The sequence below is a fragment of the Macaca nemestrina genome, chromosome 15, assembly GCF_043159975.1.
Source record: "Macaca nemestrina isolate mMacNem1 chromosome 15, mMacNem.hap1, whole genome shotgun sequence".
Taxonomy (NCBI): Eukaryota; Metazoa; Chordata; class Mammalia; order Primates; family Cercopithecidae; genus Macaca; species Macaca nemestrina.
In genome coordinates, this window is record NC_092139.1 from 39,198,008 (window position 1) to 39,342,186 (window position 144,179).

The 144,179-nt window shown below is 42.3% G+C and overlaps 1 protein-coding gene, 1 long non-coding RNA gene and 1 pseudogene across 3 annotated transcripts; 2 read left to right on the forward strand and 1 right to left on the reverse strand.

Moving 5' to 3' along the window:
* Nucleotides 1-9,639: 9,639 nt before the first annotated feature.
* Nucleotides 9,640-73,538, reverse strand: LOC105481647 (glycerophosphocholine phosphodiesterase 1). Of its 2 annotated transcripts, XM_071079638.1 has the most exons (20): nt 73,344-73,498; nt 67,585-67,661; nt 63,450-63,546; nt 57,442-57,526; nt 50,581-50,656; nt 48,675-48,716; nt 44,533-44,656; nt 42,952-43,183; nt 39,808-39,970; nt 39,388-39,520; nt 37,896-37,950; nt 34,006-34,098; nt 29,796-29,873; nt 29,052-29,091; nt 27,368-27,429; nt 23,782-23,847; nt 22,258-22,394; nt 21,008-21,143; nt 20,292-20,452; nt 9,640-10,826 (listed from the first exon to the last, which is right to left on the reverse strand). In XM_071079638.1, the coding sequence occupies exons 2-20, from the start codon at nt 67,631-67,633 to the stop codon at nt 10,637-10,639; spliced, it is 2,019 nt and encodes a 672-aa protein (XP_070935739.1). In that variant the 5' UTR covers nt 67,634-67,661; nt 73,344-73,498; the 3' UTR covers nt 9,640-10,636. The 2 variants fall into 2 exon arrangements, with proteins under 2 accessions (XP_070935739.1, XP_070935740.1); XM_071079639.1 differs by lacking the exon at nt 67,585-67,661 and having other exon boundaries at nt 73,344-73,538.
* LOC105481638 (eukaryotic translation initiation factor 4E pseudogene) lies at nt 11,820-12,551 on the forward strand (annotated as a pseudogene).
* LOC139358497 (uncharacterized) lies at nt 73,314-88,525 on the forward strand. The gene is made up of 3 exons (XR_011613495.1): nt 73,314-73,413; nt 78,479-78,576; nt 88,270-88,525. It is a non-coding gene; the product is annotated as an uncharacterized lncRNA (long non-coding RNA).
* Nucleotides 88,526-144,179: the final 55,654 nt, after the last annotated feature.

Sequence of the window (144,179 nt, forward strand, 5' to 3'; positions counted from 1 at the left end):
CTTTCGCTGGCTAAGAGCTGTGGTCATTTGGTTTTATTTGGCCAGGCACAGTGACTCACACCTGTAATCCCAGCACTTTGGGAGGCCGAGGCAGGTGGATCACGAGGTGAGGAGTTTGAGATCAGCCTGGCCAACATGATGAAACCCCGTCTCTACCAAAAAATACAAATATTAGCCGGGCATGGTGGCATGCATCTATAATCCCAGCTACTCGGGAGGCTGAGGCAGGAGAACTGCTTGAACCCTAGAGGCGGAGGTTGCAGTAAGCCGAGATCGCGCCATTGCACTCCAGCCTGGGCAACAAGAGCAAGAGCAAGAGCAAGACTCCATTAAAAAAAAAAAAAAAAGTTGGTTTTATTGGCCGAGCACGGTGGCGCACACCTGTAATTCTAGCACTTTGGGAGGCTGAGGCAGGTGTATCGCTTGAGTCTAGGAATTTGAGACCAGCCTGGGCAATGTGGCAAAACCCCATCTCTACAAAAAAATATGAAAATTAGCCAGGCATGGTGGCATGTGCCTGTAGTCCCAGCTACTCGTGGGTTTGAGGTGGTAGGATTGCTTGAGTCCAGGAGGTCGAGGCTGCAGTGAGCCGTGATCATGCCACTGCACTCCAGTCTGGGTGACAAAGTGAGACCTGGTCTCTGAAAAAAAAAAAAAAGAAAAAGACAAACCCCAACTCTCCTGCAGTCTCTTCAGTGCTCTGGGGCAGGAACATAACTGACTTGGCAAGGATAGGCTGTGGTTCAGGGAAGGACACTCAGAAACTAGGTGGTCAGAATCCTGAGTCGGGTACAGGGGTGGAAGGGGAGAGAGCTTTTGTTTGTAAGAGTCTGATCAAACTATAACACTGATCATTCTTGGCACCAGCTACATTTTCATCTGCATAGAGGGAATCAGGCTGAGCGAATAGGTTAGTTTGGCTCAAGGAAGAAACTGGTCTGGGTAATGTAAGGATGAGAGTAATTCAAGGCTATTGTAATTCAAGGCTATTGTTCGTTTTTGTTTTGTTTTGTTTTGTTTTGTTTTGGCGGGGGGGGGGGGGGTGGTGGGGGGGATGGAGTTTCACTCTTATTGCCCAGGCTGGAGTGCAGTGATGAGATCTTGGCTCACTGCAACCTCCGCCTCTCAGGTTCAAGCAATTCTCCTGCCTCAGCCTTCCGAGTAGCTGGGGTAGCCTGCCACCACGCCTGGCTAATTTTCTTTATATATTTAGTAGAGATAGAGTTTCGCCATATTGGCCAGGCTGGTCTTGAACTCCTGACCTCAAGTGATCCACCCGCCTCAGCCTCCCAAAGTGCTAGGATTACAGGCGTGAGCCATCGTGCCTGGCCTAAGGCTATTGTTCTTAGAGGTAAAGAAGGGGACCTCCCCTTTCTCTTGGGGTGTGCTGGCCCCAGGTATGGACCTGGCACCAGCAGAAACAGTGATTGGGGTTTGAGCAGCAACACGGCCTCATGCTTACTCCCGGGGTTCTCTATGGCAGGGTATCACCAGGGGTTCAAGAGAGTTTCCTAAGTATCAGTATCATACACTTCCAACCACTAAGTGACACAATGATGACCTCTAAAGACCAACCACCCATCTAGCATCAGGCTAGGTGCTATATACCCATCTCTAACCCACACCATAACTCTGCCAATTTGAGACTATTACTGCATTTTCCAGAAAAAGAGACTTAGGCCAGGCATGGTGGTTCATGCCAGTAATCCCAGCACTTTGGGAGGCTAAGGCAGGAGGATCACTTGAGCCCAGGAGTTCCAGACCAGACTGGGTAACATGGCAAAACTCCATCACTACAAAAATTTTTCTAAAATTAGCTGGGCATGGTAGCATGCACCTGCAGTTGCAGCTACTTGGGAGGCTGAGGCAGGAGGATGGCTTGAGCCCCGGGCGTCAAAGCTGCAATGAACTGTGATCATGCCACTGCAGTCCAGCCTGGGTGATAGAGTGAGATCCTGTCTCAGAGAGAGAGAGAGAGGGAGATTGAGAGACTGACGCTCAAACCGATAGAGTCACACAGGTGGAGGCAGGATTCCAATGTATTGCATGCTGCAGCCGTTGAGCATGGACCCACCTATCAATTCCCAGAAGAAACCAGCTGGGAATTTATGTGCCATGTGCATCTCTGGGATATTTCCTAAGAGAACAGAGGCTGAGGCAAGGTGCACAAATTCTGTATCTCTGGCAGAGCCCTCCACATGAAACTGCCTTTGCAAAATTAGACAGTCAGAGAAATCTGACATAGCTGACTTCATGTTTCCTCTAACCTCCAAGCTGTTCTTGGTCATCTCTGGGCATAAGCCAAACTAACTTTGGGAGACATTTAGTTTATAGTTTAACCTTAGCCTACCATAGCCCTTCCCAAAACTAAATCACCTTTGTAAAACTAATGGAAGTCCACAAGGTTAAGAGAATGAGAAGGGCCTGAATTCTGCTAAGATGTAGGCATAAAGGATAAACAGCCATTGTTCCGGAGGTCACAAGATTTGCAACTTCCCCAATTTATCTTGTATATAACATTGCTATTGTAGAACCTAAGATTGGTCTTTTGAGACTTCTGCATTTCTGACAATTGGCTAATCCACCCAGACTCATGACTAATGACTAACCAGTCCTCTGGCACCCTCACCCAGAGGCAAACCGTTTTCCATGCCCCTGTGATGGCATCCCCAACCAATCAGTAGCATTCCCTGGTCCCTTGTCCATTCCCTAGTTCCCTGCCCACCAAATTATCCTTGAAAACCCCTAAACTCAAAGCCTTCAGGGAGATCAGTTTGAGTAATAACTCCATCTCCTGTGTGGTGGTAGGTCTTGCATCAATTAAACTCTTCACTGCAATGCCACGGTCTCATTGAATTGATTTTGTCTGTGCAGTGGGGAGGACGAACCCATCAGGCAATTACAAAAATATACTGGGAGTCTGGGCACCTCTGCCTCCGCTATCCACATGGCCACTTCCTTCTAATATCAAGCCCGGGACATCATCATGCTCATTCCTCAAATCTTGGCCCTTTCCTCAGAACAACCTTGCTGAAAGTCAATGGAGACAGACTCTCACGCCTGTCTCAACTAGAGACACTTGTTGACACAAGAAACTGTGCTTCTAAAGATCACTTATAAAGTTGGTTCCTAGAAATGTGGAGACCATTTACCCATTGGGGTTTTTTGTTTTGTTTTCTTTTTTTTTTCCTGAGATGGAGTCTCACTCTATTGCTCAGGACGGAGTGCAGTCGCATGATCTTGGCTCATTACAAACTCTGCCTCCCAGGTTCAAGAGACTCTCCTGCCTTAGCATCCCGAGTAACTAGGATTATAGGCGTGTGCCACCACACCCAGCTAATTTTGTATTTTAGTAGAGACGGGGTTTCACCATGTTGACCAGGCTAGTCTCAAACTCTTGACCTCAAGTGATCCACCCACCTCGGCCTCCCGAAGTGCTGGGATTACAGGTGTGAGCCACTGTACCCAGCCTATATCATGCTTTTAATTTGCATTTCCTTAATGGCTAGTGATGTTGAATATCTTATGTGTTTATTGATATTCTAATATCATCTTCAATGTGATGTATCCTCCTACCTTTTGCTCATTTTTAAACTGAATTTTCTTTTTTCGTTGTTGTTTTATGACAAGGTCTTGCTCTGCCACCCAGGCTGGAGTGCAGTGGCACAATCACAGCTCACTACAGCCTTAAATCCTGGGCTCAAGTGATCCTCCCACTTCAGCCTCAGCAGTAGTTGGAACCACGGGCATCACTGCACCTGGCTATTAATGTCAAATTTTCAGAGTTCTTTGTCAGACATTTGTTTTGCAAATATTGTATCCCACTTTGTAAACTTGTCTTATTTATTTAGAGACAGGGTGTTGCTCTGTTGCCCAGACTGGAGCGCATGGGCACAATCTCAGCTCATTGTAGCCTCAGCCTCCAGGGCTCAAATGATCCTCCCACCTCAGCCTCCAGAGTAGCTGGGACTGCAGGCGTGTGCCATCACACCTAGCTAATTTTTGTATTTTTTTGTAGAGATGAAATTTCATCCTGTTGCCCAGACTGGTCTTGAACTCCTGGACTCAAACAATCTGCCCACCTCAGCCTCCCAAAGTGCTGGGATTACAGGCATGAGCCACTATGTCTGGCCCTTTTTGTCCTTTTAACAGGTCTTTCATGGAGCAACAGTTTTACATTTTTACAAAGTCCAGTTTATTGATCTTTTAATTTTATGAATGGTACTTTTGCTGTCATGTCTGAGAATTCTTTACCAAGCCCTGGGTCCTGAAGATATTCTCCTGTGTTATCTTCTCTTGTTTTTGAGGACGGGGTCTTGCTCTGTTACCCAGGCTGGAGTGCAGTGGCACAATCATGGCTCACTGCAGCCTTGAGCACCTGGGTTCAAGCAATCCTCCTGCCTCAGCCTCCAGAGTAGCTGGGACCACAGGTGTACGCCACCACATTCGGCTAATTTTTTTTTTTTTTTTTTGAGACGGAGTCTCGCTGTGTCGCCCAGGCTGGAGTGCAGTGGCCGGATCTCAGCTCACTGCAAGCTCCGCCTCCCGGGTTTTTACGCCATTCTCCTGCCTCAGCCTCCCGAGTAGCCGGGACTACAGGCGCCCGCCACCTCGCCCGGCTAGTTTTTTGTATTTTTTTTAGTAGAGACGGGGTTTCACCGTGTTAGCCAGGATGGTCTCGAACTCCTGACCTCGTGATCCGCCCGTCTCAGCCTCCCAAAGTGCTGGGATTCCAGGCTTGAGCCACCGCGCCCGGCCCACATTCGGCTAATTTTTAAAATTTTTGCAGTGACGGGATCTTGCTATGTTGCTCGGGGTGGTCTTCATCTCGAAGTTCTGGGGATTAGAAGTGTGAGCCACCAAACCCGGCCTGTCATCTGCTAAGATTTGGGGTTTTATATTTTAATCTATGATTCGAGTTACGTCTTGTATAAGGTGGAAAATTTAGGCCAATGTTTGCTCTTGTGGCACTGGATGTCCCATTGCTCCAGCATATTTTTTTTTTTTTTTTTTGAGACTGGGTCTCGCTCTGTCATCCAGGCTGGAGTACAGTGGCACAATCTTGGCTCACGACCTCCGCCTCCCAGGTTCAAGCGATTCTTGTGCCTCAGTCTCCTGAGCAGCTAGGACTACAGGCGCACGCCACCACACTCGGCTAACTTTTGTATTTAGTAGAGATGGGATTTCACTATGCTGGCCAGGCTGGTCTTGAACTCCTGACCTCAAGTGATCCACCCACCTTGGCCTCCCAAAGTACTAGGATTACAGGTGTGAGCCACCAGGCCTGGTCGCTCCAGCATAATTTCTTGAAAGAAAAGACCATCCTTCATTGAATTGCCTTTGCATGTTTGTCAGAAAGCAGTTGACTGTGCTTGTGTCGATTTTCCTATTCTGGGCCACTGATCTATATATCTATCCTTCTGCCAGTACCAAAGTTTTGATTCCTATAGTTACATAAGTTTTAAAATCAGGTAGCGTGATTCCTCCCACTTGCTTCTTGTTCAAAACTGTTTTTAGCTATTCTAGTTCTTTTGCCTCTCCAAATAAATTTTAGTTTTTCCACCCAGGCTGGAGTGCAGTTGCATGATCTCAGCTCACTGCAACCTCCACCTCCCAGATTCAAGTGATTCTCCTGCCTCAACCTCCAGAGTAGCTGGGATTACAGACACCCACCACCACGCCTGGCTAACTTTGTATTTTTAGTAGAGACAGGGTTTCACCATGTTGGCCAGGCTGGTCTCGAACTCCTGACCTCAGCTGATCCGCCAGCCTTGGCCTCCCAAAGTGCTGGGATTATGGGTGTGAGCCACGGCGCCCAGCCCCTGCTATATTCTTAATATAGCAAATTAGTCCAACACTGATCAGACTCTCAAGAGTACTCTTCTGGCATTTGATAAAGTATCAAGTTATTTAAGAACATTTGGACAAATTTTTAAAAATTGAAGAAAACAATTGAGCAACTACCCTATCACACGTAACATAAAGCTATACTAATCGCATGGATGACTCCCAGGTACCACACACTGAGACAGAACTTGGGAGGAGGTGGGATGGCAGCAGGTTTGGTAGAAGGAAGAAGGAAGTGCTTTGTTGAGATACATCAAGTGTGAGATGCTTATTAGACCTTAAACTGGAGATGGGGACACAGCGGGATGTATGAATCTAGAACTTATGGAAACGGTCTGGTCTCTTCCATAAGAGAGATACATTTAAAACCGTGGGATGCCACTGAACTTTTGCTGAGCTTTTATTGCTTTCTTCCTGTTAAATCAAATAGTTTGGCTTTGCAAGTAAGCTTCAGAAGTTCACCCATCCTATCCAACATTTCTGTTTTCATGTTTAGGTAAATTTAGTAGAGGACTAAATAAACTCTAGTATTCCTCTTATTATTCCTATACTATTACTACTTTCCTCATTACTTTTGAACACTTGCCTTTCGTGTCATTTCCCTTCTTAAAAATCATTTAACTTTGATCTCCTATACGATGCTAAGCTTCTCTCTGGCATTCATAATACATTCTCCATTGTCCAAATGGCTCCTTCATTCCCCCTGAACACACCACACGTATGACCCCGGCCTCTGACTTTATGTAGACTGCGACCCAAAGTGGTTTCACAACTCCCTTGACCTGTACCTCTATCTGTAAGAGCTTGAGAGCTCTATGAAGTCTCCAATTGTTCCAGCCCATCATCTCCCCTCCTCATCTCCACACACATTTATATGGTAGTCTTCATCATATGGTCTCTTGCATTTTAAAAACCTCAAACCTACTTCTCAAATTGTACAAGCCCACTAAGAGGTCATATTGGAATGAGTTTCCAATCATGAATGCCAAAATCATGCAGTATTTCTAATACAAATACTTTGCTTTCTACCCCAAAAATACACAATCCAAAACTAAAATGCAAAGGAATAAATCAATTGCATCCAAATCTAAATTAACAGGACTCCATTATCAACCTAGAGTACCAAGCCAGTAATAATGTGAAAGGCAGAATTTGGTCAGAGGTATAGAGTGAGCATAGGCAGAAATGGCAATGAGTGTCCACCAGGACTAATGAGGCGATCTGCCCCCAGGCCACACAATTCCTATCCAAGGCAGCGCCTTTTTCACTACCAGTCCACCAACTGCAGGATTTAGGTATGCTGTCCCAGGAAGAGGCAATCAGGCCTGGGGGAAAAACTGTACCTTATTCTTCCACTTAAATGGAATAACTATCCCTGTATTTCTCCTCAGTCTGCATGGAGCAAAAAATTGGTTTTAGCATAATCCATCAAATACATGACTCCAAGTAACCAGGACAGAGAACTCCATGTGTAAACATACAAACACATGCAAACACACACACGCACATGTGAGCGCACACATACTCCAGACATTATGGCCAAGCATGCCATACAAAACTGTATGTTTATCGTGAAACAATCTGAGTTAGGAAACTAGGATTGTTGCCACCACCATTTATTTATCTAGTTCATAACTAAGAACACTATAGCAGTGCTGGAGATGCAAAGACGTCCCTGCCCTTAAGGGGCTTACAATCTTACTGGAGAATATAACAGGCACATAAGAAGCTGGACTACAAGGAAGCATGAGCTAACAAATGCCAGACTTTGGAAGGCAGCGTAGTTTGAGAACATGGGATTCAGAGTCACAAAACCCACATCCTAGTCCCAACCCAGTACATCAGTGAACCTCTCTGGGTTTTTTCCCAGCTACAACATTAAACAGTTAAGACTGAGAGGCTGTCTGCATGTTTCCATGGTGATTCAGATCAAAAGCTGAGATGAGCTTTATGGAGTAGGTGGCACCTGAGCGGGACACTGAAGGAAGGCAAAGGAGGTGTTTCAGACAAGGAAAGCAGTACTGAGGTAGCTGTAAGCTTGGAGTTTGGAGGGGAGATGACAGACAAGTGTCACAAGGAGTAATGGCAGAGAGGTGGGTGGGTGGCAGGAAGTACCACCACACTTCCCACACAGGGGTGAGCGGCGTGCCTCACATTTACATCCGATCATTTACAGTACATAATTCCAGAGTGTAGAAAATACCAGAGGACAATGGCGGCATTTTATCAAACATTTCACTTGATTTCCATAAAGTATAAAATAATTTAACATTATACCTCTACATTTCAAAATTCACATCAATAAACCATCCTGTCAAAATGTAAACCAATTCAAAGTTTACATTCTTAGTAAACATAACTAAATCTCTTAATTCAAAAGGACATTTGATACAAATTATATTACTCCAATAATTCCAACATTCATTTTCCACCATGTTCCAAGCACTGTGAAAATAAAAATGACTATGACAAGGTCCCTGCCCTTGAAGAGCCCGCAACCTGGCAGATGAGCAAAGATCAACTCTGCCTGCCCAGAATGACTGTGACGCACAGCCTGATCAAGGTACGAGCCATGGAGCACAAAGATGGATTCATCCTTTCCGGAGTTTCCACGAGGGCTCAGGAGAGACATCTTGGGCACAAGAAGAAATGAGTTTGGCAGAGAGAAAGTGACTACGGGAGGAGAGGGCTCCCAGGCAGCGGACACACGGGCACAGAGAGGAAGTCCAGGGCCAGTGACAGGGACAGTGTGGCTGAAGCAGGGTGCAAAAGGCAACAGCTAGTGATATGAAGGCCCAGACTTAGTCCTGTGAAAATAAGGAGCCATTGCTTGTCATGTTTTAATCATCAGCTAACACTGGTTCATAAGGTCAGGAACAGATAGGACAGAAAGTGAGCAGGAAGGTTCTGTCTGTATTGTAGACAGTGACTGTCCGCTCTCCCCAGCAACTAAACTGCTCAGAAGCCACACTCCCCGTGACCTCCTTCCTTCATCCTTTCTTCTGTCTCCTTTTTCTCTTTATGATCTGCTTCCCCTCTGTCCTCGAGTCTTCAAAATGGAGCCAGCATTGGGAAGGCAAAGGAGAGGAGCAAAGGAGCAGGACTAGAAACAAACACATATGGCTAATCGAGTTACCATAAAGAAATGGTAACCGTATTGGACAAAGGTCTGCAGATGAAGGAAACTAATTCTTTTTCAGGAGTTTTCCAAAAGTGCCCAATCCACACCAAAATGTTGGAAAATCTCATACAATGTGGGAAAGGTATAGAGAACCCTTGCAGAAGACTCCATTTCCTAAACTATTTTCCATTAATATCAATGTTACAAATGCAATACCATAGGATTTCAGAGCCTATCTTCACACAAATAAGATCTGACCAAAATTGCATTGCTTAGCTTAAAAAATAATACACAATGTGTAATTTCAAGTCTTAGGTTCTCAGCTACTACCAAAATATGTCAATATATGAATAAACTGCCTCATGAAAAACATGCAGTAAAAGGTAGATGCAAATAAGCTATCCCTTTGGGGTAGACACTATATTAAAATTTCTTGTCATATTATAAAACCATTCTACAAAAGTAACACCTTCTTGAAATTTCATTTTGTAATGAAGAAAATAAATCTGTATCATTTTATTTAACATTCATTCTTTAAGTTACAGTTAACACAACCTGCTTCTAATCCAAGAAATCCTAGTATAATCTGAAACACATGCATATACATTTAGTAAGACCTTCTACATTTCTAAATAAATTACATGCATGATATACAATAAAGAATACTAATATGAGAATTCAGGACATTTATTTTTCTGCATTGAAATTTAACTACTGTACAACACACACATATACAAAACAAACCCACAAAGCAACAGTGTGTAATAGGTAGTGACAGACACACAAAATTACAGCCTTTTTTTTTTTTTTAGGCAACAAAATACGTCCAGTCCTTGACATCTTCTCATACTCACCTAGCACCACAGATGCAAGGACCTAACAGTAAACATGTACAATCTCATGCTTAACACCTAAAGCATGCACTGAATTGAATTTATATGTTGTGATCTATTCTACTAAGTATGCAATACATACTTTAACTTACTAATATTTTATACATTAAATTACCCTGCAGCATTTTGAAATTTTAACATTGATGTAAAACAACTTTTGAAAGATTTATGAAACAAGTTTCAAGGTTTAACTTCAGGCTGGTTTGGTTAAGTGGAAAAATGGCAACAGCCTCAAGGTTCATACTGAATGAAAATGGTGTTGTGTGCATGTCAACCCATGTAAAAAATACCTATATACAAGATGGCACAAAAATTTGTGCAGTTGGAATCACCAGTGCAAATGCATGCATTTGAGGTACTTATTTTTTCCATGGTCAGGTATAATTATGCATAGTCATTTTCCTTAAATGCTAAAGATTTCAGACCTGATCAAATGAAAAGCTGTAAGTGTAAATATGAGCTATTTATATAATTTCAAAGTGCTACGCTTTTAATGAACATTTGCTTAACATTATAGATTTATATATTTAGTTTAAAATATTTATATTACCAACCAATAAATTTTCTCACTATAAAGAGACTGACTGGCAATTATACCTGGCCAAGTAATTTAAAGAGCATACTTGCAAGAACTGTAGTGAAAGACTTAAATACTTCATTATTGCTTCACTGAACTGAGAAGCCCAAAAGGCATAGATCAACAATGCTCAATGATGAAAAATGAATACCCAGAACAGCGGTGCATGCCCCCAAAATGACCTCTGTGCAATAAAAACTAAGCATTCTCCACGTTATCAATGCCGTTGGCATCCACGTGGATATCAGGATCCCCACACAAAGATGAGGGGACAAAGCGGCTAACAGTGGGACACAAACAGCTCTTAAGCTCTGGCAATTCTTGCTTCAGGCGTTCCAATTGCTCCACTTGGAATATATTTGGTTGTTCAGGCATCCAATCATATATCCTATGATGAAACAAATACAAAATACATAAAATACTGTAATTTTATGGTTTACCTAAGACCTGCCTGACTCAACCTTTTCATAAGATTTACAGAATGCCTGGAACATCCACATCAGAGTTTTTGTTTTGTCTTAAAGATGAAAGTATCCATTCTATTTTTTTAAATTTCTCTTCTTCCCAGTCTTTCCAATAATCCAGAATAGCAGCACTGCCCTTTTGTATCCCGGATGCAATGGAGCTCAACATAAAGCAACTGAATCAGAAAATGAAACGTCTAGTTTACTTGTGATCTAGCTTAAAGTATTTGCCCTCCAACTCGCTTTTTTTGTTTTTAAACAAATGGAAATCTAAAAAAAAACTGACTGTTCTGACTTCAAAGTCACTAAAGATCAAGATAAGAAGACTGCTCACCAGCGTGGGAACTGCTCTAAAGCTGCTCCGTAACACCAGATGCATCCAGAGTGGAGAACTCTGAAAGAGCCTCCGGTGATCTGACACTGGCACTGCCCATCCGCAGAGAAAGGATGGCCTCCTGTGCCTGAATGTGACAGCCAGGTCACTATGTAAGCCAGGCAACTATGTAGTATCAGAGAATCTTTATGACATCACAGTAGGAAAGAATTATTTAAACATGATAAAAAATATGACTCTATTAAATATCTGACTGTTTTAGAACAGAGTTTCTACTAATTAAAGACATATCTAAGAGAATGAAAAATGACCTCTGCATCAAGGTATCGAGACAGAACAGAAGCATCTAACTTCGCTCTCTCCCTACATTCCACTGAAAATAAAACAAAGAGATTCTTTTTAATAAAATACGTAAGTATGAGAAAAATCCAAGAGACAAAGCTACAACATTTTGAAAGTTGGAAAACAGATGGATAAATAAGAACTAAAAGTTTGTCAGTGAGATAACTGAAAAGGCTGGCTCACAGGCCAGTGGTAGGAAACACGAAGAGCGGAGTTAAAAGCAGGAGCAGATCGATCTAAGATGGCGACTGTCAAACCAGAAACCACCCCTACTCCTAATCCCCCCGTGGAAGAGGAGAAAACAGAATCTAATCAGGAGGTTGCTAACCCCGAACACTACATCAAACATCCTCTACAGAACAGACGGGCACTCTGGTTTTTTAAAAAATGATAAAAGCAAAACTTGGCAAGCAAACCTGCCGCTGATCTCTAAGTTTGATCTTGCTGAAGACTTTCGGGCTCTATACAACCATATCTAGTTGTCTAGTAATTTAATGCCTGTCTGTGACTACTCACTTTTTAAGGATGGTATTGAGCCTATGTGGGAAGATAAGAAAAACAAACGGAGTGGATGATGGCTAATTTACATTGAACAAACAGCAGAGACAAAGGGACCTCGATCACTTTTGGCTAGAGACTCTACTGGGCCTTATTGGAGAATCTTTTAATGACTAGAGTGATGATGTATGTAAAGCTGTTGTTAATGTTAGAGCTAAAGGTGATAAGACAGCAGTATGGACTACTGAATGTGAAAACAGAGAAGCCGTTACACATTTGGGAGGGTATACAAGGAAAGGTTAGGACTTCCTCCAAACATAGTGACTGGTTATCAGTCCCACGCAGACATAGCTACTAAAACAGTTCTGCCACTAAAAATAGGTTTGTTGTTTAAGAAGACACCTTCTGAGTATTCTCATAAGAGACCAAGTCAAGCAATCGAGATTTTGGAGCTGAATCAAAGCCTCTTCAAAAACTACTAGAGTGGACTGGATTTAAATGTGATTTCCATCCAAATGTTGCTAAGATGTAAGAGAAGTCTCATTCACTGAGGTGGGAGGACTAGAACTCAGGAAGTCAAGGGAGCAGTGAGCTGAGATTGTGCCACTGCACTCCAACCTGGGCAGCAGAGCGAGAGACCCCGTCTCAAAAAAAAAAAAAAAAAAAAAAATCCTTAATGACTTCAGGGAAATAGCATGTTCATTAAATGAGAATAGGATGCTAAACATACGGAAAAAACTACATTCAGAGAAAAAAAGACAGTCATTGGAAATTAAACACACAATAGTAGACATGAAAAACTCAACAGAGGCCAGAGAGGGTGGCTCACTCCGGTAATCCCAGCACTTTGGGAGGACAAGGCAGGCAAATTGCCTGAGCTCAAGAGTTCAAGACTAGCCTGGGCAACATGGCGAAACCCTGTCTCTACTAAAATACGAAAAATTAGCAGGGCATGGCGGTGTGCGCCTGTAGGCCCAGCTACTCGGGAGGCTGAGGCATGAGAATTTGCTTGAACCCAGGAGACAGAGGTTGCAGTGAGCTCAGATCGCATCACTGCACCCCAGCCTGAATGATAGAGACTGTCTCAAAACAACAAAACAAAACAAAACAAACAAAAAACAGAAAAGCTCAACAGAATGAGTAGAAAGTAAGACTGAGAAAATCTTTCAAATGAAGCAAAAAAAAAAAAAAAAAAGACAAAAATGAAAAATCTGGTCCAAGAGCTATTTGATTCAAACAAAAAGACTTCTATAAAGGAAAAAAAAAAAAAAAAAAAAAAAAAAAAAATCCAGAAAATTGAAGGGGACAAGAATCAAAAGAAATATTTTTGAAAAAATTTTCCCATGTTTAAGAACATGTATTGACAGACTAAAAGGGTTACCAAGTGTCCAGCAAAGTGGGCAAAACCAGACCCACAAGAAAACGCATCTCTATAGAATTTCAGAACACTGGTAATAAAAGGAAGACCCTCAAAGCTTCTAAACAGGAAACACAGATTACATGTGAGAACATAATCAAGATGGCTTCACACTCAACAGCAACACTGGAATGGTAAGATGATGGAGAATGTTTCTAAAATTCTAAAGTATTTCTAACACAGAGTTCTATACACAGCCACGACATTTCTGGACACATAAGACCTCAAAAACATTTACCTCCTGTGTCCACCTTTCTTAAGATGCTGAAAGACATGTTCCGTAAAACTCATTGAACCAAGAGAGAAAAAGATATGAGCTACAGGAAACGGGAGATCTAACACAGAGAATGGCAGCGCTCAGGATGACAGCTGTGCACAATCAACCTACTGGAGCAGCCCAGTGGACAGGCAGATGTGTTGAGGGCTATTACTCCGAGAGAGACACTGTCACTCTAGCAGCTATGTTAACCTAAGAACAGAGTGCCCTCATGAGCCTGAACTGGCATATTACCTAAATATGGTCTAACCGTGTGCTGATTAAGTTTCCACGTTACCTGTAGGATTAAAATGCTTTGGCCTACTCCTGAGAACTGGTAACAGGCTACAATGAGTGAAGAACCAGGAAATACAGGATAGCCCACTCCTGCTATACTTCCAATGCCTGACCCACAGGCAGATGTGCTGAGCTAGAGACCTAGCAGGTCACACAATCAGTTCAGAAAGTTAAGACTGGCATTTAAGTGCACACATATAAAGAGGTACATGCATGAACAGGAAGTATCTAAAGGATACTTGGAATTGTTTCAGGTACATACTCGTAAATATACCTTATCTGTGTACTGGGTTGCCACATAAAATAGGTTGGGTGCAAAAAGGTTTAAAAGTCACTGTACTATCAATAATGTTCACAGCAACACTATAAAATAGCAATTACTTGGCAGCAACCTAAATGTTCCTAAAAGACAGTATAAGTTGTGGTAAAGACAACAATGGAATATTAATATGACCATGAAAAGCAAGGTATAGCTACATGCAACAATATAGGTTAACTTTAAAAACATAATTACAAGTTTTATAAAGTATAATTAAAGCTTGAAACTATATAAAACTACAGCTGGGGCAGGAGAATCACTTGAACTCAGGTTGCAGTTAGCCAAGATAGTGCCACTGCACTCCAACCTGGGTGACAGAGCAAGACACTGTCTCAAAAAAATGAAAAGAACGGCCTCTTACTCATCATCATAAGTGCAAATTTCCCAAACAAAATACCAGAAAATGATATGTAGCAGTTTAGTGTTTGACAACTGAAAATACACACTCACACACTCTCACCACACCTCTCTCCAATCCAAAATGCCTCAAAGGCTCCAAGTCACTAATCATTCAAAACCTTCTATATGACGTCTAAATTTGATAATGGAAAAAATAGCATAAGCAGATTATTTAGAAATAGAGGTAAATGCCAGAAAAGCCAGATAATAAAGATACGAGGGGACAGGGTCTCGGCCAGAGACAATGGAAGAAATAGGTACAAGAAATTTTTTTTTAATTATAAGACTTATCAAACTATTTGAATTTTAAAACTATATACACATACTTTTTTGAATTAAAAAAAAAAAAACTTTTTGAGGGTAAAAACCAACTCAACACAACCCACCTTACCCCTCCTCAGACCCTATTAGGAATCCAGTGCCTGGCCACCTCCCTGAAACCCTCAACAGAGTCGTGCCTTGATTTACACTCTTGCCTCTGCCTAGAATACAAATGTTGTCAAAGTAAACATAACCACTCCCCAAATTCCAACTCAATTCTTCTTCTTTAAAGCTCCAAGCCAGGAAGAACTTTCTGGAGCACTTGTTATATCATATATCATCCTCTTCTCCATTACATGTCAACATTTGATTTCAACCAAGTAAAGCCCCTAAGATGAAGGATCTGCCTGAAATTTGTATACTCTACAAAACCATAAATGGTATAACCTCAAAATACACTTCCTTGCCAGAAAATATTTGTAATCATTCCTTATAACAAAAATACACATATAACCATATACATTCAAAAATTTGCTAAAGCCAGTACTTGTTCCAAATTATTAATTTAAAATTTTAATTAAATTAGCTGGAAACGTTGAAGAGCACTATGAGTCACACATGCTATTTCATGCAAAATTAACCAAATAGTTTAAAAGGCAGGTAGGTAGGATTTACTGGGACTACAATTTTAAAACCAAACTAATTGAGACAAAATACTGGAAGGAAAACAAGCTTTATTAAGAAAGGAATACAACTTTATGGGAAGAAGAGTAATATGAACCAAATCCAAGGAAAGTATTGTTTAGAGCAGGCCTAGTAAGATTTTATCACTTACTCTTTGTGTAACACTTCTCAAGCACAGGCAATCTTCATTTTACTGCACTTCGTCTTTTTTTTTTTTAATTTCTTATAATTTAATTTTATTTTATATGAGATGGGGTCTCCTCCCAAAGTGCTGGGATTACAGGCATGAACCACCGTGCCCCACATGCGCTTTTCAGATACTGTGTTTCTTATGAATTGAAGCTTTGTGACCACCCGGCACTCAGCAAATCTGTTGGTGCCATTTTCCCAACAGCATGTGCTCACTTCATGTCTGTGTCACATTTTGACAATTCCCACAATATTTCAAAGTTCCTCATTATGATTCTATCTGATATGGTGATCTGTGATTAGTAAACTTCAATGACACTATTGTAACTGTTTCGAGGTGCCACGAATCGTACCCATAAATCAGTGTGTTCTGACTGCTCCAATGACCAGCCTCTCCCCTATCTTTCTGCCTCTCCTCTGGCCTCCCTATGCCCAGAGACACATCCATATTGAAACCAGGCCAATTAACCTTACAATGGCATCTAAGAGTTCAGGTGAAAGGAAGAGTCTTAAATCTTTCCATTTAAATCAAAAACTAGAAATGATTAAGATTAGTGAGGAAGGCATGTTAAAAACTAAGATAGGCTGAAAGCTGGGCCTCTTGCACCAAACTGTTAACCAAGTTATGAATACAAAGGAAAAGTCCTTGAAGGAAATTGAAAGTGCTACTACAGTGAACACAACAATGAAAAGCAAGCAAAGCAGCCTTACTGCTGATGAGGAGAAAGTTTTAATGGCCTGGACAGAAGATCAAACCAGCCAAAACATTCCCTTAAGCCAAACCTAATTCAAAGGGCTTAACTCTCTTCAGTTCTATCAAGGCTGAGAGAGGTAAAGAAATTGCAGAAAAAAGTTGGAACCCAACAGTTAAATAACACTGAAAATTGTAGGGCCCTTCAGAATTACGCTAAATCTACTCTGTCTGTGCTCCAGAAATGCAACAAAGTCTGGATAACAACACATCTGTACACAGCATGGTTTACTGAATATTTTAAGCCCATGGTTGAGACCTACAGCTCAGGAAGAAAAAAGATACTTTTCAAAATATTACTGTTCATTGACAATGCACCTGGTCACCCAAGAGCTCTAACAAAGATTGTTGTTTTCATACCTGTTAACACAAAATCCATTCTGCAGCCCATGGATCAAGGAGTCACTTTGACTTTCAAGTATCATTACCTTAGAAATACATTTTAAAGACTGTAGCTGCCACAGACAGTGATTCTTCTGAAGGATCTTGGCAAGGTAAACTGAAAACTTTTCATCATTCCAGATACCATTAAGAACATTTCTGATTCATGGGGCAAGATCAAAATATCAACATTAACAGGCATTTGGTAGAAGCTGATGCCAATCCTCATACATGACAAAGGGTTTCAAGACTTCAGTGGAGGAAGTCATGGCAGATGTGGTGGAAATAGAAAGAGACCTAGAAATAGAAATGGAACCTAAAGATGCGACTGAATTGCTACAATTTCATGATAAAACTTTAACAGACGAGGAGTTGCTTCTTATGGATGAGGAAAGAAAATGGTTTTCTGAGATAAATCACTCCCAACAAAGATGCTCTGAACATTGTTTCAATGACAAGATATTTAGAATATTACATAAACTCAGTTAATAAAGCAGCAGCAGGGTTTGAGAAGATGGACTCCAATTTAAAGATGTACTACTGTGGGGCCGGGAGTGGTGGCCACCTGTAATCCCAGCACTTTAGGAGGTAAAGGCAGGCAGATCACCTGAGGTCAGCAATTCGAGAATAGCCTGGCCAATATGGTGAAACCTGTCTCTACCAAAAATACAAAAATTAGCTGCATGTGGTTGTGCATGCCTGGAGTCCCAGCTACTCAGGAGGCTGAGGAAGGAGAATCACTTGAACCTGGGAGGCGGAGCTTGCAGTGAGCCGAGACTGTGCCATTGCACTGCAGCCTGGGTGACAGAGCAAGACTCCATCTCGAAAAAAAAATAATAATAATAAAATAAAAATAAATAAAAATGTTTTGGCAGGGCACGGTGGCTCACGCCTGTAATTTCAGCACTTTGGGAGTCCAAGGTGGGTGGATCACTTGGGATCAGGAGTTCAAGATCAGCCTGGCCAACATGGTGAAACCCCGTCTCTAGTAAAAATACAAAAATTAGCCGGGCATGGTGGCAGACGTGTGCCTGTAATCCCAACTACCAGGGAGGCTGAGGCAGAAGAATTGCTTCAACCCGGGAGGTGGGGGTTGCAGTGAGCTGAGATCATGCCACTGCACTCCAGCCGGGATGACAGAGTGAGACTCTGTCTCAAAAAAGCAAAAACAAACAAACAAAAAAGATGTTTTATTGTGGGTGAAAAATGCTCTTAAACACCATCACGTGCAACAGAGAAATACTGTGTAAAAGAAAGAGTCCATTGGTGCAGCAAACTTCATTTCTGTCTTATTTTAAGAAATTGCCACAGCCACCTCAACCTTCAGCAACCACCACCCTAATCAGTCAGCAGCCATCGACCTCAAGGCAAGACCCCCCAGCAGCAACACGATTATGATTTGCTGAAGGCAGACTGTCAGCATTTCTTAGTAATAACATATTTTAAAATTAAGATACATACTGTGTTTTCTCAGACACAACGCTACTGTACACTTGGTAAACTACAATGTAGTATAAACATAACTTTTGTTTAGAAAGAGTCTCACTCTGTCACCCAGACTGGAGTGCAGTGGCACCATCTCGGCTCACTGCAACCTCTGCCTCATGGGTTCAAGCGATTCTCCTTCCTCCTGCCTCAGCCCCCTGAGTAGCTGGGATTACAGGCGTACACCACCACCATACCTGGCTAATTTTTGTGTTTTTAGTAGAGACAGGGTTTCACCATGTTGGTCAGGCTGGTCTCAAACTCCTGACCTCGTGATCTGCCCACCTCAGCCTCCCAAAGTGCTGGGATTATAGGCGTGAGCCACGGCGCCTGGCCTAAACATAACATTTATATGCACTGGGAAACCAAAAGATTTGGGACTTGCTGTGGTGGTCTGGATCCCAGCCTTCACTATCGCTGAGGTACACCTGTATGAGCAAGTCTGCTAATCCCTCAGCTGAGTAAATGACATCCCTTCTGACCCCACATGTCTTTATACTAAAGAAACCTTTTTGTCTCTCAGATGAGTGGCTGCCAAGGAAGCTGATGGAAAAAAAAAGGATTTGTTCAATAAATTATTTGAATCCCTACTGGGTGCCCCACATTGTTCTAACCTCAATAGCAATGAACAAATCAGGCAAACAGCCTTGCCCTCCTCATGGAGCCTATATTCTCATTTGCATGTGTGCATTAGTACCAAGGAGGATGGAGGAAAGGGGCTAGGGAGAAAAAACAAGTAAAATATAACACAGCATATGTGGTGTGTCAGATGATGATAAATGATATGGAGACAAGTCAGGAAGTGCACTGTGAATAGAGGCTGTTATTTGAAATCGGTGATTCAAGAAAGTCCTCACTGAGGTGACATTTAAATTGTTACGGAAGTCTTTCTCCGAAGAATGGGAAAACAGCAGATGGGGGAATTTTGTGGAAGGTCAGAGAGGGAAAGAGGGTTAGAAGGTGGTGGGGTGGCAGATTGGCTCGTATAAGGCCCTCAGACTTCAGCTTTTCCTTTAGGTGACACAGAAAACCGTGGGAGACTTTTAAGTAGCAACATGATCAGATATAGGTCTTAAAAGCTTCCCTCTGGCTGCTGTACTAAGAACAAACAGCCTGACCCTTAAGGGAAGAGGCAGTCACCAGGGGGCAGACTACCTCAACAATCCACACCAAAGATGAGCTGCTTTAGTTGAGTGACAACAGTTAACTTGGTGAGTAGACGATTCAGGATATATTTTGATGACAGAACAAAAAGATTTTCTATCTGACTGGATTTGGGGTATGAAATAAAGAAGAGAGTCATGGAAGACTAAGAATGTGGTCTGAATTGTCACTTATACTGAAATCAGGAAGACTGTAAGAGGAACAGGTGTCAATACCTGGATATAAAAGTCTACAGAGGTCTAGGGAATGGTCTGAGTTGGAGGTACATAAGTTTGGGAACATATAAAGTTACGAAAAGCCACAGAATTGGATGACAGCACTGAAAAAGTTGGTATAGACAGAAAAGAGGTCTAAGGGCTGGAAGTCCACCCTCACCCCCAGGATGATTTAGCATATATATCTGAGTTAGGGCCCAGTCATCTGAATCCTTAACAAGCTTCCCAAGTGATTCAGCTATCCTTCAAACTTGGAAAACACCCAAAAGCAAATGTAAGATAACCTCAGGCTGAACTGCAGAATTTTAACTTAACTAAGTTCAATTTTATTTATAATTTCATAAGATGAAATCTATACTTCTAAATTCCATGAAAATTGTTCATGAAAAACAAATACCTATCATAAATTAGACCATTAACTCCAAGTTCCTTCAATTTCCTTCTGTTTTCAGGATCATTGGTGTCATCACCCCAGCAGAATATGACTAGTCCCTTAGCTTTTGCCTCTTGAATATAGGACGGGTTTCTGAGCAAGTCTTCAGTATGTGCATTTATCCCCTAGAAGAAGAAAAATTAGTTGTGCATGAAAAAGAAACATTAACTGCAAAGCTAAATGCTCACACTCCAAAGTACAGTAGGCAGGAAAAGAAAATGTTTTTTCTTTCAATTATTTTATCTTATTCTTTTTAACGGACACTTCATATATAAATATATTCACAATATATTAATATATACATAATTTATAAACATACATATTGAATGTGCAGTCAAAAAAATTTACTAATGGAATGCTCTATCAAAACAAGTTTACATTCATCTGTAAAATGGGAATAATATTTTTTAAAAGGCATACAGTCTAACCATTTTTAGATTATTCATAAAATCTACTCAGAAAGTTAAACGAAAAAATGTAATGTATGCCTGTAACAAATTTTGCACTTAATTTGTTTTTCATTCTGAGATCTAATATCCTCGCTTTTAAGTAGAGCCACTTGTTTGCTACAGTTTAGTCAAAACGTTAACCATTAGATGTGTAAAGTAATATGAAATCTTTACTACTCCTCTACAATAAAAATAGAAAATTAAAAAGATAAAAATTCAAATATAACTTACCAGTAGATTTTCGAACTGTGCAAAGCTCATTGCAATGGGGGTTGTCCGAGATCTGAGGTCCATGAGTTCGGGATAAATCTCAGATTTTCCTTGAGTTAAAAATAGTATGGGATATTTGTTCTGCTTTTGCCGAACCCTGAAAAGAAACAATTTAAAAAATACCTTTCAATGGGGAGTAACTGTAATATTCCTTTTTGAAATTTTAGAAAACACTAAAAGTAAAAAGAAAACAAACGAGGTTGGGCGCGGTGGCTCACACCTATAATCCCAACACTTTGGGAGGCCAAGGTGGGCAGAGCACTTGCAGTCAGGAGTTCAAGACCAGCCTGAACGACATGGTGAAACCCTGTCTCTACTAAAAATACAAAAATTAGCCAAGTATCATGCACAGGCCTGTAATTCCAGCTACTGAGGAGGCTGGGGCACAAGATCGCTTGAACCCTGAAGGCAGAAGTTGCAGTGAGCCAAGATCATGCCACTGCACTCCAACCTGGGCAACAGAACAAGATTCTGTCTCAAATAAATAGATTTTTTTTTTTTTAAGAAAGAAAACAAAGGAGCATAGTCCCATTACTCAGATAAAACCACCATTAACATGTGTTGCCTTTCAGGCCAGGTACAGTGCAATGGCTCATGCCTATAATCCAAACACTTTGGAAAGCCAAGGCAGGAAGGTCACTTGAGCCTAAGAGTTTGACACTAGCCTGGGAAACATGAAGAGACCTCATTTCTACAAAAAATACAAAATTAGCCAGTCTTAATGGCATGCACATGCAGTCCAGCTACTCAAGAGGCCAAGGCAGGAGGACTGCTTGCGCGCAAGAGGTCAGGGCTGCAGTGAGTCATCGTTGCACCACTGCAGCCTCGGTGACAGAGTGAGATCCTATCTCAAAAACAATTTTTTTAAAAATAAAAGATAAATACAAATTTAAATTTTTTCTATACAAGAGCTAAAATATTCTCAGAAATTGTCAGTGATAAATCCCTTGGGAGCTTACAATATGGTAAGAAGTATATGACCTGCCTGTAAAATAAAAGGGTGTAAGGTTCTAGGACCCAGGAGGTGTGGACTTCACAGGAGTAGTAGGCACCCTAGCAAGCAGTCAGAAAACAACATGAGGACACACAACCTGACATGATTTGAGAGGACAGATCGAGGGAAAGCTGGACAACTACCCCAGCTCCAGACTGGTACCTTAAGTCCTAGACACATTCTAAGAGTATAGGAAAAAACACTGGGTATTACTCACATTGTGCAAATATCTGCATCAAATGAAGAAAACACTATTCTCCTCTTCCCAGAATTTTCTAAAACAGTTTTTAAAATTATATCCAAAAACAGATTCATGTCAAAATATGTTGATAAGTTACCATCCCACATTCCATCCTATGTGAAACAGAAAGCAAAATAAAAGTCACTGCACACCCTAAAACCACAGTGCTAGAAACTCTGTTTTTATTCTGGCAAGCTATGATAGAAAGAAGCCCTGACAGCATCTAGTCCAACTATTATTTTACAGATGATGAAACCTGAAAAGATTAAGTGACTGGCCCAAGATCACAAAGCTATTTAGTGATGACACAGGTCATAATTCAGATACAGAGACTATCATACAAAAAGCAAGTAACTATTAACTATATCATCAATACACTTTTGCATTATTAAAGTTAAAATAAAAGCTAAAACTCTAGAATATTGCAGTTCGCTATGATTTTATTTCCATAAATTATAGGACACGTCATCTGCTAACAAATAAATAAAATGTCCCTATTAATTATTACCAGTTTAAAAGTCTCATTCTTTGGGTCTTGGGCATATCAAGTAACCAAAAATTAATTAAAATAATTCAATAAACATAGCCAAGACACCAAGCCAGCTCTATTGACATTCAAATGTTAAATGTTTTAAGTGTTAGTCACTGAAATAATTCTGGAAGCTCAGAAAACTAAAAATCACATTATTAGGGTAACCTTAGTCGAGCATTCACTACATTAATAAGGACCAGCTTGTCATAAACAGCATGATTTGAGGGCAATTACAGATTATTCTGACTGAAACAAATTCAAGGGTATTGCTCAATGCCCAATCATGACATCTGAATTAACTACTTTCAACACCCCACACCCTACCCCAAACCCCTTGACATGCATCCCATCAATTTGCACATATTCTCTCTGATATATTCAATAGTTAGCTAATTGTTTTCCACAACTGAAATGTAAGTCCCAGGAAGCCAAGGCCTTATTCTCTTTTGTGCACTGCTTGTCCCAAGCACTTGGAAAATGCCTGGCCCATAGCAGCTTTTTGAAAAACATTTGTTGAACAAAAAATTGACTAAATTTGGAAGTGATTTAAAACACAACTGCAAAAAAATTTTTTTTCTGAGTAATTATTACTAGCTACTGTTAACAACAGAAAACTGCTTAGAAAATTATTTAAAACATGTTATTAGATGGGAAATAAGAAAGTAAAAACTAAATCCAAGAGATGTGACTGTCCACTTTATAAGTATCTCCCCAAAACCATATTGTTCACACAAGACACATGTAAACTGAAATTTCTACAATAATCATCATTAATCTGCAGTACTCACATACTAGCATGAATGTAAGATATGTTTTATTTAAAGGATCCAAAAGCATTGTGCTTGATGGAGGAAGCCACAATGAGATTTCATTTTAGCTTATTCCATTAAAATACAAAGACAGGAATGAAAGAATTTTTTAGAAAGGGCATAGAGAGTACAGAATGTGCGGCACAGAGAATTACTTACCCTTTGTTGGCAGATCCATTTTATTTCAATGTTAAACCCTACATCTTCTGGCAAAGACTCTAAAACCTAGAGTTTTGTTTGTCGGTGGTAAATTTTGTTTTTGGTGAGATGGACAGCAGAATAAGAAAACAAAAAAAAAAAAATAGAATTATTACTAAAAATAAGAATTTATCATTAGTAGCAATAAAATGTTTTGTGCATAATGCACAAACATATTTTGTCATACTCAACGCGACAGCCTGTTAGATGATTACATTAAATAAGGTCAAAAGAAATTAAGCAGCAAAAGCAGGGGTCTCAGGCACTGCCTGTGATAACTGACCAACACCAAGATGGTTCTTAACCTTAAATCCTTTCCGCCATTACTAGTGAACATCCAAAGTGAACTCTAACACAACAGGCAACATCATGAATTCAAGACATTTGTCATGTATTCTACATTGCATTTGGGGATGTCAATCCACTTGCCTAAAATCTATGAAAAACCATGATTTTTAGATTGTTTTGAAGGTGATGATGCTAAACAAATACCATAACTCCCTGAAAAGATGTATCCCCAAATGAAAAGATTAGGCTGAAGCTCATAAATCAAAAAAGTTATAATTTATATAAATGACAAATGCTATCAGTGTATCTAAACTAAATTATCTAGACACCTTGCCATCAGATTATTTTGGCAGTTGTAACTAGAAAATGATGTTGAAAATATGAAACTTGGTTAGTAACCTCCAAAGAACAGACTTGTTCAGTCTTAAACAAACATGAAGGCCAGACATCTACATAAATATGCTCAGGGCAAAATGAATTTGACAGAGATTATGTTTTATTATTATTACTACTATTTTTGAAGCATAGTCTCACTCTGTCACCCAGGATGGAGCAGAGTGGCACAATCTCAGTTCACTGCAACCTCTACCTCTGGGGTTCAAGCAATTCTCCTGCCTCAGCCTCCCAAGTAGCTGGGATTACAGGTGCCTGCCACCACACCTGGCTAATTTTTTGTATTTTAGTAGATGGGTTTCACCATGTTAACTAGGCCAGTCTGAAACTCCTGACCTCAGGTGATCCACCTGCCTTGGCCTCCCGAAGCGCTGGGATTACAGGTGTGAGCCACTGTGCCCAGCAGATTATTTTAGATACTTCAAAATTTTAGATATCAAAGAACATGTGTAGCATATATGGTATTTAATTTTTTAACAGCAAATAAATGCCTACAAACAGAATAACATAGTGGTAAGAACATAGCCTGGGAGTCTGGTGACCTGGCATCTAGCTGTGGGTCTACTCTAACCAGCTGCATGTGAAGTACAGCATCTAAAACAGTTTATATTCAATTTTGTGTGGGACTTTTTTTATTTTCTCCTGTATCTAAAAGACTTATTTAACACATCTGTCATATTTTTGCTGGACTAATGCAAAATCAGAAAGATTAAGACAATACATTAGTGTTGAGATTGCTCAACAGCGAATTTGCCAGAAAAGTGTCTATATAATGAGATTATTTTTGGTGTTAAAATTTTTTTTTTTTGAGACAGAGTCTCGCTCTGTTGTCTGGGCTGGAGTGCAGTGGCACAATCTCAGCTCACTGCAAGCTCCGCCACCCGGGTTCACACCATTCTCTTGCCTCAGCCTCCAGAGTAGCTAGGACTACAGATGCCCGCCACCATGCCCAGCTAATTTTTTGAATTTTTAGTAGAGACGGGGTTTCACATGTTAGCCAGGATGATCTCGATCTCCTGACCTCGTGATCCACCTGCCTCGGCCTCCTAAAGTGCTGGGATTACAGGCGTAAGCCACCATGCCTGGCCAAAATTTCTTTGTGATTGAATTATGATGGCAAAGTGAGTACATGAGTTTGCGTGTGTGTTTTAACTTATTTGACTAAAAGGTTGTCAAACCTGTATTACAATTTAAATTTTTTTTTTTCCGGGAATCATGAAATTTCTAAAAAACAAATGATTTTAGCAAATCAAATTAGAAGAAATGATCTTACTTAGATGGGCTTCATAAACACTTTAAAAATCATAAAAATTATATTTTATTTATTTATTTTTGAGACAGGATCTCTCCCTGTTGCCCAGGCTGGAGTGCAGTGGCACGATCACAGCTCACTGCAGCCTCAACCTCCTGGGCTCAAACTGTCTGCCTGCCCTGGCCTCCCAAAGTGCTGAGATTACAGGAATGAGCCACCATGCCCGGCTAAAAATGATGTTTTAAATGCATCAGGATAATGTTCATTGTAGGGGCTCTCTTTTAGTGTCCTTTTTGCAGAGTGAATAATCAATACTTAATTTACCTTTAACCACTGAGATTTTAATGATTTAGATTGTTTTATGAACCCCTCAAGAAACACATACCTAAATATTTTAACAAAATATTCATTGTAGTCACGTCTTTCCTTTCTAAATCATTTCTAAACCTTTCCTTTCTAAATCAAGTTTTAGCAAGTAGCTAATATACTAGATAAAAACCATTAAGCTAATAAGCTCCACTCCCCCAAATAAGAATTTCCACATAATAGTTAACTAAAATTACCTATTTTTGCCTAAGAAATCTACTATACCTGACATGAACAGAAAGACCAGAATTTAGAAACTGGAGTCGACAGAACAAAAGCAGAGCCAGCATCTCTTTGGCATCTGTGTGGGCTTTCCTGATGCTGTCAAGGATATTCCTGTATTAAATTGTATCTAGTTTTTAAATCTTCATGCTAGTTTTTGTGTGAAGATCTATTTTTTCAGAGTGAATTTCTGAAATTTCAATATCATCTTAAGTAAGAGGGGCACTTATTTTCTTTGGTTGAAGAAACTCACTTCTCTCCCAAAACTAAGGAATAATTTAAAATATTGTTAAAAACAAACAAACAAACAAAAACCTGCCTCTCCCACCATCATCTTTCTCTCACCCCATACCTGTGCCCTCTCCTTTCCATTTATAAACAGAAATAAATGGATTTGCTACTCTTACCAAATTAACATACTGAGATGGGAATTTTTATTTATTTGAGTAGAAGTTACTCTTGGGGAAAGAAACAAAAGTAGCACAAGTATACCACACAAGAATGTATCTTGTTGGCTAGGTGTGTTGGCTCATGCCTGTATTCTCAACCCTTTGGGAGGCTGAGGCTGGGGGACAGCATAAGTCCAGGGGTTTGAATCCCCTTGAGACCAGCCTGGTCAACAAGGTGAGACCGTCTCTACAAAAAAATAAAAAAATTAGCCAGGCATGGTGGTGCACACCTGCCATCCCAGCTACCTGAGAGACTGAGTGAGGTGGGAGGATCACTTGAGCCAAGAAAGTAGAGGCTGCAGTGAGCCCTGATCACACCACTGCACTCAGCCTGGATGACAAAGTGAGATTCCCTCTGTCTCTGTCTCTCTCTCTTACACACACACACACACACACACACACACACACACACACACACACACAAAAGTATCTTCTCTAAAGGCACCAATGATGATAAGTTCATATTAACATTGTTTTTAACACAGTCTTTTAAGGATCCTTTTAAGAAACAAAAGTAAATTATTCATACATAACAAAGTTAATGATAGCCTTGCCTTGGTTTTCCTCAATAACTTACCATCTTAAGAGAAGGAAATGGCTGATTTTCTGAAAAGGAATTTTCCTCCTGGACCACAGATTCTGAAATTTTAAAACAAAAAATCTCAGTAAATAAAATACCACTATATCACTAAGAGCTTTCTTAAATCCTTAGCGCCAAAAAAAGAGGGAAAGAAAGAGTGTGAGAATTGCGAGAGCATAAGTAACTCTGAGATCCCCCTTTTTTAAAATAGAGATAGGGTCTCATTCTGTCATCTAGGCTGGAACACAGTGGCATGATCATCGCTCAATGCAGCCTCAAACTCAGGCAGGCTCAAGTATTGATCCTCCAGCCTCAGACTCCCGAGTAGCTATGCCCACAGACGTGCACTACCACATCCAGCTCATTTTTAACTTTTTTTGTAGAAATGAGGTCTACGTTGCTCAGGCTAATCTTGAACTCCTGGCCTCAAGCAATTCTCCCAACTTGGCCTCCAAAAGTGCTGGGATTACAGGAGTGAGCCACCATGCCCGGCCCCTATATACAGTATTTTTAAAGGCTCTTGTATTTATTAACCATCAAAAACCCATTTTCTAAATAAGTAACCTTCATGAAAACCAGTTTGCAATGATTAATAAGACAACAGTCTGTAGACCCAAGAGTGATTACTTTCTTATAAAATTTGTACTAAAGTACTGCTCTTTAAAAAGTAGTCAGAAGCTGTGATTTTGCTATTTTTCCAGAGAATTAAGAGTTGTGTGATTTTGCTAAGACTAAATTTGAAATACTAAAATCAGCTCAGAAATTACAAATTAAGAGAATATATAGCTACTATTGTGCTTTAGTTATCATTATCAATTAATACAGACTAAAAAAAATTATTTTCCAAAAGTGGAAAAAATTAAAATATCAAGTTTTTCTTAAAAATACACACACAAAACTGTATTACAAATTCAAAGATAAAATCATGTAAAATTTTACAGTGGAATAAAGGTAGAATTCATTTTATTACTAAAAGTCATAAAATACCTATGAGCCTATATAGTTACATTTATGCTCTGGGTGGGGATAATCTTTAGTCTTAAGCACTTCACGATCTTTATAAAGATATTAAAACTGTATGGTTATCACAATGACAGATAAACACCTATATCTATAGTGAACCTACTATATGTACAGCACCATCAGTCTCTGGGAATAGAAAAACATTTTCCTACTCCTGAGGAGCTAACATTCTAGTTGAAAAGATGGGACATATATGAAAATAAAGGATTTAAAATGGATACAATAAGCCTCATATGAATGGCACAGCCATTAATTTCTATGGGAGTAGAAAAGCAAAGTGAAATTATAAAGGGATGTGGTAGGCAGGACAAAGCTTACCCACGGTCATAACAGGTAAATGACAGAGCTGGTTCAAATTGACCCTGAAGCTGGATTCTATAGCTGATTTACTTTCCACTTTGTAATGGTTAAGAATGTTTGGAAAGATTGATAGGTATTAATACTTTGATCATCAAGCTAAGAAAAGCAATGCAATGGTTACTATACACATGATACGTATTTAGTAGAAAACAAATGCAAATTTCCGAACTATAAAATTACATTTAGAAGGCCCAGTATTACATTCATAAAAATGACCAAGTATGTGCTAAAATGGATTTTAAAAATCCTATTAATGCTAACTACAAAAGGAAAACAGTGTTTCCATATTAGTACGTACCTTTCCGATCCTTAGATTTCAATGCAGTCACATGAGTGAGCTAGAAAGCACACAAACAAAATGAAATTGGAAAGGAAGCCTTAGCTTATGAAGAGATGGTTAACAGAACTATAACTTGAAAAACTAGCAAGATAAAAACGCCTATAAAATGTAGAACTATCAGTTTAATAAGAATAAGCACTAGCCACTGTATATATTTTATATGTGCATACATATATTTAAGATAATAATCAAATACTCAATTAGGGAAGAATATAAAAATTCTTGACTAGATAACTGTTAAGAGGGAATCATGCATTTATTTAGGTTCCTAATAGGGATAGGAAGAGGAACCATGTAAAATGATATGATACAAAATATTCAAATGTATTGGAAATTAACATTTATTTACCAACTATTGCATAAAAGGCCTACTGTAAAATAATGACCATTATATGAAGAAGGGCTACTGCAGAACAGAAGCAACCTAAAGATTATGAACGGGCTAGCCACTATGGCCTACAAAAACTTACGTCTAGTTTGTTCCTTCATATACAAAAACCAATGGGGTCCATGGAAATGGTTGGAGAAGATAGCTGGATCAATACAGAACCCTTCTCCCAAACAGAACAGAATACCAAAGCACACACTCTACACATTAAACATAACAGTCATCCCCATGTGCAAAGAAAACATAACCATATACAACCAAGTACAATAGTCCTAAACTAAGGGATAATTTACATTTCATGTTGTTATTACTACCTTTAACAACTGGAGTTGGTCAAATGTTAATTCTTTTACTGGAATTTCAAATAATTCAACTGGATCAGCATCAAATTTCTAAAAAAAAAAAAAAAGAGAGAAAATTAAGAGAAAAGTGAGCCCTAAATTATCACTGAATGCTCACACTAGACAGGCCTAGCAACTCTATTTACTCAACCATGAGAATAACAGTGAGTAGCCACACTGAGCCCATGCGGGGGACCCCTTCTAATCTAACATCACCTCCCAGCCCTTATATTCTGGCTTTCGTTTTTACTGCAGTGTAGAATACCTGGAAGGAAAAAGGAGCTGGGAGAAAGCTGTAGCGCTGAAGACAACTGAGATAGAACCAGAAGTCAGTCATCTCCCCTACTTCTTGTTATGCTGTCTATACATTTTCTTTGATACTTATCCATGCTACATGACTAGAAATCAATATGAAAGTACTATATAGAATTTATTTCTGTAAGTTTCTAATCTTTTCAAATACTTTTAAATATTTGATTAAAAACAGCAGACACATCAAACGTCATGAAAAAATTGTCTGATTAGCTATAAACCGTAATACTTAACAAGCACTCTGAGCTATCATGTTTCCCCCAGAAGCAAATCTGTTGTATTAGGTTTTAATGTCTATCAAATGATCAATGTCACTCTGTTGAAGGCACTTCTACAGGAAATGAATTAAGGTATCACCAATAAATCATCTGTCCAACAAATATACTAAAATCCACCACATATATATTCATTCATGTACATTGGTATGAAACTGTACATACATAAGGTTTTTCTGGAACACATAAGAAACTATTAAGAGTAAGGCAGTGAGAACAAGGAAAAACAGGAAAGATTTATTTTTCATTTCATAATCTTCTGAAATACTTACATTTTTTCTAATGAACATGAAATGTTTTTATAAGAAAAATACCAGCTTAAAAATAAAAATTCAATATAAAAGTTCATTGCTTTCATTTCTCAACTCATTCAGGTTCAACTTCAGATCAAGATATAGCCTGGTGAAAATGGGGCATTAGTAATATTTGAACTCTCATTGATTTTCAGAAGTAAATTGTAGCTCGGCCAGGTGCAGTGGCTCACGTCTGTAAATCCCGGCACTTTGGGAGGCTGAGGTGGGCGGATCACCTGAGGTCAAGAATTTGAGACCAGTCTGGCCAACATGGTGAAGCCCTGTCTCTACTAAAAAATACAAAAATTAGCTGGGCGTGGTCCAGCTACTTAGCAGTCTGCAGTCCTAGCTACTTAGGAGGCTGAGGCAGGAGAATTGCTTGAACCCAGGAGGTGGAGGCTGAGCCAAGATCATGCCACTGCACTCCAGCCTAGGTGACAGAGCAAGACTCAGTCTCAAATAAATAAATAAATAAATAAATTGCAGCTAGATCAATTAATCTCAATCTTGGCTAATAAGATCATTTATTACTTTACTCTTTCTCATTTATCTTTTCATTAATGTTCTTCCATGGCTAAAACCACCTGTTCCATGTGTTTGGTCACTCTACTCATGTAATCTAAATAGATGCATCTCCTTCCTTCCCCCTCCCTTTCTCCCTCCCCTCCCTCCCTCCCTCCTCCCTCCCTCCCTTCCTTCCTTCCTTCCTTCTAATACCATTTCGCAGAAACAAAAGGGTCCTTTCCTATACATCATAATAATCCAACCCCTAGGAACTCTTTTTTTTTTTTCTTTCCTTGTTTTTTATTGAATTTTTATTTACATTTCCTACACATGTAATATATTTTTTGCCAGAATTTTTAAAAAGATAACCTTTTTATATTTTTTCAACAAAATATGTATATAAGTTGAAATTAAACATTTTAAGAATTTCAGTGACCATAAGTCTTAAAGTTTTGAAAAATATCTATTGGATTGAGTTTAATTGTAATAATTATTAATACACAATTGTTTAAAATAAGTGCAAATTTTCATTACAAGTAATTAAATATAAGACACAAAATTTTACTATTCACTTCTTTTTTTTTAATTTATTTTTTATTATTATTATACTTTAAGTTCTAGGGTACATGTGCATAATGTGCAGGTTTGTTACATATGTATACTTGTGCCATGTTGCTGTGCTGCACCCATCAACTCGTCAACACCCATCGACTCGTCATTTACATCAGGTATAACTCCCAATGCAATCCCTCCCCCCTCCCCCCTCCCCATGATAGGCCCTGGTGTGTGATGTTCCCCTTCCCGAGTCCAAGTGATCTCATTGTTCAGTTCCCACCTATGAGTGAGAAGATGCGGTGTTTGGTTTTCTGTTCTTGTGATAGTTTGCTAAGAATGATGGTTTCCAGCTGCATCCATGTCCCTACAAAGGACACAAACTCATCCTTTTTGATGGCTGCATAGTATTCCATGGTGTATATGTGCCACATTTTCTTAATCCAGTCTGTCACTGATGGACATTTGGGTTGATTCCAAGTCTTTGCTATTGTGAATAGTGCCGCAATAAACATACGTGTGCATGTGTCTTTATAGCAGCATGATTTATAATCCTTTGGGTATATACCCAGTAATGGGATGGCTGGGTCATATGGTACATCTAGTTCTAGATCCTTGAGGAATCGCCATACTGTTTTCCATAATGGTTGAACTAGTTTACAATCCCACCAACAGTGTAAAAGTGTTCCTATTTCTCCACATCCTCTCCAGCACCTGTTGTTTCCTGACTTTTTAATGATCGCCATTCTAACTGGTGTGAGATGGTATCTCATTGTGGTTTTGATTTGCATTTCTCTGATGGCCAGTGATGATGAGCATTTTTTCATGTGTCTGTTGGCTGTATGAATGTCTTCTTTTGAGAAATGTCTGTTCATATCCTTTGCCCACTTTTTGATGGGGTTGTTTGTTTTTTTCTTGTAAATTTGTTTGAGTTCTTTGTAGGTTCTGGATATTAGCCCTTTGTCAGATGAGTAGATTGCAAAAATTTTCTCCCATTCTGTAGGTTGCCTGTTCACTCTGATGGTAGTTTCTTTTGCTGTGCAGAAGCTCTTTAGTTTAATGAGATCCCATTTGTCAATTTTGGCTTTTGCTGCCGTTGCTTTTGGTGTTTTAGACATGAAGTCTTTGCCCATGCCTATGTCCTGAATGGTACTACCTAGGTTTTCCTCTAGGGTTTTTATGGTATTAGGTCTAACATTTAAGTCTCTAATCCATCTTGAATTAATTTTCGTATAAGGAGTAAGGAAAGGATCCAGTTTCAGCTTTCTACTTATGGCTAGCCAATTTTCCCAGCACCATTTATTAAATAGGGAATCAAATTCACCAGCAGGTGGTGCCAGGTTCCTTGTCACACTCTTTCATATAACAGGCAGTATCTGGTACAGTGATGTTAGCAAACTAGACTAACTTGAAATCAACTCAGTTGGAAATTAATACCCAACACAGTTTTAGCGTCCACGTCCCTGAGAAATCACTTGGTTACATAGTATACTGATGTTTAGGGACTATATCATTGTCACGATTATGTTTGTACAAAAACAATTACAGTTTTTTTAAAGCTACATAAATTTTTAAATCTCATTCTGGAATCCCCCCCCGCCGCCCCCATTATGCCCTCTTCTCCATTCTTCTGGTCCCCTACTCCAATTCAGGCTTACCTTTCCTGTAGCCCACATTGCTGCTCGCCCTGCCTGCAGTCTCTGTCCTCTGACATTCCTATTTCATCAGCTACCAAAACATTAGTCGTGAACATTTCCCTTTTCAGCTAAAAAGTATTCCCTACCTCCCTAGCTCTTGAGTCTAAACCTCTTCACTGAGGCCCTCCGCCATCTAACTCCAAACCACTTTTTGAATTTTTCACTGTGGCTCACTAGCTTTATTAATTGAAGAAGCTTGAAGCAGAAACAGCTGGAATTCCAGAAAACAAACACTATGATATCTTCCTCTCTTGCCTCAATATAGTAGCACAGACAGTCACACCACCACAGAAATCACCTGGAATGTCCCTTTTCTATAACATAATAAAGTGTATTCAGCAACAGAGACCCTACTCTAGGAAGGCAGTATCCCATCTCATCACTGTCTCAATGTTGCAAGAGCATGAGAGGGAAGGACTGGCAGGAATACACCAAAAAAATGAATTAACCAATTCTATTTAATAAGTAATTTAAAATATTTTTAAAACTTCCTAGTTTTTAAACCTTTTACCTAACATTAAGAGTTTGAAATGAAGAAATTTCAACGTACCTTTTTCATAGTCAAACAACAGGTAAGATCATGATATACCACGGGCACAAAGTCCTTTGAAAGGTGTACATCAAATTCTACAAAGGCTGCACCCTGATAGAAGGAAGCAAGTATTTGAAAAACATTGCCTGGTACACAGTACATCTCAAACAGCAAGAACATAAGAAATTTTTGTTCACTATAAAATTATGGACCTATACAAACTTTTTCTAAAAAGTAATGTATTCTCTTAAAACAATGGCTTTTCTCTTTTGCAAAAGCACAGCTACTTTTTCCTGGGCAAAAAAAAAAAAAAAAAAAAAAGGACACAGATTCACTTTAAAACATCCAGAGGCACCTCAGTGGCAGTGAGACAGCCTTCGGGCTGTCACTTCTACAACTGCTATCGGCAGAAACGGAACCCGACAAGTGCCTCGAGCTCAGGGATCCCTCACATTGCTGCCCACTGTCCCTGCAAACCTTAGCTGCACAGCTAACATGAAAGATTTGGTGAGGAAAGGAATAAGCTGCAAAGCGCCTAAGCTCTGCTCCTTAGTGCACCTGAGCAGTCCACTGTACAGCCTTTCTCAGCAAAATGTCAGTACTGAATGAAAGAGGAAGCCATAACTGCTGATGAACAGACAGAGAAAACAGAAACAGGAAAAAGATGATGCTCATGTCCAGTTTCCTAATGAGAGCCAAACAAATGAGGAAGACATGAATTATAGTTAAAGCCAAATTTCTAAAAACCAGATCCACACAGAAGGAGCAGGACTGAAATTAATTTAAAGAAAAAAAAAGAAAGAAAGAAAAAGGCAGATCCACTCACCCCCATGAATTAATTCAGTTAAAGTCTGTATGTCATAAACTGACATACAAATATGCACCTTTCCTGAAAGAAGGCCAGGTGCGATAGAAGGAAGGTTTGAAAATTCTGTAACACTACTTTGCTGTGACCCACAGAGGTGCTGTACTAGAAAAGGTGGGTGCATTTCTACCCCTTACACCGGCTCTAAGTTGTCAAGGGGTAGAACTCAACGTGTGAATACACATGGATCACAGACTAGAGTCAAAGGAGTTCAAGAGTATGGCGAGGGAGCCTACTTCCTTGCAGACTTCTGAAGCGGGAAACTTAGCACCTCTTATTTGAAACAAGACAAAACCAAAAACCCATTCTACCAAAGAGGACAAACCCTACCATTCCCAAGTAGTTCTATGAAACATTTTAAGTTGTAGCTTTCTAATTTGTTTGGTTTTAGACAACCATAATCCTTATAGAAAACAATTTTAGTAGGAGACAAAACTTAATCCCAAAATTCATTGTAAGGTTTAAGTAATAAGCCAATAACAGACCAAAACATCTTCACAGATACGTATTTAACATTAAAATAATTCAATAACAATTAAAATAACACTTCTGAAAATGTGATCCCTGTGAGTTACAAAGGATTTCATTAGAATATGGAAGAAAAAGGCTTAATGAAATCCTCTCTCAAAAAGCACATATCTAAAAATTCTTGGCGGGGTGCGGTGGCTCACGCCTATAATGCCAGCACTTTGAGAGGCTGAGGCAGTCAGATCACTTGAGGTCGGAAGTTCAAGACCAGTCTGGCCAACATGGGGAAACCCCATCTCTACCAAAATTACAAAAATTAGCTGGGCATGGTGGCACACGCCTACAATCTCAGCTACTCGGGAGGCTAAAACAGGAGAATCGCTTGAACCTAGGAGGTGAGGTTGCAGTGAGCCGAGATCACGCCACTGTACTCCAGCCTGAGAGACAGAACAAAACTCCATCTCAAAAAAAAAAAAACAAAAAACAAAAAACAAAAAAAACCCGGCTCATCACACCGGGCAAGATGGCTCATGCCTGTAATCCCAGTACTTAGGGAGGCCAAGTGAGGGGATAGCTTGAGCCCACAAGTTCGAAACCCACCTGAGCAACATAGTGAGATCCTGTCTCTACAAAAAACACAACAATTAGCCAGGTGTGATGACACATGCCTGTGGTCCCAGCTACTTGAGAAGCCAAAGCAGGAGGATCACTTGAGCCCAGGAGGTTGAGGCTGCAGTGAGCTATGATCCTGCCACTGCACTCCAGCCTGGGCGACCAGGCCATCATGTTTATAGCTAATGAAATGATGTTTAGACTAGCCATGACAGTAAAACTGGTTCCAAATTAATTATAAACTATAGCCCAATACTACTAATAAATATATTTTCAACAAAGATAAAACAATATACTATTATTTTAAATATTAAAATTATAATCAATTCAAGATGTCATGAATTTTAAAATGCATTATTTTACATACCACTAAGAGGGGGAAATATGCTGCCAATTAAATTATGACTCAAAGCTAAGTTGTAAACCCATTCCAGTTTCAGAGAGGTTAAAATATTTTAAAAGTACACCTCAGAATAGATGTTAGTTCATATAAGTAATGAGGTTAAACACTGACTAGCCAAGTTTACTTCCCGAACTATTTTTTACAAGGCAAAGTTGAGGGCATATGGAGTACATTGTGGAAAAAGTGGAAATTAAAAAATGAGATGTTCCTCCATTTTTTCCCCTAGTTTCACTTTGGAATGTGAGGCGGTCCAGACAAGTACAGAGGAAGAGGGGAGAAAAATCTCAGGTTATTGATTAAAAATGTCCAAGTTGCAGTTGCTGAAAATCCTAAAAGCTAAAAAACAGACTATAATCCTTTATAACTGGATAAAAAAAAAAAAAAAACAAGGAGTTAAGGAAGACAATCAAGTTGCTATGCAAGGGTAGAAACTGATACTTTTTTTTGTTATTTTTTAAAGAGATAGAGTCTCATTCTGTCATCCAGGCTGGAGTGCACTGGCCAGATCATAGCTCACCGCAGCCTCAAACTCCTGGGCTCCAGCAAAGCTCCTGCCTCAGACTACCAAGTAGGTGAGACTACAGGCATGAGACACCACACCCAGCTGATACACTTTTTTCAAGTGTTACATAAAATCACCATCAAATCTTTCCTTCTTTTTTTTCTTTTTTGAGACTGAGTCTTACTCTGTCATCCAGGCTGGAAAACAGTGGCGTGATCTCAGCTCACAGCAACCTCCACCTCCCAGATTCAAGCAATTCTCCCACCTCAGTCTCGCAAGTAGCTGGGATTACAGGCGCAGGCTACCATGCCCGGTTAATTTTTTGTATTTTTAGTACAGACGGGGTTTCACCATGTTGGCCAGGCTGGTCTTGAACTCCCAACCTCAGGTGATCTGCCCATCTCGGCCTCCCAAAGTGCTGGGATTACAGGTGTGAGCCACTGTGCCTGTCCCATCAAATCTTTCTAAAGGCATTTTTTCCAAAGTGAGTATCTGAATAAGCACATTATTCAGGTAGTGAAAACCAATGCTTAGTGGGAACTTTTTTTTTGGTCTCAATTACTCAAAATTTATTATCTCAAAAAAGGATGCTGGCTGGACACAGTGGCTGATACCCATAATCCCAGTACTTAGGAAGGCTGAGGCGGGAGGATCGCTTGAGCCCAGGAGTTTGAAACCAGCCTGGGCAACATAGTGAGACCCTGTCTCCACAAAAGAAAAAAAAATTTAAAAATTAGCCAGACATGGCGGCACATGTCTCTATTCCCACTACTACGGAGGCTGAGGTGGGAGGACTGCCTGAGTCCAGGAGGTTGAGGCTGCAGTGAGCCATGTTCGCAGCACTGTATTCCATGCCTGGGTGACAGAACGAGACCTTGTCTCAAAAAAAAAGAAAAGATGCTTATGGTTCTATTGTCTTTATCCCAATCTTCACCATGGATCTGAATATAAATGCCAAGAGATATTTCCCCTTTCTAACTATTAATAAAAACTGGAGGAGACTCCCTGATCCATATTTCTCTACCTCAGCAGTCTAAAGTTATTTAAAGGTTACTTACATGACTAGCAGCATTTCTTAAAGAAGCAATAGTATTTTCTTGAACTTTAGCCAGCCTGAAAAGAAGAAATATAGTTATCATAAACTATAGGGAAGATAAAGAAACAAATGTAATAAAGAGGCAAAGTGTATTTTCGACAATGGGAAACGGTACTTATTCTGTATTTTGAGGCCAATTTTGACATCCCCCAAATATGACTATGGCTGTCACTAGGAATTTATTCCTTAAATGCAAGCTCTAACAATGATAGATATTTACAAGCTGTATACCAACATAGCCAACACAACATACACTTGCCCTGTACTATGGACTTTTTTCTTGGAGCCATGCAAAGTGATCAGTAAAAATAATCCTTTTCAATGGCAGAAGAAATAGAGACATAGAAACCTGCTCCTTGCAATACAGCCTCCAAAGGACTTACTACTGGCAGACTGTGGGGGAATGAGAAACAACCGACACACACGCAGGATAGAAGTGTGGAAAATCTATTAATAATAAGAACAGAAAGGGGGAAAATGTATTGTTTAAGATGGGGCCTGAGAGGTTAGGTGCGGTGGCTCACGCCTGTAACCCCAGCACTTTGGGAGGCTGCGGCAGGCAGATCACTTGAGCTCAGGAGTTCGAGACTGGCCTGGGCAACAAGGTGAGACCTGGTATCTATAGAAAAATACCAAAAATATAGCTGGGCATGGTACCACGTGCCTGTGGTTCCAGCCACTGGGGAGACTGAGGTGGAAGAATGGCTTGAGCTCCGGAAATTGAGGCTGCAGTGAGACAAGAATGTGCCACTGCACTCCGGCCTGAGCGACAGAGACCCTGTCTCAAAAACAAACCAACCAAAAAGGTGGGGGCGGGTGAGGGTCCTTCTTCCTTAAATGGTTTTTTATAGACTTTAAAATTAAAAAATCCTAATCGTCTCCACAGCATCACTTTAAAACAAAATGGAGAGGGATTAAAATTTACAGTAGAAAATCTGAGGCATGAGCTATAGCACTGGTAATTAAACAAACTTACAAAAGTAGAAGGGGAAGACAACTATTCCAGGCTACAATCTGTTGAGAAGAGAGAGCATCTTTTGGTTGAGGTTCAAGTTAACTAATATTCCTTGAGTTTAATCACACTTTTCTAGACTTGGGATAATGCTGTCCAAACCCTTCCATTTTATAGATGCGGAAACTCAGACTGAGAGAGGGCAACACGTCAAAAGTAAGGACCACAATACAGACACACACACTGATGCTACCAAAGCTTTCTGCATCAAGCTTTCCTTCCTATCTTTCAATTTTTAATGTCTTCCTCCTTATCAATTCAGTAGATATATTATAAAATTGACCAGAATCTTAAGGTTGGTCTCTAACTTCAATTACCAAATTACATTAAATTCCCTTGGTAAAAAATAAAAATATCATTTCACCTTTGCTGAGAAAACCAGTAGAACTCTATCAAACATGAGCTACACCAAATGCTAATCCTACTCAAATATTCAACTTACTGGGCAGTTGTTGTAGAGTTTCCTGCACCTCGATGGCCAACATCCAATGGTATTCTTGGCTTCCAATACTTGGAAAATGAAGATTTCATGTCACAAGTGTATCCTGGTAATGGCTTGATAATTATATAGTCAACTTTCATAGGAAAAAAGAGGGAGGAACAAAAACAAAAATGATTAAAAGGGCCATTATGAGCTGAATTATATTTAAATACCACTCAAGTCAGCTTTATCAGTTTCTATCAAACAACAACAAAAAAAATCAAGATTCAAAACTTTTAGAAAATGTAACAGACATGCTCCTTAAATTGATACCAAAGCAAATTATTAATTTCATCTTTATCATCATCAAATACTTAATTTGAAACTAATTAAAATTCCAACTTAACCCCTTGGGTTATTTGGCAGTGTCTTCAAACTTACCTCTCACTTTGCCTATTGTTTTCCTGGAATTTCTGCTCATGATGGGAAGAGTAAGAATTCCAGCACTCTTTCCACTCTCAGCAATGGTGGATGATAAGAGACAAGCTGTACCCACATGTCCAGGAAGGGCATCACCCTGAACTACGTGCTCACTGAGATCTTCCTGAAAAAATGAGATTTAAAATAATCTTAATTTTTAAACTTCTGTATTACATACATACATAATTTACACATACATATATATATCACCTATATATGAAATATGTATATGTATTTTTTTTTCATAAAAACTTCAATATTTTCGGCCAGGTGCAGTGGCTCACGTCGGTAATCCCAGCACTTTGGGATGCCAATGCAGGCGGATCACGAGGTCAGGAGTTCGAGACTAGCCTGGCTAACATAGTGAAACCTCATTTCTATTAAAAATACAAAAAATTAGCCGGGCATAGTGGCACATGCCAGCAGTACCAGCTACTCAGGAGGCTGATGCAGGAGAAATGCTTGAAACCTGGAGGTGGAGGCTGCAGTGAGCTGAGATCGTGCCACTGCACTCCAGCCTGGACAACAGAGCAAGACTCCATCTCAAAAAAAAAAAAAAATTCAATATTTTCAATTTAAAGATCAAAAACCTCACTTAAAGTCAACTGAGAATCTCTGGGCAGAACTGATAAGAAGGAGATACAATCAAATTTATATTCAAGTGACTGATGTCTTCTCTATAATTTAATACATTTTCTTGTACAGTTTAAACATGTATGTATTTTCGAGACGGAGTCTCATTCAGTTTAAATTTAAAGCACTGCTCGAAAATTTCTAATCACTTTTATGTTGTTTTAGGACTAAGATATATTTGTAGTGAATTTTTAACATATTCTCTAAAAACGTGTCTACACGGCCAGGCATGGTGGCTCACGCCTGTAATCCCAGCACTTTGGGAGGCCGAGGTGGGCGGATCACAAGGTCAGGAGATCGAGACCATCTTGGCTAACATGGTGAAACCCCGTCTCTACTAAAAATACAAAAAAATTAGCCGGGCATGGTGGCGGGCGCCTGTAGTCCCAGCTACTCGGGAGGTTGACGCAGGAGAATGGCGTGAACCCAGGAGGAGGAGCTTATAGTGAGCTGAGATCACGCCACTACACTCCAGCCTTGGCCACAGAGTAAGACTCCGTCTCAAAAAAAAAAAAAATATGTGTCTACACAAGAGTCATATAGGGATAGCAACTCTCTAGGAAACCAAATACTATACTCACTTTGAGATTACACTGGATATTTTATCAGCCTAGTCTATGAATAAAACACTATTACAAAAAATGCTAACCAAATTAAAGGGAAGGTAGGACATTCAAGAGTTTATTAAAAGGCAGGTTTATTAAAAGGAAGCAACAAGAAAACGTTCAGGCCAGGAGCGGAGACTCACACCTGTAATCCCAGCACTCCGAGGGGCCAAGGCAGGAGGATCACTTGAGCACAGGAGTTCAAGACCAGCCTGGGCAACAAAGACCCCGTCTCAACAACAACAAAAAAGTTGTTGTTGTTTTTTTTTATTTCTGAGACGAAGTCTTGCTCTGTCGCTCAGGCTGGAGCGCAGTGGCATGATCTTGGCTCACTGCAACCTCCGCCTCCTGGGTTTAAGCAATTCTCCTGCCTTAGCCTCTTGAGTAGCTGGGATTACAGGCAAGTGCCACCACACCTGGCTAATTTTTGTATTCTTACCCTCGACCTCATGATCCGCCTGCCTTGGCCTCCCAAAGTGCTGGGATTACAGGTGCGAGCCACCGCACCCAGCCAAAAAAGTTTTTTTTTAATTAGCTGGGTGTGGTGGTACACACCTGTAGTCCCAATTACTTGGGAGGCTGAGGTAGGAGGATCACTGGTGCCCAGGAGGTTGAGGCTGCAGTGAGCCATGATCATGTCACTGTACTCCAGCCTGGGCAACACAGCAAGACCCTCTCTCCAGGAAAAAAAAAAAAGAGAAAAAAGAAAAAGAAAGAAGTCATCAAAACTTCATATTTTTATAATAGAGTCCCACAGATCTTACTGCTTAAGATTAGATTTTTTAAAATCCATCCTGAATTCTGTCCTTAAGAAACGGGCTGGGGGCTACTGGTGGTCAAGACGTATTCCCTACCCTCCAAGATTTAAACTCTAATCTAGAATAAATGGGTGTGGAGATGGAGCTAGAGGCTAAGAAAACCACTACATATCACTACTAAGCCAGGCCGACAGCAGTTAGGACCTTAGGGGATGTACCAAGTATTATGTGTTGGGGAAATATGAACAGCCAGTGATCTGCAAGCACTAGTGTAAGTAGCACATGTAGCTCCAGAAAGTTAGCAGCACAGATTGTCAATAACCTGGCACAAACTTTATAATTTCATTACATATTTACAATATCAAGTTGCAAGTCAGTCCCATCAACAAATCCTAATAAAGTACCTCAATAAACGACAGGCTTCGTCATAATGAGAACTCGATCACACTTCTTACACTGGTATGCTCGCCAAGAGGTAAAAACCCTGCCCTGGTCTCTATTTACTGCTCATGGTTCCTTTGGATACAATTCATTCACATTTAGATTTAGCAGACAGGCATCAAAGACGTCTGGTCTTCATGTGAAACAGCAATACTGCTGTTCTCTTAATTATATTTTTAATAGTACTTGAAGATGACAACTCTAAGTTTTTTAAGCTTAACTGTACAGAGGAGCATACCTCTAAAAAGTTAGCTTTACACAAATTAGATTAAAATAAAAATCGAAACATACATTAAAATAAGCTCGTCCCCTAAGTCTTTTAAGCTTAACTGTACAGAAGCGTACCTCTAAAAAATGGCTGACACTGTGAAACCCCGTCTCTACTAAAAACTACAAAAAACTAGCCGGGCGAGGTGGCAGGCGCCTGTAGTCCCAGCTACTCGGGAGGCTGAGGCAGGAGAATGGCGTGAACCCGGGAGGCGGAGCTTGCAGTGAGCTGAGATCCGGCCACTGCACTCCAGCCTGGGTGGCAGAGCGAGACTCCGTCTCAAAAAAAAAAAAAAAAATTAGCTTTACACAAATTAGATTAAAATAAAAATCAAACCATATGTTAATATAAGCGTGTCCCTGCATTCTTTCTCAATCCCCTCACTGCAGTAACTACTCACTTCAAAAAAGTCAAAGATTAGTTCCAGGTTATCTGGTTCCATTGTCTGTATGCTGTACTCTGTCCAACGATCAGGCTGTAAGCCATAACCACACTCCGGCTGTGAATGCCTGCACTTGAACTCATTGTCGCTTATTAAGGATATCTCCAAGCTATTGGACATTTTGTGGAGTACAGTGGGAGATACCCTATCATCGTCATCTTCCTCCAGGCCTTCTAGTGTCAGCTTCACTCTATGTAATAAAAAAATAATAATAATGAGATGCAAGAAGTGGCAGAAACAAAAAACTCATACAAATGTTGCCTAAATTCTACATTTTAAAGTGCCCCCAAATATGCTAAATCTTCGAATAACAAAAATAACGCATTATGCAGAGACTACACATACTACAGGTTAAGGAATTAGGTGTGTTTTATAAAATATCGATGTTATCCACATATATTTTTGCAAAGTATTAAAATGGGATAAATGACCATTGTGCCTACTAAGGTTGTTGATTCTTTCATTAAAAAATAAATAAATCCAGGGCTGGGCCAATGGCTCACACCTGTAATCCCAGAACTTTGGGAGGCTGAGGCGGGAGGACTGCTTGAGCTCAGAAGTCTGAGACCAGCCTAGGCAACATGGTGAAACCCCACCTGCAAAAAATATAAAAATTATCCAGGCATGTGTCACATGACTGTAGTCCCAGCTACTCGGGAGGCTGAGGTGGGAGGATCAGTTGAGCTTGGGAGGTGGAGGTTGCAGTAAGCCAAGATTGCACCACTGTACTCCAACCTGGGTGATACAGCCAGATCTTCTCTCAAAAGAATATATATATATAAAAAATTAAACATACGTAATATTCAAAAATTTTCTGTTGTGTGGAAAATTTTTCATTTTCAAGACACAGTACAATTTAGAACACTGAAGAATATTTCCAAAAAATATTTTCTCTTTATGGCATTATGTAGCAGACAATCATTTCCATTATATCAATTTTTTCTTTTTTTCTGAGAGAGAGTCTCGCTCTGCCTGGAATGCAGGGCTGCGATCTCGGCTCACTGCAACTTCTGCCTCCTGGGTTCAAACGATTCTCCTGCCTCAGCCTCCCAAGCAGCTGGGATTACAGGCACCCGACACCATGCCCGGTTAATTTTTGTATTTTTAGTAGAGACGCGGTTTCACCATGTTGGCCAGTCTGGTCTCGAACTCCTGACCTCAGGTGATCTGCCCACCTCGGCCTCCCAAAGTGCTGGGATTACAGGCGTGAGCCACCACGCCCGGCACATTGTATCAATTTTAAAACAAACTGCTGCTACACTATGAAAATTTAAATAGAAACTATAAAAATACATAAGCTTAGAAAACCACTTATCTATATAAACAAATTTTTTCTGGTTCTAAATGTAGAGATTAAGACTAACTGCAACAGTAGCAACCTGAGCGGGGATAAGTAGTTCACTGTTACAAAGCCCTGTAGTTACTAGAATATGTAACATTATCCCAAACTGTGTAAACTTAAAGACTAAAACCAATTGAGTCTGAAATCTACAGCACTAGTTTAAAAAAATGGCCTAATAAACATATACATGGTCATACCTAAATCTAGATTTTTTTAGTTTTTTCTTGGTTATTGACACAGGAGGTTTTTCAGAATAATGCAAACGTAATCTTATTTCAGTCTGACATGTCAGCCATCCAGAATCCAGAGTTTCAACACCATCTGACAGAATAAATATGAAGAACAGTAATTATTATATATATTTTTAAACAACACAATAAGTACCTATATGCATTGATAATTCTAGTTCACACTCAGTTTTTTTTTTTTTTTTTTTACCTCCAAAGGAAATACATTTTTTAATGAGATCTAATCCATGATTTGTTTCCTAGACCCCTGCCTAAACCGTTGTTCATATGCAACCCAAAGGTTCCAAAGGTAAAAATCTGACGGAAAAGATCCTTTCAGTAAATAAGTATTTTTAGAATAACAATAAAAAAAGAATTAAATTCTTTCCTTTCTAAATATGAAAACAGGCCAGGCGTGGTGGCTCACGCCTGTAATCCCAGCACTTTGGGAGGTCAAGGCAGGCAGATTACGAAGTCAGGAGATCGAGACCATCCCGGCTAACACGGTGAAACCCTGTCTCTACTAAAAACACAAAAAAATTAGCCAGGTGTGGTGGCGGGCGCCTGTAGTACCAGCTGCTTGGGAGGCTGAGGCAGGAGAATGGCATGAACCCAGGAGGCGGAGCTTGCAGTGAGCCAAGATCATGCCACTGCACTCCAGCCTGGGCAACAGAGCGAGACTCCGTCTCACACAAAAAAAAAAGAAAAGAAAAGAAAAGAAAAGAATCCCAAAATAATGAATCATTGTGAACAGACAGATTTAGAATACATATTCCAAAGGCCTTCAGAAAAGATCCTGGTTCTATCAATACCATCTTTGAAAAAAATCTAAAATTCATTTTTTTTTGAAACAGAGTCCTGCTCTGTTGCTTAGGCTAGAGTACAGTGGTGTGATCTCAACTCACTGAGGACTCCATCTCCCAGGTTCAAATGATTCTCACGCCTCAGGCTCCAAAGTAGCTGGGATTACAGGCATACACCATGCCCAGCTAACTTTTGTATTTTTAGTAGAGACAGGGTGTCACCATGCTGGCCAAGCTGGTCTCAAACTCCTGAACTTCTGACGTCAAGTGATCCGCCTTCCTCAGGCCTACCAAAGTGCTGGTATTACAGGCATGAGCCACCTCACCCTGCCCACATTCACACTGTAATAATACACTGAGGTTACCTAACACTGGTACTCTTCTCCCCAAAGCAAATACACAGGTAGTCTTAAATTCTTTATTCAAATATAACTTTTATATAAAATAGGGAGGGAAATTAAATGAATATTAATAATTAGCTATGCTGTCACAGCACAAATAAATTAAAATATTCATATTGAATTCATGACTGAAATAATACAAATCTATTTCAGAAAGAGCACATGGTCCAAGACAGCATCTAACCTAGCAACTGTTCTACTAGGGATCACTGTTACACTTCCAAAGCGTCATTTTAGATATTTAGCTGCAACTAGCTATGCCACTAGTCCTGGGGGTCTGAGATATCAGAAGGTAAGAACAGAACTGTGAGTCAATTCCATATTCTCAAATTTATATATTCTGCCATAAATAAACTGCGTGATCGTGACAACACTGTTAGCATTAACTTGAAGCTACTCACCTACTTAATATAGGTAACAAAATTTTCATAAATACCAGAGAAACTGTCAGCTGTTTTGGACCTAAGCTTTTTCATAAACAGGGTTAAAATAAATAAATACCAAGAAACTTCTCTCCTTAGAAATTCTCTCCTAACTTAAGAATGCTTAATAACTGTGGGACTTTAACCTTGTCTTTTCCAGAAAAGACAAAGTGAGACCATGCATCACAGCTCAAGCAAAAACTACTACTCCATAAAGCACTCTAAAACATGTAGTGTAAATACTACTTATGAAAGTAATAAAGACTCTAAAACACTTAACACTAAAGCTATTCAAGTATTGTACACTATTTTCTGATGTAATATAAACAATCTCAAACAAAATCAAGGAAAAGATGTCAAATTCCTATTTAAATACTGCCAGAGCATGTTCATTTCTACCATACATAAACACATATACCTAATAAAAACCACAACCAAAACATTCAGGCCTGTTCTTTCCTGTGCTCAGCAGGAAAGCAAACTGGTTATCAGCAATTTATCTCTGATTCAGAGTCAGTACAAACACAATTCCGCCCACCCTCTTTCCACCTTTTGACTCCTACAGTACAGCATCCAAAATGAGGATGCAGGCCGGGCATGGTGGCTTACGCCTGTAATCCCAACACTTTGGGAGGCCAAGGCAGGCAGATCACTTGAGGTCAGGAGTTTGAGACCAGCCTAACCAACATAGCAAAGGCCCATCTCTACTAAAAATACAAAAATTAGCCAGGTGTGATGGCACTCACCTGTAGTCCCAGCTACTCAGCAGGCTGAGGCAGGAGAATTGCTTGAACCCAGCTGGTGGAGGCTGCAGTGAGTGGAGATTGCACCACTGCATTCCAGCCTGGGTGACAGAGCAAGACTCCATCTCAAAAAAAAAAAAAAAAAAAAAGAGAATGCAGTTTAATATAACAGCCCTGATACACTGTAAGAATTCCAGCTGGGTGCGGTGGCTCATGCCTATAATCCCAGCACTTTGGGAGGCTGAGGCAGGAGGATCACCTCAGGTTGGCAGTTCAAGACCAGCCTGACCAACATGGAGAAACCCCGTCTCTACTAAAAATACAAAATTAGCTGGGCATGGTGGCACATGCCTGTAATCTCAACTACTCAGGAGGCTGAGGCAGGAGAATCGCTTGAACCTGGGAGGCGGAGAGTGCGGTCAGCCAAGATTGTGCCATTGCACTCCAGCCTGGGCAACAAGGGCGAAAACTCCATCTCAAAAAAAAAAAAGAAAAAAAAGAAGAAGAAGAAGAATTCCAGTCACCCAGCTGGGCATGGTGGCTCACACCTGTAATCCTAGCACTTTGGGAGGCTGAGGCGGGTGGATCACTTGAGGTCAGGAGTTTCAGACCAGTGTGGCCAACATGGCAAAACCTTGTCTCTATTAAAAAAAAAATACAAAACTTAGCTGGGCATGGTGGCAGGAGCCTATAATCCCAGCTACTCAGGAGCCCGAGGCAAGAGAATCTCTTGAACCTCAGGGTCGGAGGCTGCAGTGAGCCAAGATTGCGCCACTGCACTCCAGCCTGGGTGGGCGGGGGTAAGAATTCCAGTCACTGAAGATAATTAGAATTCTTAGGATATGGTATTTGCTAAAACAGAAAATACACAAATAACACTTTCAACATATTCAGAAGTTAAAGCATTTTCTACTCTACCTCAAATTAACTTAAACATTCAGCCAGAATTACTAGAACACTCTGGTTAGTCTGAATTTTACAGTATATGCCGATATACAAACACACAAAATTCACAAACTTAGTCTTAAGTGTAACATTTCACACTTTAGATATTTAGAAACATTAATGTAATTTCAAATATAAAAGAGGTAAAAGGCTACATTAGCAGTTCAGTATACTACACACTTTAAATTATATAACATTATACACCTGAAATTGCTAGTCAAATGAAAACCAAAAGGATAACATTTTAAAGCGCAAGAATTATATTAGAAACTACTTACTATTTAACAGAAGGGATTTGTTTTTTGGATCTAGTCTCTATTTTCAAAATCATGCTACAGTCATGCATTGCTTAACAATGAAGGTAAGTTCTGAGAAATGCGTCATTAGACGATTTCATTGTTGTGGGAACATCAGGGAATGTACTTACACAAACATAGATGGTGTGGCCTGTTGCTCCTAGATTCCAACACCGTACGGCATACTGAATGCTATAGGCAACTACATAACACAATGGTAAGCATTTGTGTATCTAAACACATCTACACATAGAAAACATAATGCGCTGTACTATAACGTGCGCTACGTTATGACAGCCATGTCACTGGGCGACAGGCATTTTTCAGCTCCATTATACTCGTATGAGACCGCTGCTGTATGTGTGGGTCTGTCTTTGACCAAAACATCGTTATGCAGCACATGACTGTATGTTCTATTTTCCTGTGCTATATACTTCCAATGAAACGTAAAGTAACATCTCAATCATTTCAGTAAACATTTAAATAAGTCAGTCTCACTTACTGTGGATTCCAAATTGTCCATCGTCAATAATAATTTCGCTTTCTAGAATTTAAGGAAAATAGAAAATTTAGTTAAAACTCTTGATGCATACTCAATGAACGAGAGAAATTACCCACCTTAAAGATCATTTATAATATTAAATCTACAGCTTAAAAGCAGCCCAAGGTGAATAAGCATATTTATTGTAGCCCTCAATAAAGAATTCCCTTTAAAGGAGGCTAGCAAACGGTAATAGTTCTTATACACTTTGTTGATTATCCATTATGTTAAAAGGAAGAAAAAGAAAACTCTTCAGAAAGGTGCTCTAGAGGCACTGGGATTAACTTCTACACTAACCAATGTACAAGACTCACAGGTTGCTGGACCATGATAACTCCTTGATTTTCAAACCAAAGGTCTTGGCACAATTAAAATGCTTATTCTTATGTAGTGCATATTCTGAACTTGTCTCAAATGTAATTCTCCTCATATCCCAACTATTCGCTACTGCCAGTTAAAAGCTTTACTTTACAAACAGTGTGAACTTACCTGTATGTACAGAGCTGTGAGGAACTACCAAAAGAATAAATGCTAGCACATCTCCTTCTCCTAACAGAAATTTCAACTCAATGAGAAAAGCTGTAAAGCCCCACCCCTCTGAGTAAAATACAATTTATCTTCCTTGCCTACTTCCCTTCCCAGTTTACTTTAAACATTAGTCTGAAATACTTGCAAAATGGATGTGACAATTCCTAATAATGATTCTCTGGTAACGTTCACACAGCTTTTAAGTTCAAAAGTTATATTTCTCAAAGTATACATTCCTTTCTAAAAGACAAACAAAATCATCCCACTTCTCATAATAAAATATATTTAACTGCAAGATGCTTTAAAATACAATTTTTTTAAAACATTCAATACCTAGTAAGTTCCAACCTCAGTATGGGAATATTATAATTTTAAGTATACTGTCATAAAAATCCTAAATACAGTATCGAAAATGTATTAAAACATACAAAAAGAAAATCCAATAAAGAGGATGGAATGAGATACTGTTTAAATGAGACGTGTCCTTACTCCGGGGTAAAGCAGAAACTCCCACTGCTTTCTAATTTAAACCAGAAAACTAGCATCCAGTTATCTTTCAATTTTAACTTTACCTAGAAACTAAAAGATATGTTTCTCAGCACTGAGTCAATTTATAGATGAATACATGTGGGTAATTTAATGTATGTGAAATGAACTTCAAATTCTATTTTCAATATGGACAAGGAAATTCAAAAATACTTGTATGAAGAGAAATGCCATATTAAAGAATAAGAAAAGTGGATAATGTGTTTAAAAGAAAACAACTTTCAAAAAAAAGAAAACAACTTTCTGAGGAGCAATTCTAGCATAGCCAGCAGGGAATTTAAGAAATTCAAATTCATTCATACAAGTTTATTCAAGTATTTACCAGTTTCTTAAAAAAAAAAAAAAATTAAGAAGAAAAGAAAAAATAGAATAACTTACTCTATTAATATTCAAAGTTAAAAATTTAAGAATCTTTGTTTTGGATTAATTTTTTCTTCAAATGTTCTCTAAGCCTGAGCAAGTAAACAAATAGAGCCATGGATGCTCAGTCAAGAAGAATGCTATCTTATAAACTTTCTAACCATTCCAAATGAAAGTAAATATTTCATAAACTAATCTAACCCAAGAAAACAAAAATATCTAGATAAACATTTCTAATAAAGTTTATTTTAAAAGGCAATTAAAAACTGTTCAGTTTTGAAAGATCCATGAAATGCTCAGTGAAATTTGTAGCACTGACAATGCATTGACCTTAAACTTTAGAATAAAAATTTATTAAATCCCACTAAGCCATTGTGCAGCATATTAGTAACTTTATGCATATGCCTCAAACAGATGCAGTTAATGCCCATACCTAAAGGGGTTATTGATCGTGGTTGTAGATGAGTCTCCCACTTGTGAACTATCACTTGACATGGACCACCGATAGTCTGCAATTTAAAAGTTAAACGTCTGCAATAATTTCTTATATCTTATTTTCTACCCATGACTCCATTAGATGTTTGTGGCCTAAATCTTATACTAAATATGAGACCAAAAGATTCATCTTATTATCAATATTATATGCCAAAAGTCAGGAATGTACCAGATCACAAAACACGATGAAATGCTGGAAGAAAATTAGAGGCAGTAAACAAAGAAAAATGAAATGAACTGGCACACAGAACTGTCTCAAACCCATTTCTACATCTGCCTACAATATTCAATTGTTTCAAAGAAATTTTCATTTTTAACTGACATTAATTCTTAAGATAAATATCAAATATACTTTCTTTGGTATGTCAGACATCAATGAGGTATTGCTAGGTAAGTATGTACCTCCTGCTCTATGCATTTAGAAAAAGCCTACGATAGTAAAAATAGTAGGAACAAGTACTGCAAGAGCAACTATCACAGGCTACTCAAGGAACTAACAAGCCTAATAAAGTTCTTTATTACATTTATTTAAGAATACTAAGTGAAAAACAGGAAGATTTCTCATATCATAGGAACCAGTGTTTCTAAAGAACACAGGAAATTCTAGAAGGGACACGTGGCCAGGTAAACTTGAAGAGCAAGTGTGATAAAAGAGGAACTAACATCCAGTTCCATTCTTATGCCTTAGTCTAAAATCTCATACAGTGTGACAATTCCTCATACTGTTTTCCATTATCAAGTTCCCCTACTAAAGAAGAACATAAAGTTATATGTTGATAACACATGCAATAGTGAATAACCATGCAAGGTTCCCTGAGTATACCTAAAAGACTAAAATTTAAGTGTTCTAATTTTCCTTTTATTTTTAAAAAGAAACTCACTAGTTGTAATTACATGCTGAAATAAAACTCTAAAATACAGATTTTGGAAGCACATTTTCAAACTATAATCTTACAAGGTATTTTATTCGTTATATGTTCTATGAAGAAATTTAATTAAATACAGAGAAGGAAAAAGAAAATACAAAACTCACCCATATCATACCATTTAGGGATAATCACCATCAACATTTTCACATATAATCTTTGAGCCTTTTCCTAGGCATTATATTACACAGACTTTTTTTTTTTTTTTTTTTTTTGAGACAGAGTCTTGCTCTGTTGCCCAGGCTGGTGTGCAATGGCATGATCTTGGCTCACTGGAACCTTGCCTTCTGAGTTCAAGCGATTCTCCTGCCTCGGCCTCCTGAGTAGCTGGGATTAAAGGCACGTGCCACCACACCCAGCTAATTTTGGTATTTTTAGTAGAGACAGGGCTTCACCATGTTGGCCAGGCTGGCCTGGAACTCCTAACCTCATGATCCGCCCACCTCAGCCTCCCAATGTGCTGGGATTACAGGTGTGAGCCACTGTGCCCAGCCTATATATACTCTTAAAAAGCCTAGACATAAAAGCTTCTCTATTATCTTTAGAAGGCATTAATAATGGACTAAAATATTCTCCTATACTTTCCACAGGATTTTAATATTGATTAAATTTGATAATATGCCAAACAATAACAAATATATAACAAATTAGGCAAATTATTAAGTATTAAATGCAAGAAATAGTCCTGTCACTTAAAATAACCAGGCTAAATTCTTTTCTGAAATCCTCAAACTTCTGAAGTTTAAAAACTAAAATAGTACTATGTATTTCTTCAAATCATTAATTCTGGGATACTAAATAAAATTATCTTTTCCTCTAGCTAAATACTTCCCTGCTATAACAGTTCACCTTAATTGGTAGACTGCGTAGATTTTTAAAAAATGTAATGTGAAATTGCTCTTTTAAAAATATGGTGACTTTCATATCCATTATACTAAAATCAATTTAATTCTAGATGATGTTTACTATAACATTTTTCCTGAAACATTTTTTAAATGTGTTTTTTAGACATCAAACTTTCTAAACCTCAAAAGTTGCAAATATAGGCCAGGCGTGGTGGCTCATGCCTGTAATCCCAGCACTTTGGGAGGCCGAGGCAGGCAGATCACTTGAGGTCAGGAGTTCGAGACCAGCCTGGCCAACATGGTGAAACCCCATCTCTACTAAAAATATAAAAATTAGCCGGGCATGGTGGCACATGCCTGTAATCCTAGGTACTTGGGCGGCCAAGGCAGGAAAATCCCATGAATCTGGGAGGCGGAGGCTGCAGTGAGCTGAGATCGCGCCACTGCACTCCAGCCTGGGCGATAGAGCGAGACTGTGTCTCAAAAAAGAAAAAGAGAAAGAAAAAGAAAAGGGTGCTATGAATATAATATTAAATGTCAAAAAGAGATACAGTTGGCATAGCAGAGAGTTTGCTTTAATTCAGATGTCAGGGGAACTTTATAGACTGTTGACAGCAGTATCTTTAATCAGGTAAGAACAGTCCTTTGGATTAAATTTGATAGGGAACATATTTTAGTAGCAATTTTAACAACTCCACTCTCATCTACCCACTACCCGACTGCATAAAACTACCTAGACTTGAATAGAATACCATATTTGAAGAACAGTCCAAAGGGCCAGGTAAACAGATGACAGAATTATGTCTATCATCATTCAGACTACAAACACACATTGGTTGGTAAACTGTTACAATATAGAAAAAAAAGAACCTAGTTTTAAAATACACTGAATTTCCAAAGTTGTTAAACCTACTTTATTAAACTTTAGAAGGCAATCTTAAATTTTCAGCTTTACTTCCTTAAAAAAAATTAACAGGCCGGGCGTGGTGGCTCATTCCTCTAATCCTAGCACTTTGGGAGGTCAAAGCGGGTGGCTCACCTGAGGTCTGGAGTTAAAGAACAGCCTGACCAATATGGAGAAACCCTGTCTCTACTAAAAATACAAAAATTAGCTGGGCAGTGATGCCTGTAATCCCAGCTACTCGGAGGGCTAAGGCAGGAGACTCACTTGAACCCAGGAGGTGGTTTGCAATGAGCCGAGATCGCACCACTGTACTCCGGCCTGGGCAACAAAAGTAAAACTCCACTTCAAAAAAATAAATAAATAAAAACTAACAACTGAGCATGGGGAAATTCAGAATCTCAGCGATAACTCCAAAACATGCAATCCTTTTATTTATTTATTTTTTAATCCTGGTCTCATTGTACATGCAATACTTTCTAATATATTATCTGTAATAACTTATTCTTCAAGATCTACGACAAGAAAACAGTTCTGAAAGAAAACATTCTGACAAAGTCTGCCAAAATTTTAAGCTTTTTGGAGTAACATGGGAGAGAGATCTTTGGAGAAAAAAGTAATGATGTCAATCTAAGACAATATTCCATTAACAGTACTGGCAGAGTTATTCCACAATTTAGTATACATAATGTCAGACGACTGCAGAAATGTTTCCAAACATGCATATTAACAAAAATATTTTTAAAAATTTCTTCCCACAAGAATAAGTCTTCATGATTGTTTTCTTAAACAGTTACTGACATCACTCAGTTATACCAAGCACTGAGAGAAATAAATAAGACTATCCAATATGTAGATTGGAAGTTTGTTTTTTAACAAATCACCAAGCAAAATTATTAGCTAGCCATGTAATATCACTGCTTGCATATATCACAAATTTTTAAAACTTTTACTGATTGTTATCCTTCCACAATTTTGAAAACAAACTGAATGTAAAGGGGGGGGTCTGAGGAATCAAGGCTGCGTGTGGTGGCTCCTGCCTTTAGTAATCCCAGCACTCCGGGAGGCTGAAGCAGGTGGATCACCTGAGGTCAGGAGTTCGAGACCAGCCTGGCTAACATGGCGAAACCCTGTCTCTACTAAAACAATACAAAAATTAGCCAGGCATGGTGGTTGCATGCCTGTAATCCCAGCTACAGATTGGGAGGCTGAGCCTCCCAAGATTGATTCTTCCAGAGGCTGAGCCAGAAGAATCACTTGAACCCAGAAGGCGGAGGTTGCAGTGAGCCGAGATTGCGCCATTGCACTTCGGCCTGGGCGACACAGCAAGAGTCCATCTCAAAAAAAAAAAGAAAAAAAAAATTCTCTATTTTTAGTACAACCAGTAAAAGAAATAGTCATCTAGGCATGAGTAAAGCAAAGGAAGCTAGGCCAACAGACTCTCTGAGAATGTTCAAATCTCAAGTTAACAGCTGACAGTATTTACCATTCAGAAGAATTTCAGATACTAATAAACTATTGTACAAAATGACAAACTAGACTGTTCTGAAAATAAACAATTATCTATCGCAGGTGACTGATTATCTTGTTAAAGGACTTAAAACTCAAGGGAGATAGAGGTCAAAATAAGACAGTTTGTAATGAATCTAAGTGAATGTTAGCAACTATGAAAGTCAGAAACATAGATACGTGCTGAAAAAGAAAGATGTATTTCTACAAAAATGAAGGAAAAATTTCAAAGGATATAATGATAAACTGGCTAACATTTCACTATGAGGAAACATCCCTAATTCTACCCACAAGCAAAGAGGGGTTGACACGGAAAAAAAAAATGTTGAAATTACATGTTAATTCAAAAAGTATCTTTGGTGAAGATGTGACATCAGGACTATCTGCAGATTCATACCAATGTTTTCATTCCAGGAATACTCACTACTTTTGTGTGCTATGTTCAAATAAGATAGTATTTTGTTTTGTCATCTGCGAAATTATTTTAAAATGTAACATATTAACACCTTATCCTAATTCACAAAGAGAATATGTAGCTGTGAAAAAGTGAGAAAAAGGATTTCAGGACTCTTCTAAACTAAAAGGAATATGCCAGAAAAAGCAATGCATGGGAGAAAAATATGAATGATAAAATTTCATTTACTCAATAAAATTTTGCAATGAAAGGATCTAAAAATCTATTGTTCAAACCTTTAGTTTTATAGATGAGGAGGCTAAAGCCTAAAGGTCAACTGGCTTGTCCATAATCGCAAAACTTTTAGCTTTAGTTCCAAAACTGCCTGGGTAGATTACCTCCTAAAACTTTCGACCCAGTAACATTAACCTTTCTCCCATTTCAGCTTTTTAATGCTTTCGTTATTTATTTTCCTATCATTTTTTATATTCGTAACATTATGTATTCCAATAATTTACATCATTTCACAATTTAAACTGCCTTGCACATTACTTCTATTATTTGACAATGTACAACTAGACAAAGTTTCATAATACTTCTATTAAAAATGCTTTATTTAAAAAGCGCCACCGACTTTTTTAAAGTGTCACATTAAGCTGGCATGTGGAGAAAAAAACTGTAGCCATATGCATGGGATTTTATGTAGCTATTTACTCGATTCCATGAAAAACATACTTACCGTGGCAGCCCCTGCATCACACGGTACATGTGTACACGATACAGAGCACCTACTTAAAGAAACACACTCACCAACACATACTGTAAACTTTTGCAAGTATTACAAGGGGAAAAACTTGTTTTTACTGTTAAGCAGACTTCTTGCCAATTTTTTCAAAAGGTATTTTGGACTGATCTGCTGCTTTTGGTTACATTTTCAATGAAGAGGATAAATACTTAGGTTGGCTTAATTTGACCTGTGTTGACAATAGTCTTACTTTAGAAAACTATGCCCAAATAACTCATTATCATCTTTCTCGTCCATACTCCCCTTTCTAAGTAAAATTTAGTTGCTTTCACATATTACAAAGCTAAATTTCATACACCAGGATCCTCAGGTAAGCCTGCTGTGTCTATGACCTACGTATTTACACATAATTGCTTAAGTTATACTAAAGAACTTTACCATGATGCATAACCCCATGCCAAATCAATGAGATGCCCTTTTCTTAAGTTAAAGTGAAACCATTGTCAAGAAAAGCCAACACAATGATCAACCACAATGTAATTTAAGTTCAATTACTGGGTATTCACAAAATATTCTTGGAATAAGAAACGTAATAGGTGCAAAAGACAGCTAAAGTGGGTTTGTCATTTTTTTCTCTTTTCTTTGTATAATGGTGGCTAAGAGAACGAGGTAACAGTGGCTGCTTGCATTTTTCACATGTAACAAAAACACTTAATGACTCCCAAAGGAAATACATTTTTTAACAAGATCTAATCCATGATTTGTTTCCTAGACCCCTGCCTAAACCCTTGTTCATATGCAGCCCAAGGGTGTCAAAGGTAAAAATCTGAAGGAAAAGAATCCTTTCAGCAAATAAGTATCTTTAGAATAAATGGAAAAGGATTAACTTTTTTTTCTTTTCTGAATATGAAAGCAATCCCAAAATAATGAATTGTGAACAGGCAGGTTTAGAATAGATAATCCCAAAGGCCTCCAGAAAAGATAGGGGTCTATCAATAACATCTTTGAAAAAATCTAAAAAGAATCAATTAAATTTTGATCAGAGTTAATACAGCCACTAAGAGATGGCTGCTGTGAAATAATTTTTTTAATTACTCACTTAAAACAGGCTATATACTTCTCTAAATGTATTTACACCACACAAGGATTAAAAAACAAAACCAAAAGTAAAACCTCTGCAAGTGGTCCCTAACTAGTTTACAAAAGTTACTGAAAATGTACACTTATAGAGAACACATTAAAACCAATTTCATAAGAATATTGCAGAACATACTTACTACGTCTTTTTAAAATTCCATGGCAGACATCATCTGCCTCTGAAGTGGCTACTTCCTTGGTTTTGGTAAATTTTATTAATCAAGAGTTCTATTCCTTATTTGACCAAAGCAAATGCATTTTAATTTGAACGTTTTCAAACTTAAGTGAGTTGCTTTTGAAGGAAGTGCTAAAGAAATTGGAAACTAGATAAAGCAAACATACCTTTGGTTCTAAAAAGTACCCTTTGAAGTAGCGATACTGAACTGATACTCCTCTACTGAGTACAATGGTTGCTTTCCATAACATGCTGTGAAGAAAGAAAATTAAAAGCAGCAGCATCAATATCAAACTACAGTGCATAAAGACTTCTTAATTCACAAAAACCTTCAAATAAAACATGTGACCAATATCATTCATTTATTCCTACACAAAATTTTACAGGCCTACTCTGTAGCAGGCAATGGGAACACAGGAGTATATATTGCAGAAACAGCCTCATCTTCAAAGAGCTTCCTTTGCTGTGTGGGTAGATAGAAAAATAACCAAAAAAGATAGATACAAGGAAGTTTTGGAGGAGGCTTTTAAAAGGAAGGAAGGTTTTAATGAGGAAGCGCTGTCTGAGCTGCGATCTACATGATGAGAAGGAACCAGCCATATAAAGAGCCAGGATAAGTTTCCAAACAGAAAATTCAAGTCATACAAAAGTGGAAGCCACAGTCAGAATCTTCTCTGACTTCCCATTTAGTGAGGGATGTTACATGGCTGATAAGAGACTTTGGGTCACAGATTTTGTGTTACAAATGAGAGATAAACATGAATTACACTCCTGTTCTTGACTATCCCTTATTCTAAACTGTTCTACCCAGGCTCTGGCTATTCCTTAGACAAGCAGTCAGAACCTGTACCTTGTTTCAGGCCAATGTCTTTCTCTGAACTAGGTTATTCTAACAGAAACTAAAGATTTGACTCAACAGCTGCCTTAAGGTCAAGAATTCACTACAATTCATTACTGTAACTCATTTTTAGCTTCAAATAATAAACCAGAGGTATCCAAAGCATGGTCCCAGATCATCATTAGCAGCTGGGAGCGTCTTAGAAATGCAAATTCTCAGGCCCCACTCAGACCTACTAAATTAGGAACTCTGGGGGTGGGGGCCCAGTAATCTGTATTTTAACAAGCCTCCAGGTAACTTTATTTTTTTTATTTTTTTTTTTTGAGATGGAGTCTCGCTCTGTCTCCGAGACTGGAGTGCAGTGGCGCGATCTCGGTTCACTGCAAGCTCCGCCTCCCGGGTTCATGCTGTTCTCCTGCCTCAGCCTCCCCAGTAGCTGGGACTACGGGCACCCGCCACTATGCCTGGCTAATTTTGTTTTTGTATTTTTAGTAGAGATGGGGTTTCACTGCATTAGCCAGGATGGTTTCAATCTCCTGACCTCATGATCTGCCCGCCTCAGCCTCCCAAAGTGCTGGGATTACAGGCGTGAGCCACCATGCCTGGCCACCTCCAGGTAACTTTTATGAACACTTTGAGAATCCCTGTCATAGACCATTAACCAAACCTTAATTCAGTATGAGTAGTTTAACCCTACCTGGTTCTGCTAAGACAGGTTTTAGGGCATTGTCCTCACTCTGATACAATCTTAGCTCCTAAATTAAATACAGATATAGCTCACTGTATTTGCACTTTATTATACTTCACAGATACTGTGTTTTTTACAAATTGAAGGTTTGTGGCAAACCTGAGTCCAGCAAGTCTATCAGTGCCATTTTCCCAACAACATGTGCTTACTTCGTGTCTATGTTACAGTTTGGCAAATCTCATGTTTCAAACTTTTTTGTTATTATTATATCTGTTACGGTGATTACATGCTACAGAAAAATCTTTCAATGAAAGGAACAGTTAATCAATGTGGTAAACCTCATTTTTTTTTTTTTTTTTTTTTTGAGATGGAGTCTCGTTCTGTCACCCAGGCTGGGGTGCAGTGCCATAATCTCGGCTCACTGCAAGCTCCAGCTCCCGGGTTCACGCCATTCTCCTGCCTCAGCCTCCTGAGTAGTTGGGACTACAGGCGCCCGCCACCATGCCCGGCTAATTTTTTGTATTTTTAGTAGAGACAGGGTTTCACCATGTTAGCCAGGATGGTCTCGATCTCCTGACCTCATGATGCGCCCGCCTGGGCCTCCCAAAGTGCTGGGATTACAGGCGTGAGCCACCGCGCCCGGCCCATTGTCTTATTTTAAGAAATTGACACTGTCCTTCAACCTTCAGCAACCACGACTCTGATCAGTTAGCAGCCATCAACATCGAGACAAAACTCTCCACCAGCAAAAAGATTGCAATTCACTAAAGGCTCAAATATTGTATCATTTTTTAGCAATAAAGTATTTTTTAATTAAGGTATGTACATTTTTAAAAATCACTGCTTTAAAGAAACCAACATGGCACATGTATACATATGTAACAAACCTGCACATCGTGCACATGTACCCTAGAACTTAAAGTATAATAAATAAATAAATAAATAAATAAATAAATAAATAAATATCACTGCTTTAAAGCAAGAATAGCAAATGCTGCCAGGCATGGTGGCTCACAACTGTAACCCAGCACTTTAGGAGGCTGAGGTGGGCGGATCACAAGGTCGGGAGTTCAAGACCAGCCTGACCAACATGATGAAACCACATCCCTACTAAAAATACAAAAATTAGCCGGGTGTGGTGGCATGCGCCTATAATCCCAGCTACTCAGGAGGCTGAGGCAGGAGAATCGCTTGAACCTGTGAGGCCGAGGTTGCAGTGAGCCCAGATCACACCACTGCACTCCAGCCTGGGCGACAGAGTGAGACTCCATCTCAAAACAAAAACAAAAAAAGAATAGCAAATGCTTGGCACATGTTCCCTAATTTTCCCCAACAAGCCTCAGAATTCTTTTCAACAGAGGTTTCCAAGCAGACTCTTCCAATTCAGAATAGAAAGTTGCCATTTCTGCTACCCCAAAAGGAAAAAAAAAAGGGGGGGGGGGCAAATTCCCAGTACTACCTCATCTATAAAACAGTTGGAGCATGTGAAACTAGCCCCAGATGTGCAGAGTAGAATTAGTAATAAGCTTTGAAAACTGTGCTGCAGCCACTCTCTCAGCCATTATTTCTCAATCTCCAGGATCTAGGTATGTGTATTTTTTTTCAAGTCCTCCCAAGTGATTCTAATGTGATCCCCGGTAAAGAACCACTAAATGAAAATAAGAGATAAAGAAGGCAAAGCAGCGAGTCTTTTTACTCCACTTGTCTAAGCAAACGTGGCAAATTTAAGAATGAACCAGAACCCAGGCTTACACCCAGAACGTTGGGAGGCCAAGGCAGGAGGGAAGCTTGAGCCCAGGAGTTCAGGAACAGCCTGGGTCTCAACATAGTGAAACCTCATCTCTATAAAAAAAAATTTAATTAGCTGGGCATGATGGTGTGCATCTAGCTACTCGAGAGGCTGAGGCAGGAAGATCACTGGAGCCCAGGAGTTTGAGGTTAGAGTGAACTGAAATCACGCCACTGCACTCCAGCCTGTGTGACAGAGTGAGACCCTGTCTAAAAAAATTTTTAAAAGGCTGGGCACAGTGGCTCAAGCCTGTAATCCCAGCACTTTGGGAGGCTGAGGTGGGTAGATAACGAGGTCAGGAGATCGAGACCATCCTGGCTAACACGGTGAAACCCCGTCTCTATTAAAAAAATACAAAAAAAATTAGCCGGGCATGGTGGCGGGCGCCTGTAGTCCCAGCCACTCGGGAGGCTGAGGCAGGAGAATGGCATGAACCCGGGAGCGGAGCTTGCAGTGAGCCAAGATCGCGCCACTGTACTCCAGCCTGGGCGACAGAGCAAGACTCTGTCTCAAAAACAACAACAACAACAACAACAACAAAAAAAAAAATTCAAAGAAAGAATCAGCACTGTTTGGTGAAGACAAAATTATCTGATGAAATTAAATCAAAACCAGGAAAGACGGATAGTCATGTAGTAGTTTAGTGCAACTGCCTAATTCTGAATTGCCCTTATATCCTTTCCCAAAATACCATAAAATCTACAAGGAGGGCAAATGAAACCACAAGTGACCCACATCTTCAGCAGTATTAGGAAATGATACCATGACCTTCAAGTTATCTCTAAGTAGAAAAGAATTCCAGGAAAGCTCTAGCTGCTATGAGCCTGTGGGTAGGGAGAGCTGGTAAGAGAAAGCTTAAGATGCTCCCTGAAAGAGAGGGGCACAGCAGACTTAGATGTAGAGTATATTAAAATTCCAAAGAAACACAATTCTAAAACTCATGAATATTGTCTAAAGGCACATGGATTCCTGTGTCATCTACTCCCTTCTCCCTGTAAAACACTGTTTATCTGCCACCTGTGAATCAGCTCTATTTCACTGTACATGCACAACATATGAACAACTGGTCCTCTTAAAGTTGTTAAGTGTCTTATCCTGTTCATAACTTTTTGACCAAGTTGGCTGAAACTGACTTAGGACAGGCAAGGGTGTGTTTTAGAGACAAGTTCAGAAAGATAAGAGGTTTCACTTCAGACCAGAGTGGCTGATCAGAAAATCAAACAAAAAACAGCCACTTGAAGGAAATACTAGTCCTTGAAAGACTAGTAAAGAATATATACTACTGAAATAATACAATTTACCAATAGAACTCTTATAAGAAGAGCTGAGAATTGGCTGAGAAAATGTGTGATACTAGTGACAAACTAGAAAAAAGGGAGTTCTGTGTTTTTTAATTTTCTTTCCCTTAGCTTCCATTACTGTTGTTTTACCTTCCTTTGTTATTTTCCTCTGCTTTACCACCAGTGCTCCTCAAACTATTTGCTGTCAATGACCAGCAGTTTTTGTTTCCTTTACTCAACCTGTTTGGTGACCAATATTCTCATCTACATACCCAGTTCAATGAGATGTGCCCACAGTGACATGCATGGAGTCAAACTGCTATACCCATTTCTAAATGCTTGCTCTCAATTTTTGTATTTCTCACATCATGGATTGACTTTTTTTAAAGTCTTTTGGACTGCTACTGGTGCACAGGCCACATTTTAAGTCATGCTGCTCTACAGGAAAATAGAGCCTTAGCAATCACCTAATCTGGCACTGGATATACTTGTACGCTATTTAGGAAAACCTATAACACTTCCAACTATCCACAGTGGGGTAAGTGCCACCTCTGCTGACATCCACTCATTTATGCTAACGCCTTTACTGTGTAGATGAGGTAACTGAGGCCTACAGACATCAGTTGCCTGAGCTCACACTTAACTGCAGAAGAGTGGCTGACACCTAGATTTACCTTTCTCCATCCGCTGGGCCCATACTAAGTTTACTGATGGATTCAATGCCACTAGTGAATACATTTCTTTATTTTAGCTAAGATATCTAAGTATGTGTTCCACTCTCAGCTCCTTTTAACACTAATACTTCAAGGAAATACTTTTATAAGCAAATACAAAAATTAGATCTCTTATCAAGAATATGTACTGACAATTAAAAAAATAAATCAGAAAAAATGAAAAAAAAGAAAAGAATATATATTGACAAGACAAATGATAATGCCTTAAAATGTTTCTTTAAATAAGAAAGCAAGGTGGGAGGATCTCAGGTCCAGGAATTTCAGATCAGCCTGGGCAACACAGCCAGACACCACCTTTGCGCCAAAAAAAAAAAAAAACCCCAAAAAACAAACAAAAAATGCCATCTCCACACCAAAAATAAAACACACAAAAAAACCCACAATTAACTAGGCATGTTAATTGTGCCTATAGTCACAGCTACTCAGGAGGCTGAGGTGCAAGGATGGCTTCAGCCCAAGAGTTCAAGGCTGCACTGAACTAGGATCACACCACCCTACTCCAGCCTGGGTGACAGAGCGAGACCCTGTCTAACTAATTATGGTGGTAAGTACCTAAAGAACCAGTCAAGAAGTAAAAGTGTATTCAATTATCCTGAGTTGTAAAAATAAAAAATAAATTACAAAAAAAAGAAATGAAAGTGGTTGAGAGGCGGGGATTACCGGTAAGAAAGGAACCTGTTTTTACCACACACATTTTGTAAAATTATTTCACTCATAAAACTATGCAACGTGATAACGATGATAAAAATTAAAACTAAAAGAAAAAATACCAAGATATCTTAAAAGCCCCTAAAATTCTAAGGTTAATGTCACAGTTATTCTGTAACCTCACATTTCCATACTCACCTTTCACCTGTGTCATTCTCTGGAAGAAGAGCCACAGCATTTTGAGGATTCCAGTTTCCCAAAGCATCACAGCTTCCACATATTGCAAAAACTTCTCCTAAAGAAACAGAACAATCAGTCACAGAGAAACAGAACAATCAGTCATAGTGGGACAAGTAGGGAAGTTTGCATTAGTTCAACCAGATGTGCTGCCTCCTTTAGCAGAGATGAAGGAGCCTCACTAGATATAGGTTTGGGCCCAGGTACCTACCACTCACTAACACCTGCCTATTAACTCGACTCACCCTTCTAGAACCAAAGCCAGAGAAAAGGCGGAAGGCATACGGATGTTTTCTTCATCTGTTCAACTACTCATTGAGCCAGTAACAAGCATCCAAGAATACACATGGGATAAAACCACAGTCTCTGCTTTCAAGACAGCTTCCAATTTTAACAGGCAAACACTATATGTCTATCAGTACTCTAAAGGGTCATTAATATTTTCTAGAAAGTCAAACAGTAGCTATTAATAAGTTTCACATCAAGAACATTATCAAGGCCAGGCATGGTGGCTCACACCTGTAATCCCAGCACTCTGGGAGGCTGAGGTGGGCGTGTGGGGGCAGGTGTCTGTAATCCCAGCTACTCGGGAGGCTGAGGCAGGAGAATTCACTTGAACCCAGGAGGCAGAGGTTGCAGTGAGCCGAGATCGCACCACTACACTCCACCCTGGGCAACAGAGCAAGACTCCATCTCAAAAACAACAAAAACAAAACTTCAATGAGAGAGCAGAAATGTAATTAAAAACCCATCAAAACAAAGACTTACATAGTTGGAAAATCTAGTACTTCTTTTTTGGTTTTTGGAGATGGAGTTTTGCTCTGTTGCCCGGGCTGGAGTGCAGTGGCATGATCTGGGCTCACTGCAACCTCCACTTCCCAGGTCCAAGCAATTCTCCTGCCTCAGCCTCCCTAGTAGCTGGGATTACAGGTACACACCATCACGACTGTGTAATTTTTGTATTTTTAATAAAGATGGGATCACCATGTTAGCTAGGTTGGTCTTGAACTCCTGACCTCAGGTGATCTGCCTGCCTTGGCCTTCCAAAGTGCTGGGATTACAGGCATGAGCCACCCCACCTGGCCAAAATATAGTACTTCTTCTTTTTTTTTTTTTTTTTTTTTTTTTTGAGACGGAGTCTCGCTCTGTAGCCCAGGCTGGAGTGCAGTGGCCGGATCTCAGCTCACTGCAAGCTCCGCCTCCCGGGTTTACGCCATTCTCCGGCCTCAGCCTCCTGAGTAGCTGGGACTACAGGCACCCGCCACCTCGCCCGGCTAGTTTTTTTTTTTTGTATTTCTTAGTAGAGACGGGGTTTCACCGTGTTAGCCAGGATGGTCTCGATCTCCTGACCTCGTGATCCGCCCGTCTCGGCCTCCCAAAGTGCTGGGATTACAGGCTTGAGCCACCGCGCCTGGCCGATCTAGTACTTCTTAACTAAAGTAATGACTATCATTTCTTTTGAACACTTATCAATAGACTTTAAAAGCCAACATATAGCTACCACCTCTTCTTGCTAAATTTTATATATTTAGCAGAACACACTTGGATAAAAGTACGTAGAAGTCTCTGACTTAAATATCAACACATTCTGAATACAATTAAAATTCATAAAGAAAAAGATAATGAACTGAGTCCAACTGCCAATTTGGCTCAAGACAGACTCCTCCACATTCTGAGAACAGCTGGGATTCCAAGCTTGAGCACCGCTCTAGTAAGACTAGAATTGTACTCAGCTTTAGCCACCTGCATGAGCATTTTGTTAGCTTGGACTGCCTAAAACTTAACTAAAATTCCAAGTGTGACAGTCATTCAGATTTCAGGGCTCTAAATACATGTGGGCCAGGCACAGTGGCCCATGCCTGTAATCCCAGCACTTTGGGAGGCCAAAGCAGGGAGATCACTTAAAGCCAGAAGTTCGAGAACAGCCTGGCCAACATAGCAAAACCCTGTCTCTACTAAAAATACAAAAACGCCAGGTGTGATTTGCTGATGCCTATAATGCCAGCACTTTGGGAGGCTAAGGTGGGCAGGTCACTTTAGGTCAGGAGTTCAAGATCAGCCTGGCCAACATGGTGAAACCTTGTCTCTACTGAAAATAAAAAATTAGCCGGGTACAGGCCGGGTGCGGTGGCTCACGCCTATAATCCCAGCACTTCGGGAGGCCAAAGCTGGCGGATCACTTTAGGTCAGGAGTTCAAGACCAGCCTGGCCAACATGGTAAAACCTTGTCTCTACTGAAAATAAAAAATTAGCAGGCACAGGCCGGGTGTGGTGGCTCATGCCTATAATCCCAGCACTTTGGGAGGCCAAAGTTGGCGGATCACTAGGTCAGGAGTTCAAGACCAGCCTGGCCAACATGGTGAAAAGCCCTATCTCTACTAAAAATACAAAAATTAGCTGGGTGTGGTGGCAGGCACCTGTAATCCCAGCTACTCGCGAGGCTAAGGCAGAAGAATTGCTTGAACCCGGGAGGCCGAGGCTGCAGTGAGCTGAGATCGTGCCACTGCACTCCAGCCTGGGCAACAGAGCAAGACTCTGTCTAAAAAAAAAAAATTAGCTGGGTGTAGTGGTGGGTGCCTGTAATCGCAGCTACTCAGGAGTCTGAAGCAGGAGAATTGCTTGAACCTGGCAGGCCGAGGTTGCAGTGAGCCGAGATCACGTCACTGCACTCCAGCCTGGGCAACAAAGTGAGACTCTATCTCAAAAAAAAAAAAAGGCTGGGCACAGTGGCTCCCACCTGTAATCCAGCACTTTGGGAGGCCCAGGCGGGTGGATCACGAGGTCAGGAGTCCCAGACCAGCCTGGACAAGACAGTGAAACCCTGTCTCTACTAAAAATACAAAAATTAGCCAGGCGCCATGATAGGCACCTGTAATCCCAGCTACTCAGGAGGCTGAGGCAGGAGAATTGCTTAAACACAGGAGGCGGAGATTGCAGTGAGCTGAGATCGTGCCACTGCACTCTAGGCTGGGCGCAGAGCAAAACTCCGTCTCAAAAAAAAAAAAAGTCACGTTTTCAACAGAGTTTACAATCTGTCACTCAAATAATTCTAGAAAATATCCAAGAGGTGCTATAAAATAGGGCCAGAACCTAGTGGAATCAGGAGGCTGGCCCTAACCTAGTGGAATCTGGAGGCTAGCAGTGGGGACAGGGGAGAGAAGGAACAGGGGGAGTATGAGAGTGGGCAAAGATCTAGGCAGAGGAAACAGCATTTGAAAAAGTCCTAAAAGAGGATAGAAAGGAGGAAGGAATGCAGCACATTTAAGGAACTGAAAGGCCTGTATAGCCAAAGTACATAAAACTGAGAGGTACCTCAGTTTTATGAGAGCCCAGGTGTGATACGGCTTTGACATGCTATCTTACACTAAAATTATCTCACAGCACTTTAAGGGACTGCAAAAAATACAATGAGGCTAAAAACTTATTCACACATAGGAACAAGGTTATCCCAGCCAATTGTTTCACCAATTTATTCTTTCTTTCTTTCTTTTTTTTTTTTGAGACAGAGTCTGGCTGTCACCCAGGCTGGAGTGCAATGGCATGATCTCAGGTCACTGCAACCTCTGCCTACTGGGTTCAAGCAATTCTCCTGCCTCAGCCTCCCAAGTAGCTAGGATTACAGGCACGTGCCACCACGCCCGGATGATTTTTGTATTTTTAGTAGAGACGGGGTTTCACCATGTTGGCCAGGCTGGTCTTGAATTCCTGACTTCAAGTGATCTGCCCACCTCGGCCTCCCAAAGTGCTGGGATTACAGGCATGAGCCATTGCGCCTGGCCTACCAACTTCTTGCACTAGCAAAGTTTCCTTCATTTTAATGCTGCCTAGAAACCACAGCCCAACCATTTCTGTCCTGTGCAAAGTAAAGTATAAATTCACAGCTTTTTTGGGAAAACATGAGAACAAGACAGTGTTTGAGGAGGTTTTTGGTGTGCTTACTATGCTCCAAGTACATTTCTGATATCAGGCAGGACCTACAGATATTTTAATCTAAAAAATCAGGTGCACTCTAATAGCAACTCCATATTTAAGGTAATCCAGATAAGAAACATGCTAATTTAATTTTAATTGTTTTAAAGTAAAACTTTAAAAATACCTGGTAAAAGAGTTCCTCTTATTTCAAAGGCAACCTGAGAAGGTGTCATTCTGATGGATTTCTTTTATGATGTTGTGCTAGAAAAAAAAAAAAAGTAACTTACAGTATAAAAATATTAGCATTAGATAGCCACCATCAAGAAACAACTTCAACCATTTATATTTTTAAAAGCAATATTTAATGTCTTTGCAGTTTTATGGTGGGGTTTTGTTTGTTTGTTTGTTTTAAAGTAACTTTAGTGCGGGGTGGGGATAGGGGGAAGAAACAAGTGAAAAAGCAAAAAATAAACCAGGCACAGTGCCTCATGCCTGTAATACAAACACTTAAGGAGGCTGAGGCAGGAGGATGACTTGAGCTCAGGAGTTTGAGACCAATCTGGGAAACATAGTGAGGTCCTATAGCTACAAAAAAAAAAAAAATATATATATATATATACACACACACACACACACACACATATATACATATACACACACACACATTAGCCGGGCATGGGGAACGTACTTCTAGCTACAGATTGACACTGAGGTGGCAGGATCACTTTAGCACAGGAGGTTGAGGCTGTAGTGAGCTGTGATTGTGCCACTGTACTCTAGTCTGAGTGACAGAGCAAGACCCTGTCTCAAAAAAACAAAACACAGTCTGAATAAAGCTTTTTTTTTATTAAAGCAAAAAATGAAAATGAATCTCAATTATGAGAAAAAAAAAAGATTAATTTCAGAGTCCTTATATATACAGTTGACTCAATTACTTGGGAAGTATCTAGCAAGTTTGAAGCCTAGTGCTACAAAGCTATTCTTTAAGAATGTATGCTCAAAAAGAAGACAAGACAGAATGCACGCCTGAAATACACATTGTAAAACAAAGTATCCAAACTTGTTATTTTTTAAGTTGTCAAGATTCTCTTGCTACATACTTTCTCTTCTGATAAGCAGCTGTTCTGAATTCAACCCTATCTTTCCTGACCCGGGTAATACTGTGGTAGAGAAGAAAAACAACTATCGCTAATTTTTTCATTTCTTCCTTGTCAAAGCAATCTGTTTCCCATCCACTAACTTAAATACCTAAAGGAATATAAAAAATAGATTAATACACACATACATATAATATACTTTGAGATACTTACATAATTTAAGTGGACAGAAAACACACTCCATCCAAAGACACATCATATTCTACATAACTTCTCCAACACCCCCCAAAAAAACCTTTGCCCCCAACCCACCAATGTTCCTACAAGAATTCCAATCACATCTTTATTCTGCATCATGAACATTACCAGCTTAAATTTCATTTGCATTTATATATTACCTTACAAAACAATTCTGAAGTACCTTGCATAGCTACCTTCCATAGTCACTTTTCCAGTTCTGCTTTGCTCCCTCCCCCTCCCCCCGAATCATTTAATGAACACTGCTACGCAAAAATTAACCACACTTCCCAGTCAAGGTAGATAGATTTATACCAGCAGTTCTCACCAAAGGCAATTCTGCCCTCCAGGGGATTATCTGGTAATGTCAGGAGGCATTTTTGGTTGTCACAACTGGGAGTGGCACTCCTAGCATCTAGCGGGTAAAGGCCAAAGAGTGCTGCTGAACACCATACAATACACAGAACAGCCCTCCACAAATAATTAATTGTCCAGCTCCAAACATCAATGGGCTCAGGTTGAGATGAGGGCCAAGAGTCCAGGCTCCATGTTAGCTATAAACTATGTATCATCACATTTACATCAATTATAAAATGTAACACTGATATATATATATATTTATAAATGTACATTGTCAAATATTCATCTCACAGAGCGCAAGACCACTAGTGTGGAGTCATGTCATATTTGGATACGAAATTCCCTATTTGGCAACTCTACCATTTTGGTTAGAACACACAATACTACACTAGTGAAAACCTTCCCTTTGGTCAGGCACGGTGGCTCATGCTTGTAATCCCAGCACTTTGGGAAGCCAAGGCGGGTGGGTCACCTAAGGTCGACCAGCCTGGCCAACATGGTGAAACCCTGTCTCTACTAAAAATACAAAAATTAGCTGGGCATGGTCGTGGGCACCCATAATCCCAGCTACGCAGGAGGTTGAGGCGGAAGAATCGCTTGAACCTGGGAGGCAGAGGTTGCGGTGAGCAAAATTCGTGCTACTGCACTCCAACCTGGGCAACACAGCGAGACTCTGTCTCAAAAAAAAGAAAGAAAGAAAGAAAGAAAAAAGGCCGGGCGTGGTGGCTTCATTCCTTATAATCTCAGCACTTTGGGAGGCCCGGGCGGGCGGATCATGAGGTCAAGAATTCAAGACCAGCCTGGCCAACACAGTGAAACCCCATCTCTACTAAAAATACAAAAATTAGCTGGGCATGGTAGCACGTGCCTACAGTCCCAGCTACTCGGTAAGCAGACGCAGAAGAATCACTTGAACCCGGGAGGCAGAGGTTGTGGTGAACCGAGATCACGCCACTGCGCCACTGCACTCTGCAACAGAGGGAGATGCCATCTCAAAAAAAAAAAAAAAGAAAAGAAAAGAAAAGAAAAAAAAGACTTCCCTTCATCAAAATAATTTCTTATACTATCTTCTGCATCTAAGAGTAAACATGGTGGCCAGGCATGGTGACTCACGCCTATAATCCCAGCACTTTGGGAGGCTGAGGCATGAGAATCACTTGAACCCAGAAGGCAGAGGTTGCAGTGAGCTGAGATTGTGCCACTGTACTCCTGCCTGGGTGATGGAGTGAGACTCTGTCTCGATTTAAAAAAAAAAAAAAAAAAAAAAAGGCCTGACATTTAAGTTACTGAATTACATTTAAGAGAGCAAATAGTCCATCACCTATCAAAACGGCTGAATGACCAACTTCAATCTTAACCTATAAGGTGCGCTTTCATTTGGTGTTTACTGTTGCGGTTCTCAACTAAGGACAACCTCATATACATGATTAAATAGTTGGTATTTTGCTATTTGTTGACTAATTTTAACTAACTATTTTAATCAACCGAATGGAAATCAGATATTATTCCTATGCACCAAAATCAACAGCTAGTACAAAATTATCTCTAGATTTCTACTGCATTAAGGCAAATGGAAAACTTAAGTAAATTTAATAAAAGGGAAATGAACTGATTACAAAAACTGAGTCTTTTATTCTCAAAGTTGTTTAGAAGAGTGACTACAGTAACTTAGCAGTAAACAGCTGCAGTAAACGTACTATACAAAGCTATATACACAAGCACAAAAACACCTCCCAGTAAACCTCTCCAAAAGTCAACAAAGCATCATCTTCCACTTGATTTACCAAAGTCAAGCAATCTGGTTTGATTTCCACCCTGAACGCCCTCCCTCTCCAAATGTGATACCATACCAAATAAAAGCCTTGGGAGCTGTTCCAAATGCAATTTACTTGATTATGGACAGAGGCCAAAAGTCTGGTGCTGTGTTGAAGTATACAATTTTGGCATCCAGTTACCACCAAAACAGCAGTGACCAAGTAAAAGAAACGACTGTGTTGTGGAACAAAAAATGTATGCACCCACCCATACATCTTCTTCTAAACAAGGAAAAAAAAAATCCCAACTTGGAAAGGGAAGGTCAGTTCTGGATATACATAAAAACAAGAGTAAGATGAAAAATGTTAGTCATTGTATGCACATGAGCTGACCAGATAATGTAACCAACTCACCTATTACCTCACATATAGACTAACTACACTTTCTGAGATAGACCTCTGCTTTTTGGTTTTTGAAAACATACCATCTATTTTGTAATTTTTGAAGAGAAAGACTAAACAGCATTCTCATCTGAGATTGAGTAGTATTTAAATAACCCTTTTTAAAAGACTCAAGCAATTAGCAAAATATGACATGGTAATCTACATTTTTAAAAATTTCAGAGTTCACACTACCTGACAAAATAAATTTTACTCTGTTCTTTTCCTCAAACTTTCCCCACACGTGACACTACTGATTTACCAGCCTGGGAAACAAAAGGGGTATGAAGTAAACCAAGGTACAGGGACATTTACTTTAGAGCTAAATTGAAGTCAGATATTTTTAGCTAAAGTGTTTTGCTGGCTAAAAGGAACATCTCTGTTTTCCTTTGAATTTTTTCAAGGAAAAAAGCTGTTTCCAATTATCCTTGCCCTTTCCTAGGCCTTGGCAGCTTTGATCCTCCTAACTAGCTAAATAAAGTAATATATAAAATGCCTACCTTTCCCTGAGTTAATTTTTGCTCATCTTGGTGAAGGATCACTACAACCCTTGCTACATTTCTGATAAGTTGTGACTGTCATTCTGATTCCGGTATACATGAAGCCAATATCTTAATCAAACATGTTAAGACATTAATGGGTCTTTATTAAGAAAGTGTTTCTGGAATAGGTTTAATTAAACCAAGTTAATTCCTTGATCAACTTTCTAAACAATGCAGTAACATTTTCCCAAATGTTTTCCATTCATTTTATCGTGATATTATTCTCATGCGTATGTTTCATACGTTTTTTTCCTGTTTTAACTCATACATAAAGATTTGATTCATCGACGTACTTTATGTACGTATCAAATTTTACTCACTTTGCTACGATGAGTTTTCTTTTGTGGTCATTATTTCTCAGAGTCCAGCTTTCCCATGTCGTTATTATGCAGATTTAAATGTTGTCTAGAATACTGGTTTTCTCTAGCTCTTGGTTCTTCCTAGTTCTTAAATCAGGAATGGACTGCACCATGTGCAGTTTTCTTGTTTGCTTGGTGTTATTTGTATCCATGACATTAGGAATTTTGAAAGAAAAAAAAAAGACTAATACCTTGTGTTTATTTCTTAGTTAAGTCACAACTCGTCAGAAACGTAGCAAGGGGAAGCATGACGGGGTAGAGTAGTGGGTGAGAGCTGTGCAGAAATGGGAGGAGGCGACAGAAGAGTGTGAAGAAAAAACATCGGGTCCAAACATCCTGCTCGGTTCCATCAGTTCCTCTATGCAGGTCTACATCAGACTAAGACTAACAGCTGCCTTAAGGTGGAAGATCCTCTACAATTCATGCCCGATTTCTTTTCCAGCGGGCCAGTGGAGTCTGGGTAGAGGGCTGATAAGACACTTAAGTGATTGAGGCTCTCTCTCCTACCTCAGCAAGGCAGTCTGAAGAGCTTTGGAAAAAGTAGAGCTTTGGAGAGAAGGGGCAGCCGACCTAAAAAATTGTATCGAGGGCACTCATGACTATTCCTGGAATCTTTTCCTAGGAAAGGCACTTTGGTTTCTTGGAATAACTGAATTATACAAGCATGTCCTAGACTACGTGTCCAGGCAATTTCAGAAAATAAGCAGTTGTCAAAACACGATGAGTAACTTAGGGACAGAGAGCGGCGGTGAGCCAGGGGGCCGCTGTGGGGCAGGGGATGTCCCCAGAGGACCTCACCTGCATTTCTGGTGTCTTTGTTCCCGGACTCAGTACTCTGCATATTTGCGGTGGTCCTATGCTCCACTTACCCTGCTACGCCTCAAATGCTCCACGTATTTTTTAGAAGGGAACTAAGCCCCAGGCAGCCTAGCGGAAGCGCGGCAGTGAACAATAAAAGTCGAGTGCGTCCCAGCCACCGGTTTAGCGCAGCGAACGCCCGGCCGCCGTTCCCCCGCTGGCAGTGCCCGGCCCGAGGACCCCGCCTGCGCCTTGGCCCCGACGCCCCCAGCCCCGCCGCGTCCCGGGCCGCCCTGACAGCTCGGCCCGCCACGTGAGCGGCCGCCCGGCCCCCGCACCCGGCTCGCCGCCTCACCTGCCGGGTTCGCTAGTCCGCAGGTCCGCGTCGCCGCCGCCCCGCCCGAGAGCGAGGACCACAGGCAGAGGTACCGTGCGCCCGCCGTACGCGCCTCGCCAGCGCTCCCCAAAGCGGCCCGCCGCGGCGCCGAGCGGCAGGAAGCGGCTGCGCTCAAACCGGTTTCAGCTGCTCCAGACCAAACTGCCAGGCCACCCCAAGGGGCGGGGCCGGAGGGCGGTGGGGCGGGCCCTGACGTCACGCCCGGCGCCATCCCAGCCAATCGGCAGCCGCGCGCGGGGGGTGCGGGCCCGCGCGTTCCTGGAAAGGGCTGACGTCTGCGGCCGAGGGCGGCCGGGCATCCCCCGTGTCCCCGCAGCCCTTCTCAGCTGACCCCAGCGCCAGCACCTTGACACCTGCCCTGGGGTCATAGGTGTGTACTGTGGTCCATCAAAGCCGCCTCAGAAATAACCCACGTGGGCCGGGCACGATGGCGCACGCCTGTAATCCCAGCACTTCGGGAGGCCGAGGCGGTCGGATCACGTAAGATCAGAGTTGGAGACCAGCCTGGCCAACATGGTGAAACCCTGTCTCTACTAAAAATACAAAATTAGCCGGGCGTGGTGGCGCGCGCCTGTAATCCCACCTATTCGGGAGGCTGAGGCAGGAGAATCGCTTGAACCCGGGAGGCGGAGGTTGCAGTGAGCCGAGATTGCACTCCAACCTGGGCAACAAGAGCAAAACTCCATCGGAAAGAAAGAAAGAAAGAAGGGAGGGAGGGAGGGAAGGAAAGAACTGACTGTGGAGCCTGGAGCTACAATTCAGAGTTGAGTTGTATTTTTTTCCCGTGTTTGAAAACGGGGGAAATTACCAGTACTGATGTTTTCTGGAAACTGTCTTTCGTTGCAAAACAACAGTCACACTTAGATCAAATCATTAATTGAAAACGATTAAGTCACCTTAGCTGGATGAGAGTTTATACCCTTGCTACGCAAAGTGTGGTCGACAAGCCAGTAGCACCTGCCAGAACTCAGAATTGCAGACTCCCAGGACCATCCCAGACCTGCCCTATCAAATCTGCCTCTAGCAACATCCCCAGGTTAACAAGTATGCAAATTAAAGTTTGAAGGAACTTTTTTGAAAGCAGACTCTCCCTGCCAGAGTCGTAGTTTATTTTCTAAAAAAATGAGCCCTAACAAAAAAAAAATTTATTTTTTTCCTTTCCTTTGGTGGTCTCCAGAAAGTTAATCAGCATTTGCCACTTGAAGTTCTCTTACGAAACTTTACAACTTGCCGGGCGCGGTAGCTCACGCCTGTAATCCCAGCACTTTGAAAGGCTGAGGAGAGGGGATCAGGAGGTCAAGAGATTGAGACCATCCTGGCAAACACGGCAAAACCCCGTCTCTACTAAAAATATAAAAATTAGTCGGTTGTGGTGGCACACGCCTGTAGTCCCAGCTACTTGGGAGGCTGAGGCAGGAGAATTGCTTGAACCCAGGAGGTGGAGGTTGCAGTGAGCCGAGATGGCGCCACTGCACTCCAGCCTGGCAACAGAGCGAGACTCCGTCTCAAAAAAAAAAAAAAAAAAAACTTTGCAACTCACCTAACTTACAGTGTTACCTTACCAGTATCAAAGTTACTCTCTGGTTACTGTCCAATATAAACTTATATTAGCAGCTTTTACTTAAAGTGAGATATTGAAAAGTAAAAAGAGGCCTGGTGCGATGGCTCACGCCAGTAATCCCAGCACTTTGGGAGCCCAAGGCGGGCAAATCGCCTGAAGTCAGGAGTTTGAGACCAGCTTGGGCATCATGGAGAAACCCCATTTCTACTAAAAATACAAAAATTAGGTGGGTGTGGTCGCACGACTGTAATTCCAGCTACTTGGGAGGCGGGAGGCGGAGGAACTAGAATAACTTAAGCCTGGGAGGTGGAGGTTGCTGTGAGCCCAGATTGCACCACTGCTCTCCCACTTGAGTGACAGCTAGACTCTGGCAAAAACAACAACAAAACAAAACAGAAAACCAACTAAAAAGAACCACCTTTTGGGAGATGTTGAATTTCTCTTACAACAAGACATAGAGAAATAGCTCGAGTTGCACGCTGGTTCAAAATGGGCCTACTAAAAATGTGTTTGGATTGGATGAGCTCTAGCTTTAGGTAGAATTTCTGGTTTTATAAATCGGAATGTTCTCTACCACATTTGATATTTAGCTTGGATTCAATCCCAGAAAATTTCTGACAATGTCATCCATTCAGTTAAATAATTAAGTGCCTGCTTTATGCTAGGCTCAGGATGCAATAGTTTTTTGATAGTACTCATTTTAATCCCAGATTTCTTAAAGAATTAAAATTCCTTCTGGTTATGTGCCATTACCCATTAAACTCTGCTGTCCTACATTTCCTACGTAGCTTGGAGTGAATTTCCTCTGTCATACTTCAGTGATGAATTTTTTCAGAAGAGTTTGTTTCCTTAAAATGTTTATAGATCTGTATTTTTCTTTTCTTTTTTTTTTTTTTCGAAATGGTTTTTTTTTTTTTTTTTTTTGAGAAGGAGTTTAGCTCTTGTTCCCAGGGTGGAGTGCAGTGGTGTGATCTCGGCTCACTGCAACCTCTACCTCCCAGGTTCAAGCAACTCTCCTGCCTCAGTCTTCCGAGTAGCTGGGATTACAGGCGCCTGCTACCATGCCCAGCTAATTTTTTTCTTTTTAGTAGAGATGGGGTTTCAGCATGTTGGCCAGGCCAGTCTCGAACGCCTGACCTCAGGTGATCCACCCACCTCAGCTTCCCAAAGTGCTGGGATTACAGGCGTGAGCCACCACACCCAGCCAGATCTTTATTTTTTTCTATAACCACCATTGAGTCAAGCTATTTGTCTAATGTTTATAGTTCCAGTTAATAGACCTAATCCAAGGTATAATGTTTATAGTTCCGTTTAATAGACCTGTTCCTTCCCTAAATCCTTTTGAAATGACAGAAGAATTATACATGTTCAAAAGATGCCATCAATGGCCAGAAACAGGAATGTCTAGAACAGGGGTTCTTTTGGCTCCCCTGGGTCACGTTGGAAGAAGAAGAATTGTCTTGTACCACACATAAAATACACTAACACTTTAGATAGCTGATGACCTTTTTAAAAATCGCAAAAAAATTTATAAAGTTTTAAGAAAGTTTACGGATTTGTGTTGGGCTGCATTCAAAGCCATCCTGGGCCACATGTAATCCCTGGGCCATGGGTTGGACAAGCTCATTCTAAAAGATATGGAATAAACCAGTAGCATTAGAAGATGGGCAGAGAGGCTGGGAGTGGTGCCTTACGCCTGTATTCCCAACACTTTGGGAGGTCGAGGAGGGCGGATCACGAGGTCAGGAGATTGAGACCATCCTGGCTAGCATAGTGAAACCCCATCTCTACTAAAAATACAAAACATTAGCTGGGCGTGGTGGCACACACCTGTAGTCCTAGCTACTTCGGAGGCTGAAGCAAGAGAATTGCTTGAACCTGGAAGACAGAGGTTGCAGTGAGCCGAGATCGCGCCACTGCACTCCAGCCTGGGCGATAGAGCCAGACTCCATCTCAAAATAAATAAATAAATAAAAAGACTGACAGAGAAGCATATACCATCCAAGAGAAGAAGGAATTCCTGCAGATGCCATTTTACACAGCCTTGCTTAGAAACTCTTTGATAATGCAACGTATTTTAGATTACTCCAAAATCACGCTGCTCTGATTGGGATATTTAAGTAGAATATAGATAATTAGAATATAGGTAATGCATTCCCATATTCCTTTCTCCCAACACTCTGTGAAATGTTAACTTTTCTTTCCTTTCTTTTCTTTTTTTTTTTTTTTTGAGGGGGGGTCTTGCTCTGTTGCCGAGGCTAGAGTGCATGATCACAGCTCACTGCACCCCTGACCTCCTGAGCTCAAACGATCCTCCCACCTCCACCTCCCTAGTAGCTGGGATCACAGTTGTGTGCCACCATGCCATTACACCTGGCTAATTGTTTTTTACTTTTTGTATAGGTGGGGTCTCATCATGTTGCCCAGGCTGAACTTGAACTCTTAGTCTGAAGAGACTCTCCCACCTCAGCCTCCCAAAGTATTGGAGTTACAGGCATGAGCCATGGCTCCCAGCCATAACTTTTCAAGCACATGGTTAATGAGATCAATTTAGGTCTTACCTGATTACTTCCAGAAGAGCTCCATATGTTTTGAATTATATAAAATATTTAACATTCATTCTTGTACTTGATTAAATAATGAAATACGTTACCTCATTTGTCTGAAATCAGGACCACAGGATCTCACCTTATGCCATCATTTTTTGAAAAACTGTAGTAAGGAGTCTGAGCCTACTCTGGCTCAGGAGGCTGCCTGATTTAAAAAAAGAAAGAAAACAGTACCATTTCAGCCTGGGCAACAAAAAAGTGATTGTAGCTAAAAAAAAAAAAAAATATATATATATATATATATATATATATATATATATATATATATATCTCCACGTCAGATATATGGCAAAATATGGTGGCAGCAGGCAGTAGTACTAGCTACTCTAGGGGCTTAGAGGGGAGAATCTCTTGAGTCTGGGAGGTCCAGGCTGCAATGAACCATGATTGTACCTCTGCACTCCAGCCTGGGTGACAAAGGGAGGCTATGTCTCTTAAAAAAAAAAAAAAAAAAAAATCAGCAGTATTGATGCAAAAAACTCTAGACATAGAAGCCAGACATGGGCTTGAATCCTACCATTCACAAGTGGACTTTTTTTTTTTGGACACAGAGACTCACTCTGTGACCCAGTCTGGAGTGCAGTCTTATAATCTTGGCCCACTGCAGCCTCCACCTCCCAGGTTCAAGTGATTCTCCTGCCTCAGCCACCCAAGTAGCTGGGATTTCAGGTGTGTGCTACTACGCCCAGCTAATTTTTGTATTTTTAGTAGAGACAGAGTTTCACCATGTTGGCCAGGCTGGTCTTGAACTCCTGACTTTAAGTTATCCTCCAACCTTGGCCTCCCAAAGTATTGAGATCACAGGCATGAGCCACCGCACCCAGCCTGTGACATTGTAGACATTAATCTTTGGTAAAAGTTTTGCTGCTACTGGTTTATTTATTGATGTATGTTTTGACACAGAGTCTTGCTCTGTCCTCCAGGCTGAAGTGCGATGGTGCTATCTTGGGTCACTGAAGGCTTCATCTCCTGGGTTCAAGTGATTCTCCTTCCTCAACGTCCCAAGTAGCTGGGATTACAGGTGTGCACTATTACGCCCAGCTAATTTTTGTATTTTCAGTAGAAACGGGGTTTTGAATTGTTGGCCCAGCTCGTCTCAAGCTCCTGACCTCAGGTGATCTGCTGCTTGGGCCTCCCGAAGTGTTGGGATTACAGGAGTGAGCCACTGGTTCTGGCCAAGACAGGATCTTGTTCTGTTCTGAGACTATGGGTGCACATCACCATGCCTGGCTAATTTGGGGTGTGTGTGTGTGTGTGTGTGTGTGTGTGTGTGTGTGTGTAGAGATGTAGTCTCACTATGTTGCTCAGGATGATCCAGTGATTTTTTTTTTTTTTTTTTTTTTTTTTGAGATGAGATCTCACTCTGTCACCCAGGCTGCAGTGCAAGTGGTGCAATCTCAGCCCACAGAAGCATCCGCCTCCCAGGCTCAAGCAATTCTCCCACCTCAGCCTCCCAAGTAGCTGAGACCACAGGTGCGTGCCACCATTTTTGGTAGAGGGGAGCTTTTCCATGTTGCCCAGGCTGGTCTCAAACTCCTGAGCTCAAGTGATCCTCCCACATCCACTTCCCAAAGTGCTGGGATTACAGGCGTGGGTCACTGTGCCCGGCCAATACACGGATTTTTTAAACCAACCACCAACTATAGCTTCTACCATTATGAATTTCCTTTTGTGGTCATTATTTCATGAGTCCAATTTTGCAAGTCTATATTTTGTTGCAAAGTATTGATTCTTCCAACAATGTTTACGTAATAGCACAGCTTACCTTGGCAGTTTTAGCTATTATCAGCTTCATTTTGCACTGATTCTTCTCCCAGAAATATTAATTATGATTTGGATAAAAGAATAATCACTTATATTTATCTCTTGGCCAATTCATGAAAATATTTTTATTATTCTCAGATATTCCACAATTGCTCTACTGTGAGAATCTTTTTTTTTTTTTTTTTTTTTTTGAGACGGAGTCTCGCCCTGTTACCCAGGCTGGAGTGCAATGGCATAATCTCAGCTCACTGCAACCTCTGCCTTCTGGGTTCAAACAATTCTCCTGTCTCAGCCTCCCAAGTATCTGGAATTACAGATGCCCGCCACAATGCCCAGCTAAGTTTTGTATTTTTAGGAGAGACAGGGTTTCACCATGTTGGGAGGCTGGTCTTGAACTCCTGACCTTGTGATCCACCTGCCTCAGCCTCCCAAAGTGCTGGGATTACAGGTGTGAGCCACCGCATCTGGCCGATACGGTGAGTTTTTAAACCAACCGCCAACTATAGCTTCTACCATTGTGCTTTTCCTTTTGTAGCCACATTATTTCATGAGTCCAATTTTGCAAGTCTATATTTTGTTACAAAGTATTGATTCTTCCAGCAATGTTTGGGTAATAGCACAGCTTACCTTGGCAGTTTTAGCTATTATCAGCTTCGTTTTGCACTGATTCTTCTCCCAGAAATATTCATTATGAGTTGGGTAAAAGAGTAATTACTTATACTTATCTCTTGGCCAATTCATGAAAATATTTTGACTATTCTCCTCAGATATTCACAATTGCTCTAATGTGAGAATCTTTTACCAGACTCAAACACTATCAATTTTATGTGTTTTATGCACCTCATTGGTGGCCCTGCTACTCAAATGAACTGTCCACGCCTTTTATTCCCTTGGCTTGAGTCCATGGGCAATTTCCCAAATTATAGTATGCACTACTTAGATTTCATGTAGGTGACAAAATTGTTAGTGTTTGCTATTGATTGTTCTTTTAGATAAAGATCAATCCTAAAGGCCGGGTGCAGTGGCTCACACCTGTAATCCAAGCACTTTGGGAGGTCGAGGCGGGTGGATCACCTGAGGTCGGGAGTTCAAGACCAGCCTGGCCAACATGGAGAAACTCTGCCTCTACTAAAAATACAAAATTAGCTGGGCGTTGTGGCACATGCCTGTAATCCCAGCTACTCGGGAGGCCACGGCAAGAGAATCACTTGAATCCGGGAGGCGGAGGTTGCAGAGAGCTGAGATTGTGCCATTGCACCCCAGCCTGGGCAACAAGAGTGAAACTCCATCTCAAAAAAAAAAAAAAAAAGAAAGAAAGAAAGAAAGAAAGAAAGAAAGAAAGAAAGAAAGAAAGAAAGAAAGAAACGAAACAAAACAAAGATAAAGATTAATCCTATATTAAGAAGACCAAGGAAGTGCCTCAAATGTGAGCCTTTAAACCAATTTTAAATTGGCTGCAGTTTTTTGGGTGTATTACTTTCCAACTTCTTGAATCTATCATAAGATCCAAATGTCTGGAGCAAGAAAGGTTCACATGATAAGATCAAAAGGTCTTCTTTGACCCATTTCTTCCTTTATGAAATGGGAATGTAACACTACAGGATGGCCTGGTGCGGTGGCTCATGCCTGTAATTCTAATGCTTTAGGAGGCTAAGGTGGGAGGATTGCTGGAGACCAGGAATGTGAGACCAGTTGGGCAACATAGCAAGACCCCATCTCTAAAAAATAAAAATAAAAAATTAACCAGCCGCGGTGGCTCACGCCTGTAGTCCCAGTTACTTGCAAGACTGAGGTAGGAAAATTTCATGAACCTGGGAGGCAGAGCTTGCAGTGAGCCAAGATTTCACCACTGCACTCCAGCCTGGGTGATAGAGCAAGACTCCATCTCAAAAATAAATAAATAAATAATAAATAAATAAATAAGGGCCAGGCATGGTGGCTCACACCTGTAATCCTAACACTTTGGGAGGCCTTAGCAGCTGGTTTGCTTGTGCCCAGGAGTTGAGGCCAGCCTGGGCAATGTGGCAAAACTCTATCTCTACAAAGATATAAAAGTCAGCCAGATGTGATGGCATGTCCTAGTGGTTTAAGCTACCTGGGAGGCTAAGGTGGCAGGATTTCTTGAGCCTGAGAGGTTGTGGGCTACAGTGAGCTCTGATCACACCATTGCACTACAGCCCAGAGGGGAGACCTTGTCTCCAAAAGAAAGAAAAACAAATTCAAAAGCCATCTCAAAAGTCTAATCTTAGGTTCTATAACAGTGATGTTAATTGCAGGAGTAACTGGAGAAGTTACAAATCTTGTGATTTCCAGAATAAAGATTTGTAATACATCTGCATCTTAGTCAAATTTAAACCCCTCCCATCCTCCTAACCTGTGGCCTTTCATTAGTTTTACAAAGGCAGTTTAGTTTTGAGAAAGGCTGTTACCATTTTTTAATTTTTTAAATCTTTTTCCTTTTCAGGGCGGGTGCGGGAGCCAGATCCTGTCTCAAAAAAAAAAAAAAAAAGAAAGAAAGAAAAAAAAGAAAAAGTTTTTTTTTTTTTTTTTTGGAGACAGTCTCACTTTGTCCCCCAGGCTGGAGTGCAGTGGCGCGATTTCAGTTCACTGTAACCTCCACCTCCTGGGTTTAAGCAATTCTTCTGCCACAGCCTCCCAAGTAGCTTGGATTACAGGTGCCTGCCACCATGCCTGGCTAATTTTTGTATTTTTAGTAGAGATGGGGTTTCACCATGTTGGCCAGACTGGTCTCGAACTCTTGACCTCAGGTGATCTGCCCGCCTCTTCCTCCCAAAATGCTGGAATTACAGGCGTGAGCCACTGTGCCTGGCTTTTCTTTTTTTCTTTTTTTTTCTTTTTGAGAAGGACCCTCACTCTGTCACACAGGCTGGAGTGCAATGGTGCATTCTTGGCTCATTGCAATCTTCGCTTCCCAGGTTCAAACTATTATCGTGCCTCAGTCTCCCAAGTAGCTGGAATTACAGGCATGCGCTACCACGCCTGGCAAATTTTGTGTTTTTAGTACAGGTGGGGTTTCACCATGTTGGTCAGGCTGGTCTTGAACTCCTGACCTTAGGTGATCCGCCTGCCTCTGCCTCTGCCTCCCAAAGTGCTGGGATTACAGGCGTGAGCCACCACTCCTGGCTGGCTTTTCTTTTTCATTAAGAAACGTATGAATGCTTTTTTCCCCCCGCTTTTTGAGACGGAGAGTCACTCTGTCACCCAGGCTGGAGTGAAGTGATGTGATCTCGGCTCACTGCAACCTCTGCCTCCTAGGTCAAAGCGATTCTCCTGCCTTAGCCCCCAAAGTAGCTGGGATTACAGGCATGAGCCACCATGCCCAGCTAATTTTGTATTTTTAGTAGAGACGGGGTTTCCCATGTTGGCCATGCTGGTTTCGAACCTGTGACCTCAGGTGATCCACCTGCCTTGGCCCCCTAAAGTGCTGGGATTACAGGCGGGAGCCACCGCCCACCCGGCCCAATGAAGCTTTAAAGAAAAATTACCACCTTTAACACAATGTAACATAATTGCAGCTCTTTAAGGCATGTGTAATATAAACTCTTTAGAAATCAAGACCTTATAAAACGAAGAAGCCAAAGTTATTTCAGAAAACATTGAACTGAGCCATTTTGTTTCCTCCCTGGTCCATTTATTATGATGATGAATAATAATGTTATTATGATTATTTTTTGTATCTTTCCAAATGCCTCTCGGTCCTGTGCATTCTGCATTAAAATGGATTCCCTAAGGGAATTCTTTCTACTGCTTAAATGTTTCAACAATTCACTGGCTATCTTTTTATCATTTTAGTGAAAATATTGATGACTGTCTACGGAATGAGCTGCTGTTTACAGGGTATATCCTTAATGTGAACAAAAGAGCTCTAACAGCGCGGTTACCACGCACCAGGCTCAAAATCCCAGCTGCCAACTCCAGGCTGGAAGCCAGCCAAAGTGAGCTAGGACTGGAGTCAGGAAGACAGGGGTTCTTGGCAATGGCACCCAATTAATTATGTGCATGATTTAGATGGGGGAAGATTAGAGGCCGTGCTTTTGCTCTCTGTTCTACTCCTGACTTGCTGGCTCATACCGTACCTTTGTTATTTACTTACAACATGAAAACAAAGAGTGACAACTCACACTTCCTTGCCTTTATCTGTTATATCTCTATTTTGCTTTCCTATAAGCAGGCTTTCAAGGCAAGGAGGTAATTTTATTTTATTTTATTTTATTTATTTATTTTTTGAGATAGAGTTTCGCTCTTGTTGCCCATGCTGGAGTGCAGTGGCACAATCTCAGCTCACTACAACCTCCGCCTCCCGGGTCCAAGCAATTCTGCTGCCTCAGCCTCCCGAGTAGCTGGGATTACAGGCATGCACCACCACACCTGGCTAATTTTGTATTTTTAGTAGAGACGAGGTTTCTCCATGTTGGCCAGGCTGGTCTCGAACTCCGCACCTCAAGTGATCTGCCCGCCTCGGCCTCCCAAAGTGCTCAGATTACAGGTGTGAGTTACCGTGCCTGGCCCTGGCAAGGACTATGTCTTATTGATCATACCAGTTGTTATGTGCACAGTTGCTGGCACATAACAGTACAAATATACTCACAGAGACTGCTGAAAATTTCAGGAAAAAGTATTAGGTTTGTCAACCCTATGTCAACATTTTATTTATTAATCATATAACAATGCAGGGCTTAGCTACTGAAGAGGTTTTTTTTAAATGTATTGACTTTGGAATGCATACCCCAACCCAGCACAGGCCCCCACCATGCCCTGTTGCTCACTCTCCTAATCATGCATTTCATATTTCTGGCCTGGCCCAGGATTCCAGGCTTTGGATTTCAGAGTAAAGAACAAACTCCCGATTATCTCAATCCTGTTCAGTAAAGGGAACTTTATCCTCTTTCATGAAAATAGTTGAGCATCCTGGCTATGTCCCTTGCTGTATTTTCCTGCTAAAAGAGCAAATTAAATCCAAACCCAAGGTGCATAGAGAGAGGGTGGAAATCATCCAAACCATTTGGAATTCACCAATGCTATCATACAATCAATTAATGTGACTACATATAAACAGGCTAAGAGATCAAAAATGAAATAATAAAAATATTTTCCTAAAGAAAAAGGAAGACAGACTAGGTGGGGTGGCTCATGCCTGTAATCCTAGCACTTTGGAAGGCTGAGGCAGGCCGATCACTTGAGCCCAGGAGCTTGAGACCAGCCTGGGCAACATGGCGAAACCCCATCTCTACTAAAAATACAAAAATTATCAGGGTGTGGTGGCATGCACCTGTAGTCCCAGCTACGCAGGAGGCTGAGGTGGGAGGATCACTTGAGCCCAGGAGGGTAAGGTCACATTGAGCCAAAATAGCACCACTGCACTCCAGCCTGTGTGGCAGGAGCGAGACTCTGTCTCAAAAAAAAAAAAAAAAAAAAAAGAGTAAATAAAATAAAAATAAAGAAAAAGGAAAAGAAAATAAATACCAAGGGAATATGAAAGTAATGATTAGCATTCTAAGGTTTTTTTTTTTTTTTGAGACAGCGTATTGCTCTGTCACCCAGTAGCAGGGACTCCCGGAATCTGCCGCCACGTCTAGCTAATGTTTGTATTTTTTTGTAGAGATGGGGTTTTGCTATATTACCCAGGATGATCTTGAACTCCCGAGCTCAAGCAATGCACCTACCTTGGTCTCGCAAAGTGCTGGGATTACAGGTGTGGGCTACCACCCTAGCTGGTATTTTTAAAAATCAGAGTAAGTGGTCTTTACCTATTTAATACAAACATTATACCTATAACTCATGATTGGAAAACTGAATTAGGGCCGGGTGCAGTGGTTCATGTCTGTAATCCCAGGACTTTGGGAGGCCAAGGTGGGCAGATCACTTGAGGTCGGGAGTTCAAGATCAGTCTGGACAACATGATGAAACCCAGTTCCCACTAAAAATACAAAAATTAGCCAGGCATGGTGGCACACACCTGTAATCCCAGCCACTCAGGAGGCTGAGGCAGAAGAATCACTTGAACCAAGGAAGCAGAGGTTGAAGCCAGCAGAGACCGCACCACTGCACTCCAGCCTGGGCGACAGAGCGAGACTCTATCTCAAAAAAAGAAAAAGACTAAATTATAGTGTGTTCAGTCAACCAATGCCCATCAGAAATGAAAACGATCTCCTAAGTTATTTTATTACTCAGCCAAGTATGGAAAATAGCATTTGCGTGGGCATGGTTGCTCATACCTGTAATACCAGCCGTTTGCGAGGCTGAGGTGGGAGGATCCCTTGAGGCCAAGGTTTCAGATCGGCCTGGGCAACATAGTGAGATACCATCTCTGAAAAAAAAATTTTTAATAGGGATTAATAAATTCTAATATTGGTTTAATCTGAGCACTGGTAGCTTACACCTGTAATCCCAGCACTTTGGGAGGCCGAGACAGGCGGATCACTTGGGGTCAGGAGTTTGAGACCAGCCTGGCCAATATGATTGAGTTGTATGTTTTACCTCATGGCATGAGTAAAACATACTAATCTTTTAGTAGAGATGGTGAAACCCCATCTCTACTAAAAATACAAAAACTAGCCGGGCATGGTGCTGAGTGCCTGTAATCCCAGCTACTCAAGACACTGAGACAGGAGAATCGCTTGAACCTGGGAGGTTGAAGTTGCAGTGAGCAAGATCGCGCCATTGCATTGTAGCCTGGGTGACAGAGTGAGACTCCGTCTCAATCAATCAATCAATCAATCAATAGTATTAATTGATTTTAGAGAATTTGTAACCACCCAGTGGGTTCACCTTGCCCGCTACCTAGACAGAGCTGATTTCTCAAGACAGGGGAATTGCAATAGAGAGAGTAATTAACACAGAGCTGGTACAGGAGACTGGAGTTTTATTATTACTCAAATCAGTCTTCCTGAGCATTTGGAGATCAGAGGTTTTTCTTTTGCTTTTTTTTTTTTTTTTTTTTTTTTTTTTTTTTTTTTTTTTTGGTGAGAGTGTCTCGCTCAGTTGCTCAGACTGGAATGCAGTGGCTCAATGCTCAATCTCAGTTCACTGCAAACTCCGCCTCCCGGGTGCAAGCAATTCTCCTGCCTCAGCCTCCCAACTAGCGGAGAGTACAGGCGCCCGCCACCACGCCTGGCTAATTTTTGTATTTTTAGTAGAGATGGGGTTTCACCATGTTGGCCAGGCTGGTCTTGAACTCCTGACCTCAGGTGATTCGCCCACCTTGGCTTCCCAAAGTGCTGGGATTACAGGCATGAGCCACTGTGCCCGGCCAGGGGATCAGAGTTTTTAAGGACAACTTAGTGGGTGGGAGGAAGCTGGTGAGCCAGGAATGTGGATTAGCCATGTCAGAGACGAAATTATAGGGAGTTGAAGCTGTCTTCTTGCACTGAGTCAGTTCCTGAGTGGGGCCACAGGATCGGATGAACCAGCTTATCTTTCTGGGTGGTACCAGCTGATCCATCAAGGGCAGAGTTTGCAAAATATCTCAAGCACTAATCTTAGGAGCAGTTTAGGGAGGGTCAGCATCTTGTAGCCTCTAGCTGCATGACTCCTAAACCATAATTTCTAATCTTGTGCCTAATTTGTTAATCCTACAAAGGCAGTCTAGTCCGCAGGCAAGAAGGAGGTTTTTTTTTTTGGGAAAAGGACTGTTATTGTCTTTGTTTTAAACTATAAACTAAGTTTCTCCCAAAGTTAGTTCAGCCTATGCCCAGGAATGAACAAGGACAGCTTGGAGGTTAGAAGCAAGGTGGAGCTGGTTAGGTCAGCTCAGTTATAATTTTGCAATGGTGTCTTCAACATTTTTCTGGGTTTTGGGAGAGAATCTCCAGGCAGGGAATTCCCAACAGAAGAGTTCTATAGAAAAATGGCCTCAGGTGGCGGGGCACGGTGGCTCATGCCTGTAATCCCAACACTTTAGGAGGCCAAGGTGGGTGGGTCACCTGAGGTCAGGAGTTCGAGATCAGCCTGGCCAACCTGGTGAAACCCCATCTCTATTAAAAATACAAAAATTAGTCAGGCGTGGTGGCAGGCACCTGTAATCCCAGCTACTGGGGAGGCTGAGGCAGGAGAATCACTTGAACTCGGGAGGCCAAGGTTGCAGTGAGCCGAGATCATGCCATTGCACTCCAGCCTCGGGGACAGGAGCGAGACTTTGTCTCAAAAAAAAAAAAAAAAAAAAAAAAAGAAAGAAAGAAAGAAAAGAAAAGAAAAATAGCCTCAGGTCGGGTGTGGTGTCTCATGCCTGTAATCCTTGCACTTTGGGAGGCTAAAGTGGGATGATCAGTTAAATCCAGGAGTTCAAGACCAGCCTGGGCAACATGGCGAGACCCTGTCTCTACAAAAACTAAAAAATTTAGCCAGGTGTGGTGGCCTGTGCCTGTGGTCTCAGCTTCTTGGGAGGCTGAGGTGGGAGCATTGCTTGGGCCTGAAAAGCCAAGGCCATAGTGAGCCACGATCACATCACTGTGCTCCAAGACACTTTGAGACAGAGCCTGTCTCGAAAAAAAAAAAAAAAAAGGAAAATAAAATAAAATGGTATAATTGTCTAATAAAGTGTCAAAACATCATTAAAGTCAGTGATTACATCCTTAGGTCCCAGATCAAACTCCAGAGAAGCCATTTTCAAGTCACCAATTCATCATTCAAATTATAGAATTATAACCAAAGTTAGGACCCCTTGTATAAGACGAACAGCCAAAATTCTTTCCCTAGAAGATCAAAACTTATTTAGAAAATGTTAAGGAACTTGGAGCCCTAAGAATCCTGTGTTACCCAGAAATCTCTTTTTGTCTTCAAAATAATGATGATCTGTAGTATGCCAGTGATAGGGACAGGAGTCAGATAAATTGTAGGCAGAAAAGGGCAGGGTCCCTGGTAAAGCCCTACCCTCAAGCCTGGAACCTTGGCCCAAAGTGAGAACATGCATTCCTGTTTTCCCACTTGAAAGCTGCCTTTTCCAAAACCACTCATGACCTACCATGCCACTCATCCTGTACCCATAAAAACCCCTGACCCGACTGGGAGAGAGCAGAGAAGGGGAGAAGAGGAGAAGCAGCTGGACATCAGAGACTGCAGTTGGATGTCGGAGAGAAGCAGCTTGATTACAGAGGGACGGCTTGACAACCTTGCTTCCATCCCTAGCTAGACTCCAGGGGAAGATCACCTTCCCACTCCATCCCGCTTCTGGCTCCCCTTCCTGCTGAGAGCAACTTTCATCAGCAATAAAATCCTCTGTATTCACCACCCTTCAGTTCATTTGTGTGACCTGATTTTTCCTGGATGCTAAACAAGAACTCAGGTGCCATGGGTGCAGACGCTAAAGGTTGTCACACTGACCCTCTGCCCTCGCTGGCAGAGAGCAACCACCTCACAAAAAAAGAGAGGGCCCACTGAGCTGTTTAACATTTAAGCCATCTGTAGATGGCAAAGCTAAAAGAGCACTATAGCACACACCCTCTGGGGCCTTGGGAGTCGTGGGAACTCCCCGCTAGACACTGCCAGGGGCCCACATGGAATTTTGCTCCTGTTTGTGCCCAAAAGCGCTCACTCTGGCACCTGCACCTGCTCACCTGCGTGCTCCTCCTCCTGTGAGGGGTTGAGAGCTGTGGACTGAGTAAGTGTAGCATCCTTGTCATGAGGCCCATGAAGGGGTCAAGGAAAATTTCCTGTTTCACCAGGTTCAGCCAAACCAAGATGCCCACATCTCTTTATATAGTATGCAGTTTTCTTTTCATCTCTTTCTCCTTTTTTAATAATGTCTCTTTTCATCTCTCTTTTTAAATACGATTGGTGCATGTTTCTGTGTTCTATATACCGAAGTCATATCATAAACTATATTATGAACCTATAGTTTCAGAAGGCCTCCCTTTGCTTGCTTCAAGTAATTCTCTACCTTTTGGCCTCAATGCAATATGAGGAAGAGGAGGAGGCAGATGCGATGAACACAAAGCCCTATTGCACCTCCACAGAAGAGGCCCTGCAGTCATTTTCAACACAAGGCTTCGAGGAGAACTCACCAGCACAGTAGGCTGGAAAGAAACACATTTGCTCTCCCTGTCTAGCTGTGAATGTATTCAACTCAGTTCTGTCTTCCTGTCTCTCTTATAACACTCATGAGAAATATCATTTCTCACTGTGTCCCCATGGGTGTCTTGTCCAACAGTTATTAAATGCCCTGGGGCCTTGGCTGCATCTCCTTTCTTAGTACTCCCACCCCAGACAGAGCATCATAACATCCATGAGTGGCAATGACATTATTATTCCTGGTCTAATTTATTTTTTAAAATAATTTGCATGCATCAGTATACAACCCAATCTTGCTTGCCTGCTTGTTTGTTTTTCTTTTCTTTTTCTTTTTCTTTTCTTTCTTTCTTTTTTTTTTTTTTTTTTTTGAGTCAGTCTTGCTCTTTCGTCCAGGCTAGAGTACAGTGGTGCCATCTGGCTCACTGCAGCCTCCTCTTCCCGGGTTCAAGCAATTCTCGTGCCTTGGCCACCCAAGTAGCTGGGACTACACATATGCACCACAACTCCCGACTAATTTTTGTATTTTTTCTAGTGGACATGTGGTTTTGCCACGTTGGTCAGGCTGGTCTCGAACTCCTGATCTGAAGTGAGCTGCCCGGCTTGGCCTCCCAAAGTGCTAGGATTATAGGCCTGAGCTACCCTGCCCTGCCCCTAAACTTTCATTATAATCCAAACAGAATTGTATTCAACAATTGCCAAGGCCGGGTGTGGTGGGTCACATCTGTAATTCCAACACTCTGGGAGGCTGAGGTGGAAGGATTGCCTGAGGCCAGGAGTTCAAGACTAGCCTGGGCAACATAGAAAGACTCCATGTGTCCCCCTCCAAAAAAAAAAAATAGACCAGGTGCGGTGGCTCATGCCGGTAATCCCAGCACTTTGGGAGGCCAAGGTGGGTGGATCACCGGAGGTCAGGAGTTCGAGATCAGCCTGGCCAACATGGCGAAATCCCATCACTAATAAAATTACAAAAATTAGCTGGGTGTGGTGGTGCATGCCTGTAGTTCCAGCTACTGGGGAGGCTGAGGCAGGAGAATCACTTGAACCTGGGAGGGGGAGGTTGCAGTGAGCCAAGATCACACCACTGTACTCCAGCCTGGGCAACAGAGCAAGGCTCCCTCCGTCTCAAAAAAAAAAAAAAAAAAAGCCAGGCATTATGGTACACGACTATAGTCCCAGCTACTCAGGAGGCTTAGGCAAGAGGATGGTGTGAGCCGAGGAGTTTCACTATGTTGGTCATGTTGGTCTCAAACTCCTGACCTCAAGTGATCCACCCACCTTGGCCTCCCAAAGTGCTGGGATTACAGGTGTGAGCCACCATGCCTGGCCCATCTTTGAAATACTATTGTTAGTTCATTTTACAGCAAAGGAAACAAAGGCCATTAAGGTTAAATAATGTACCTAGTTCAGCTTCACTGTGCGACTTTATACAAACCACTAATTCTCTTAGGCCCTTAGTTTTATGGCCTATAAAACTGAGAGTATCTCCCTCATCAAATGTAAGGATTAAAAAAGAATGCCAACTGTGAAGGAGTTCGTATGTGAGATACCTGGTCCACAGAAAACAATACTCTTCCTTTATGTCTTTATGTTCTCTGCAGATGTCGAGTACTACTATTAAAACAGACTCCTGGCGGGGCACGGTGGCTCAAGCCTGTAATCCCAGCACTTTGGGAGGCTGAGACAGGCGGATCACGAGGTCAGGAGATCGAGACCATCCTGGCTAACACGGTGAAACCCCATCTCTACTAAAAAACACACACAAAAAAACCTAGCCGGACGTGGTGGTGGGCGCCTGTAGTCCCAGCTACTCGGAGGCTGAGCCAGGAGATGACGTAAACCTGGAAGGCGGAGCTTTAATTAAAAATTAAAAAATAAAAATAAAAACTCCTTAGCAATACTGTTCAGAAGATAGCTCAAATGCTTGGTACATGTATCTCCTCTCAACTTCAAGTTCACTGTCCTCAGCTTGGGGACTTGAAACTGGCCATCATGGGAATCAGAAGCCAGCAGAAAACACCATAAATCAGGGCTATTCTCCTTGGAGAGCCAGTTCGATATTTACCAGCATGTACAGTTCCTAAATTGAAAGATGATTGATGAACTTACCAATCTGGCTCAAATTCAGGCTTCATTTATTTATTTAGGTAGAATGCTTCACAACTGGGCTCTGCATGTCATGGGGGCTATCTTCCCAGCTGTAACATGAAGGAATCCCAAGAATGGCAAAAAGAAAAACAAAAAACAAAAAACTCTCCTAAAAATTTTTCCCATTTCAGCTGTTTCAGTCTGATTAGGGAAACACTACATACTATACATAACATCTTTGAGTGTTGATGTGAGCTTTTTTTTCTTTTTTTGAATCTCTGCCGCCTGTTGCTTCCATAAAAGGTCCCAATTAATGATATTTATGAATAGCCCAATTTGTTGTTTTTTTTTTTTTTTTTTTGAGACAGTCTCGCTCTGTCACCCAGACTGGAGTGCAGTGGCGCGATCTGAGCTGACTTCAACCTTTGCCTCCTGGGTTCAAGCAATTCTCCTGCCTCAGCCTGGGATTACAGGCGGGATTACAGGCGATTGCCATGCCTGGCTAATTTTAGTAGAGACGGGGATTCATCATGTTGGACAGGCTGGTCTCAAACTCCTGACCTCAAGTGATCCGCCCACTTTGACCTCCCAAAGTGCTGAGATTACCGGTGTAAGCCACTGCTCTCAGCCACAAATAGCCTAATTTGTTTGGCATACTTGTACCTTGGAGTAACTATTTTACCAACCAGACAATATTTCTTCTCCTAAGGGACCATATCTTGTACAAATGCTTGGTCTAGAGAAATTACGATATTTTATTAAGGCCAGGTGAGGTGGCTCATGCCTATAATCCCAGCACTTTGGGTGGCCAAGGAGGGCAGATCATTGGAGCCCAGGAGTGTGAGACCAACCTGTGCAACAAACCCTGTCTCTACCAGCAATTTAAAAACACAAAAATTAACCAGGTGTGCTGGTGTGGGCCTGTGATCCCAGCTACTTGAGAGACTGAGGTGGGAGGATCACTGGAGCCCAGGATATAACAACCCAATGGGTTCACCTTGCTAGCTGCCTAGACAGAGTCAATTTATCAAGACAGGAGAATTGTAATAGAGAAAGAGTAATTCACACAGAGCTGGCCACAGTTGTATTATTCAAATCAGTCTCTCCGAGCACCTGGAGGTCAGTTTTTAAACATAACTTGGTCCAGGTGTGGTGGCGTACACCTGTAATTCCAGCACTTTGGGAGGCTGAGGTGGGCAGATTCCTTGAGGTCAGGAGCTCGAGACCAGAATGGACAACATGGTGAAACCCCATCTCTACATTTCAACAACATGGTGAAAACCCATCTCTATAAAATACAAAAAATTAGCTGGGCATGGTGGAGCACACCTGTAGTCCCAGCTAGCCACTGCACCCGGCCAACTCACTTATTTAAAGTGAAATAAATTTATACTATCACAGTTCTGAAGGTCAGAGGTCCAAAATCAAGGTGACAGCAGAACCATGATCCCTCTGAAGGCTGTAGGGGCGAATCTATTCCATGCCTTTCTCTGAGCTCCTGGTGCTCCCAGCAATGCTTGGCACTTATTGGCTTGTAGATGCATCACTTGAATCGCTGCCTGTGTTGTTGTACAGTGTTCTCCTGTGTATCTCTCTTCCTGTTGTCTTTTCTTTGTGTGTCTGTCTCTGTGTTTCTTCTCCTTTTCTTAGAAAAGGAGACCAATGTGATTAGGGCTCACCCTAATGACTTTATCTTTTTATTTACTCATTTATTTTTGAGACAGAGTCTTGCTCTGACACCCATGCTGGAGTGCAGTGGCACCATCTCGGCTTTCTGCAACCTCTGCCTCCTGGGTTCAAGCAAGTCTCCCACCTCAGCCTCCTGAGTCCATGGGATTACAGGTGCCCGCCACCATGCCCAACTGATTTTTGTATTTTTTTGGGGGGGGGGTGGGGGAGATGGAATTTTGCTCTTGTTGACCAGGCTGGAGTGCAATGGCGTGATCTTGGCTCACCACAACCTCTGCCTCCCAGGTTCAAGCAATTCTCCTGCCTTAGCCTCCTGAATAGCTGGGATTACGGGCATACACCCGGCTAGTTTTGTATTTTCAGTAGAGATGGAGTTTCTCCATGTTGGTCAGGCTGGTCTCGAATTCCCCATGTCAGGTGATCTGCCCGCCTCGGCTCCCAAAGTTCTGGGATTACAGGCGTGAGCCACTGCATCTGGCCTAATTTTTGTATTTTCAATAGAGACGGAGTTTCACCATTTAGGCCGGGCTGGTCTCAAACTCCTGACCTCAAGTGATCTACCTGCTTCAGCTTCCCAAAGTGCTGGGATTATGGGCATGAGCCACCACACTTGGCCTAATGATTTTATCTTAATTTGATTACTTCTGCAAAGACTGTCTTTCCCAATAAGGTTACATTCACAGGTATGGGAGTTGGGACTTGAACATGTGTTTTTGAGGAACATGAGTCAACCCATAACAGATACTGAGAAGGTTGTTCTCAGAAAATGGTAGATATTTGGTGCAGGAGGTTGTAACTTATCAGGCCAAGTTCAAGAGGATCAATCAAGGGACAGACAGGCGGAACAGATGTATAGAGGGAAGCAGAGAGAAAACATCACAGAAAGTTGAAGACTGGTCTCCATGACATCCCTTGTGTCAATTCACCGTTCCATTCTTTATTTTTATTCACCTGAGTAACTTTCTCTTTCTTTCTTTTTTTTTTTTTCATGGCTCGCTGCAGCCTTGGCCTTCTGGGCTCAGCAGTCTTCCAGTGTCAGTCCCCCAAGTAGCAGAGACTACAGGCTTTTGTCAGAGACGGAGTTTTGCCTCGTTACTCAGGCTGGTCTGGAACTCCTGAGCTCAAGCAATCCTCCCACCTCTACCTCCCAATGTGCTGGGATTACAGGTGTGAGCCCAGCCTGGCTTTCTCTTTCTATACTCTAAAATCATTAGAATCCTGAGCAGAAGATTAATTTTCCCAAAGTCAGTGTGGAACGGGTCATTATTTCTGAAAACAAGTTCACCAGCCAGAAGAAACTGATAAATACAAAGGAAATGTGATAGGTTCTTCATAAAGCAAAATTTGGCCAGGCGCAGTGGCTCACGCCTGTAATCCCAACATTTTGGGAGGCCGAGGCGGGTGGATCACAAGGTCAGGAGTTCAAGACTTGCCTGGCCAAGATGCTGAAACTTCGTCTCTACTAAAAATACAAAAAAAATTAGCTAGACATGGTGGCACGCACCTGTAATCCCAGCTATTTGGGAGGCTGAAGCAGAGAATTCCTTAAACCCAGGAGGCAGAGGTTGCAGTGAGCTGAGATTGTGCCACTGCCCTACAGCGTGGGCGACAGAGCAAGACTCCATCTCAAAAAAAAAAAAAAAAAGCAAAATGTATCCCATAAAAAAGGTATCCTTCCATAAATGTATTTTGTTTCTACTTGTTTTTTCTTTTTTTTTTGAGACAGGGTCTCACTCTCGTTGCCCAGGTTGGAGTGCAATGGTGTGATCCTCCCACTTCAGCCTCCTAAGTAGTTGGGACCACAAGTGAAAGCTACCACACACAGCTAGGTTTTGTTGTTGTTGTTGTTGCTGTTGTTGTATTTTTAGTAGAGACAGGGTTTTGCCATGTTGCCCACGCTGGTCTCAAACTCCTAGACTCAAGCAATCCTCCCAACTTGGCCTCCCAAAATGCAGGGATTACAGGTGTGAGCCACTGCACCCAGACAGTTTCTACTTTTTATGGATCAAAATATTCATTAAAATGGAAGTGACAGCAGGGCACGGTGACTCACGCCTGTAATCCTAGCACTTTGGGAGGCCGAGGTGAGCGGATTGCCTGAGGTCGGGAGTTTGAGACCAGCCTGACCAACATGGAGAAACCCCATCTCTACTAATAATACAAAAATTAGCCAGGCGTGGTGGTGCATGCATGTAATCCCAGCTACTCAGGAGGCTGAGGCAGGAGAATCACTTGAACCTGGAAGGCGGAGGTTGTAGTGAGCCAAGATTGCGCCATTGCACTCTAGCCTGGGCAACAAGAGTGAAATTCCATCCCAAAAACAAGCAAAAAAAAAAAAAAAAAAAAAAAAAAAACCCGGAAGTGACAGGAGTGTTTTGTTTTACAGTGTTCCCTGTGGCAAAATTAAAACTGGCAATCCTATGTCTGGACTTAGAATTTTTTAAAATGTACTTTCTTGGACCACAAACGACTGATATAAAGCAAACTGAAGCCAGTGTTCTGCCTGCAGAACACCCGCAAGCTTTGCTGAGTAGGGGATCTCTCCTGGATCCCACCTCTGCTTCTTTTCCCCCAGATGTCTCCTTTCATATACATTTTTACCAGCCTGAGTGTTCCTAAAGGCTTCCCTTGCATTGACTATGGAGCTCACAGCGATTTTTTTGTTGCTTGGAAATGACTACTCCTCTCTAAGGGTGTGTTTCAGGAAAAACTCTCCCAAACTGTGCTTTTCCACTGTTCTCACACCACCACAATGATCGCCAACACAGAAGACGACTTCTGTGGCCAAATATGTGGGAGTTTTTCCCTATACACCAAGCAGCCGACACCAGGTGGGGGCCCTGCAATTTAATTCTGACATTATCTACTTGGAGATAGCATCAGATCCCATGGGTTGAGGGTTCAGTCCCCAACACTGCGTCCCTTGCAGAAGACATCAGTGGTAAGTCTGTGCCACTGGAACTTCGGACCTACCAACGACAAGTTGAAGTTTCCACGACCCCCAATTTGGGTTCCTTAAATTTGCTAGAGGCTCACCGGACCCAGGGAAATAGTGATGTTTACCAGTTTATTATAGAGGATACAGGTGAAGAGATGCATAGATATGAAGGGGTGCGGAGCTTCCATGCCCTCCCTGGGTGCACCGCCCTCTAGAAATCTCCACACGTTCAGCCATCCAGAAGCTCTCCAAACCAATCCTCTGTGTTTTTATGGAAGCTTCATGGCCTCAGCATTCCTTCTGTCAGAGGCATTTGAACCAGAGCAACTCCATCTTGAATACGAGCTGGGTTAAAAAGGCTGATACCTACTGGGCTGCATTCCCAGATGGTTAGGCATTCTAAGTCACAGGATGAGGTAGGAGGTCAGCACGAGATACAGGTCACAAAGACCTTTCTGATAAAACAGTTTGTAGTAAAAAAGCCGGCTTAAACTCACCAAAACCAAGACGGCAATGAGAGTGACCTCTGGTCATCCTCACTGCTACACTCCCACCAGTGCCATGACAGTTTACAAATGCCATGACATCAGGAAGTTACCCTTTATGGTCTAAGAAGGGGAGGCATGAATAACCACATTCATGCTTTTGTTTAGCATATATTCATATACATTTTTAGCATATATGCTTTTGTTTAGCATATATTCAAGAAATAACCATAAAAATGGGCAACCAGGGCGGGGCGCTGTGGCTCACGCCTGTAATCCCAGCACTTTGGGAGGCTGAGGTGGGCGGATCACGAGGTCAGCAGATTGAGACCATCCTGGCTAACACGGTGAAACCCTGTCTCTACTAAAAATACAAAAAATTAGCTGGTCGTGGTGGTGGGCGCCTGGAGTCCCAGCTACTCGGGAGGCTGAGGCAGGAGAATGGCATGAATCCAGGAGGCAGAGCTTGCAGTGAGCTGAGATGGTGCCACTGCACTCCAGCCTGGGTGACAGAGCGAGACTCTGTCTCAAAAAAAAAAAAAAAGGGCAACCAGCTGGGCGTGGTAGTTCACGCCTGTAATCCCAGCACTTTGGGAGGCCGAGGCAGGCGGATCACGAGGTCAGGAGTACGAGACCAACCTGATCAACATGGAGAAACCCTGTCTCTACTAAAAATACAGAATTAGCTGGGCATGGTGGCACATACCTGTAATCCCAGCTACTCGGGAGGCTGAGGCAGGAGAATTGCTGAGGCCTGGGAGATACAGACTGCACTGAGCTGTGATAGTGCCACTGTGCTCCAGCCTGGGTGACAGAGCAAGACTCTGTCTCAAACAAACAAACAAAAAATATGTGGATGCTCCCGTAGGGGCCAAGGCCCTTGGCACCCTGGAGGTTTGAAAACCACTGACAGGCAGATTAATTGGAGAAAGGCACATACAAATTTATTTAACATGTATACATGGGAGCCTTCAGAATGAAAACTCAAAGATACAGGAAAAATTGTCAACTTTTATGCTTGGGTTCAACAAAGTATGAACAGCCAGGTAACTGGACAAAAAGGGCAAGATCTAATGTTGATAGACTGAGTGAGGAGCCCAGCAGGGCCTGTCTGTCTAGATTCTCGGCCTCTCTGAGTTGCACTACTTCCTTCCGGGTGTGGGGCAAGACTCTCCCTGGAATAGGGGTCTTATGGCCTACAAACAAGGTAGGCCAGATAATTAGAATTTTTTCTTTTCTTTTCTTTTCTTCTTCTTCTTTTTTTTTTTCCAGACAGAGTCTTGCTCTGTCACCAGGCTGGAGTGCAGTGGCGCGATCTTGGCTCACTGCAACCTTCACCTCCTGGGTTCAAGCCATTCTCCTGCCTCAGCCTCCCAAGTAGCTGGGATTACAGGTGTCCACCACCATGCCCAGCTAATTTTTGTATTTTTAGTAGAGACGGGGTTTCATCATGTTGGCCAGGATGGTCTCGATCTCCTGACCTTGTGATCCGCCTGCCTCGGCCTCCCAAAGTGCTGGGATTACAGGCGTGAGCCACCGCGCCCAGCCAGCACGTCTGGTAACTTTTTAAATTGTCCACTGCAACTTACATCTTCTGGGTTCAAGCAATTTTCTTGCTTCAGCCTCGTGAGTAGCTAGGACTGCAGGTGTACATCACCATGCCTGGATAATTTTTATATTTTTAGTGAAGACAGAGTTTTGCCATGTTGGCCAGGCTAGTCTTGAACTCCTGACCTCAAGTGCTCTGCTTGCCTTGGCCTCCCAAAGTGCTGGGATTACAGGCTTGAGCCACTGTGCCTGGCCAACTTTTAAAATTTTTTTGCAGAGATGATTTTTCACTATGTTGCCCAGGCTGGTCTCAAACTCTTGGCTTTAAGCAATCCTCCCACCTCTGCCTCCCAAAGTGAGATTACAGGCATGACCCACCACACTTGGCCCCAGTTTTATTAAATGCTCATTTATCACACATAGGGTGTTTGATATCTCTTTATGTGCCATGGTAAAATGAAAATCTTGCATAAGCACTATTGTTTATTACCTCTCCTCCTGAACCTGAGAAGCTGAGCTGGAGAAGGTCACACAGCCAGACAAATGGCTCCATTACAAAACAAGGATTCCTAGTGTTTTCCTGATTCATTCCTTCTTTCATTGTTCTGATTATTTTTGCTACAGAACAAATCACTCCAAAACTTAGCAGCTTAAAACCACCATTTTATTACCTTTTTCAGTTCTGTTGGCTGACTGGGCTCAGCAGGAAGGTTCTTGCTCAGGATTTCTATGCAGTTAGAGTAAGTTGGCAGCTGGGGCTGGAGTGGGCATAAAAGCTGAACCAGATTTCCAGAATGGCTCTCCTCCTCCTCCTCCTTCTATTATTATTATTATTGAGACAGGGTTTCACTGTCACCAAGGCTGGAGTTCAGTGGCTCAATCATAGCTCATTGTAGCCTCAAATTCCTGGGCTCAAATGTTCCTCCTACCTCAGCCTCCTGAGTAGTTGGGACTATAGTCATGTGCTACCACGGCCAGCTAATTTTTAAATTTTTCATAGAGATGGGGGTCTCACTATGTTGCTCAGGCTGGTCTTGAACTCTTGGCCTCAGTCAATCCTGCCTTGGCCTCCCAAAGTGCTAGGTTTACAGGTATGAACCACTATGTCCGACGAAAGATGGCCTCTTTACTTACATGCCTGGTAGCTAAATTGGAGTGGCTGAAACAACTGAGGCTGGTTTTCTCTTTTCAAGTACTTTTCCACATGGCTAAATTGGGCTTCCTTACAGCATGGTAGGTTAAAGAGAATCAGACATCTCACATGGCGGCACGGTGACTGACTTCCCTAGGGGGTTATTTTTAATCTACCATGATAATGTAATCAGTAAAAGATGTTTTAAGTTAGGGAGGTAAGAAGCCCTGACAAATACAGGCTAGGAGGTGTTTGATCTGAAGGCAAGTTCTAGGACCTACTCAGCTGTATGTTAGCTCCTTTTGCTTTTTTTTTTTTTTTTTTTTTTTTTTTTTTGAGACAGTCTCGATCTGTCATCCAGGCTGGAGTGTAGTGGTAAAATTTCGACTCACTGCAACCTCCGCCTTCTGGGTTCAAGTGATTCTCCTGCATCAGCCTCCCAAGTAGCTAGGGTTACAGGTGCCCACTAACCAAGCCTGGCTAATTTTTATATTTTTAGTAGAGACGGGGTTTCACCATGTTGGCCAGGCTGGTCTCGAACCCCCGACCTCAAGTGATCCATCTGCGTTAGCCTCCCAAAGTGCTGGGATTACAGGTGTGAGCCACTGTGGCTGGCCTTTTTCTTTTTCTTTTCTTTTTTTTTTTTTTTTCAGATGGAGTATCACTCTGTTGCCCAGGCTGGAGTGCAGTGATGCAATTTGGCTCAGTGCAACCTCCACCTCCAGGTTCAAGCAATTCTCCTGCCTCAGCCTCCTGCGTAGCTGGGACTACAGGTGCCCACCACCACACCCTGCTAATTTTTGTATTTTTAGTAGAGATGGGGTTTTGCCATTTTGGCCAGGCTGGTCCTGAACTCCTGATCTCAGGTGATCCACCTGCCTCAGCCTCCCAAAGTGCTGGGATTACAGGCATGAGCCATTGCATCTGGCCCCTTCTGCTCTTTCCTACATCTCAAAACACGCATATGCACAGAAAAACTGTCTCCTCTCCTTACCCCCTGCCTTGGATCTTTCACACCATGTTTTCTGTTTTCTAAAATTCCTCAATTATATATCTAAATTTAAAACAGTCCTCTTTAGAATATGTGAACCTTTCCTTCCGGGAGGTCATGAAGCTGTTCTCAGTAATTTAATCCCAGCGATGTATTAGTTATCTATTGCCATATAACAATTCACCCCAAACTTAGTGGCTTGAAACAATAAACATTTTATACTGCAGTTTCTGTGGGTCAGAAGACTAGAAGTTTAGCTGAGTGGTTCTGGCTTGGGGTCTCTTGGGAGGCTGCAGACAAGATGTCAGCTGGGGCTGTAGTTATCTGAAGGCTTGCCTGGGGCTGGCAGATTTACTTCCAAGAGGGCTTGCTCACATAGTGCTAGTTATTAACTGGAACCTTCAGAGCCTCCCTATGAGGGACTGCTTTACTGTTCTCATGACATGGTGGCAGCCTTCCTCAGCGTAAGCAATCCAAGAGAGAACAAGGAACAGGCTGCAATGTTTTCGTGTCAGCCAGCCTCAGAAGCCATCCTCTGTCATTTCTGTAATATCCTATTGGTCACATAGGTCAGTCCTATTCAATTAGAAAGGGTATAAACACCAGGAGGTGGTGGGAGACTGGGCCAAGGGAAAGCTAATATTGAGGGGAGAAAAGAAGAGACAGGCTAAGCGTGGTGGCTCGTGCCTATAATCCCAGCACTTTGGGAGGCTGAGGCAAAAGAATCACTTCAGTCTAGGAGTTTGACACCAGCCTGGGCAACATGGTAACAATCCATCTCTATGAAAAATTTTTAAAATAAATTTTAAAAATGTGAGGAGGCCGGGTGCAGTGGCTCACGCCTTGTAATCTTAGCACTTTGGGAGGCCAAGGCAGGCAGATCACCTGAGCTCAGGAATTCAAGACCAGCCTGGCCAACATAGTGAAACCCAGTCTCTACTAAAAATATAAAAATTAGCCAGGAGTGGTAGTGTGCGCCTGTAATCCCAGCTACTTGGGAGGCTGAGGCAGAATAATTGCTTGAACCCGGGAGGCAGAGGTTGCAGTGAGCTGACTGCACTCCAGCCTGAGCAACTGAGCAAGACTCTATCTCAAAAAAAAAAAAAAAAAGGAGACAAAGGAGATTTGTAATATTGGAGCCAGGATCATTTTAAGGAAAACTCAAGCACTAATTTGAGTCCCGGAGCTGGGAATGGAGCTGAGGATCTTGAGACCTGGTTGTCCTTGACACGTCTTGCAGACGATAAGAGGAAGGAAAACAGAAGTGAGAATGACAGACCCATTTTTCCTCTTTCAATGTTATTTTTGCACTAACAGAAGGAGACAAGCTGCCCCTACCCTTAAAAGGTCATTTTCAATCTCTTGGCCAAACTATAAGGAGAATATTTCTCCTGAATAATTAATTGGTTTTAAGAAGATGGAAAGATATTTTTAGCTTCTAAGAAGAAATCAGGGTCGCTTGAATGATATCTTTATTCAACAAGGACACAGTCTTTCAGGAAGTTTACTTGTGCCAATGTAATTAGTAGTTGCTTTACAGGACAATGGTGTGCAGGTTTCATGCTGTGATGAAAGGAGATGATTTTCCAGTTACTGTTAATTGAAAATTGAAGCAAAGTGAACTTTGCAATCAAAACAGGAAGGGAAAACCAGACTGCAATAAGACAATAACCTTAGAGCTTTGTTCTTTCACAAGACACAGGGAAGAAGCAAAGGGCTTTCTAAACTACTTTCATCTGGGCCAAATTTCTTGGAAGAATGCCCTCTGTCTGCCATCTACTTCCCTCTGGCTTGGCTTTTGCCCCCACCACCACTTCACTGAACCTGCTTTCATTATAGCCAACAAGGACTCCATGTTGCCCGACCCACTGGACATTTTTCTGCTTTGTGTTTTCTCATCTCTAAGCAACATTGACTCAATTGACCACTCACTGTTTCTGAAAATACTTTCCTTCTGGTTTCAGGGATGCCATTTTCTCCTTGTTTGTCATCTCCCTGGCCATCTATTTAAGGTCTTTCTCCATTATCCAACCTCTAAATGTTAAGGATCCTGGTCAGGCACAGTGGCTCATGCATGTAATCTCAGAACTTTGGGAGGTCAAGGTGGGAAAATCGCTTGAAGCCAGGAGTTCAAGACCAGACTGGGCAGCATAGTGAGACCCCCATCTCAACTTTTTTTTTTTTAAAGGGAGTTTCGCTCTGTCACCCAGGCTAGAGTGCAGTGGCGTGATCTCAGCTCACTGTAACCTCCACCTCCCGGGTTCAAGAGATTCTCCTGCCTCAGAGTGCCAAGCAGCTGGGATTACAGGTGCCTGCCGCCATGCCTGGCTAATTTTTGTATTTTAATAAAGATGAGGTTTCACCATGTTGACCAGGCTGATCTCAAACCCCTGACCTCAAGTGATCCATCCGCCTCAGCCTCCCAAAGTGCTGGGATTACAGGTGTGAGCTACCACGCCTGGCCCACATCTCTACTTGTTAATAAAAAGAGAATAATAATAATAAAGCTGAGAATCTTAATCATTACATCTCTTCCCCCCGCCCCGCCCCGTCTTTTTTTTTTGAGGTGGAGTCAGGCTGGAGTGCAACGGCAGGGTCTCGGCTCACTGTACCCTCTCTGCCTGTTAGGTTCAAACCACTATCCTGCCTCCCAAGTAGCTGAGATTACAGGCATGCACCACCACTCCCGGCTGGTTTTTGTATTTTTAGTAGAGATGGGGTTTCACCACATTGGCCAGGCTGGTCTCGGAATCCTGACTTCAGGTGATCCACCCTCCTTGGTCTCCCAAAATACTGGGATTACAGACTTGAGCTGCCGCACCCAGCCATGTCTCTGCTCTTTCTGTGCTTTCTGTCATATAAGTACCGCACATTAAGCGATTGCACTACTGGAGCTCCTCTGTTCTCTTTCTGAATGACTTTATCCAATCCCATGGCTCTAATGCCATCTCAATACCAGCATTATCAACATTTATATCTCCAGCCCTGATCTCTTCCTGGAATTTCAGACTGTTATCATTCACCTGCCTTCTTAATATTCCAACCAGGAAATTCACAGACAGCACAGTGTATCTCCTGGTGCTCTTGGTTCCTCCCTTCCCAAACCCGTTCTCCCACAGTAGGCCTTACTTGTCTTGTAGGTAGCACCACCTCCTTTTTAACCACACTAGTAGGAAATTTCCTTATTTCTGGATTCATTTTTTCTCCTCACTCTCTACATCCAATTCATCACAAGTCTTGTTCATTCTGTATCCAAACCATTTCAAACTTATCCACCTCCATTACCACTCCATCTCCTTACCCTCTCCATTACCACCCCATCTCCTTGCCCTATCCAACCCATTCTCTACCCAGAAAATAGGTCTATCTTAAAAAATGAAAATCAGATCACTCACAGTCTATGCAACCTCCTTCATTGGATTCCCACTACACTTAGAATTAAATATAAACTGGGGCCTGGCACAGTGGCTCACACTGGTAATTCCAGCACTCTGGGAGGCCAAGGCAGGCAGATCATCTGAGGTCAGCAGTTGGAGACCAGCCTGGCCAAAATGGTGAAACCCTGTCTGTGATAAAAATACAAAAATTAGCCAGACTTGGTCGCAGGCACCTGTAATCCCAGCTACTTGGGAGGCTGAGGCAGGAGAATCGCTTGAACCCAGGAGGCAGAGGTTGCAGTGAGTTGAGCTCACGCCACTGAACTCCAGCCTGGGTGAAAGAGCAAGACTCCATCTCTAAATAAATAAATAAATAAAATAAACTTGTAGTGCCCTCTAAACTGCTACAGGACCTGGCTTCTACCCATCCTCCCAAACTCAAGCTCATTTCATGCCACTCTGTCTTTGGCATATAATGCCAGTCCTGTCCAGCGTAGGGGTCTTTGCTATACTGTTCCTTCATCCTAGAAGCTCTTCCTCTACTCTTCCCATGCTAGCTTTGTCCCTTCCTCTGGGCCTTAGCTTAATTATTGTCCACTAAAGCAGACTTTCTGACCATCCTATCTGAAGTAAGAGTCTTTGTTTCCTTTATTCTCTTTTTAGCTCCTTCTTCCCCTCAGTCCTCACAGTTATTCCCACAGTCATACTGCCAACCCAATTTTTCCACAAATGAGGAAACAGAAAGACTTTTGAGGAACTTATTAGATCTTAGACAAATCAAACACCACATAAACAACAAACTGCTTCTTTCCTAATTGGGCATCCTGCTGGGTATGACCAGTCATACCCAATTCCACCCATATGTAAAAATTGAAAGGCTAACTGGGTGTGGGGGTACACATCTGTACTTGGGAGGCTGAGGTGGGAGGATCACTTGAGCCTGGGAAGTTGAGGCTGCAGTGAGCCAAGATTGCACCACTGCACTCCAGCCTGGGTGACAGAACGAGACTCTGTCTCAAAAAAACCCAACTATTTTTTAAAAAAGTAAACATCAATAAGGTGAATCGGCATCTCAAACCCCAACTAAGGACACTCTTGAGACCCCCTTCAGTGGAAAGTATGTAGTGACCCGGTTCCTGTTTTGCTGCAATCTTGGCCCTACATGACACAGCGGCATTCAACCGAACACATAAAGACGAGAATAACTTTCTCACGAGTCTCACTTCCTGTGTTTTATATTAGAGCTCATTGTTGTTCTCTTCTTATTCCTCCTCTCAGATCAAAGTCCCATGAGATGGACATTGGTAGAGTGAAAAAGGGTTTGAACTCAACTCAAATGCTATATAAGTGCATGCATGAAACTCCAGAATGGCCTCCAGCACTTTCAATTTTTTTTCATTGACACTATCAACATGTAGAAAACATACCCTATATGTTCTCCCTATAACTTCTCCCTTTTGTTTCGAAGGTGAAAATTTAGGTCACATACACGGAGCTGACAACAGATCTCCTAATAATTACATGCCTGAAGTTGTCACTTATTTGGCTAAAACCTACTCAGGAATTTTAATTCTCTTCTAACACCTTGAACAGCTTCTCTTCTGTTTTGTTAATAAATCACTAAGTGTGACATAAATATCATCAGCAAGTTTTTAGAGAATTAAACTGACTGAAGCTCCTGCTTTCCAGCATTTATTTTATTTTTTGAGATGAAGTCTCGCTCTGTCGCTCAGGCTGGAGTTCAGTGGCACAATCTCGACTCACTGCAACCTCTGCCTCCCAGGTTCAAGCGAGTCTCCTGACTCAGCCTCCCTAGTAGCTGGGATTGTAGGTACAGTGCCACTATGCCTGGCCAGTTTTTTTTTTTTTTTTTAAACAGAGTTTCACTCTTGTTGCCCAGGCTGGAGTGCAATGGCATGATCTCGGCTCACTGCAACCTCCACTTCTTGGGTTCAGGCGATTCTCCTGCTTAGCTTCCAGAGTAGCTGGGATTATAGGCGTGTGCTACCATGCCCAGCTAATTGTTATATTTTTAGTAGTGATATGGTTTCACCATGTTGACCAGGCTGGTCTTGAACTCCTGACCTCAAGCAATTGGCCTGCCTCAGCCTCTCAAAGTGCTGGGATTACAAGTGCGAGCCACCACACTCAGCCCTGGCTAATTTTTGTATTTTTAGTAGAGACGGAGTTTCACCATGTTGGCCAAGCTGGTCTCGAACTCCTGGCCTCAAGTGATCCACCCACCTCGGCCTCCCAAAGTGCTAGGATTATAGGCACAAGCCACCATGCTCAGCCAGCATTTATTTATTTATTTATTTTATTTTTTATTTTTTTGAGACGGAGTCTTGCTCTGTTGCTCTGTTGCCCAGGCTAGAGTACAGTGCTACGATCTCAGCTCACCACAACATCCGCCTCCTGGGTTCAAGTGATTCTCCTGCCTCAGCTTCTCGAGTAGCTGGGATTACAGGTGCCCACCACCACGCCTGGCTAATTTTTGTATTTTTAGTAGAGATGGAGTTTCACCATCTTGGCCAGGCTGGTCTTGAACTCCTGACCCTGTGATCGATCCAACCGCCTCAGCCTCCCAACGTGCTAGGATTACAGGCATGAGCCACCGCACCTGGCTGCATTTATTCTGTAATTTATTATTTTTTTGAGACAGGGTCTCAGTCTGTCACCCAGTCTGGAGAGCAGTTGCATAATCACGGTTCACTCGACTTCCTGGGCTTAGGTGATCCCCCAACCTCTGCCTCTCAAGTAGCTGGGACTACAGGTGCATGCCACCACACCTGGCTGATTTTTCTATTTTTGTAGAGATGGGATTTCATCATGTTACCCAGGCTGATCTTAAACTTCTGGACTCAAGCAATCTGCCCATCTTGCCTTCCCGAAGTGCTAGGATTACAAGTATCAGGCACTGTGCCCGGCCTCCAACATTTATAAAAGCCATAAATTACCTTTGTCGAGTTATAGATCTTGAAATTTTAGCTCACAAAGGAGCCTATATTCTTCTAAGTGAATTCAAATCATCTTCCAAAGAAACAAAAATGTTTCAAGTGCTTCAAAATAAGTCATAAAATAGGGAACAGATAAAATTCTCTGGGAAGAAATTTATTTTGCAGTGATTAAGCCTGTATTGGCAAATCTCCAGACAACTAAAATTATTTTTACATATAGAAAGTGAGTCACTAGAGGCTGGGCATGGTGGCTCATGTCTGTAATTCCAGCACTTTGGATCCGAGGCGGGCGGATCACGAGGTCAGGAGATCGAGACCCTCCTAGCTAACAAGGTGAAACCCCGTCTCTACTAAGAAAAAAAAAAAAAAAATATATATATATATATATATATATGAAAAATTAGCTGGGCATGGTGGCAGGCGCCTGTGGTCCCAGCTAGTCAGGAGGCTGAGGCGGGAGAATGGCGTGAACCTAGGAGGTGGAGCTTGTAAGTGAGCTGAGATCATGCCACTGCACTCCAGCCTGAGCGACACAGTGAGACTCCGTCTCAAAAAAAAAAAAAAAAAAAAAGAAGAAGAGAAAGAGAGTCACTAGATACCAAAAAGGGCAAAATTCCCAGGCTCATCTGTCCCTGACAAAACATTGAGGAGGAAATGTGGCTAGCTGTTTGTTTATATTTGTTTCTATAAGGAAGAAAGCTTGAGGTAGAGCTGAAATGCTGTTTGCATTTTCTCATGCCACTTTAATACAGTCTCTATTCAGGACTCAGTGAAAAATTTAAAAGAATATCAGGAGAAAACTTTTTGTTGCTGTCGTTGTTTTAACCATAAGAATCATATGATTGGGCTAAGAGATTTCTCTAAACTGTCCAAGCATGTTGTAACTGCTCAGGCCATTTTCTTGGCTGTTTCTATTTTTCTTTTTTTTTTTTTTCTTATGACCTATATTGTCTCCAGATTGGCTGCTTCTAAAGGGGTTGTTTGTACTGGGCTCTGCACTGAGTTACCCAGTTTAACTTCTATGTAGAAAATTATACCAGCTCTGCCCAGGTGCAGTGGCTCATGCCTGTAACCCCAGCACTTTGGGAGGCCAACGCGGGTGGATCACCTGAGGTCAGGAGTTTGAGACCATCCTGGCCAACATGGTGAAACCCTGTCTCTACTAAAAATACAAAAAATTAGATGGGCGTGGTGGCAGGCGCCTGTAATCCTAGCTACTTGGGAGGCTGAGGCAGGAGAATCGCTTGAACCCAGGATGAGGAGGTTGCAGTGAACCGAATGGCGTCACTGCACTCCAGCCTGGGCAACAAGAGCGAAACTCCGTCTCAAAAAAAAATAAAAAATGGCATCAGCTCTATCTGAATTCAGTGTCTGGTGAAATTCTGAAAGAACTTATGAAATGCTATGAGACAGGAGACACAAGACGCAACTCTGTCTTCATTGCTCAACAAATGCTAACAGGGTGTGTGCTTCTGTTCTCAATGAGTCAGACAGATTGGCTAGCTCTGAGCTCTATTTAATTTGGTCCTGCAGGCATGGGCCTCTTTCAAACACTACTTTTCAGAAAGTAAAGCAAGACACAAAACCAAAATATTTCAGCGCTGGAAGAGACCTGAGGGATCACCTTCTCCAACATTCTCACTGAAAAAAAAAAAAAAACAACAAAAATCAAGGCTGGATGCAGTGGGTCATGTCTTTAATCCCAGCACTTTGGGAGGCCAAGGTGGACAGATGACTTGAGGCCAGGAGTTTGAGGCCAGGCTGGCCAACATGGTGAAACCCCATCTCAACCAAAAATATAAAAAGTCGCCAGGTATGGTGGTGTGCGCCTGTAATTCCAGGTACTTGGGAGGCTGAGGCACGAGAATTGCTTGAACCCAGGAGGCAGAAGTTGCAGTGAGCTGAGGTGGCACCTCTGCACTCCAACCTGGGCGACAAAGTAAGTTCTTGTCTAAAAACAAAAACAAACAAACAAAAACCTGTGACTTCTGTTATTATTATTATTATTATTATTATTATTATTATTATTGAGATGGAGTCTTGTTCTGTCGCCCAAGCTGGAGTGCAGTGGTGTGATCTCGGCTCACTGCAACCTCTGCCTCCCAGGTTCAAGCAATTTTCCTCCCTCAGCTTCCCAAGCAGCTGAGACTACAGGCACGCACCACCACGCCCAGCTAATTTTTGTATTTTTAGTAGAGACGGTGTTTCACCGTATTGGCCAGACTGGTCTGGAACTCCTGACCTTGTGATCCACCCGCCTCAGCCTCCCAAAATGCTGGGATTACAGGCATGACCCACTGCACCCAGCCAAAAACCTATGACTTCTAATTCAATTTTTTGTTGTTCTTTTTGAGTCAGGGTCTCGCTCTGTTGCCCAGGCTGGAATACAGTGGTGCTGTCTAGGTTCACTGAAGACTTGACAGCCCAGGTTCAAGTGATTCTCCTGCTTCAGCCTCCCAAATAGCTGGGATTATAGGCCTGCACCACCACGTCTGGCTACTTTTAAATTTTTTGCAGAGACAGCATTTCACCATGTTTCTCAGGCTAGTCTCGAACAGGCCTGAGCCACTGTACTGGGCCTGAAATTAAAAAAAAAAAAAAAAAAAAAATTGACCAATTTTTTGTTTTGGAGTTTTGATAAAACAGAGAACTTTCCTACATTCTTAATGAATGACTATATTAGAAAATGAGGCTGGGCGTGGTGGCTCACGCCTGTAATCCCAGCACTTTGGGAGGCCTAGGCAGGCGGATCACGAGGTCAGGAGTTCAAGACCAGCCTGACCAACATGGTGAAACCCCGTCTCTACTGAAAATACAAAAATTAGCCTGGCTTGATGGTGCGCACCTGTAATCCCAACTACTTGGGAGGCTGACGCAGGAGAATGGTGTGAACCCGGGAGGCAGAGGTTGCACTGAGCTGAGATCATGCCACTGCACTCCAGCCTGGGCGATAGGGCGAGACTCCATCTCAAAAAGGAAAGAAAAGAAAATGAACATCAACTATATATTTTAGGGAGAAAATCTGAAAGAAAGAAATTAGGCCAGGCATGGAGGCTCATGTCTGTAATCCCCACACTTTGGGAGAGTAAGGCAGATTGCTTAAGTCCAGGAGTTGGAGACCAGCCTGTGCAACATAGTGAGACCTTGTCTCTGCAAGAAAAATATAAGATAAACAAAATTAGCCTGGCATGGTGGCTACTTAGGAGGCAGAGGTGGGAGGATTGCTTGAGCCTGGGAGGTTGCAGTGAACCAAGAGCACGCCACTGCCCTCCAGCCTGGGCAACAGAGTGAGACCCTGTCTCAAAAAAAAAAAAAGAAAGAAAGAAAGAGAGAGAGGAAAGGAAAAAAGGAATAAAGAAATTAGTTTTTCCACTCTGAAGTATATCTGACTCACACTACAACCCAGCACAACCCAGGAAGAAACCCAAGGGTTCTGTTGGGCTTTTAACCAGTACAACTAGTGACTATTTATCAATAGAACAAACATTCAGTAAATCTCAGCTCTTACTGCTATGACATGTACATAGATTTTATTTCCTTATTCCCTTGAAAAGGTGACACTGTCAAATCTCTTTACTTTTCCTTCACTCAACTGATTAGTTCTCATCAAACATTGATGTTGGTCTGTGTGACCTCCCCTTTCTGTGCTCATCCTCTACCTCAGAGGTCTACACCACATCCCTTCCAATTCTCTCTTCTCCTCCATCTAAGCCTGTTCTTGAATAAGTTCACTTTAGCACAAATACCTAATGGCTAGACCTTTCTTTTGCCTTATTATTATTATTGAGATGGAGTCTCCCTCTGTCACCCAGGCTGGAGTACAGTGGTGTGATCTCAGCTCACTGCAACCTCTGCCTCCCAAGTTCAAGCGATTCTCCTGCCTCAGCCTCCCAAGTAGCTAGGATTACAGGCGCATGCCACCATGCCCAGCTAATTTTTGTATTTTTAGTAGAGACAGGGTTTCACCATGTTAGTGAGGATGGTCTTGATTTCCTGACCTCGTGATCTGCCTGCCTCGGCCTCCCAAAGGGCTGGGATTACAGGCGTGAGCCACCGTGCCTGACCTAATATTATTTTTAATTGACACATACTAATGGCACATATTTATGGCACACAGTGTGATATTTTGATATATGTTGTTAATAGAAAAACCAAACTCTATAAAATATTTTGAAAAGCTTTATTGTGAGTCAGTCAGTATAAGTAACCATGGCCTAGGGAACAGTCTCAAGGGGGCCTGAGAAAGTGTGCTCCGGGCAGTCAGGTTACAGTTTAGTTTTGAACGTTCTAGGGAGAGGAATTGTAGGTAAAATCATAAATCAATATATGGAAGATGTACATTGGCTCAGCCTAAAGAGGCAAAATATTTTGAAGCAGGGGAGGAAGGACTTACAAGTCATAGGTGGATTCAAAGATTCTTTTTTTTTTTTTTCGAGATGGAGTCTTGCTCTATCACCCAGGCTGGAGTGCAACGGCACAATCTCAGCTCACTGCAACCTCCGCCTCCCAGGTTCAAGTGACTCTCCTGCCTCAGCCTCCCAAGTAGCTGGGATTACAGGTGCCCACCACCATGCCCAGCTAATTGTTGTATTTTTAGTAAAGACAGGGTTTCACCATGTTGGCCTGGCTGGTCTTGAACTCCTGACCTCAAGTGATCCACCTGCCTCAGCCTCCCAAAGTGTTGGGATTACAGGCGTGAGTCACCACGCCTGGCCAGTATGTGTATTTTAGCTGGAGGAAAGATGTTAGGATACAAAAATGAATCTCTACTGGTGAAATTTGCAACCCTTTTATGGTAAAGAAGAGAAATCTGAGGCACCAAGAGGCTGAAGAGACACTACTGGCTGCGGGCGTCTTGAGCTGGAGCCCCTTCTTTCCCGTCCCACACCACACTTCTCTCTTGCCACCTTGACATCCTGTCATGCAGCAACACCTACCAAAATGCACTTGGATGTCATGGACCTGGGGATGTGAAAGGAAACTAAATCTCGTGACGCCAGAATCACTAAGCCAAAGGGAAAAGTCAACCTGGGAACTACGTCAGGCAACCTGCCTCCCATTTTATTCCTAAATAAGATAGCTACAAAGATTAAAAAAAAAAAAAAAAAAAAAAAGCTACATACCTTCCTTGCGGTTTGCCTACAAAGAAATTCCCTGTGAGCCTCAAGATCTTTACTCTCAAACGGTTCTGTTGGATTTCACCCTGGCAATGTAAATTGAAAGCTCTCTTCACAGGTGTGGGACAAAGGCCAGAAATCAACCATCTCTCTGCTCACCTGAGACAAATGTGTATCTAATCGCTTCTTCTGCCCTACTGTTTTTGGAAAAATGCAGATTCACTGAGCCAGACTAAGGCATAAGTGACTATTCCTGTAACCCGCTCTCATATGTAAATTGTGTATTCAGTGTAAGGCTGATCAGGACGCAAAATAATGAAACCGTTTGCATCTTATCTACCTAAGACCTGGAAGCCCCTGCTTTGAGTGGTTCTACCTTTCCAGACCGAACAAATGTACATCTTAAATGTATTGATTGTTGTCTCATGTCTCCCTAAAATATATAAAACCAAGCTGTACCTTGACCACCTTGGGCATATGTCATCAGGACCTCCTGAGGCTGTGTTACTGGTGGGTCGTTAACCTTCGCAAAATAAACTTTTTTTTTTTTTTTTTGAGATAGAGACTCACTTTGTCACCCAGGCTGGAGTGCAGTGGCACAATCCCAGGTTCAAGCAATTCTCCTGCCTCAGTCTCCTAAGAACCTGGGACTACAGGCATGCACCACCATGCCCAGCTAACTTTTGTATTTTTAGTAGAGACAGGGTTTCACTGTGTTGGCCAGTTTGGTCTCAAACCCCTGACCTCGGGTGATCCCCCTGCCTCGGCATCCCAAAGTGCTGGGATTACAGGGGAGAGTCACCATGTCTGGCCCAATTATGCTTATGACTCAATAGTCAGTTTTCTGGATTCCTGAAGTGCAGCACTTTGTGTTATATGTGGGGCACTCAAGGATTGTTTGACATCCATATCCTGGATCCCACTAGTTCCCTAGGCCTGAGAGACCTGTCTCTCACTTTTTTGCCTTGGACCACCACATCATTTTTCAGCCTGTCCCCCATGTCCCATTCCCCCAAATCGCCATGATTCACAAGGTATGTGAGTGTATCAGATTTCATTAAATGGTTGCGGTAATCTCAAACTATGTATGAAATATGTGAGTAAAGCATATAAAAATTAGGCTATGTAAGAAGTTTCCTCTTGTTAAAGGGAAAATCTGGCTGGGCATGGTGGCTCACACCTATAAACCCAACACTTTGAGAGGCCAGGGTGGGCAGATCACTTGAGGTCAGGAGTTCGAGACCAGCCTGGCCAACGTAGTGAAACCCCATCTCTACTAAAAATACAAAAATTAGCTGGGCATGGTGGTGCATGCCTGTAATTCCAGCTACTCAGGAGGCTGAGCCTGGAGAATCTCTTGACCCTGGGAGCGGAGGTTGCAGTGAAACGAGGTCGTACCACTGCACTCCAGCCTGAGTGACAGATGGAGACTATGTCTCAAAAAAAAAAAAAAAAAAGGAAAATCTGAAAAGTTTAATTCTTCACTGGGTTTTCTTGTTGGCACACTTCAGTTTCTAAATCTGCCCCCACCAACTCACTTCCTACTTCCTGTCGAACATCCTCTTTGACTGCCATACATAGCCCATTCAAAACCCCATTCAAAACCCCAGCCTTTGCCCACAGGACTTAGTTTTGGGTCCTTGTCTACGTCCCTCCCTGAGCAGTACATCATCCTGAAACTGATTTATTATGTCTGGAGCAACACCTTGGGGCAAGGGGGTCAGGACAGTTCTCGAAGCCTTGGCATTCCAAATCTCACCAAAAAGTCCAGTGTGGACATGGATGCTCTGACTCCAAATCTTCCTACCAGTGTAGTTGCAGATACAACTCTTAATTTCTTTTCTTGAGACAGAGTCTAGCTCTGCTGCCCAGGCTGGAGTGCAGAGGCACAATTTCGGCTCACTGCAACCTCTGCCTCCCCGGTTCAAACAATTCTCCTGCCTCAGCCTCTGGTAGTAGCTGGGATTACAGGCATGTGCCACCAAGCCTGGATAATTTTTTATATTTTTGGTTTTGCCATGTTGGCCAGGCTGGTCTCGAACTCCTGACCTGAGGTGATCCACTTGCTTCAGTCTCCCAAAGTGCTGGGATTACAGGTGTGAGCCATCGTGCCCGGGCACAACTCTTAATTTCTTAGTTGCCCACCAGGGAACACAAGGATCATATACACACAAACACACACACATAGTCTCCTAAAGACAAACATAAATTCTCAGTGCAGTCTAAGCGCAAATGGAGGAAGTAAAATGTTTTCCAAACGCCCCCTATAATTTGCACAGTTTCCGCTCCCCAATGAATATACAATTTCACATTTCTATATAAGGCAGTATTCATTCCTTTTCTTAATTTACTTTCCCCTTTCCAATTGTGTCTTCTCAAGCCTGTTTGGAATATGAAGGAGGTCTGTAACTGAGCTGCTGTGCCTCTCAACAACTGCTCTCAGCTACACAAAGACCCAGCTAAAGCTCTGAAATGAATATTGTGTGTGTGTGTGTGTGTGTGTGTGTAGTTATTACTTTGGGTTATTTGTCCTACATATATTCTATTTCCTGCTTTTTAAAAAAAGTCTTGTGACCCAAAGCTGATTCAAAGCATCCATTATTCTGAGTAAATAGAGAGTCATAGTCATCAAATTCCACATGGGATCCTCTGCACTCTTGTGAATGCAGAGCGAGAGGTTCCCGAAGAACTACAATAGAGATAATAATAGTGCTTACCTCACGGGGTTGTTGGGAGGTTTCAGTGACTCATATATAACGCAAGTGTACACACAGAATCTATAAGTAAAATGCTAAGCAGGGTACCTGGTAAGTGCTTTATACATTTTAAAAATTATTATTATGTATATCATAGCTATGTTTTCTACATGGATTTCAATTTTTTTTTTTTTGAGACAAAATCTCGCTCTGTTGCCAAGTTGGAGTGCAGTGGTGCCATCTTGGCTCACTGCAACCTCCACCTCCCGGGTTCACGTGATTCTCCTGCCTCAACCTCCCGAGTAGCTGGGACTACAGGTTTGCACCACCATGCCCGGCTAATTTTTGTATTTTTAGTAGAGATGGGATTTCACCATGTTGGCCAGGATGGTCTTGATCTCTTGACCTTGTGATCCACCCACCTTGGCCTCCCAAAGTGCTGGGATTACAGGCATGAGCCACTGCGCCCGGCTGGGATTTCAATTTTTAAAAATGGCACTGCTCACCTTGGGAGGCCGAGGCAGGAGGATTGCTTGAGGCTAGGAGTTTGAGATCAGACTGGGCAACATAGCAAGATGCTGTGTCTACAAAAATTTTAAAAATTAGCCAGGCATGGGCATGGGGGCACGTGCTGGGAGTCCCAACGACTCAGGAGGCAAGGTGGGAGAATTACTTGAGCCCAGGAGTCTGAGGCTGCAGTAAGACATAATTGTACCACTGCACTCCAGCCTGGGTGACAGCAAGACCCGTCTCAAAATAATAATAACAATAGTAATAAATAATAAAATGTAATTGCTTTAAAATTGTTTGAAAATCTCAGCTCTGGATCAAACTTCAAGGTACAGGCTGAAGGAAAGTATCAATTGTCAAAGAGAGACCTTTGTACCTTCAAGGAACCCATGCTTAAAGAAAACACACTGTCTTTCATCATGTAAATCAGCCATGGGTTTTGAAAACCATAAGCATCAGTTACAGGCCAGGTGAAGTGGCTCATGCCTATAATCCCAACGCTTTGGGAGGCTGAGGCCAGAGGTTTGCTTGAGCCCAGGAGTTCAAGACCAGCCTGGGCAAAATAGTGAAACCCCATTTCTACAAAAAAATTAGTCAGACTTAGTGGCGCACACCTATAGTCCTAGCTACTCATTCAGGAGGCTGAGGCAGGGGGATCACTTGAGCATGGGAGGTTGAGGCTGCAGTGAGCTATGATCTCGCCACTGCACTCCAGCCTGGACAACACTCTGCACTCCATTCTGGACAACAGAGCAAGACATTGTCTTAAAAAAAAAAAATTCGGCCGGGCGTGGTGGCTCAAGCCTGTAATCCCAGCACTTTGGGAGGCCGAGACGGGCAGATCACGAGGTCAGGAGATCGAGACCATCCTGGCTAACATGGTGAAACCCTGTCTCTACTAAAAAATACAAAAAACTAGCTGGGCGAGGTGGCGGGCATCTGTAGTCCCAGCTACTTGGGACGCTGAGGCAGGAGAATGGCGTGAACCCGGGAGGCGGAGCTTGCAGTGAGCCGAGATAGCGCCACTGCACTCCAGCCTGGGCGACAGAGCAAGACTCCGTCTCAAAAAAAAAAAAAAAAAAAAAAAAAAAAAAAAAAAAAATCAGTAACATTTGTGGAGTTCTTTCTATGTGCTGAATGCATGGATGGTTTATTCTCTAAAACATCCCCATAAGGTAGGCTGTAGTATCACTAATGCCATTTTACAGATGGGGAACTCGAAGTCAACTAGCCTAAGAGTAAACATATTGGCTCCCAAATTGGGAAATTCAGAGGAAGCCTGTCTTCCGATGAGGCTGGGCAGGTGTAGTATGAGCCCGTAGGTCAAATCTTTTTTTTTTTTTTTTTTTTTTTTTTTTGAGACAGAGTCTCGCTCTGTCACCCAGGCTGGAGTGCAGTGGCCGGATCTCAGCTCGCTGCAAGCTCCGCCTCCCGGGTTTATGCCATTCTCCTGCCTCAGCCTCCCGAGTAGCTGGAACTACAGGCGCCCGCCACCTCGCCCGGCTAGTTTTTTTTGTATTTGTTTTTTTTTAGTAGAGACGGGGTCTCACCGTATTAGCCAGGATAGTCTTGATCTCCTGACCTCGTGATCCGCCCGTCTCGGCCTCCCAAAGTGCTGGGATTACAGGCTTGAGCCACCGCGCCCGGCCTAAATCTTGTGATTATTTCTCACCTCCTCTTTCCCAGGTCAGCTGTGATCTCAGCAAGCATCTTTCCTCATCATCTCGAGATGTCTGTCAGGAAGTCAAAGGCCCCATGCATGTTCCTCATTCACATCCAATGACGTAGAAATTTCTCTTCTGGTGGATCTTTTGGAAAATTAGGAAAGCTACTTTTTTGAAAAGCTTCAGCCAACTTCTCATTATCTCACCGGCCTGATTCAAAAATAACGGTGGCCCAGGGAAGGAGGAGAAGGCTGGCTTTTCCTAATGCCTTAAGCCTGAGGCTGAGTATGGAATAAATCACTCCAAAATTGCACTGCATAAATAGGGGAGGAACTTCCTTTGGAAAGATCAGAATTGTTGCAGATTTGTATCCCAGGAGCTGATTCTGAGAAGAGCATTCGTGTGCAGGGGTGTCCTTGAGACCTGCACCCATGGAAGGGAAGGCCAGATAGTAAGAGGGGGCGCAGGGAGAAGCTGGGCTGTGAGGCAGAGTAAGGGCTGCAGCCAGCCAGGTGACCCTTCAGATATGCCTGCACTGGATCAAGGTGTGCGGGAGTGAGGGTGCCGGGCCTTTCTTGTCTCCGCTCCACAAACCAGGTATTGTCTGTGGGATGCCCAGGAAGGAAGTGGCCTGGAGTGGAGTGGCTCTTTTTAGAAGAGGGCAGTTCCTGGAGAGGCACTCAGCCATCAGCTGACAACACTTTCAGCAGCTGAGAGAAGAAATCCTTCCAGCCCGAGGAGGAATCTGGGCAGCACATCCCAGGAATCTGGAAGCAGTGGTGGAAAAGGAAACAAGTCACTGAGAGGCCAAACCTGGATCGCAACTCAGTCCTTTCAGAGGCCACTTCTCCAGCCTCCACCTCATCGCTTCCTGTTCAATGTGTGCTGATTTCTACACACTGACAGCTGTGGGCATTTCTGGAAAGAATCCCAGATCAGATTTTCTAAGTATCAGCTGCCTATCCACATGTGTTGTGTGAGCAACTAAGAGGGCTGAAGGCAAGGAGGAAACCAGTGGTGATACACCTCATTGGGTGGTTAAAGAGACAAGATGTCTGGCCAGATTCTCACCAGAGAACTGTCCAGTCTGAACAAATGAGGAACGTGAAGAACTTGGAAAGGTTACAAGGAAGTCACCGCGATGATGAATGTTTTTCTGAACCAGCACGGTCAGGAAAGAGCAAGGCTACAAATCAGGGCTGACCTTGGTGATCTCTGTCTTTTACATTGGGATGCAGAATTCATCATGCACCCACGTGCAATTTACAAGCACAGGCTCCTTCTGGGAAATGTGCCAAATTATTTCATTCCTGACAAAATAATCAAAATCCTACAAATATTACGCTCCTGCATTTAGCCATTTTATTTCAGCTGTTTTGTGTGTTCATAGATAGTGAAATTAAAAACACTTGTGGCCTGGCATGGTGGGTCACACCTGTAAACCCAGCACTTTGGGAGGCTGAGGCAGGAGGTCTGCTTGAGCTCAGGAGTTTGAGACCAGCCTAGGCAACATGGTGAGACCTTGTCTCTGCAAATATTATTTTAAGCCAGGGGCAGTGGCTCACACCTATAATCCCAGCACTTTGGGAAGCCAAGATGGGTGGATCACTTGAGGCCAGGAGTTCAAGACCAGCCGAGCCAACATGGCGAAATCCCATCTCTACTAAAGCTACAAAAAAATTAGCCAGGTGTGGTGGCACACACCTGTAGTCCCAGCTACTCAGGAGGCTGAGGCACAAGAATCATTTGAACCCGGGAGATGGAGGTTGCAGTGAGCAGAGATGCACCACTGCACTCTAGCCTGGGCAACAAAGCAAGACTCTGTCTCAAAAAAAATTATTTAAAAAAAGTATCCAGGGCTGGTGGTGCACACTTGTGGTCCCAGTTACTTGGGAGACTGAGGTGGGAGGATCACTTGAGCCCAGGAGGTGGAGGCCACAGTGAGCTATGATCATGCTACTGCACTCCAGCCTGGGAGACAAAGTGAGACCCTGTCTCAAATATGTGCAAATAAATAGTTTAAAACATGACAACATTACAAAATACAAATAAAAACACATGCTTTGGGGTCAAGCACAGGGACTCATGCCTGTAATCTCAACACTTTGGGAATACAAAGTGGGAGCATCACTTGAGCAGAGGAGTTTGGGGCCAGCCTGGGCAATGTAGTGAGATCCCAACTCTACACAAAATATTTATTAAAAATTAGGGCCGGGCACGGTGGCTCATGCCTGTAATCCCAGCACTTTGGGAGGCCAAGGCTGGCGGATCACGAGGTCAGGAGGTCGAGATCATCCTGGCTAACACAGTGAAACCCCATCTCTACTAAAAATACAAAAAATTAGCCGGGCGTGCGGTGGCGGGTGCCTGAAGTCCCAGCTACTCGGGAGGCTGAGGCAGGAGAATGGCGTGAACCCAGGAGACAGAGCTTGCAGTGAGCTGAGATTGTGTCACTGGACTCCAGCCTGGGTGACAGAGCGAGACTCCATCTCAACAAAATAACAAAACAAAACAACAACAACAACAAAAAATTAGGAGACTGAGGCAGGAGGATGCTTGGACCCAGGAGGTCAAGACCAGCCTAGGCTACATAGAGAAACTCCATCTGTATTGTTAAAAAAAAAAATTAAAAATTCAGGAAAAAACCCCATGTATTGGAAGAAGAAAATACTCTGGCAGCTTCAGAACACCTGACAGGAGGGGGAAACCCGATACAGCTTCAGAACTTCAGCCCATGGAAGCTGCATTCAACAAACTACTGAATCACGTCTGGTTCCCATGGCAACAGCCCTGAAGCGGCTTCACTGAACAAGACTGAATGTGATCAACTGCCAACATGGAAATATCAGCCCTTCCTCTTCTCTGTTTTTCAGCATTTCTCTCACTGACACATTCTGTGTTGCAAAGCAGGCCTTGGAACGCTGCCCGTATCTCCCTCCTAGATTCGCCAAATTTCAACAGTGAAGCTTCCTCTCCACTGCTTTTTTAGTGTAGAACCTTGGCGGGGTTGGGGGCGGGGGAGGTGGGGGCCGTTGCATACCTTCTAAAGGGCAAGGAAAGTAATTTCGGATAGTTGCTTACCGACCCATGTCCCTCACTAAGAGCCCTGGTTTTTCTCTCAGGCAGTAACGCTTCTTTCTGTTGGACTCAAATCAGCATATTTGTGTTCCACAGCAAGACAGATTTCCTAAGTAAGAGAGAAGCTATTCTTAGAGGATCTTGAAAGGGGGGAAGATCTCAGAAATGACCTAAACTTAGATCCAGCCTTTGGTACAGTGTGCCTTACAGGGACATAGACTGCGTGTGCGCAAACATTTCTTGCAGCCTGTTATAAACTTCCTGAGATGCCCTCAAAGCCTGTGCTGGGGTGGGGCCCAGAGCTTCCCCTGGAGCTGCCATAGATCCTTGCCCTTCTTTCCCTTTAAGAACAGCACACTGTCAGTTCTCCAGTTCTTGAAGAGCCCCACAATGAGGTCAGACCGTATCAGTGGTACATCTGGGCTGTCTGTCAATGCGTTTGGGTGAGTTCACTTCGAGGCAAACAATGTCAGCTGTAGGGAGTTTGTGGTTAGAGATTCGCCTGTAGATATGAGTGTGGACTATGAATTTGCACCCCAGGTTTGTGGTCTGGGATGCAGGAAGGGGCCAGACAATACTTTGTGGTTTAAACATTGTGGTGAGGGTCTGGGTGCGGTGGCTCATGCCTGTAATCCCAGCACTTTGGGAGGCCGAGGTGGATGGATCACTTGAGCTCAGGAGTTCGGGACACAGCCTGGCCAACAAGGTGAAACCCTGTCTCTACCAAAAATACAAAAAATTAGCCGGGTGTGGTGGCACATGCCTGTAATCCCAGCTACTCAGGAGGCTGAGGCAGAAGAATTGTTTGAGCCTGGAAAGTGGAGGTTGCAGTGAGCCGAGATCATGCCATTGCACTCCAGCCTTGGCAACAGAGCAAGACAAAAAACAAAAACAAACATTGCGGTAAAGGATGGGCTACATATATATTATATATAATGATTCAGTGGAAACATTTAAATCATTTTGCAAATTGTGGACTTTGGATCTTGACTCAAACAAATAAACTATTAAAAGCTATTTATGATACAATTAGGGGAATTTGAACCCTAATGGAATATTTGATGATTTCCATCACCAAATGAAGCCAGGGGATGGGTGTGTGGGGGGTTATGATACTATTCTCTTTACCATGGTGAATAGTGAGCATAAAAGTACACGTCGCCCGGCGCAATGGCTCACACCTGTAATCCCAGCACTTTGGAAGGCCGAGGCAGGCGGATCACCTGAGGTCAGAAGTTTAAGACCAGCCTGACCAACATGGGGAAACCCCATCTCTACTAAAGATACAAAATTAGCCCGGCATGCTAGCACGTGCCTGTTATCCCAGCTATTCGGGGAGGCTGAGGCAGGAGGATCGCTTCAACCTGGGAGGCAGAGGTTGCAGTGAGCTGAGATGGCGCCCCTGCACTCCAGCACGGGTGGCAGAGTGAGACTTTGTCTCAAAAAAAAGGACACATAACCAGCCCTGGTTGAAGATTATGTGTTCCTGGAGGAGGCGTTCTTTCCATTGAGACCTCAAGGATGAGAGCAGCTAGCAGGCCCAAACTGAGGGTGGAGGGATAAGGTGCGAGGTGTTGGTTGGATAAGTGTTCCAGGCAGAGAAAACAACGTAGGCACATGCCTGAAGGTGAAAGCAAGCTCCTTGGGACTGGAAGAAGCTCAGTAGGATTGCATTAGAGCCTGGCAATAGATGAGGCAGAGCACTGGAATGGAAGGTCAGGAGGCAGTGGTAAAAAGTCTGGGCATTTCTCTGAAGAACAATGGGAAGCCAATGAGCAAAGGATTTACTTGACTATATTCATGCTTTAGGAAAATCACAGTTAAGCTTTATCGTCCCAAGATAGTCCTAACTTTAGGAAGTCTTCTTTGGGCAAGGAGTGGTGGCTCACGCCTATAATCCCAGCAATTTCAGAGGCTGAGGTGGGCGGATCACTTGAGGTCAGGACTTCAAGACCAGTCTGGCCAACATGGTGAAACCCCATCTCTACTAAAAATACAGAAATTAGCTGACGTGGTGGCGCGTACCTGTAATCCAGCAACTCAGGAGGCTGACACATGAGAGTTGCTTGAGTCTGGAGGCAGAGGTTGCAGTGAGCCGAGATTGTGCCACTGTACTCCAGCCTGGGCAACAGAGCAAGACTTCATGTCAAAAAAAAAAAAAACTTCTTTGAAGATTTGAAGATTTCTCAAAGAACTACCATTCGACCCAGCAATCCCACTACTGCATATATACCCAAAGGGAAAGACATCATTATATAATAAAGATACTTGCAGTCATATGTTTATTGCAGCACTATTTATTCACGACAGCAAAGATATGGAATCAACCTAACTGTCCATCAATGGATGATTGAATAAAGAAAATGTAGCATATACATGCACACACACACCATGAAATATGACTCAGCCATAAAAAAGAATAAAATCATATCATCTGCAGCAAAATGGATGGAATGGAGATTACTATCCTAAGGGAAATTACTCAGAAACAGAAAGTCAAATACTGCATGTTCTCACTTATAAGTGGGAACTAAACAATGAGTACACATGGACATTCAGAGTGAAATAATAGACATTGGAGACTCTAAAAGATGGGAGAGTGGGAGGGGAATGAGGTTTGAAAAAGTACTTATTGTATGTAGGCTGAGTGCAGTGGCTCACACCTATAATTCCGGCACTTTGAGAGGCCAAGGTGGGAGGATTAACTTGAGCCCAGAAATTTTCAGACTAGCCAGGGCAACACAATGGGACCTCATCTCTACAAAAATAAAAGTAAAAATTAACTGAGCGTGGTGGCACACACCTGTATTCCCCGCTACTTGAGAGGCTAAGGCAGGAGAATTACTTGAGCCCAGGAGCTCCAGGATGCAGTGAGCTATGATTGCACCACTGCACTTCAGCCTGGAAGACAGAGTGAGACTCTGTCTCCCTTCTTTTTTTTTGAGATGGAGTTTTGCTTTGTCACCCAGGCTCGAGTGCAGTGGCGTGATCTCAGCTCACTGCAAGCTCCGCCTCCTGGGTTTACGCTATTCTCCTGCCTCAGCCTTCCAAGTAGCTGGGACTACAGGCGCCTGCCACCACGTCCGGCTAATTTTTTTAGTAGAGATGGGGTTTCACCGTGTTAGTTAGGATGGTCTCGATCTCCTGACCTTGTAATCTGCCTGCCTCAGCCTCCCAAAGTGTTGGGATTACAGGCGAGAGCTATTGCGCCCGGCCCTGTCTCTTAAAAAAAAAAAAAAAATTACTGGCCAGGCATGGTGGCTCAAGCCTGTAATGAAAAAAAAAAAATTCCTAGTGGGTACAATGTTCACTATTCGGGTGATGGGTACACTAAAAGCTCAGGTTTACCACTACGCAGTATGTGCATGTAAGAAATCTGCACTTGTGCCTCCTAAATCCATACAAATAACAAAAATGGCCATGTACAGTGGCTCATGCCTGTAATCCCAGCACCTTGGGAGGCTGAGGAGGGTGGATCACAAGGTCAGGAGTTCAAGACCGGCCTGGCCAACATGGTGAAACCCTGTCTCTACTAAAAATACAAAAATTAGCTGGGCATGGTAGCAGGCACCTGTAATCCCAGATACTCGGGATACTGAAGCAGGAGAATTGCTTGAACCCAGGAGGCAGAGGTTGCAGTGAGCCAAGGTCACACCACTGCACTCCAGCCTGGGGAACAGAGTGAGACTCTGTCTCAAAAAAAAAAAAAAAAAATTATCCTGGCATGGTCACGTGTGCCTGTGCTCCCAGTCACTCAGGAGGCTAAGGCAGGAGAATGGCTTGAGCCCAGGAGTTTGAGGCTACAGTGAGCTATGATCGTGCCACTGCACTCCAGTCTGGGTGACAGAACGAGATTCTGCCTCTAAAGTAAATAAATAAATAAATAAATAATCAAGCCTCCTTTGAGTATTCCAGCCCTCCTTGCTCTGAGCTGCAGATTCCACACCTCTCTTACCAGTTGCTATTGTTTCATGCTAAGGTTAAGTGAGGCCATAAGGGTGGAGGCGTAGGACTGGTGGCCTTATAGGAAGAGGAAGAGAGAGAGAGATCGCTGTCTCTCCGCATGCGTGCACTGAGGAAAGGCCATGTGGGCACACAGCGAGAAAGCAGCCATCTGCAAGCCAGGAAGAGAGCCCTCACCACACCCCGACCTTGCTGTTATCCTGATCTTAGGTTTTAAGCCTCCAGAACTGTGAGAAAATATATTTCTGTTGGTTCAGCCACCCAGTCTGTGATATTTTACTATGACAGCCAAAGCAGACTAAGACACTCTTCTAAGTCCCTCTCTATCCAGATAATCATCGGCTGGGGCAAACTGTAGACACTTCAAAAGCTTGTAATCCATTGACCTTGACTGATCATTAAAAATCTTCAACATTATAGCCCCATTATAGTCAGTCACATTTCATATTTATAGATGCAGGTGATTTTCTCCACTCTCATGAGGCCAAGCTATGGTGTAAGGAGATGGTTCTCCTGCAGCAGTAAATATGTAACCATTCATCTCCCTAGTTCACCCTGAAAAGACACACCTTGTGGTTTTTTCCTATCTGAAAACTTCCAATCATTACATCAACAGCAATTGCTGACTCCCAAGGTTGAATGAGCGGCACATGGTCTTTAGGGCATGTGTTTATAAGAAGATAGTCTATGTTTATATTGCTGCAATACAATGTTATCTTCTACAGGCTGCCTTTCATAGGCAAGGCAACTGTTCAAAACAAATTGCTTGGCAGCCTGTAATCCTAGCTACTCCGGAGGCTAAGGTATGAGAATCACTTGCACCTGGGAGGTGGAGGTTGTAGTGAGCCCAGATTGTGCCACTGCACTCCAGCCTGAGCAACAAGAGTGAAGCTCTGTCTCAAAAAAACAAAAACAACAAATTGCTTGGCAGATGATGGTTTTTGCAATTTTGGACACGATGCTTAAGTTGACTTCCAATTTCCGACATGATGGACTACTGAAGTATGTTTCTTTGCAAAGTCTCTAAGTCCCACTTAGTAGAGCTAAGTGAGGCTTTTAAGAAGCAGCCTAGGTTGGGCACAGTGGCTCACACCTATAATCTCAGCACTTCGGGAGGCCAGGGCAGGAGGATCACTTGAGGCCAGGAGTTTGAGACCAGCCTGGGCAACATAATGAGACCTCATCTCTCTCTCTCTCTTTTTTGTAAGTTAATATTTTTAAAATAAAAAATATAATAAAAATAAAGCAGGAGGAGAATTGCTTGAACCCGGGAGGCAGAGGTTGCAGTGAGCCGAGATCACGCCATTGCACTCCAGCCTGGGCAAAAAGAACAAAATTCATCTCAATAATAAAAAATAAAAAAATAAAGCAGGCTGGGTATAGTGGCTTATACCTGTAATCCCAGGATTTTGGGAGGCTGAGGTGGGAGGGTTACTTGAGACCAGGAAGTTGAGGTCACAGTGAGCTATGATTATGCTGTCTAATCATGATTACTCTAGCCTGGGTGACAGAGCAAGACCCTGTTTCAAAAACAAACCCACAAAAACCAAAAACAAAGCAAAGTAAGAAGCATCAGGCTTTCTGGTAAGATCTGAGGGGATATAGGAATCCTGTCGTTGCCAATGATTTCTCTCACTGTTTCAGTACCTAAACTACCTTTACTTGTTCTTTCTTCTGGATATTATATCTTATATATAATAGCCCTTTATTAATATGATTTTATGCTCATATATATGAATCTGTATGAATTTTTTCTGTGAGAATCAAACTCAAGAACCGTCACTTTTCTCTTTGCTTTTTTTTTTTTTTGGAGACAAAGTCTCGCTCTATCACCCAAGCTGGAGTGCAGCGGTGGGATCTCAGCTAACTGCAACCTCTGCCTACCAGGTTCAAGCGATTCTCCTGCCTCAGCCTCCCGATAGCTGGGATTTCAGGCGCCTGCTACCACACCTGGATGAGTTTTAAAATATATTTTTAGTAGAGATGAGTTTCACCATGTTGACCAGGCTGGTCTTGAACTCCTGACCTCGGGTAATTTGCCTGCCTTGGCCTGACAAAGTGCTGATATTACAAGCTTGAGCCACCGTGCCTGGGCCCTTTTCTTTTCTTTTTCTTTTGAGATGGAGTCTTGCTCTGTTACCCAGGCTGGAGTGCAGTGGTATGATGTGACAACACCTCACTACAGCCTCAATTTCCCAGGGCCAACTGATCCTCCCATCTCAGCCTCCTGAGTAGCTGAGACTACAGGTGTGCACCATCACACTGGACTAATTTTTTCATTTTTTTTAGAGACAAGGTCTCACTATGTTGCCTAGGCTGGTCTTGAACTCCTGGGCTCAAGCAATCCTCCTGCCTCTGCCTCTCAAAGAACTGAGATTATAGGTGTGAGCGCCATGCCCGCCCCTGTCACTTTTCTGTATATTCCTAAATAAAATTAAATTTGGTTCAACCTCTATTGACTTTAGTGATAGAGAAATTCAATCCTATTTTTCTGGTGAAGAGGGTCGTCTGCAATCCTTTAGGATTATGCCAGCACCCAGGGCTTACTCAGTCCAGATATCTTACCATCTGATCCACTGGAAGAGGTAGAGTTTTCCTAGCCCAGTTCCAGTGTCTCCTCCCCTCAAGTTTAGGTAGAGCCTCTTTGTCAAGCCCTCTGCATAATGCCTAGGGCCCCAAACTATTTGTATACATGCAGCCATCCCATTCAGAGGCTCTATCTCTACGGAGCTGTAAACCCTTCCTACCAGTGTGCAGGGCAACTAACACCCTCCATCCTCACTCCACCCCTATCCTTGTGCAGTGTAGCTCTGCCCTTCAACAAAGAGTTTGACTGTCACCACCTCCTCTCATAATCCCACGCAGTCCCACCTTCTCTCATAATCCCAAGGAAGATATATTAGAGCCAGGGCATCTATGGATATGGTGTGAGTGATATTCCAGCAGAGAAACTCCTTTCCCTCCTGTGGTCTTTCTTCTGATACAGCAAGAATGAGGGCTGGGCGTAGTGACTCACACCTGTGATCCCAGCACTCTGGGAGGCTGAGGTGGGCGGATCACAAGGTCAAGAGATCAAGACCATCATGGCCAACATGGTGAAACTCCATCTCTACCAAAAATACAAAAATTAGCTGGGCGTGGTGGTGGGTGCCTGTAGTCCCAGCTACTCGGGATGCTGAGGCAGGAAAATCACTTGAACTCAGGAGGCAGAGGTTGCAGTGAGCCGAGATTGCACCACTGCATTCCAGCCTGGCAACAGAGCGAGACTCCATCTCAAAAAAAAAAAAAAGCAAGAATGAGAAAGTGGCCTTGTCAATGAAGGATTGCACAATTGCATGGACTGGTATCAAGTGGTTTGGATCTGGGAAGTCAGCTGTAAAATGGAGTTGTCTAGGAATATCAGGAGCCTTACAGCTGGGGCAGCTGGGGATCTTCTAGTCCCTGGGCTATTGCATTTCCCTACTGGCCAAGTATCCCAGGCCAATGGGCACTGGAGCTTGGATGCTGTCCTTTCACTGGAATGGGCCTACTGTGTGTCCAGCAGCTGCCTTGGCTATGGCAGATTGGTCCTTGATTTGATGAGCAGCTGAAGACCATGTGTGACTTTGTCTTGCTATGCTGGTCTTACAGAACTCACCTTTTCACAATGAAGACTTTTTCTCAGCCGATGTTGTATAATGTAAAATATGTCTACCCTCTTGCAGGACAAATGGCAGACCTGAAGAGACCCATCTGGCACCACAGCCAGTTTTCAACATGCTGCTGGGTGTGAGATAATCAGAAAAGCATGGAGCATAGGTAGACATTTGATGGTCTTTTGGGTCCAACCTCTACATTTTACTGATAATTCATTTGGAGGATCCATTGTCCTCTCAAGATTTATTACCCGTTTCTCATTTTGAGGAACATTTAACAGCAAGAAGATTGAATGAGGGTTCTGAGTGAGCCCCAAGAACTTTGGCTCTAAGAGTTTTCAAGGTTTGAGCGACTCCTTTGCATTTTGAGTACATATTCCAAGGGCATTTTCCTTTGGCCCTTTGTGATCAGAGATTATTGTGGTCATGATGTACCTGTACATTACTGCTGCATTAGCAAACCACTCATCTTATTTGCTGGTGTAGAATGAGGGCTGGGTGTAGTGACTCACACTACGTGTGAGTCTACGTGTCTCCGTGGGTCAGTCTTTGGGTTGGACTCAGCTGAGCAGTTCTTCTGATGCTCTCACCTGGGGTCATAGTGGTAGGAACAGTAACAATCCTCCTAAAGATGTAAATTCCCTAATTCCTGGTGTTAGACCTGTGCATGCTACATTACACAGTAAAGGGGACTTTGCAAATGCAATTAAATTTATGGATCTTTGGGTAAGGAAATTATCCTGGACTGTCTGGGTAGGTCTAATGTAGTCACATAGGCCCTTAAAAGTGGAAAAGAAACTTTGGGAGGCTAAGATGGGCAGATCGCTTGAGCCTAGGAGTTCAAGACCAGCCTGGGCACCATGGCAAAATCCTGGCTCTAGGGGAGATTCAAAGCATGAAAGGGACTTGCCCACCATTGTTGGCTTTGAATTAGAGGAACGGGGCCATGAGCCAAGGGACAGCCTCTAGAAGCAGGGAACAGCCCTCACTCACAGCCAGCAAGGGGCCCTCAGTTCTACAGCGGAATGGACTGAATTCTGCCAATAGCCTGAATGAGGAAAGAAACAGCTTCTCCTCATAAAACCTCCAGAAAGGAGCACGACCATGCTGAAACCTTGATTTTAGCCCAGTGACACCTGTGTTGGATGTACAGAACTGTGAGATAATAAATTTGTGTTATTTTATTAAAAAAAATTTTTTTTTGAGGAGTATCACTCTTGTCGCCCAGGCTAGAGTGCAATGGCATGATCTTGACTCACTGCAACCTCTGCCTCCTGGGTTCAAGTGATTCTCCTGCCTCAGCCTCCCGAGTAGCTGGGGTTACAGGCATGCGCCACCACGCCCAGCTAATTTTGTATTTTTAGTAGAGACGGGGTTTCTCCATGTTGGTCAGGCTGGTCTCGAACTCCCAACCTCAGGTGATCCACCTGCCTCAGCCTCCCAAAGTGCTGGGATTACAGGTGTAAGCCACCATGCCTGGCTAATTTTTGTTATTTTTTAAATAGAAGCAGGGTCTCACTATACTGGCCAGATTGGTCTTGAACTCTTGGCCTCAAGCAATCCTTCCACTTCGGCCTCCCAAAGCATTAGGATTACGGGTGTGAGCCACCATGCCCGATTATTTTTGAATTATTAGTAAAGACGGGTTTCATCATGTTGGCCATGCTGGTCTCGAACTCCTGACCTCAGGTGATCCACCAGCCTCAGTCTCCCAAAGTGCTGGGATTACAGACGTGAGCCACCGCGCCTGGCCAATTTGTGTTATTTTAAGTTGCAAAGTTTGTAAGAGCAGCAGTAGGAAGCTAATACAGTCACTTGGGTTGCTGCAATCAGGCATGACTGGGGCTGGCTGATCCTCATTACAGTTGGTGTAATCAGTGCCAGTTGTTACCTAGACACTATCCACACACTCTCTCTTACTCAGGGAGGCTAGCCCTGGCTGCGTTACCTGGTGACCTCACGGTACCAAGGAGGTGAGAGCAGCAGCTGCTAGGGTTCTTGAGGCCCTGCTCAGAACTCCCCCAGTGTCACTCTTGTCACATTCTATTGGTCAAAGCAAGTCACAAGTCCTGTCCAGATGCAAAGAGAGATTACCTCCACTTCTTGGTGGGAGGAGACGCAAAGCCACATTGAGCAGGGGTGTGGAGAGGAGGAATTTGTGACTGGTTTTTACAATATCATACATGACAACTCTTGGGCCATGGATGCTTAGATCAGTGGAAAACACCAAATGCAAGTCTCTCACATTTTGTTGTTTTGTTTAGTTTAGTTTTGTTTTGTTTTGTTTGGCAGGGTCTCACTGTGTCGCCCAGGTTGGAGTGCAGTGGCACGATCTCAGCTCACTGCAACCTCCACCTCCTGGGTTCAAGTGATTCTCCTGCCTTAGCCTCCTGAGTAGCTGGGATTACAGGCACATGCCACCGTGGCCAGCTAATTAAATTCTCTCGGTAATATACTGTACTAGTCTGTTTCCATGCTCCTGCTAAAGACATACCCGAGACTGGGTAATTTATAAAGAAAAAGAAGTTTAATGGACTCAGTTCCATGTGACTGGGGAGACCTCACGATGATGGCAAAAGGCAAAAAGCATGTCTTATATGGTGGCAGGCAAGAAAGAGTGAGAATCAAGTGGAAGGAATTTCGCTTTGTATAACCATCAGATCTTGTGAGACTTAATCACTACCACAAGAACAGTATGGGGGAAACCGCCCCCCAAGATTCAATTATTTCCCACCTGGTTCCTTTCACAACATGTGGGAATTATGGGAGCTACAATTCAAGATGAGATTTGGGTGGGACGCAGTCAAACTATATCATATACACAGAAGTGGAATTGCTGGATCATAGGGTCATTCTACGTTTAATTTTTTGAGGGATCACCATACTGTTTTCCACAGAGATTGTACCATTTTACATTCCCATCAACCATGCACAGGGGCTCCAGGTTTTTTGTTTTTTTTTTGAGATGGAGTCTTGCTCTCTCACCAGGCTGGAGTGCAGTGCCGCGATCTCGGCATACTGCAACCTCCACTTCCTGGGTTGAAGTGATTCTCCTGCCTCAGCCTCCCGAGTAGCTGGGACTATGGGCGCCCACCACCATGTCCAGCTAATTTTTGTAATTTTAGTAGAGACGGGGTTTCACCATATTGGCCAGGATGGTCTTGATCTCTTGATCCGCCTGCCTCGGCCTCCCAAAGTGCTAGGATTCCAGGTGTGAGCCACTGCGCCCGGCCAGGGGTTTCAGTTTCTTGACATCTTTGCCAATACTTGTTGCTGCTTTTTGTTTTTTTCTTTTTGTTTTCATTTTGTTTTTGTTTCTTTTGGTTTTGTTTGTTTTTTGTTTCTTTTGATTGCTTCGGTTTTCTTTATTTTTTGTTTGTTTCGATAGTAATTATCTTATTGGTATCAGATGGTATCTTACTGTAGTTTCAATTTGCATTTCCTTGGTGATTAGTGATGTTGAGCATCTTTTCATGCACTTGTTGGCCATTTGTATGTCTTCTCTGGATAAATGTCTACTTAAGTCCTTTGCCCATTTTTATTTGGGTTGTCATTTTGTTGTTGTGGGAATCCTTCATATGGCTTGCATAGTAACCCTTTATTACATATGTAATTTCAAATATTTTCTCCCATTCTGTAGGCTACCTCTTCAGTCTTTTGATAGTGTCTTTGATGCACAGAAGTTTCAAATTTTGGTGTAACCCAATTTATCTATTTTTACTTTTGTTGCGTGTGCTTTTGGCATCATATCTAAGAAATCATTGCCAAATCCAATGTCATAAAGCTTTCTTCCTAAACTTTCTTCCAAGAGTTTTATAGTCGGGAGAGTTTTAAGCAGTGAAGTGCTATATCAACGGAAGGTTCTCAGGACAGGAATGTGGGAGGTTGATAGTGTTAAAAGCCCCAGTCTTCATCCCTCCCCTCATCTACACCCTTTGCTGTCACACTACAGCTCCACCTAACAAGAGGCAACATGCACTTTCCTACCACTTGATTTTATTTCAGCCATGTACTTGGTAAGGACCTTCTACTCTGACTCTGGGCTTGACCGTATGACTTGCTTTGGCCCATATAACGAGGCAGACAGAAGTGATGGCACAGCAGTTCCAAACCTAGACTTCAAGGAGCCTTGCAGGTTTCCACTTGCTGTCTTGTGCCTCTGCCATCATCCCAAGAACCAGCCCAGGCGAGCCCACTGGAGGATGAGAAACACACAGAGCAGAGCTGAATAGCCTCAGTCAACTCAACCAGCTGATCCCCAGACATGGGCGTGAGCCATCAGCTGGTCCCCAGTCAACCCCAGAGGCATTAGTATTGCATGCCACTGAGGTTTTCTGGCTGTTTCTTATGAAATGTACTCCATAATATCCAATAAGGATATTCAGTAAGGATGATATGGCATTAGATAACTGATACAGGGAGCAGACTGGAAGCAGAGAGATGTGTTGGGAGGACATTACAATAATTCAGGTGAGAGATGATAGCTGTGAAGGTGATGACAAGTGGTTGGATTCTGGATGTGTCTTGAAGGTGGTGCTGATGGATTTGCTCTCACATTGAAACTAGGGTATGGGGAAGAGAGACCAGTTGAGGCTCACTCCATGGGTTTTGGCTTGAGCGTCTGGAAAGAAGAAATTGCCACTAGTTGTGGTAGGATGACCGCAGGAGGAGCAGGTTTGGGGAGGCTGTTAGGGACTCCGTTTTGGATATTCATACATTCAGGGATTTGGGGAGAGTTGACACGTATCCCCTGGACTTTGGGAGTGCTCTTAAAGCCAGAGGCTGGCAGTGCTTCTTGAGTAAGAAACTGTGGAAAGGGGAGGCCTGATGAAGCAGGCTGTTGTGGATAAACGTGCCCCATGAGGAGAGGCTGAGGGCTTTCCCTTCACCTGAGGGCAGGAAGAGTGCCTCAAGGGTGCCACACCTCCTTACAAGGGAGCATAAAATGGAGTGATGGGTGGATACCTAGGGCTGCCCAGGTGGTGTCCAGCAAAGAGAAGCTTCCCCCAGAGAGAGGCTGGAGTACAGAGGCTGGTAGAGGCTGAGGGCAGACCTGACTGCCTTTGCCTGAGGGGTGACCTCAGGAGTAGAAAGGGTCCACATGAACTCATGTGGCATTCCGAAAGAATGGCACTCACCATCTCAGCGGAGTCCACTGCCTGTACGGGGGCCTCCAGCTGCAGAGCACGGCCTGAGAGAATCCTCCCAGGAGGGCAGTCAAGGAGGAGGTCAGAGCCTCTTCTCCTCATGAATGCCAACAGTGGAGAACTAAGCTGGAAAGGGCACCTGGGTGAGGTGGGGAGCAGGGAAAATCCTGAAACATAGATTTCCAGCTCTCGGAGGGGAAGAGTTTAACTTTTTCTTTTTTTTTTTTTTTGAGACAGAGTCTCGCCCTGTCACCCAGGCTGGAGTACAGGGATTGCAGTTAGCCAAGATCATGCCACCACCCTCTAGCCTGGGTGACAGAGTGAGACTCGGTCTCAAAAAACAAAAAACCAACAAGAAGTTGGTGTGAATTTGAGAGCTGTATTGTTAAGGCACCCACAGCATCTACTGTAGATACCACTGAGGGATGGGAAGGGGGATTCAAAGAGCACAGTAGAAAATGTAATTAGAGAAAATAGAATTTTCTTTTTTTCCACACGCACTAGATTGAGTGAAAACAGAGTTTTCAAAACCCCTCTGCCTTGCACTCCCTAATGAACTGACGATATACATGAATTAACTGTGGGTGGCTTAATAGCTGGAGAGATGCCATGTGTATAGGCAGAAATGAACACACACATGCTGCAACAGAAGCGCTCAACACGCAACAGTGAAATTCACTAGCAGAAAATCGAGGTGAGAAGAAATTGATTATTGTTCTTTTAGTATATGTGCTGCCGAAGTGAGCACGATAATTGTTCTTTTAAACCTACCACTTTTGCTGACGGTCATTAAAGATGTGAAAATAGGTGGTAATGGTATCATGAGTGATTATTTTTCCTTCCTTCTTCATGATTATAATGATATTTGAGAGTGAAACAATGCTCCTAAAATTTATTACTTTTTTGTCCACTAAAAAAATGCCCTCTATCTTTAACTTTAGTGGCACAAATCACATATTTTTCTAACAACCTCAGAAACTCAATATGTTGTCCCCTTTGAAAATAATGGAAAGTTTGTGCTCAGTTCCTTCAGTGTCTGAAGCAAGACAGCAAATAAGACCCATGAGAATCTGGGGCTCAGGCAAAGTTCCAGATGACATTTAAATGCTGAGGTGGGGCCTGTGAAGGAGGGAAGGAGAGCTGGAGACCAGAATCCTTTTTTTAAAAAAGTGACCTTGGGCCAGGCACAGTGACTCACTCCTGTAATCCCAGCACTTTTGGGAGGCCAAGGTGGGTGGATTACCTGAGGTCAGGAGTTCGAGACCAGCCTGACCAACATGGTGAAACTCTGTCTCTACTAAAAATACAAAATTAGCCGGACATGGTGGTGTACACCTATAATCCCAGCTACTCAGGAGGCTAGGGCAGAAGAATTGCTTGAACCCAGGAGGTGGAGGTTGCAGTGAGCCAAGATTGTGCCATTGTACCCCAGCCTGGGCAACAAGAGCAAAACTCTGTCTCAAAAAAATAAATAAATAAAATAAAAATTAAAAATAAAAAAGTGATCTTGTATTAGTCTGTTCTCATGCTGCTATGCTGCTATAAAGAACTTCCCTAGACTGGGTAATTTATAAAGGAAAGAGGTTTAACTGACCCACAGTTCTGCATGACTGGGGAGGCCTCAGGAAACTTACAATCATGGCAGAAGGGGAAGCAAGCACGTCTTACATGGTAGCAGATGAGGCCAGGGGTGTAGGGAGAGGGAGAGAGCATGTGCAAGCACAGGAAAAACTACTCTTTATAAAACCATCAGATCTCGTGAGAACTCACTATCATGAAAACAGCATGGGGGAGCTGCCCCCATGATCCAATCACCTCCTACCATGTCTCTCTGTTAACACCCGGGGATTACAACTCAAGATGAGATTTGGGTGGGAACACAAAGCCTAATCATATCAGATCTGTTTTTAAATATATATAATATTGAATTATATCTGTTCTTATGTTTAAAGTACTAGTAGGAAATACCAAAATATTAATAATCTTTGTTTGTAACTGAGGAATAGGTTTATACTTGATTTTTGCTTTTACTTTTTATTTATCTGTAGTGCTTATATTGTCTACAATAAACATGTATTATATATTTATATTTTTTGTAAGAAACAAAGGTTTTTCTAAAAGCGGGGAGTGAGACTCAGCCCCAGAACTCCCCCAAAAAAGACCATTGAATTTGTTTTCATGAGAATTAAACATTTCTTGAGTCAAAAGACACCAAAAATGAACTTAACAGTAGGAGATGAACTGAGAAAAAGTATTTACAATGTGCAGAGCAGAAAAATAGTTTTATTTTTCTAAAAAATTTTATTTATTTATTTATTTTGAGACAGGGTCTCACTTTGTCACCCAGGCTGGAGTGCAATGGTATGATCTCGGCTCACTGCAGCCTCGACCTTCTGGGCTCAAGTGGTCCTCTAACCTCAACCCCTCCAAGTAGCAGGGACTACAGGTGCGTGCACTACCATACCCAACTAATTATTTGTATTTTTTGTAGAGACAGATTTTCGCTATGTTGCCCAGGCTCAAACTTCTGGGATCCAGCAATCTGCCCACCTCGACCTCCCAAAGTGCTAGGATTACAGGCATGAGCCACCATGCTTGGCCAGAAAAAGAATTTTAATCATTATATACATATACATATGTGTGTGTGTATATATATAGGTATATATATAACAAGTCAATAAGAAAAAATCAATAGAAAATGGAACAAAAGATAACAGCAATTTACAGAAGTTGAAGAAAAAAGTCCAATAAATATATGAAAAGATTTTAATCTCATTAAAAATGAAGGAAGTAGAGGTCACAACCATTAATAAAATTTTTTTTGCCAATCACTTTAGCAAATATCTTAAAAATCAATAGCAATCAGAGTTTGTGGGGATAGTTATTCTAGCTAACAATACCAAGAATCTATGTGTATACCTACTGTTGGTAGAACTGAAAATTGGTGGAGCCCTTTCTGAAAAGAACTTAGTGGTATATGTCAATACTTTAGGTATGCATGCCCTATGACACAGTGGTTCCAATTTCAGGTATCTAGTCCAGATAAATATTTGCCCATGTGCATGAAGAGGTGTGTACAAGAAGAGGCATGAGTCACAAAACACTGGAAACAACACAAATGTCTAGCATGGAAGAATGATTATGTAAACTATGATTCATCTGTTCTGTTGTAAAACCACACAGCACCTAAAACAATTAAAAAGAGCTTGACGTGACAAGATAGAGCACCATAGCTCAGGGGTAACCACTGAGGGCCTGTCTGGATTCAAATCATGTTTCTGAAACTTCCTATCTATGAGACCTTGGAGAAGCCGCCTAAAGCGCTCTAGGTTTCCACTTCCCCGTTTGTAAAATGGGAAAGATAGTATTATATGCCTTCTAGGGCTGTTAATGAGAATTAAATAGGCCAATGCATGCACAGTTGTTGTTGTTGTTGTTGTTGTTGTTGTTGTTGTTGTTTTTTGAGACAGGGACTTGCTCTATCTTCTAGAGTAGAGTGCAGTGACGTTATCATGGCTCATTGCAGCCTCGACCTCCCAGGCTGAAGGGATCCTCCTACGTCAGCCTCCTGGGACTGTAGCTGGGACTACAGGAGTGCACCACTGTGCTTGGCTAATTTTTATTTTTTTTTTAGAGATGGGATCTTGCTATGTTGCCCAGAGTGGTCTCAAACTCCTGGGCTCAAGCAATCCACCCGCCTCAGCATCCCAAAGTACTGGGATTACAGCTGTGAGCCACTTTGCCTGGCCATACACAACATTTTGAACTGTGTGTGTCTCACAGTAATTTATCAATAAATACAAACTTTTGCATATTAGAGAAAAGCAAGTTGTAGAACACCAAACATGATATCAAAGCGTTAATACTAAAGGTAATATATATATGCATACACCTATATATGTATAGAAAATGACCCAGTAGAAAACATGTCTCATTAATAGCAGAGTTTATTTCTGATGAAGGAAGGGACTTGGATAAGGCTGGGGTAGCAAAGCTGTCATATCAACTCTACACTTCAGTATTATTTACTTTTTTACAGAAATAAATGTAACTTGTTTGCTGCGTGCAGGCACTTGCGTGTGCACGCATGCGTGCGCACACACACACGCATACACCAGTTACCTTGGGTAAGGCAATATAGGTTTTGACTCTAGTTCGAAGATTTCAAGAGTACCAAATGTTTTACTCAAGGAATTTGAGCAATTGTGCAATTTTCAACAGTGTTTTGTGTCTATTTTGGCTACACAGAGAACTTCCTCAACAACATGGAAACAGACGAGTTTAGGTTGTAGTTAACAAGAATAATTTGCAGAAATAGAAAGATGCAAATAATCTGTTCTGTTAATAACACTCATCTGTCACCCATGCAATGCCTTTCACAGTTGACTGAGAGCCAATTTTATCTTGCTGTCACATAGAGTGTCCTTTTTATCATTGCAGTTGCACACTTCCCACAATCTTTAGGCAAAGAGGCAGAACTGCCTCATCTACTTGTACAGAATTTATCTTGTTGCCCAGGCTGGAGTGTGCAGTATACTGTCTTGCCTCACTGCAGCCTTGACCTCCTGGGCTTAAGCAATCCTCTTGCCTCAGCCTCCTGATTTGCTAGGACTACATGCATGCCACCATACTGGGCTAATTTTTTAAAAACTTTTGTAGAGATGGGGTCTTGCTATATTGCCCAGGCTGTTCTCAACCTCCTGGTTTCAAGTGATTCTCCCACCTCAGCATTCCAATGTGTTGGGATTACAGGTGTGAGCCACCATGCTCAGCCTCTCTTGTGTCTCTGAAGAAGGTGCTGGTGAAGAGAGGATCTGGGGCATCCCAGGTGAGGGAGAACTTTCCAACGCATGCAATCTGTCTTGGGCCTCAGGTGACGGCCTTGTATCATTCTGAATTAGGAAATGCTTCATTTTTTTTTTTTTTTGGAGACGGAGTCTCTCTCTGTCGCCCAGGCTGGAGTGCAGTGGCGCGATCTCCAATCACTGCAAGCTCCGCCTTCTGGGTTCACGCCATTCTCCTGCCTCAGCCTCCTGTGTAGCTGGAACTACAGGCGCCCGCCACTGCGCCTGGCTAATTTTTGTATTTTTAGTAGAGATGGGGTTTCACCATGGTAGCCAGGATGGTCTCGATCTCCTGACCTCGTGATCCGCCCGTCTCGGCCTCCCAAAGTGCTGGGATTACAGGTGTGAGCCACCGCACCCGGCCACGCTTCATTTTTTTAAACCTCTTTATGCAAGGAGAATATTTTTTAAAATATTTGAAGGCCGGGCACAGTGGCTTATGCCTGTAATCCTAGCACTTTTGGAGGCCGAGGAAGGTGAATCACCTGAGGTTGGAAGTTTGAGACCAGCCTGGCCAACATGGTGAAACTCTATCTCTACTAAAAACACAAAAAGTACCCTGGGCATGGTGATGCCTGCCTGTAATCTCAGCTACTTGGGAGGCTGTGGCAGGAGAATCGCTTGAATCTGGGAGGCAGAGGTTGGAGTGAGCTGAGATTGAGACACTGCACTCCAGCCTGGGCGACAGAATGAGACTCTCTCAAAAACAAAAAAAGTTTCAATCAAAACAAAAATAATAATCATTATGATATGATACCCATGTATTAGCCACTCAGATTTAATGAATTTAAACATTCTTACACAATAGATTCCAGTGTGATTTAAAAAAATAAATTAAAAAAATAAAAAAATATGTACTTAAATAAAACTGGCTGGGCGCAGTGGCTCACGCCTGTAATCCCAGCACTTTGGGAGGCTAAGGTGGGTGGATAGCCTGAGGTCAGGAATTTGAGACCAGTCTGGCCAACATGGTGAAACCCCAACTCTACTGAAAATACAAAAATTAGCCGGGTGTGGTGGCACATGCCTGTAATCCCAGCTACTCAGGAGGCTGAGGCAGGAGAATTGCTGGAACCCGGGAGGTGGAGGTTGCAGTGAGCTGAGATCTTGACGCTGCACTCCAACCCAGGCAACAGAGCTAGACTCCATGTCAAAGAAATAAATTAATTAAATTTAATTTTAAAAAAGAAAAACTATGCAACTACAGCTAACTCCTTCCACCCTGCCCCAATCCTTTCTTGTACTTCCTTTTGCAGAGGTAACCAGCTTCCTGAACTGAGGGATATCATTAGTGAGCATAGTTTTATTTACTTCATTTTTTCTTTTCCTTTTTATTTAAATAATAGGGACAGGATCTTGCTATGTTGAACAAGCTGGTCTTGAACTCCTGGCCTCAAGCAATCCTCCCATCTCAGCCTCCCAAAGTGCTGGGATTATAGATGTGAGCCACCACGCCCGGTCGACTAGTGAGCATAGTTTTAAATCTCCCCACATAAATATGTGCATCATTCAGGGACTTGACAGGCATGTGCAAACGGGGTCATGGAAGACAATTTCATAAAAGTTCCCTTTGCAAATGTGGAGGCTGCAATAAGGGACCCCAGAGAGGGATGGTGAAGCATCTTGGGGGTAGCAACTGAAGGTCCCCTGCTACAGAACTCAGAAAGACTTGCCACTGTAGCGGAGGGTTACCGACAGTACTTGTGGTCTTCAGTGAACAAATGCAGCCTCTGCAAACCCCTGGCAAAGAGGGAGTAGGCAAGGAGAGGAGCAGAGTTAATTCCCCCTGCCTCTCTCTTATGCTCCCCTCAGACTCTTACTGGTGCTTCCCATTGGATGAACCCAACCAAAGACAAAGAAAAGAGTTCCCTGGTAAAGTCCATAAAACTTCCCAGGGCTAGAGGGAGGTAGAGAAGGCCAGGAGGAAGATGTGACAGCTGGAGAATACATGTCCACAAACAACACAAAGCATTATTTGTGTGTTTTACAAATTCTCTTAAATGGTATCATGCTTTTACATTGTTTTTGTTTGCTTTTCTTGAGACAGAGTCTCACTCTTATTGCCCAGACTGGAGTGCAGTGGCGCCATCTCGGCTCACTGCAACCTCCGCCTTCTGGGTTCAAGTGACTCTCCTGCTTCAGCCTCCCGAGTAGCCAGGATTACAGGCATGCACCACCATACCCAGCTAATTTTTGTATGTTTGGTAGAGACGGGGTTTCACCATGTTGGCCAAGATGGTCTCTAACTCCTGACCTCAAGTGATCCGCCTGTCTTCGCCTCTCAAAGTGCTGGGATTACAGGGGTGAGCGACCGTGCCCAGCCTAATTCATGCATTTATTTGAAGTACTCTGTAGTACTGCATTGTTTTACTATCCCAAGAAATGTTGCAATGAACAGGCTTAGGTACACACGCACTGACCCATAAGCTCAAGAACTTGCTTGGGTATTTATACAGAAGTAAATTTGCCTGGACGTGGTAGCTCATGCCTGTAATCCCAACACTTTCAAAGGTCAAGGTGGGCAGATCACTTGAGGTCAGGAGTTTGAGACCAGCCTGGCCAACATAGAGAAACCCTATCTCTCCTAAAAATACAAAAAATTATCTGGGCGTGGTGGTACACACCTGTAATTCCAGCTACTCAGGAGGCTGATGTATGAGAATCGCTTGAACCCAGGAGGCAGAGGTTGCAGTGAGCCGAGATCGCACCACTGCACCCCAGCCTGGGCAACAGAGCAAGACTCTGTCTCAAAAAGAACAACAAAAAAACCTGCTTAAAAAAAATACGTATATTTGGTGAATTGAAATTTTGTACATATCAACTTTACTAAGCACTGCAAAATTGTTCTCTATTGTAATTATTCCAATTTTTCCCTCCCACAGACTGAGTATAAAAGCCTGTTTCTGGTTCTCCACCCTCACCACAGTTAGTGTTATCAGGATTGAAAAAGTTGCCCATCTAATGGCTCTGAAATTGTGTCTCATTGTTATTTTAATTTGCATTTCCCTGCTCTATACTTTTCTATGCCTCATAATCTCCAACGGTGACATTGAAATAATGACAAAACTTCTATTATCACAAAGCACATATTATTGCTGCTAATGTTCACAGAATCAATGGTCATTACAAGACATGCCTTCAGTTGATTGCTCACACCTCAGACTCCTTGAGTTTTCCATACATACAGCTCATGAATGCCAGATTACGTGCTGAGTGATTTCATGAAGGAATGCTTGCCAATCAGCTTCATGAGAAACGGTTCAAAATGGTGTTGGTTTCCTGTGTTTTCTTGTCACTTTTGAAGAATCCTGTTGAAATGCAAGTCGCTTATGGAATGAGCTCCAAGATCTTTTTTTTCCCACATGAAAAAGACAACATATGAAACAGCAGGTGTTAGAAGGTTTGTGTTTGTTTAAAATTTAAAAACGTATAAAATGCTTATGAGAGTGTGCCTCTGGGGAGGAAACATAACTTCAGACTTACAGTGGGAAAGAGATTTAGTTTTCATATAGAACTTTTGAAAATTTTTCGCTTTTGTTTGTTTTACCACCTCCAAATAGGCTAACAAACCAAAGAACATGATCTGATTAAAACACAATTTGTGACTTTCTTAAAATCCCAAATTCTTTTGTTTTAACTTGCCATTAAATGAATGATTAAATACTGTTTTGGTCCACTGTGGCTGTTATAACAGAATATCATAGCCTGGGTGGCTTATAAACAACAGAAATCTATTTCTCACAGTTCTGGTAGCTGTGAATTTCAAGAACAAGGCAATAGCAGATTCAGCCTCTGGTGAGGGCCCACTTCCTGGTTCATAAATGGCTGTCTCTTGCTCTAATCTTGCATAGCAGAAGGGGACAGGGGAACTCTCTGGAGTCTCTCTCTCTTTTTTTTTGAGACGGAATTTTGCTCTTGTTGCCCAGGCTGGAGTGCAATGGTGCGATCTTGGCTCACTGCAACCTCCGCCTCCCAGGTTCAAGTGATTCTCCTGCCTCAGCCTCCAGAGTAGCTGGGATTACAGGCATGCGCCACCATGCCCGGGTAATTTTTGTATTTTTAGTAGAGATGGGGTTTCTCCGTGTTGGTCAGGCTGGTCTTGAACTCCCGACCTCAGGTGATCCACCTGCCTCAGCCTTCCAAAGTGCTGGGATTATAGGCTTGAGCTACTGCGCCTGGCCTGGGGTTTCTTTTATGAGGACACTAATCCCATTCATGAGGACTCCACCCTCATGACCTAATCACCTCCCAAAGGCCCCAGTTCCTAGCCCATTGCACTGGGGATTAGGTTTTAATGTGTGAATTTTGGAGGGACATGAACATTCAGTCCATAGCAAATACAGAGCATGTGAAAAGGAAATTTCTAAAATCAGAGATTTCCTTTTACTATAAACAATACACACTCTTCTTTCTGTTTAAAAGTCATCACAAATGGAGGCCAGTTTAACGCCCTGGAAAAGAAGGACAAACAGTTGTCAAACTACTGCAAAATTGCTTAGAAAACTTTAGGCCAGTCTCATGTTTTTATTTCAAGGAAGTTGTGAAATTTACTTTTCCATCTATAAAACAGATAGCAGTGTGATTGTGCTTTGTTGAAATCTATTTTTTATTTAGAAAAAATGTTCTATTGTGCATTCCTCCCATATGAGCAACACATTTACCTAGGAAGATAGCAGATGATTTTGTAACCCTAGGATCCACAGGCATGATCACTTTGTCCTCTGCTGCTCCTGTGATAACTCCCTCCACGGTGCCATTAGTGCTTTGCCCTGGTCCCTGGGAAGGGACACACGTTTTTTGGATGAGTGAAAACATTTTCCTGGGAGCAAAGCAACTATCCAAATCAACCAAATTCTTTTCCCCATGGACTCAAATACACATTTCCTACCTAACAAGTTTTTTGTTGTTGTTGTTTGTTTGTTTGCTTTGAGACGGAGTCTCACTCTGTCACCCAGGCTGAATGGAGTGAAGTGGCATGATCACGGCTCACTGCAACCTCCACATCCCAGATTCAAGTGATTCTCCTGCCTTAGCCTCCCTAGTAGTGGCTGGTCTCAAACTCCTGACCTCAGGTGATCCATCGGCTTCAGCCTCCCAAAGTGCTAGGATTACAGGCATGAGCCACTGAGCCCGGGCTTCTTCTTCTTCTTCTTTTTTTTTTTTTTCTGAGACAGATTGTCACTCTGTCACTCAGGCTGGAGTGCAATGGCAGGATCTCGACCTCAGTTCACTGCAACTTCTATCTCCCAGGTTCCAGTGATTTTTATACCTCAGCATTCCAAGTAGCTGGGATTACAAGCATGTGAGACCACACCGGGCTAATTTTTGTATTTTTAGCAGAGATAGGGTTTCACCATGTTGGCCAGGCTGGTCTCAAACTCTTGACCTCAAGCGATTTGCCCACCTCAGCCTCCCAAAGTGCTGGGATTATAGGCGTGAGCCACCATGGCTGGCTTCTACCAAGCATTTTTTTAAATATTTTTTTTTTTTCATTGATCAACACCTGAAAAAATGTTTCATTTTAAGGTAAGGTGTATCTTGGCTGGTTGTTTTTTGGGAGGTGATGTTAAAGGCACTATTATAATAATAGATATACTAGATATGATCGTTATTTTATGTACCGTTTCAACATACATATAGACAAAATCATGTAATAATTTATATAGTATTTAAAATTTTGAAAGTAGTTTTATAAACTTCCTCCCCTCCTTCCTGCATAACAAGTTCTTTTGAACCTACCAGAACAATTTATTTATTTATTTTTCTTATTTTTTTTGAGACAAGGTCTCACGCTGTCACTCAGGCTGGCATGCAGTGTTGTGATCACGGCTCAGACCCAGGCTTAAGGGTTCCTTCCACCTTAGTCTCTCGAGTACTGGGACCACCGGTGCACGCCACCACACCTGGCTAATTTTTTACAGTTTTGGTAGAGACAGGGTTTCACCATGTTGTCCAGACTGATCTTGAATTCATGAGCTCAAGGAAATCCACCCGTCTTGGCCTCCCAAAGTGCTAAGATTACAGGCATGAGTCACCGTGCCCAGCCATTCAAGGACAATTTAGAAATCGAAATCCATATGGCTAATTCTATTCATGTACTCATTCTTTCTCCCGGATTTTTACTCAACAAGCATATATTGAGTGTACATTGTGAGCTAGAGACGGGTTAGGTGCTGGGGATAGAAAGATGAAAAATCCCAGTAAGATGTCACAGTATAGTAGAAGAGACAGGATATATGGATAGCTAAGTGCAATAAAGCATTACGAGGGCTGTGAGAGTCAGCTAAATCCAATCTAGAGCATGTGTGTCAGTTAGCTATTAACACGTAACAAACAGCCCATAAATTCTTTATAGCATACGGTGCCATTTTGCTCATGCATCTAGGAGTTGTCTGGGTGTCAGCTGATCTAGGCAGGCTCAGCTGGGATGACTTGACTTGCCTCCATGTATCTCTAATCTTCCTACACATGTTCTTTTCATTCATATAGCAGAGGGGCAGGCAGGAACACATGTGGCTTCTTAAGGCCTAGGCACAGAACTGGCACATTGTCACTTCCCATTTTTCACTGGTTAAAGTAAGTTATGTGGCCCAAAACCAAAGAGTCAATAAATATATTCCATCCATCTAGAGGGATGGATCACACATTTACTGAGAAAATGGCAAGAATAAGTGGGGAGTGAGTGAAGTATTTCAATTAATAATATAACCTTTCAGAGATGGATACAGAATGAGAAATAATTGGCTGAGGTTCAAGCAAAAGATGCTGAGGAGAGTGGTGAGCATCTATATTTTTTACTCTTATAAGTCGTTCACTTCCCCTCCCCTCCCCTCCCCTCCCCTCCCCTCCCCTCACCTCCCCTCCCCTCCTCTCCTTCCTTTCTTCTTTTTTTTGGAACAGGGTCTCTCTCTGTAGCCCAGGCTGGAGTACAGTGGTGCAATCATAGTTCACTGCAGCCTCCTGGGGCACAAGCAATCC

Bases quoted from the DNA above. Each gene is read 5' to 3' on its own strand.
- LOC105481647 (XM_071079638.1), bottom strand. From the start codon at position 67,633: ATGACACCTTCTCAGGTTGCCTTTGAAATAAGAGGAACTCTTTTACCA. The intron at 63,547-67,584 runs GTATTTTTAAAG...CTGTTTCTTTAG, and splicing joins AAGAGGAACTCTTTTACCAG to GAGAAGTTTTTGCAATATGT. The intron at 29,092-29,795 runs GTAGTAATAACA...TGTGCTTTCTAG, and splicing joins ACCAACTCCAGTTGTTAAAG to CTCACTCATGTGACTGCATT.